The following is a 144,179-nucleotide window of genomic DNA, read 5'->3' on the forward strand; positions in this document are numbered from 1 at the left end:
TTTGAATTTAACTGGATACAATGAACATACCTCTTAAGCAATGGGTCTTAGACCCTAGTGCAGACAGTAATTGTGTGAGGGTAATATATTTAGGTGAAGGTGACTTTGAATGCAAATCATATTCCATTGGCATTTCTAGCCCCTCTTTGCTCTACACTCTCCAACCCCCTCTCTCTATCCTCAGACCCAATAGTTTCTATACCCTGTTGCCAAAAAGCCCAGGGAAAGCAGAGGCATATTTGAAAATGTTGTAAATATAGCCATGCAGTGTTTAACAAACAACATAACAAAGGCATCTGTCACAACACATCACCTTCTGTTCCTGGGAGACTTCCGCCAGCACGGTGGCACGCTCCCTGCCTTTTCTCTTCCTCTCTGCTCATTCCCTCTAATTACATGTGGCGTTCTCTCTCCATCACACAATGAAAGAGGTCCTCATTTTGGCAGGAAAATGGAGAAGACTGGCTAGGGAATAAATCCTGCCACAAGCAACAGTTCCTTCTCAGACTGAGTATTTGGGCCAGGTCACCTATATGAATTGATGTACAGGCATTGAAAGGCTGCTTCATGCCTAAATAAGCCCTTTGACTGACAGAAAACAAAAATATCTCTATTTTCTCACTCTTGTCATTAATGCCCCAAATCTTTAGAAGCACATTCCATGTCTTCATCAACCTGATTCATATCTACTTTTCCATCTAAACTTCCCTTTGCATTTTCTCAAAAACAGAGCTGGCTTGTAACATCTGCATTTTATAGGCTCTTTACACCCCTAGTTTATGCTGCATCATCCTCTTGGATCAAACTCAAGTATAATAATAACATCAATAATAAGAGCTGCTTATACTTTGTACTTACTGTGTGCCAGGAACCAAATGACTTTATGCACTTTTCTCATGTAATGCCTACAATGATCTTACGAAGGATATAGTATTATATTCCCCACCTGTTAGATAAGGAAACTGGAGTTTAAATAGGTTAAATATACAGTAAAATAACCCCATGCACCCACAAAGTGGATGGCAGAAATATAACTTATAATTTTTGTATGCTCCTACCTGTTGGGGCCCTCTCTCAACCCTGTGAAAACCCAGGTCAGATGCCTTCTTCCCTGCAAAGCCTGTTCAGACCCCCATCGATGGAATCGTCCCTTTTCTGTCCATGGCCTCCATCATTTCGTTAGTTCTCCTCTCCTGGTTGATACAGCTGAAACCACACTGCCCAGGGAAGAAAGGTATCCCTCATGGGACCACATTTGCTCTCTTTCACGGGAGTGACATTTCAGCAAGCAGCTCATTATTCTTCTGTTCCTGGAGGTGTATGTTTTAATTAAGATCTGCATTGCATTCAGGTAAGAAGAAGGCCAGATAAATCAACTTTTAGATTCCAATTACCTTTTAGCCCATTTTAAAAGCTAACTGGCGTATGGATTCCATCTTTCCTTACTCTTTGAAATATGTGTTATTTTTCTTCCAATTACACTCACTGACAACCAATTGCATTATAGCCAGTGTTCTTGAAATAATGAGGGCTTAATGATACTGACAGCATTTGAATCTTTTTAGAATATTGCTTTAGCTTGTTATTCAATCCATTTATTAATTCATCAAATATTTACTAAACACCTATTATCTTCCAGACACTGCCCTAGGTGCTGAAGACTCAGCAGTAAACAGTCTATATGTGGCCCCTATTCAAAAGAGCTTACTGTCAAATCATAGTCATAGCTCAGGTGGCAGGAAGAAAATGTTACAGAGTATAGAATAAAGCCAAATATTCCTAAAAATAATAGCTTATATTTGTTCAGCTTATTCTTTTGTTTTGCCACAGTGCTTTACAAAAATTAAATGACTGATCTTTATAAGATCAATTCCAGCACTGTCTCCCCCACTTTATAGGTTACTTCTTGACATATATCCTATTTTATATATTTATTTTATTTTATTTTATTTTATTTTATTTTATTTTATTTTATTTTATTTTATATCTTATTGTACAGATGAGAAAACTGAGGCAATGAGAGACTGGGAAGCTTGTCCAAGTTCACAGACTTGGAAAATGGTGAGAGCTGGTATTGGACCTCAAATGGGGCTAACCAGGTCCTATGCTACTAACTGCCACATTAATACCAGAGCAGCAGACTCCCTGAAGGATCTGTTGCTCTCTTTACACTGCGATAACAGACCACTCACCCCTGTAGTGCCCAACCTCTCTCTCAAGAAAAACCTATTCAGCATGCCTTCCATCCCAATACTAAAACAAGAGTTATATATTATGAAAGAATTTAATGCCTAATGCCAACCCTGCTCACAAAGTTATGTTTAGTTAAAAATGAAAAGCATGGGCATATGCAAAGATAAGTAACAATACAAAGAAATCCAAAATAAATACATCTTATATTATAAATGTTTAGGAAAGAACTAAGTTGGAGCTATGGGAAGAGAATAACCATGAGGGACTATGAGAGAAAATTAGGATAGTGAATACAGGCAGAGATTACCTACAAGTGCAGGAACTGGTATGATTTAGGTAAGAGACAATAAAGAGAGCATAGCAGACCACACAGATGGTGTGAACAAACACTGGAGGAGAAGGAATTCATGAGATTTTCAGTTTGGGGTGAGGAGACCAGTTTAGCTATAGCCAGATCTCTATTATGGAAGAACAATGAGAAATACTATATGAGGTATGGGAACCCAGAGTGGAATGAGTGTTTGGCTAGAAGTTTTCTCCCTGTTCTTCAGCAAGCATATAACTTGGGACAAGAAGCATCCACAATCATATGAAAAACTGATCAACAATGAACAAAAGCACTGAAAACTCGTTGCTTAATACTTTGTCTTATTAAACATTTTAATATTCATCATTCCATCTGATATTCTGAGTAATTCCTTGATACAAATATTGTTGATTTCCCTGTGATCTATTATTTTAGGAATGAGAAAAATGGGAAATCAGAAACATTACCAGATTTACCTAGGGTCATCAATCTAGGAAGTAAGGAACAGGACTTGAATCCAAGTCTTCTGGTTTCAGGTAGGAACAACTAAAAAAACAATACTATGTTTCAGGGAAGAATGCAAGAAAGGGGAAGTCAAAGTTGATTCCAAGCAAATCAGACAATGGTATTTCCTGATTGAGAAGCATGTGGACAGATTTTTATAGTATCCCTTAGCTTTGAAGTTCTAAAGTAACAAAGCTCTGGGCTGCCTGTTAGTCTGATCGTCCCAAACTCCCTCATCATTTCAACCAGATGGTAATAATAACTTCCATCACCAGGGCTATAAGCAAACAAACAAAAAACATCAGAAAAAAATCTGTATTACAGGATGTTATTAAAAAATAAAATACCTATGCCTCTGTGCTTAAAAACAAATTATTGCTATCTTGGGAATACTTCGATTGGATAGGATTTTTCAGTGTCTACTCCATGATCATTTTTCCTCCCCCAGGTAAGAGAAGGCAAAAAGGAAGAAACTCCAACCAACATATTTCAATAACAAAGTAGCCACAACCCATTCCCCATGGTGCTGGTAAGCAGCAAAGAAGCAATCAGAAGGAAGGGGAAAAGTTCAGCAGGAACCAGTCTAAACAATAGCAAGATGTAGTTTGACAAACAGGAGTCTGCTACAGCCGCTGCTTTGAGTGGCCATTTCCCCCTCAGAGTGACACTTTTCAATTATGAGATGGTAGTTGAGAGTATTCTGGGCTTATCTGCAGCTGGCTGCTATTTCATTGCCCCATTTTTTACACATGCCAGGAAAATGAACCCTTGTTTCTACAGCCACTCTTTGCCAAACAGTAATAGGAAATGGGTGATATAGGGTGTATAATACATACATACATATATATATATATATATATATATATATATATATATATGTATGTATAGGTATATGGTTATATGGTGTAATAGGTGTCCACTATGTGCCAAAGTGATGGTCAGCAAAACTTCCTAGAGAAAAGATCCCTGATCTGATTTTGGCAGGGTTGATAAAGGGTAATGTTAGCTTTAAGATGAAATGAAAAGAATTTCAGACAGAAAAAGAATGAATGCACACTTTTTGAAAGCTTTAATAAGTAATGCATATTTACGAATTGGGTGTGCAATTTGGTGTGACCAGATCATAGTGTGCACCCTGGGAGTAAGAACAGAATTAGGAGAGAATTAGGAAGAGATGAGTAGACATAACCAAACACTTACCATTCTATAAACTACTTTTTAAGTTTATTTATTGAGAGAGAGAGAGAGAGAGCATGTGCAAATGGGGAAGGGGAAGGGGCAGAGAAAGAGGGATAGAATCCCAAATAGGCTGTGTGTGTCAGTGAGAAGCCCAACATAGGCCTTGATCTCACGAACTGTGAGATTATGACCTGAGACCAGAGCAAGAGTCAGATGCTTAACCAACTGAGCCACCCAGGCACCCTGATTCTATAAACTATTGATATGTGATACATAAAACACTAATGAAACACAAGCAATTAATCTAGTGCTTAGAACAGTGCCTTTCTCATAGTAAGTAAATATTTGTTAATTGAATTTTGTCAACTCTACAAATCTTATAATATCTGACTCATAGTAAAAATCCTGTTATGGAGATGGGCATTGAGGATATGTTCCTTGACTTCAAGAAGCTTATAATCTACTTAGAGAAAAATAAATAAATAAATAAATAAATATGCATCTGTACCACACAAAACTAAAGAATACAAATTAATATCAAAAAAATGGCAGGGGTAAAACAAATAACAATGGAGGAGAGGGAGACCCCTAATGGGTTGAGTCCCCATGGATAATATCTTAAAAAAGTACAGAGACCAAGAAGAACAAGTAGGAGTTAGAGAAGGGTTTACAGCTCTCAGGGTAAGAATGAATGAGGCATCAACCTTGGATGGGTCTACCATGCAAATGACGAACTGCAGAGACCAGGCTATTCAAATGGTGGGCGATTATTTGGACAAGAATAACCATCATTAAGTAAAAGAAAATGCATTTGCTTTGGAAGGAAAGGTTTTAGATTTGAGCTTCTTACCTTGAGCCACTTACTATGTGTCTTAGAGGCCAATTATTTACCCCTTCTTGGAACAGACAGTGCTTTATCTGCCTACCAACTCACCCTTCTTGTAAAGTTTGCTTCTTCTCACATTTGAACTAGATTATTGCACAGAGTGCCATACCCACAAGAGTTTTTTTTTCACATTTTCATATATTTCTTTCTCTATTGTTTTACTCAAGTATAATTAACAGTATTATATTAGTTGCAGGTGTACAATATAATGATTCAACAATTCTACACATTTCTCCATGATTACCAACATAAATGTACTATTAAACTCCTCTACTCCACCCACTTCAACACATCACCCCTCTGGCAACCACCAATTATTTGTTTGTTTTGTGTATTTAAGAGTCTGTTTTTTTGGTTGTCTCTTTTTTTTGTTGTTGTTCATTTGTTTTGTTTCTTAAATCCCACATATAAGTAAACCATATGGTATTTGTCTTTCTCTAGCTTATTTCACTTAGAATTGTACCCTCGATCCATCTGTGTTGTTGCAAATGACAAGACTTTCATTGTTTCTAATGGCTGAATAATATTCTATTGTGAATACACACACACACACACACACACACACACACCACGTCTTCCTTATCCATTCCTCTATCCATGAATGCTTGAGCTCCTTCCTTATCTTGGCCATTGTAAATAATGCTCGAATAAACACAGAGGTGCATTTGTCTTTTCGAATTAGTGTCTTCATTTTCTTTGGGTAGATACCCAGTAGGTGAATTACTGGATCATATGGTAATTTTTAAAAATTTTTTGAGATGGGGGGTGGGAGGGAGGGGAGGGTGGGTGATGGGTATTGAGGAGGGCACCTTTTGGGATGAGCACTGGGTGTTGTATGGAAACCAATTTGACAATAAATTTCATATATTAAAAAAAATTTTTTTTGAGGAACATCCATTCCATTTTCCACAGTAGCTGCACCAAATTACACACCCAATAACAGTGCGTGAAGGTTCCTTTTTCTGCACATTCTAACCAACACTTGTTTCTTCTGTTTTTGATTTTAGCCACTCTAACAGGTGTGAGGTGATATAGCATGTGGTTTTAATATGCATTTCGCTGATGATTAATGATGCTGAGCAACTTTTCATGTGTCTGTTAGCCATCTGAATGTCTTATTTGGAAAAAAGTGTCTATTCAGGTCCCCTGACCATTTTTAATTAGAATATTTAAGGGGTTTTTGGTGTTGAGGTCTCACATTTAGGTCTTTAATTCATTTTGAGTTTATCTTTGTGTATAGTGTAAGAAAGTGGTCCAGTTTCCTTCTTTTGCCATGTAGCCTTCCAGCTTTCCCAACACAATTTGTGAAAGAGACTGCGTTTTTCCCATTGTATATTATTGTCTCCTTCATCATAGATTAACATACCATAAAAGTGTGAGTTTATTTCTGGGCTCCCTATTCTGTTCTATTGATATACATGTCTATTTTAATGCCAGTACCATATCGTTTTGATTACTATAGGTTTGTAGTATATCTTGAAATCTAGGATTGTGGCACCTTAGGCTTTGTTATTTTTCAAGATTGCTTTGGCTATTTTGGGTCTTTTGTGGTTCCATATACATTTTAAGATTATTTGTTCTAGCTTTGTGAAAAATGTTGTTGATATTTTGATAGAGATTGCATTAAATGTGTAGATGGCTTTGAGTAGTAAGCACATTTTAACAATATTGGTTCTTCCACTTCATGAGTATGAAATATCTTTCATTTGTTTGTGTCATCTTCAATTTTTTTCAATGTTTTGTACTTTTTGCAGCACAGATCATTTGCCTCCTTGGTTAAATTTATTCTTAGTTATTTTATTAATTTGGTGCAATCATAAATGGGATTATTTTCTCAAATTTTCTTTCAGCTACTTCATTATTAGGGTATAAAAATGCAACAGATTTCTGTATATTAATTTTGCATCCTGAGACCTTACTGAATTGTTAACAGTTCTTATAGTGTTTTGGTGGAGTTTCAGGGGTTTCTATATGTAGTATCATGTCGTCTGCAAATAGTGAAAGTTTTACTTGTTTACCAATTTGGATGCCTTATTTATTCCTTGTTGTGGCTAGGACTTCCAATACTATGTTGAATAAAAGTAGTGAGAGTGGACATTCGTCTCTTGTTCCTGACCTTAGAGGAAAAGTTTTCATTTTTTCCCCATTAAGGATGATGATGTCAGCTGTGCATTTTTCATAGATGGTCTTTATTATGTTGAGATATGTTCCTGATAAGCCTATTTTGTTCAAAGTTTTTATCATGCATCGATGTTGTACTTTGTCAAATACTTTGTCTGCATCTACTGAGATGATCATATGGCTTTTATTCTTTCTCTTATTAATGTAATGAATCGCATTGATTGATTTGTGAATACTGAGCCATACTTGCATCCCTGAAATAAATCCCACTTGATTGTAGTGAATGATTATTTTAAGTGTGTTGTTGGACTCAGTTGCTAATATTTGAGAACATCTGAGACTTTTTGCATCTATGTTCATCAGAGATCCTGGCTTATAGGTTTTTTGTTTTGGGGGGGCAGTGTCTTGGTATCAGGGTAATGCTGGCCTTTGGAATACATTTGGAAACTTTCCTTCCTCTTCTATTTTTTTGGAATAGTTTAAGTAAATAGGTATTAAATCTTTATTTAAAAAAAATTTTTTTAACGTTTATTTATTTTTGAGACAGAGAGAGACAGAGCATGAACGGGGGAGGGTCAGAGAGAGGGAGACACAGAATCCGAAACAGGCTCCAGGCTCCGAGCTGTCAGCACAGAGCCCGACGTGGGGCTTGAACTCATGGACCGCGAGATCGTGACCTGAGCCGAAGTTGGCTGCTCAACCGACTGAGCCACCCAGGTGCCCCTATTAAATCTTTAAATGTTTGGTAGAATTCACCTGCGAAGCCTGGACTTTTATTTGTCGGGTTTTTGTTTGTTTAATTATTGATTCAATTTCATTGCTAGTAACTGGTATGTTCAAATTTTCTATTTCTTCCTAATTCAGTTTTAGAAGGTTATATGTTTCTAGGAATTTATCCATTTCTTCTAAGTTGTCCAATTTGCTGGCATATAATTTTTCATAATGTTTTCATAATCTTTTGTATTTATCTAGTTTCAGTTGTTGTTTCTCCTTTTTCATTTCTGATATTATTTATTTGAGACCTGTCTCTCTCTCTTTTTTTTTTTTTTTTTTGATGTGTCTGGTTAAGGGTTTATCAATTTTGTTGATTTCTTCAAAGAACCAGCTCCTGTTTCATTGTTCTGCTGCATTTTCACTTAGTCTCTATTTCATTTATTTCTGTCCTGATCTTAATTATTTCCTTCCCTTCCACTGACTTCAGGCTTCATTTATTCTTTTTCTAGCTCCTTATGTACAAGGTTAGATTGTTTACTTGTGATTTTTCTTGCCTCTTGATGTAGGCCTGTATTGCTACAATCTGCAGTCTTATAACAGCTTTTGCTGTATCTTAAAGATTGTAGAATATTGTTTTTTTTTTCATTTTTATGTGTCTCTATGTATTTTTAATTTCCTCTTTGGTTTCATGGTTGGCCCATTCGTTGTTTAGTGGCATGTCATTTAGCCTCCATGTTTTTGTGGTCGTTCCAGATTTTTGTTTTTTTATGGTTGATTTCTAGTTTCATACTGTTGTGGTTGGAAGAAGTGCATGATATAATTTCAATCTTTCTGAATTTATTGAGATTGTCTTGTGGCCTAACATTTGATCTATTCTGGAGAAAGCTCCATGTGCTCTAGGAAACAAAATATGTATTCCACTGTTTTGGGATGGAATATTCTGAATATATCTCTTAGGTTCATCTGATCTAATGTGCCATTCAAAGTCACTGTTTCCTTCTTAATTTTCTGTCTAGATTATATATCCATTGATATAAATAGGCTGTTAAAGACGCCTACTATTATTTCATTACTGTCAATTTCTTTTTTTTTATGTCTCTTAGCAATTGCTTTCTGTATTTAGGTGTTCCCATGTTGGGTGCATAGATATTTACATTGTTATATCCTCTTGTTGAATTGTTCCCTTTAACATTATGTGATGTTCTTCTCTGTCTCTTGTTAATAGTCTTTTATTCTATTTTGTCCAATATAATTTTATTACCCCAGCTTACTTTTTGCTTCCATTTGACTGATAAATGTGTTTCCATCCTTTCACTTTCAATCTGCATGTGTCTTTAGGCCTGAAATGAGTCTCTTGTAGACAGCATTTAGATGAGCTTAGCTTTTATATACATTCAGTTACTCTATGTCTTTTGATTAGAACATTTAGTCTATTCACATTCAAAGTAATTATTGATAGGTATGTACTTATTTTATGTTTATTTTTATAGTTATTCTCTGTTCCCCTCTTTTCTTGCTCTCTTCCTTTGTGGTTTGATGGCTTTCTTTAGTGATATGCTTGGATTACTGTCTCCTTATTTTTTGTGTATCTATTACAGATTTTTTTTATTTGTGGTTATCAATAGGCTCATATATAATATCTTATGTATATAACAGTCTGTATTAAGTTCATGGTCACTTAAATTTGTGCCCATTCTAAAAGCACTAAATTTTTACTCTCCCTTCCCTGGTTTTATGTGTGTGATGTTATACTTTACAACCTTTTATTTGTGAATCCCATGACTGATTTTTATAAATATAATTGGTTTTACTGCTTTTGTGCTTTAACTTCCATAATTATTTTACAAGTGATTAATCTATTACTTTTATTATGTTTTTATTTACTTGTAATTCTTTTCACAATTTTCTTTCTCCTGATTATGACCTTTTCTTTCCATTCAAAGAATTCCTTCTAATATTTCTTGTAAGGCTGGCTTAGCAATGATGAATTCATTAATTTTTGTTTGTCTGGGAAAATATTTATCTCTCCTTCTATTCTGAATGGTAGTCTTGCTGGGTAGAATATTCTTTGTTGCATGTTTTTTGTTTCAGCACTTTGAATACATAACACCACTTCCTTCTGTCCTGAATAAGTTTCTGCTAAAAAATCAGTTGATATCCTTATGGGGTCTCCCTTCCATGTAACTACTTTCTTTTCTCATATTGTTTTCAGAATTCTCTCTTTATCATTACTTTTTTTTGCCATTTGAATTATGTGTCTTGGTGTCGACTTCTTTGGGTTGATTTTGTTGGGGGTTTTCTGTGCCTCCTAGATCTGGATGTATGTTTCCTTTCTTGGATTAGGTAAACTTTCAGCTATTGTTTTTTTCAAGCAAATTTTCTGTCCCCTTTTTCTCTTTCTATTCCCTCTGGGATCCCTATAATGTGAACATTATTACACTTGATGTTGCTGAGTCCCCTTAACCTATTCTTATTTTTTATCCTCCCCCCCCCCACCTTTTCCTGTTCCTCTTGGTTGCTTTCCATTACTCTATCTTCCAGGTCAATGATCCATTCCTCTGCCTCCTCTAATGTACTATTGATTCTGTCTAGTGTATTTTTAATTTCAGTCATTGAGTTCTTCATCTCTGATTGGTTCTTTTCTGATATTTTCTAGCTTTTTGTTGAATGTCTCACTGAAATCCTCTACTCTTTTCTCAAATTGAGTATCTTTATAACCATTACTTTGAATTCTTTATTTGCCATATTGCTTATTTCCATTTCATTTAGTCCTTTTCTGTGGTTTTGCCTTGTTCTTTCATTTGGGACATATTCCTCTAGCTCCTTGCTTTGTATAACTCTCTGTGTTTCTTTCCATTTATTAGGACAGTCAGTTATGTCTCCTGATCTTGAAAGGAGTGGCCTTATGAAGAAGAGATCCCTATTACAAAATGTCCCCTATGCTTCAGTCCAGTCAGCTGCAGTGGGCCTCTTTTCCTATTGTGGGCTGGGTTTGGTACCTGTGCTCTTAAGAGGCCAGTCTGATACTGCCACGGGCTTCTAGCTGGGCCATGTCTGAGATGGTGACAAACCAGATGGCTGCTCATGGTCCATCTGTTGGGGCTTCAGTACCACTGACCTACTCTGGCCCCTGCAAGGCTTTTGTTGGTGAGTGGGTTCAGAAGTTAGACCAGATGCCTACCCCCAGGCCTTCTGCTGGGGCTACACATGCATTGATTGCCAGGGCACTCTCTATGCACTGAGTTATAAAGTTTGGCTGCTGGAACTCCAAGTGTACTGGTGTGCATGGTTATCTTCCACTGAGCCCAGGGCTGGAGTGTCTTTGGAGTGGTTTCTGGTCCCTGCTGGGGTTACTTACAGGATGTGATGTGGAAGAATCTGTTTTGTATGGACTCTGCTGAGTGGGGTAGGTTTGACTGGGCAAGTCAGCAGAAGAATGCAGGTGGTGTTAGCAAGACAGGTGGAGAGTATACATGCTAAATCCTATGAGTGTCCAGCTATCAGAGCTGGGGTAGTAGGGGGAGGGGAAGAATTGGCATCTGCCAGCACTTTTGTTCTGAGAGAAGTCTCCTAAAGATCTGTGTTCCTCCAGCATGCCTTCTGAGATTAGTAAACAAATCTTCACATATACCCCAGGCACTTTTCAAATTGATACTTTTATGCTCTAACATGGAAAAGTTGCTTGTTATTGTCTAAGGGCTGGAACTCAGTTACCTACCACCCTCCACATCTCTCAGAACCAAACCCACTGATTTTTAAAGTTCATGAAGTCCCACTGGTTGTAAAAACTCATGAAGTTAAGCCCCACTGTTTTTCAAAGCCAAATGTTATGGGGATTCGTCTTCCCAGTGTAGGTCCCCGCTGCTTAGGGTGCCTGGGGTGGGGTCTATTCCTTCTCTTTCTCAATGCTTGTGATGTCTCTCATATTTTTGGTTAGTCTTGCAGTGAGTTTGGTTCTCAAACATGCCTTTGACCCTTATATCCTTTTTGCAGCAGCCTCCTCTCTACAATTAAACTGGAAAGCCTATACAGCTAATCTTCAAGTCATTTTCTGGGTTAGCTGCATGGATATGGCTTTTACCTATGTGTGTCTGTGGGACAAGGTGAGTTTAGATCCTCTTGCTCTGCCATCTTCCCAGAAATCTCAAATTCTTAATTGTTTTATCCCACCCTTAAACCATTGGCCACATTGTACAGAAATGAGCATCCTATCCAAACTGGGCTAACCAGAGTCCTTTCCAGGGAATTTATGTTCCTATTGCATTAGGGAAAGAGTCTGTCTTCTTTTTGTGATGTGAGTTACAAGATGTAAAGGTAGAGAGCAGTCAGCACTTATGTTTTAACAATATTGAGGTAGTTGTTTTGCAATGACAGAGAATAAATATAATATGCGGAAAGAAGCCAAGGCAACAGGTAGATACAGACCTAGTGGGAGTGAATTCCCTGAGTTTTGTTGACTCTGACACCAAGATTTATCTATTTCTTTTTGTGGTATGTGTGTCTCTACTTTTGTTTGATACTGTGAGATCCTTCCAATAAATCCTCCATGTTGTCTAAGTTAGCACAAGTCAAGCTTCTTTCTGTCTCTGTAACCAAAAGAATCCCAACTAACACATTTCTAAAGAATGTCCTCATTCCTAAGACAGAGGTAGCAATCCTTCATTTAAATAGGCTTTTGAGAACTGAATGAATGTGATGAGAATAGCACACAAAACACAAATAAGATGCCATTTTTATTATTATTGAAGAGAAGAGTAGGTAGTTTGGCCTCACCAGAGTGTGGTATTTCTGGATGGAGAAGACTGACTCTGTTAGAAGATGAGGTGAGGTTTACTATGCTACTAAATGTTATTTTGCTGGAGGGTCCAGAAGCATGCACATTTGGTTTTCAAACAGTAACCTTTCTCCATAATAATTTCAAAGCACAGGTGTGTGTGTGTGTGTGTGTGTGTGTGTGTGTGTGTGTGTGTGTGTGTGAAATAGGAAGCCTGTGTGCCTGGGTGGCTTAGTTGGTTAAGTGTTTGACTCTTGATTTTGGCTCAGGTCATGATCTCATGGTTGGGAGACTGAGTCCTGTGTCAAGATTAAGTACAGACTGTAGAGCTTGATTGGCATTCTCTCTCTCTGTCCCTCTCTCTCTCTGCCCCTCTCCCACTCATGCTCTCTCTGTCTCAAAATAAATAAATATACCTTAAAATAGGAAGCTGAACTACAATGTAAATATTAGCCTGCTGACAGTAATCCTGAATGAAGAACTCTCTTGTAAAAAGTGATAGCATATCACTCAGTTTCAAGTCCAAAATAAGGTCTACTCCCACCCAAAGCATAATTTTTTTCTAGTACTGGCCATCACCCAAGGAGAAGAACATCTTAGCAGGTATGAGTAAAAATAAATGGAAAATGGTAACTAAACAACAGATACTGAAGTCTTGGCCATAGAAAAGCAAGAGAGAACAGCTCACTCTTGGACTGCTAGTGATCCCACCTACTAGTAAACAAGACTCCATCATTCACACTCCAAAGAACTATCCCCATCGTGTTACTCTGATGTCCCATAAAGAGGGCCAAGGACACACTTTGCTTCATGTCACTGCAGTGCTCTCCTGCCAAGATCCTTGTCAAGATGTATATCCTGTCCTCTCCCAGTTGACCTTATATTTGTTGATTTTTACATTCCAATTTCTCCATTTGACACCTTAAGAATCATGATAGCTTGCCTTCCTAATCTCTTAGAGAATTAAGAGGTAAATCATTTACTTATTAGTGAGATTAATTATTTAGCATACAGTAAGTACTTAATAAATATAAATTTGTCTTCCAATAGAAATGTGACACTAAAGATGGCATTAAAATGACTTCCTGGGGAGCCTGGGTGGCTCAGTTGGTTAAGTGGCCAACTCTTGATTTTGGCTCAGGTTATGATCTCACTGTTTATGGGATCAAGCCCTGTGTCAGGCTCCATGCTGCCAGCATGGGGATTCTCTCTCTCTCTCTCTCTCTCTCTCTCTCTCTCTCTCTCTCTCTCTCTCCCCCTCCACTGCTCAAACACTCTCTCTCTCTGTGTGTCTCTCAAAATAAAATAAACTTAATAAAAATTTAAAAAAATAAAATAAAATGACTTCTTCCTAATTAGTTTTGTTCCATTTTAGGTCACAAAAATTAGAGTTGGATATAGGAGTTTTAGTTTTCTCTCAATTTTGCCATTGGTTTAAAATACTTGCAACTATAAGCAACAGATAATAGCATGTCTATTAACTTTAGTGTTCTGGGCTGAGACAGAGAAAATTATGTAACCAAGAGACATAGTTCAGACTGTAATTATGATTATTATTAACTGTAATAATAGATCATAATAGCATCTGCTAACAACACCACCGGAACTCTTGCCTAGGTCTCATTAATCTGGACCTTACTAATTTGCAGTATGTACTTATTTGACAATGGTTATACAAAAGTTCTCCAGAACATCATCTCTGAGTTTAATTTTTAATGTAATTCTAAAAATATTTGGTAAAAGCATGATTGTCTAGCATGGAGTTAAGTTCAAATGTAGTAATTTAAAGAGTCTCTAGGCTACAAAGACAGGCTTACCTGAATTTAAATCCTATAACTGTCACATTCATATTTGTGTGACTTTGGCTAAATCTCATTTTTTTCATTTGTAAAATGTATATAATGATGATTGAGCTGTTATAATTCTTATAAAGTCTGTGACACAAACATGCAATAAACACCTAATACAGTTATCATTTTTATCACTCTTGTCAATAACAATGATGATGAATAAGTCAGAGCACGTATTTAACACAGATATAGAAGAAGAGAATAATTATGATTTCATAGAGTAAAATACTGTAGTAAAAATATTTACATAGTGTTGCGAAATCATAAACTAGTTTCCAATTAATGCTATACGAAGAGGTAAGGAGAGGAGTTGCTATCCGGGTAGTTGAAGCAGTATTTTTTCTCTGGTGTATAAGGAGATAAAGTGATTCAAGGCATAGAAAAGAATATGTATCATTCCAGAAAATATAACAATCTGGTGTCATGAAGTCAAAGGTTATCATAAAGATAAAATTCTAAAGACAGGCAAAAGGAAGAACTTACTGAATACATTAACAAAATAAACACTTCCCCCACCCCCAGGTTCAAAGCATTTAAGATGCTTTTAAAAACCCTAACAGAATAATTTTAAAACCTGTGAACTGTGATAATCATACATCTGGTCTACTTATTAACAATTATTTTAAGCCTTGGTACACTGCTAGCAATGAATTTATACTATAGTCTCCAAATGTATTTATTTGAAACAACTCATCAGTTTATTTCTTTTTCTTTTTTTGTTTTCAATACGAGACAAGAGTTACGGTATACCCCTTGTTACCTGAGAAAGAAGACAGCAGCCCATGTAACTACTGCTTTGTTATTATTATTATTTTTAACATGTTTCTCAGTTTTATTGAAGTAAAATTATAAGACATTTCAAGTGTACAACATAATGTTGTGATGTAAATAAACCTTGTGAAAATGATCCCCCCATTGAGTTAATTAACACATTCATCACCTCACGTATTTACCTTGTGTATGTGAGATATACAACACAGTGCTATGAACTATAGCTGCCACGTTATACATTAGATCCTCACACCTTATTCATCTTAGAATTAAAAGTTTAAATGTTTCATTTCTTTAGAGTAATCTTCTCCCATTTGTCTGGGTTAGTAAGATTTGACTACTGAAATCACCATAAAAGACAGACAAATTATAAATCACTTTGAGTAAGTTATTTAACTTTCTGTAGCTCTGTTTTCTCAGCTTTACAATGGAGATCATAGTATATATCTAATCCACCTCACAGAAATGAACAGGGGTTAGTCTAAATCATTGTTTATGTGACCACATACTTCTATATAATTTGAGAGCATACCCCTCATCAAAATCTCCCTTACTTCCCTAGAGACTGACACATAATTGGTGGTTCATAAATGTAATATGGAATAAATGGAAGTAGGTCTGTAGTAGAAACGGCATACAGTGCTATATAAATGTAAGTTATTATTATGTTGAAAAACATCATCAAGGCAGCCTCCTTTGTAGAACATTGAAAAAAATAATACAAATATCCATAAAGAACAAAGAAATATCGGAAAGAATCCAGTATTTCCCATCTGCATAAAGTGTATATTAGATAACAAATGGCCATTTCCTTCCATATTGTCTCTAAGAATGACTCAGTCCTCAAGGCTTAGAGTAGTTCTATGCCCATATGCAGTCCAAAAGAAAACTGAAGGATTGTGTTTGGACTTATGCTAAGTACATCTGTGGTCAAAATCAACTACTAAATAATGCCTGACTCCATCGAGGGAGACTTCAACTGTCTCAAACAAGGAAACTTAACAACACAGCCAAGTCTCTTCCATTGTTGTAGTAAGAGAAAATACCAAAAATGACAAGAGAACAAAACCATACTCACACCTTGAATGATAAATAGTTTGATGGGAATGGATTGGAGGAAAACACCTTCATGAAGTGCCACACCACCACATTACTGTGACAAGCCCAAAAGAAAGGTATCCTTATGTCCATTTCAAACATGAGAAAAGTAAGGTGAAGAGAGGTTAAGTAACTGTTTAAAGTCTTACACAGGCAAAGCTAATATTTCAATTGCCACTTTATTCCGATTCCCTTTTCTTTTTTCTTCAACAGCTTTTCCAAAGCATCTTTTTCATAACTTAAAACTTATATGAAAAGAGTTGCTGGATAAAATAAATTTAGGAAACTATGTTAATTCAAGTTGGACAGCCTTAATTATGATAATCTGCATTGAGAGTTTCCAAGATGGAAATATAGAAAGTATAACCTCATAACATATTTTTCAGCAGTGCCCTCTTTCTTTTCTTCTTCTTTCCTTCAAAATCCTCACAAAGATACACAGCCACCTATATTTATTCATTTATTCACTCATTCAAAAATATTTATCAAATGACTATTATATAATATAAACTTGGGGATAAAAAAATGGGTAAGATTTACATCATAAACAAGTGTGTTAGTCAATAATGAGTAAAAATTCACCAGATAAATTCACTATCTGCCAGATAGTGTCAAGACAGCATTGGGTTTACTGATTCTGTCCCCTGGAGTATTTGTGGGTAGAAAACAATAAAACAAGAAATTATAATTATGTATAATATGTACTATTTGTTCATTCAATGAATACTTATTGAACATTTACTCTGTGTCAAGCACTAGGACTATCAGAAAACAGTGGTCAATATGTCACAGATTATCTCCTGCCCTTATGGAATTTATATTTAGGTGGGTAGACAGAACATAAAAAAAAATTATTTCAATTTTTTTTTAGTTTTTTAATGTTTATTATTGAGAGAGAGATAGAGACAGAGACAGAGACAGAGCATGAGAGGGGGTGGGGCAGAAAGAGAGGGAGACACAGAATCCGAAGCAGGCTCCAGGCTCTGAGCTGTCAGCACAGAGCCCAATGCGAGGCTCAAACTTATGAATTGTGAGATTGTGACCTGAGCCGAAGTTGGACACTTAACCAACTGAGCGACCCAGGTGCCCCCGAAATATATGTTTTAAAGGGGTAAGAAAGAGCAGAAAAATAAAGGATAAGGAGTAGGTAAAAAGAGTAGGGATTATAATCATAAAGGCCTCAATGAGGAGGTAAAAAATTTATTCTTCAGTAATAAGAAGTTGTTAGCCATATCCAACACTAATTCAGAGAGGTAGGGGGTAGACAGAGTTCAGTTTATACAATCCTGCAAATTTTGATAAAGAAATGGGCTTTCTTCAGTGTTCAATGGGAAAGCACTAAGATATTTTAAAGCAAAGAGAGTAACAGAATCTGACTCACATTTTCAAATAATCATTCATGCTTATGAATAATGTACTGGCGGGGCTCCTGGTTGGCTCAGTCAGTTAAATGTCCGACTTCAGCTGAGGTCATGATCTCATGGTTTGTGAGTTCGAGCCCCACATCGGGCTCTGTGCTGACAGCTCGGAGCCTGGAGCCTGTTTCGGATTCTGTGTCTCCCTCACTCTTTGCCTCTCCCCTGCTTGCACTCTGTCTCTCTCAAAAATAAACATTAAACAACAACAAAAAAGAATATACGGGAAGTGCCCAGGAATGAACCAGGTGGTCAGCTAAGAAGCAAAACTGTGAAAAGGAAATGATTGCCTGTGCTAGCATGGCCATGATGGAAGTGGAGAAAAGTGGATTAATTCAGGACATATTTTTAAATAAGGCAAGATAACATGGTGAAGGATTGTACTGAGAAAAGGATGGGATACTCAGGGAAAAGGAAATATCAAGATGGACTTCCAGATTTCGGACTTGAGCACAGTTGGGAATAACATATACAGAGATGGGAAAGAAGGCTAAGGTAATAGAAATAGAAGTTACAAAGGCCGTTAGTTGGGTTATCTGAATACCTGCATATGAGCAGTGCAACTGTCAATGAAGACTTTTCAATGGAAGTAATTCAAGAGACACCAGGAGAATGAGCAGGAGTCAGGACATGGTGCAAGTTACCAACCTGGACAGGGTGTCCTTGACAGTTGTTAAAAGCCTGTGTCCTGGAATGACCACAAAGAATCTGGTGATTTAGAAGGAGGCTCAGTGTGGCCCTTATAACATTAAGTAAAAAAGTGGGGGCACCTGGGTGGCTCAGTCGGTGAAGCGTCCGACTTCGGCTCAGGTCATGATCTCGCGGTTTGTGAGTTCAAGCCCCGTGTGGGGCTCTGTGCTGACAGCTCGGAGCCTGGAGCCTGCTTTGGATTCTGTGTCTCCGTCTCTCTCTGCCCCTCCCCCACTTGTGCTCTGTCTCTCTATCAAAAATAAATAAATAAAATGTAAAAAAAAAGTGGGAGGAAGAAGGAGTCTGGGGTGGAGGTGGGGGCAGGGAAGGAGATGAACAATGAGGGTGCTACACTGGACAGGAACCAGTTCAAAAAGAGCCTTTTACAATATGCAGGGTTTTTATCCTAATGAAAATGGGAGAATATTAAAGTGTATTAAGTGTGGGAATGGCAGTATTCATCTAAACTTTTAGAAGAATCACTCTAAATGATTTAAGAAAAATTAATTATAGTGAGCACAAGAATATGACTGTGTGTTCCAAATGTGTTCAAAATGGTGCACTTTAGGTAACAATGACCCCTTTAAGAGAAAACAAAATTTCAGATTAGCTTAATGGGATATGAACATAATTTTCATGGAAAGACACTGCTGGATCCAATATTAAAGAAAGGATAAAGGGTGAAACCCTTCAGTGAAAGGCAAAACACAGGATATGAATATCTATGACTAATCTCTGCCATTCTACAGATTGGAATGGTTTGCTTGGATTGTTTGGGATAAACGATTGACTTCAGGAATTTACCAGGGCTCTCATCTCTCAATGGCTTCAGTTATCCTCCTCCATTATGAATGTTTGTAACATTTCTTCATCTTGTACCTTATTTTTTAAAGGGAAATAAAGGTTTATTTCTATCACCTATGTTTCCTGTTACGGTTGATTTGGGGTGATTTCCTAAAAGAAGTTAAAATAACATAACAAGTTCACAATGTTTTTTTCTAGATAAACTGCGTCTAAAATCCCTGTCAGATGGCAGATTCTGGCCTTCTTCCTCCAATATGTCAAGATATGTTCTGGAATATGAATATTTTAGATTGTTTGATTTCACTTTGTATATTTCTATGAAAATTTAAAATCTCTTATGCCCCTTTGTTACTCAAAGATAATTAACTAAGATTTATTTATTTATTTATATTTCAGAGAGAGAGAGAGAGTGTACATGTACATGCACAGAGCAGGGGTGGGGGACAGGGGCAGAGAGGGTGAGAGAGAGAGAAAGAGAGAGAGAGAGAGAGAGAGAGAGAGAGAGAGAGAGAGAGATTCCAAGCTCAGCATGGAGCCTGACGTGGGGTTCTATCCAAAGACCATGGAATCAGACCTGAACAAAAATCAAGAATCAGACCCTCAACCAACCAAGCCACCCAGGAGCCCCATTAAGGTTTATTTTAACAAACTAATGAGCCCATTTCCAACAGCAGCCCTACTTGGTATCTCCAATAGGGCCACAGAATAGAAGGGAGGCCTTATAAGAACAAATGAAAAGTCTAACAATCCTTCCTCCTCTCTGGTAAAGGGGAATGAGCATGATTGTGAGCTAGAGGCAAGAACTGTATGTACATTTAATGGTGATATACCATTTTTAGACCCAATTATGCAAATTCATCCTGGAATATTGTGAGTGAGGGATGGGTGATCATTTTCCCCACTACCACCCACACACATACACACACTGGGATTTATAGCAATTATGTCAATTGTCCTATTTATGGTACTTGACACATTTAATGTAAGAAAGGGACAATGCATTCCATTACTTCTTATTACAATGCAGCATGGTGATGAATGGTATAATAGTGATGATAATTAAAATGTGTTGTGCATACTTAAACATGAGATTCAAGGTTTGAATAAGTACCTATTATCCTGGCCCTTTTTCTCTATCTTGTCTTGTAAAGAAAGACTCAATATCTTCCTCTGCTTGTCTGCAATTACTTAGGTGGCTAAGAAGAACACTCATATTACCTGGAGTTGATTCCCCTTTGTGCAATTCTTTCTTTCTCTTTCTACTCTTTGTGGGACCTCTGAGTGCCCTAAAAATCTCTATCTGTAGCTCTAGCTGCTGACAGTTCTTCAAGCAGAGGCCCCTGCATTCTAGCATCTTCCAAAGTCATTAGATTCAAATTGTCATAAAAACAGTGGGGAATACTCTTAAGGTTCTGAATGTTAATTTGCTTTCTTCTTACTTCACTATACCTGTTCTTGTTCTGTGACCAAGGCCTCTTCAATATAAATCAGCTGCCCTAAATTTTTATAGAAGGCAGAATAGACTGGGGAAACCTGGTGAATCACTCAAACTACCTCAACATGCATCTCCTCCTTTACCAAATGGGAATGATGTTAACTGCCCTGATGTACACACAAGACTATGGTAGAGACAAACAGGTTAAGAAATTAATATCTCTCTCTCTCTCTCTCTCATAAAGTGTAAAATATTATACATTATTATATAGGCTTCGGATGAAAGCATAAGATTCATGTCAATATGGCACTTGAGAGTCAACAAAGCATTTTAACATAAAGTATTTTTTCAATTTTACAACAGTGTATGTATCAAATTTTATACATTTTATAAAAGAGGAAATTTAACTCTAATAAGCCCAACGTCATGCTATTAAATGACTAATTTCCTATTGGGATCTAGTATTTCTAGGTTTCGACAAAGGAGGTGCCACAAATTCGTTTTTCTCTTCTGGGCAAAAGAGACTAAGGCATAAAAAACTAAAAGAGAAAAGAAAATCATATTAAAAGAGGTAATGTAGTACAATAGTTAAAAGCAGAGTCAGACTAAGTTTGGTCTTCCTGCTGCCTGGCATCTTATCACTGATGCTGCCCCAGAGTCATCCTATTCTTTTACGTGACTTTTTCTACCTTTTCTCTTCATCTCCAGCCTCCAAAGCTCTCTGAGACCATGCTCAGTCTCTACCAATGATTTTGCATCTTATTCCACTGAGGAAATGACAGTAATTAGAAGAGAATTTCCATAAGCTCCCATCTCCCTGTCAAGCATGTGTCTGTATTCTCTGATCACCCCCCCCATCTAAATTAATATTTAAACCATAACATTATTCCCTAGTGTTTATTCTGCTGTCCATGCTCCTGTCTCAAACCAACTCCTCTTGTCTGCTGGCCCCCATCCTTTCTCACCTACTTGAAAACATCATTTCTTCCCTTTCTGTAATATCGCTCCTTTTTCTTGTCTCTTAGGTCATTTTTTTAAGTTTATTTATTTATTTTGAGAGGTGGGCAGAGAGCAGGGGAGGTGCAGAGACAGAGGGAGAGAGAGAGAGAGAGAGAGAGAGAGAGAGAGAGAGAGAGAGAGAGAGAGAGAGAGAGAGAGAGTTCCAAGCAGGCTCACAACCGTCAGTGAGGAGCCCGACCTGGGGCTGGATCTCACGAACCATGAGATCATGACCTGAGCCAAAATCAAGAGTTGGACTCTTAACTAAGTCACCGAGGCACCCCCCTCCTGGGTCATTTTTATCACCATACAAACATGCTTGAGTAAAACAACTGAGGAAGGAAAAACAATCTCTTGACTCCTTATACCCTCTTCCTTTATGCCCTATTCTTCTGCTTCCTTTTACTACAAAATTACCTAAAAGTCTCATCTATACCCTGTCTCCAATCCCTTTCTCCCGTTAACTTTTGAAATGTTCCAGTTACTCATGAGCACTAAAACTGCTCTTATCAAGGTCAGCAATGATATCCATACTGTAAAGTTCAATAACCGATTCTTATGGAAGGGATTTTTGTATGTTGTGTTCAATGCTATATTCCAAGATGCTAAGAAGTACTGATATATGGACAGTGCTCCACAAACACTTAGTGAATGAATAAATGTATAAAAAGCAGACTTGGTTTTTAATCCAGCTTTCCCCACCTTCTTGTTATATGCCATTGGAAGTTCCCTAATCCTCCCTAAGCCTTCATTTCATCATTGAAATAGGGATAATAATAATGACCTCTCAGGGATATTACAAAGGGGAAATGAAATAATGAATGTATATTAGTGGCAAATAGAAAGTGCTTTGTTGTTACAGGTCTTTTTCAAATGGTGCATTATTCATTATTTGTAGCAAGGCTGATTAATAAAGTGGGAGGTTCCTGAGGATGTTTCAAATGCTTAAAAAGTTTGCTCTGAGGGTAAAACAACAAATTACATAACAGTTTTATTGGTTTGTTTGCAGCTGGAATTTCTTGATGAGGCTGGGACCTCCCAAACATAACTGTTGAACATATTGAGCAAGCGTCTCCAAGGTAAGACAATGGGAAGCTCACTGCATCATTATCTTGTGTGATTGCTAAATCTAGAAAAATAAAACACATTGCCCATTAAGACTTCCTAAGGGTGCAGTGTGGAAGAGAAGTATGTAATTCATTCCAAATGGGTGATGACTGCTGAGGTCTTACTCATTTAACAGCCTAGAAAGTGTGTTCTGTCAGCAATCCATGTCATCAATGGATTTCAGTGAAATTCCCTGGTCTTTAATTAGTGGAACTGATGACCTTTCAGAGGTCAACTTGTGTAACCAAGGCTCTTGATTGGTGATCTTACTGTTTCTATTAAGGCAGCATAAAATATCAATGCTCAGTTTTGTCAAACCCTAACTTATTCACAATGTTTCTTACCAATGTTTTCTTGTTGATTATTTCATAATGGTACTGATGGGACTGATCTGTTTATTTAAATGATGGCTGCTGTCTTCTTTTAGGGCTATTAGTGTCCAGGAGTGAAGCTTACAGATGCATAAATAGAACACTGAATCTTAGAGGATGTGCGAAGTTTGGGGATCATCTTTTCTCTTAACATTTTTGACACCATAAGGAATGTCAAGGCAAGGATGCTTTGATTTAAGCATGAGAAAACATGAGAAGCTCCTCCTTTGTTAGAAGCAGGTAAAAAATAAACCAATGTTTGTTTTATCGGCTCATCATACAAACATGTTCGCATGCACATACGCATGTACACTCAAAGCATAAATGTATTTCATATTGGATCCATATTTTCTGCATACTCTTACCAGCTTGCAACAGTACATGCACACACATGTACACACATATACACACAAGCCAAAACATATATGCTGTATCCATTCACAAAGATATATATGTTCATATACAGCAACTAAAGCATATACATTCACACCTGTGCACAGATACCCATAAAACATGCATAAATTCATACAGAAATGGCTCATAGTTCACACATACTACCCAGATATAAACATGTGTGTGCACAGACATATTCATATGTTGTGAAAGCAAATACCAATTTCATAACTATCCCACTACCAATTTCTAGTGGGATGGGTACTTTGAATTGGACAGTTCTTTTATTTATTTTCTCTTCGGGGAACAATGATGGATTTGGAATATGCAACCATAGCAAGATTTCTTGTTAACATACCATTATACTTCTAGCATCTTACCTTGCCTAAAGTAAACAATCAGTAAATATTTGATGAGTGAGAGAGTGAATGGATGGGTGAATAAATGAATGGATATGAGCAGTACAGAGTGAATTACTCTGCATAATAGAGGGCAAACTTCTGCCAATACCATGTTCAATGTGGGAGAGATGAGGTGAGGAAAGATGGGTGAGGAAGAAGCAAACAAACAAGAGGAATAGCTTCGCAGTACAGAAGGAATGCAAGTGTTGGCCAGATTCCCACACAGCTATTAAAAGAATAAATCTGTTTTAATTGTAGGGACCACAACCATTGGTCATTTCCTTTTCATGATATCATATTTAAAGATGTCACCAACCCCAATTTTTTCATCTATATTGCTTTGTAGGGAGAAAAAAACCCAGGAAGGCACTTATAGAATTCCCTCGATCTCTGTGACCAAATGTATCATTTATCTATTTCTATATAACAAACAACCCCTTCCCTTAGTGACTTAAAACAACAGAGATTTCTTATTACTCACAATGCAAAGGGCTGGCTGGACTGGTCTCACCTGGTTTACTCATAAGTCATATTCTGTTGGGCTGGAAGGTGCAAGATAGGCACACTGCTGTCTGACAGCTGGTGTAAATTCTCAGCCAGGGCTCACTGGTTCTCTTCCTGTTGGCCTCTCATTCTCAAGTTTGCTAGTCTAGCTTTCTTACATGGTGGCCTCAGAGAAACTTACTAAAACTGAAAACACAGCAGTTGAAAATGCCTTGAGGCCTAAGCTCTGGTACCTGCCCAGTTACACATCTGCCATTTTTTATTAGTCAAGGTGAGTCACAAAAGTGGGGAAGGAGGCCCTATCTTCTGACAGAGGAGCTGCAAGGGGTTTTCGGCCCTTTCAAACCTATATGCCAAATCTACCTCATAATTATAAATATCTTCTGCTATCTGGGAATTCCGGACCTCCTTGAGTACACTCCCATCCATTCTCATGACACGTGCATATTCCAAGGCCAATTGATAGAAGAGGGACACTGTGTGGGGAACCTGGGTAGCTCAGTTGGTTAAATGTTGACTCGATTTCGGCTCAGGTCATGATCTCATGGTTCATGGGATTGAGCCCTGCATCAGTCTCCATGCTGATAGCTTGAGATTCTCTCTCTCCCTCTCTCTCTGCCCCTCCCCCACTGCACATCCCTTCTCAGATAAACTTAAAAAAAAAAAAAAGAAGGGGAAACACTGTGGCCCACAACCACCTTCTCAGGCTTCTAAGAGAGGATGGAAGTTTGACTGATTCTCTTTGCCTGGTAGTGATCTGACAGCCATGGGATCCAGGTATGCCTATTGTGAAAGAGGGTATTTGTTACTGGGATACATGTCCATTAGAAACTGGACCAAAGCCACAGACTCATTTGTCATAGTTTCCAAAGGAGCCTTAACTGGTAATGAGTTCTGGGCTCTGGAGGCCAAGGTCAGCATAATTAAAAGGCCTCTGTGACATAGAAAAACCCACTGGGTGACTGTGTGTGTGTGTGTGTGTGCGCGTGCGTGTGTGTGTTTTACTACAGATTAAAGTTACTCTATAGGAAAAATACAGAAATTACTTCAACTCACTTTCAATGCTTTCACATATTTGTAATCAGAACAAATATTTATTTTATGTTTTCATTCTCTTAATTAGCATAACTTATTTCCCTTAATATTATGTATAAACATATATCTCCCTCTTTTGAACTTCTCCTGTGAAATATGTAAGCTTCTTGTAAGGTATTCATAACATCCCGTGTATATTATTTTTGCTATTTATGCATGTCTCACTTCCCCTAATTCATCATCAGTGTTGCTTCTATCATCATCATCAAAGGCATTCACTGAGCATACACTTCACAAACACTATTTCCAACGATCACAAAATTCTAGAGAGATAGTTACTGTCCCCATATATTTAATAAAGGAGAAAGCAGAATCTCAGATAAATTTACTAACTTGCCCAAAGTCCTGTTGCTAGCAAGTAATGGAGGATAGAGGAAAGATTTAGTTTCACTGCCTATATTGTGATTATAAGCAGATGATAAACAGATAGGATACATGTTAGAAAAATGTTTGTATATCCCATTACAGTTAGTAGAGTGCATGCATATAAGATGCACTAATACATACTTTTAGAAGAATATATTTTATACAAGATGTGCACATATGGGGATGTTCACTAGGGGTTTTATTAATAAAGTATGTGATTATATTATATTACTATACGATATGATATAATATAGTAAATCATTATAACACACTCTGCTTGACCATTTCCCTACTGCTGAGAATGTCTGTTGCTTCCATATTTTATCCTATTATGAACATACTGGTGTCAGTTCAAAGAAAGGAGGGCAGAGTAATTAAGAGTCAAATGGACATGGGTTGAGTCTTATTGATTTGGGTAAAGTCACTCATCCATCCCAGGCCTTAACCTTTTAAATGAAAGACTGAGATTGTAAGAGAACCAATCTCAGAACCAACCAATCTCAGAGTTTTTACAAGTATTGAGCAAGAATTAATGCTTAAAACAAATATCACCAAGCACCCAATGTACGCTAGGCCAGACTCTGTTGGGGGTAAGCAGGAAACAAAACAAAGTTCCTGATCCCATGAAGATTACATTCTGGTGGGAGACACATGAGGTAAGCATAAAATATAAATATAATATCCAGTCAAAATAAGTCTTTAGAGCAAAATTCTGTGTTCTCTATTTCAGATTACCTCACACCTTACTTGTTCTTTAGATTTTAGTTATAATGTAACTTCCCCAACGAAGGGCATTTTAAAACCTCAGAATGGTCAAATTCCTTTCAATCTAGGTTTTTTTCAAAAACACTTATGTTGTAGTATTACACTTCTGTGATTATTTCATTCATTTTTCTTCATCCCCTAGAACACATAATGTATAAGGGCAGAAACCATGACTGCTCTGCTCATTGTATCTTGGGCTTTTGCGTGGTGCTAGCAGAGAATAGATACGCTAATCAGAATTCAATGAGTAAATGTAGTTGATGAATGTCGTAAATGAATAAAGTCAGTTTTTCTTATGAGAAAAAATTTCCCAATTCTCCTAGAGCTCCTCTACTTCAAGAACCCCATAAAAACCAATTCTTAGGATGTTCATAATTCCCTAATGCAACCAGGCAAAATCAAACAGTCCCAAGAGCAGCAAAGAAGAATCTAAATTTTCTTTCTTTCCTTTCTTCCTTTCTTCCTTTCTTTCTTTCTTTCTTTCTTTCTTTCTTTCTTTCTTTCTTTCTTTCTTTCTTTCTTTCTTTCTTTCTTTCTTTCTTTCTTTCTTTCTTTCTTTCTTTCTTTCTTTCTTTCTTTCTTTCTTTCTTTCTTTCTTTCTTTCTTTCTTTCTTTCTTTCTTTCTTTCTTTCTTTCTTTCTTTCTTTCTTTCTTTCTTTCTTTCTTTCTTTCTTTCTTTCTTTCTTTCTTTCTTTCTTTCTTTCTTTCTTTCTTTCTAAAAAGTTTTTATCTAAACTCCAGTTAGGGGGCGCCCGGGTGGCTCAGTTGGTTAAGTGGCCAACGTCAGCTCAGGACATGATCTCACCATTCATTAGTTCAAGCCTCATGACAGGCTGTGTGCTGATAGCTCAGAGTCTGGAGCCTGCTTCAGATTCTTTGTTGCCCTCTCTCTCTGCCCGTCCCTTGCTCATACTCTGTCTCTCTCTCTCTCTTCCACAAGAATAAATAAACATTAAAACAATTAAAAAAAAACCTCTAGTTGGTTAACATATACTGTAATATTAGTTTCAGGTATACAATGTAGTGATTCAACAATTCCATACAACACTTGGTACTCATCGCTACAAGTGCACTTCTTAATCTACATCACCTATTTGACCGATTCCTTCACCCACCTCCCTTCCGGTAACCATTAGTGTGTTCTCTATAGTTAAGAATCTGTTTCTTGGTTTGCCTCTCTCTTTTTTCCCTTTGCTTATTTGTTGTGTTTGTTAAATTCCACATATGAGTGAAATCATATGGTATTTATCTTTCTCTGACTAACGTATTCACATAGCATAATATCTCTAGCTCCACCCATGTTGTTGTAAATGGCAGGATTTTATTCTTTTTTATGACTGAGTAATATTCCATTGTATATGTACCCCACACCTTCCTTATCCATTCATCAGTTGATGGACACTTGGGCTATTTCCATAATTTGGCTATTGTAAATAATGCTCCTGTAAACATTAGGGCACATGTATCCCTTTGAATTGGTATTTTTGTATTCTTTAAGTAAACACCTAGTAGTAAGATTGCTAGATCATAGGGTAATTCCATTTTTATCTTTTTGAGGAACCTCCATACTGTTTTCACAGTAAAGGAAACAACAAAACTAATCTATGGAATGGGAGAAGATATTTGCAAATGATAGAACTGAAAGGGTTAGTATCCAAAATATATAAAGATCTTATAAAACTCAACACCCAAAAAACAAATAATCCAAAAAAGGGCAGAAGACATGATTAAACATTTTTCCAAAGAATACATACATGTGGCCAACAGACACATGAAAAGATGCTCAACATCATTGATCATGGAAATACAAATCAAAACTACAATGAAATATCATTTGACATCAGTCAGAATACCTAAAATCAACAACATAAGAAACAACAGGTGTTGGCAAGGATGTGGAGAAAGGGGAACCCTCTTGCCCTGTTGATGGGAATGCAAACTGGTACAGCCACTGTGGGAACAGCATGGAGGTTCCTCAAAAAGTTAAAAATAGATTTCTTTTTAAACAGCACCAAAAAGCCTTGAACACGTCTATAGAGGGTCTCACATCATCATTTGTTTTTCAATAAACACCTACAGAGATTAGCTCTCTGCTGTCATGAGAAGAAATTCGTTAGCATAGTAATGATTTATGATTTACTAGACAGCATTTAACTGACTCTCATCCAGCAACTGGAGATGCTTATCATACAACTGGTCATTCACACTAATGAAAAATGGATTCCTGACAATAGCCACATGCACACTTGAATTTGGATAGCAACTGATATATTTCAATCCCAGGGAGAAGAAATAGAGGCTCAGTAAGTGGAGAGAAAGGGAACTATTTAATTGATATTATGGTAAGAATGAATATATTTGGATTAAAATCCCAATCAGGGGGCTTTCTGGACATGGGCTTGGGCATTTGTGCAGAAAGAAATGTTTTCTGGCTTTTATGTATTAATGTGCATATAAAACTCCATAGGGTTTCTATATGATATGCACAAGTATATGAATATGGTAGGTATGTATCCCTATGTACATGAATATATACCTAGGCATGTGTGTATGTATGTATCTGTATAAACATTTAAAAAAATTTTTTTTAACATTTATTTATTTTTGAGACAGAGAGAGACAGAGCATGAAGAGGGGAGGGGCAGAGAGAGAAGGAGACACAGAATCGGAAGCAGGCTCCAGGTTCTGAGCCATCAGCCCAGAGCCTGACACGGGGCTCGAACTCACGGACCGCGAGATCGTGACCTGAGCTGAAGTCGGACGCTTAACCGACTGCGCCACCCAGGCGCCCCTGTATAAATATTTGTAATTTATGCATGAACATATAGTGTGTGTGTATATATATGAATGGGTATTACTTTGAGTTTTTACCCTGTCTTTCATTCAAAGAGGAAGAAATCAGGGGGGCTCAGACAGAAAGAGAATAGGCTTCTATCCACTTCTAATTCATAAGCAGAGAATTCTTTTCCATTTTAAATGGTTTAGTTTATTTCTAATAGCAACCAAAAAATAAAAAGAAAATTTTAAGTTGATACTTTATCTCCTGCTATCTGTGAACCTTCAAGAAAATCAAGTACATGATTTGAGAGAAATGTGCTGCCACTTAAATATGCCCACAATCCTGCTTCCCCTTGCAACACACATATGCATAATAAAAAGCTCTTGAGCAACATTCCTTTATATTATTGATTACAATATATTTTTTAATTAAAGGCCAATAAACATGCTGCTATGGGGACTTTGAAAAATAAAACACAACAGCACAGTCACTGAGACATGGAATGTTAAACAGTAGAAAATGAGGGACTCAGGCCACTCCCTGCCCATTGATCCTGCTCAGCAGAATGCAAATCAGGACACTTCCTAATATAAGGCATTGCTCTTAGTTTTACTTCTAGATGTGTATGCCTTTGCAGCTTCAGATGCATTTGCAAAATTAAAAGCATAATTTATCTCCAAAAAGCAATATTCCATCAGCTGAGTGACTTAGTCATGATGAAAAACTGGTTTCTACACAATGTTCATTCACTGTTCTTAGGAACAGCAGTGGGGTAATAATCTCCAATATCCAGGATGGGGTTTGGAGATGTAAGTCAGTTCGTTTCCCTCATTTCAACAAATATAGGGAAGTCAAACGAGACTTGCCTCTTCCCCTATCCTTTACCCCATATTATCTATCAGTCAAATGGTTCAAAATATATGAACTTCCAGGAAAAACAGGAAGGCCCCTGTTATCAGTAGACACCAAGGACAGGTGTTTTTCCAGATACACCAGATAGTGCCCTTTTAATCTATGAGCACTAAAATGGGAATCAAAAACCATAGATAAATTTGTCTAACTAGCATCAAAGAGGATCTATGCAAACCAAGTAGAATTCTGAGGACTACAAGGTATAGCACTAAGGTCATAAATTGAGACTATCACATCCCAGGAAGGGGTGGATACAAATGCAAGACTAGAGCTGAGAGTAGAGGATATGGGACAGTCAGTAGCTTGACAAAGAAAATTTGAGTTTATAATATTTCACTTTGGCTGGGTCTCTTGAATCCTCCTCACCATCACTCTAGAACCCCCACGGTATGCGATGATGTACTGAATAGTGTATTGCAGTCATCGACATAGCAATGGGTGTATTTATGTGTGTGTGTGTGTATGTATTTGTTGCTTTATTTTACTATTTTATAGTTACAAGGATTCTTCGCAATCACTGAGGAAAGGTATTTGTTCAAGGTGATGAGTTGAGAGCAGCCATGGTTGGAAGATTAACTGGACTGATGTCTAGTCACTCTCTCTTGTGTAATTCCTGTTAAATAAGGAACCAATATCATGGTGAGGGGCTATGAATTAAAGGGGACAATAGGCCAGTGATTACCCCTTAGGGAATGGATGAGGGCTGACCAATTTTTTAACTCTAAAGTTTCTTGGGGCTGGTACTTTTACTGCATCAGTTGAGAACCAGTTCAGATAAAAGTGATCACAGCTATTGTTGTAGGATAATCTTCATTTAATATAAAATAACTCCCTTTATTGATGTCAGTATATTACTTTTAAAATAAAAAAAAAAAATCAATGCTGATGGAGTATTCCCAGAGTTGAGGAACCAACTGGGGAACAAATTATTGAGATTATTTTATGAGTTTGGGCTTTAAAAAAATTATTATTCACTTCAGTCACTTTTGCTTCAAAGTTAATATAAGACTGTTTCTTTTCTTAGCACCGTGTACATTTCCATATTTCCCAAAGGTTCTGAAAATGAATAGACAACCAGGGGACAAAGCATTTCACTGCCAACTTCTTATATGGGCAGCACATTTCCAACAGCAAAGAATAACTACCTTGACTTACTTGGGAAGGAGCATTTATAAAATCTTCAGTTTGGGAAAGGATACCTTGCATGCACTGATGAGGTGAATGCACTGAAGTCCAATTATAGACTATGACAGTTGGGTATTATTTCTCAGAACATACCATCTGAATACTTAACTCCTCTCAAGACTTAAAGTGTGCAGCTCATGCTTGGTCTCTGTCCAACAGACATAATATGAGTAGTTTTGTTTTTGTGTTTGTTTGTTTAAATAAACACTGAACACTGAATTCCTGGTTTCTACCCCAATTTCCCTCAACTCACTTTAGTGTTTCAAAGTCAGGGTTTTGTGCACATGTCTTTCAGGGCTTCTATACCAACAGACTAAGCTAAGTATAATGAGCCAGACTTGAAACTTGAATGAGTGAGAGGGAACTGGCAGATTTTGTTAGTCAGCAGGGCTAGAAGTCATGTCCAAGAAGGTCATCCAAAAGAGAAAGAAAGGCAAGCTGACAAGGTCCAGAGTCAGTGAGATGTAGCAGCAGGGATATATGCTCAAGCAAGGATGCTGGTGGGGTACTCAGGCAGAGAGTGGGATTAAAAATCAAGTGACAAAGCAAGGTCAGCCTTGGCTGCAAATGCAAAAATATAATGTTCAGGGTTTCTTTAGCCATACAGGAGGGAAACCATGATCTGATGTTGTGTGTGTGTGTGTGTGTGTGTGTGTGTGTGTGTGCGTGTGTGTGTGTGTGTGATCTATCATGGCACTGAACTTAGGTGTTATCTGCTCTATGACCTTCACTGGACAGGGTACATGATCAGAAGTTTTCACCTGGGACCACATAAGGACCCACATGTTAAAACATGTGGAATTTCTGATATAATAGATAAGACACTGAATGTTATTGTGGTTAAAACTTGAGGCACAAGAATATGGATTTTCTGTCTGGTTCAAATCTCAGCACTCCCAGCTATTGTGTGAATATGAGAATTTTATTTAACCTTTATGGCGTTCAGTTCCTTTATAGCTATAATGAGGATCATATATATTAGAAAAGTATTAATAGCTATAGTAAGTAGACAGTGGTTCAAACATACAGTACAATTTTTGGTTTTGTGGTTTTCCCCTCATTTACATAGTACATTAAATGTGTGTTGTTTCTGTCATCTGACACCTTTCATCCATATACAGTGATTCAGTAACCCAGGATCTCTATAGTTCATGGCCCCACCACATTCTAGGACCTTATAATCATTTGCAACAACTCAGCTAAAGGGTAGAAAGAAAATGAAGGTTACTCTTCTTCTGAAAAGTCTTATTTTTACTTGCATTCCATTGACAATAACTAGTCACATGACTATACTTAGATGCAAGGGTATCAGGAGAATGTAAAAACTCACAGAATCATTATCTAAGGGATGATTCTACTCTACAGTAGGCTGAATAATGGCTACCACAAAATATCAAGCCCTAATCCCTGAAGCCTGTCAATTTCACTTCATAAAGACAAAGAGACTTTGCACATGCGATTAAAAAAGATTCTGACATGGGGAGATTATCTTGGATTATCTACTAGACCCTAAAGAGACAGCAGATGGAGATTTGATATGAACAGAAGAGGAGGTGGCAATGTAATCAGGAGGAAGAGACTGGTGTCATGTGACCACAAGTCAAGAAATGCCAGTTTTGAGGGATGGGTCTCAGGACAGACTGACACCTTCTCTATGTTCCCACTCAGAACCCTGTGCTCTGTACATGATGCACTGGCAAGCTCAGAAATTGCACTGCATACGAAGAGCTCAGAGCATAGACAGTCTGATCTTTTCCCCTCTGTATGCGGTACATGTAAACTTTTCTTGGAACCGCTTAGCTATGCATATATCAATAGCCCTCAGGGACAACCCCACCTTTCTTTATCTCAGACTCCATAAGGTGAAGGTAAAGATCCTTCTACTGCTGCAGGAAGCAGAGTGTAACCAGTGTAGGCTGCAGAATGGATCTGCTAGCCATGAGCAACCAACATATGGGAAGGACTGGATCTTCTGTGCTCTCTCTCTCTCTCTCTCTCTCCCCTCTTGAGCCTGGTGTGCATCTTATCTTTTTTCCACAACCTCGGATCATGCGTTGGTCTTGTCCCTAAGCAGTACTTATGTGCCTGCCTTTTGACCTTGGCTGACTGGTCACAGTCCCTCCAGCAACACGGCCTAATAACTTAGTGAAATACCAGATGCCACCAGAAGTTAAAAGAGGCAAAAAACAGATTCTCCCGTAGTGCTTCCAGAGCAAGCATAGCACTGACAACACCTTGATTTCCACTCAGAGAAACTGATTTCAGACTTCTGGCCTCCAATACTGTGGAAAAAATAAATTAGTCTCATTTTAGGTTTGTGGTAATTTGTTATAGCAGCTGCAAGAAACGCATACATACTCTCTGCAAGAGAACATATTTGGTTGGACAGCTGGTTATTTATGCCACAAAAATGTTAATCTCTACCTCGCAGGATTATGGCAGGATTAAATGAGAATTCATGTCAATAATTTAGAAAGGTAAGAATTCAATTTGCAGATAATTTGTCAAATATAAATAAACTTTTGAAGTTTGAAATGTAAATATAGGTTGATTTAAATATAGGTAAGAGTGGCTCATCATACACGTACTTGCTTTCTGATGTATTTTTGTATACAAGAGGAAAGAGTGGAATTACAGTTCTTTAATTGGCCAAAGCTCATGAGAGCCTGCAGCATATGTGTGCACCATCAATAATGGGTGGTAAGGGGTGCGGGTGTTGTGAGAATTGCTGATCTAAATGGAATATGTGCAAATGAGTACAAATTAAGTAAGTCACTGGGAAAATGCTTTATGAGTTTTAAAGTGTCACATTTCCTCTTCATCTCCTTTTTCCTCTTTTTCTCCTTGTTCTTTTAGTCAACGTATTATCAGTAACTCCATGAAAACATATGTAGTCTGGAAGATGGGAGAAATGGATAGGCATTGCGGGAAGGGAGAGCAAGAGGTTCATTTATAATTCTTAAAATAGGAAACTAGAGAATACATTGAAAATAATATCCTCAGGTGACGATCTATATTACGTGTGCATTCTTTTTATCTCTTCTTATCTTTTCACTTGTGGACAATCAAGAATTAACTAGATTTATTCAAATCATTACATGTACTGTACTATCAGAAATCCTCTAGGAATGTTTACCTAAATGTTTATTTTTTTTTTAAATCAACCTGCTTTTCTCTTGCACTAGTGATGTATATACTCACTGATCAGTGATTGAAATCTGTGACATTTAATAGGGGGCTTTAAGTCTTATAGCACAATGATGTTCAGCTCCTCCTTCCTTCTTTCATCTTCAAAGGTCTTCAATTCTATCTAAAAATAAATATCTACGTAGTCTACCTAAATAAAATCTGTCTAAATACAAATACTAATAGAAAAACAATATATGATCCACCTACCAGTAAGTTATTTCTTCACTAGAGATAATAAAAATGTTGGCTTATTTTTAAGTTTTAAAGACCCTCTCCCTCACCCATATTTAATAACCATAAATTTAAACACTCGATTTACAATAGTTATCAGATTATATGTACAATCTTAGCTGTAAATCCTTTACTATGAGTCTGGTACTAAGATAAACATTTTAGCCGTGGTATCTCGTTTCTTAATTCTCCCAACATGTCATAGGGATAGCTGTTATTAACACTATTGTAGACATGGGGAAACAAATGCCCAGAGAATTTAAGTGATTTGTCCAGGATCAGATAGCTGTAAATGTCAGAGTCAATATTTCAATTATGAACTTCCTGATATTGGAGCCTGTGTTTTTAATCATTACAAAGGATGAAAAGCAAGAACAGACACTCTGCATAATCTATGGTAAACCCCCTTCTTGTTTATTTACAAAAAGTGTGGTGGACAGGGGTTACAGTACTTACCTCATGCGATGAACATTTTTATAGAAAGTTCCCAAAGGAGACTTCAGGATTTGAAAATCCCACTTAGTTTCTAAATCTTTTTTCCCCATATAATACCTAATTTAATTCTACCTCCCAATATAATGCATGTTAAAAACAAAAACAAACAAACAAAAAAACCAAAGAAAAGTGCTCACACCAATAATGCACTCACTCACCTGTAGATAAGGAGATCTTTTCTAGTAGAAATGTGAATAGCATTGCTGTAGATGTAAGTTCTTTGTTTCAAAAATGCATTATTATACAAAAAATTAAAAAGAAAAGTAAAAATTAATCTTTATTGGTCCTGAAAAAGCCCTCAACTGGGATGTACCAAAGGACTAGTATATTTTCACTTGGCTGTAAATTCACCGCACTGTCACCTTTGTGAAGCCCCTGCCTCAAGGCATTTTATCCCAAACAATCAAATAGGAATTCTGCTGCTCATATCTCTTAGCTTTATTATTCTTAGGAAATCTTACAAAAAGATTATAACTTGGCCAAAGCATTAGCAGTTATGTAAATCTACCTGTAACCTCTTCCCGTAAATAGTGGTTTAATCTGTTCTCATTCACTCGTTCATATATAGTAATCATCTAATGCAGATTATAATATGGAAGATTTACTACCTGTACTTCAGAGCTTTCACAGTATCTCAGAAAGACAGAACTGGCCTTAAAACCAGGTTTCAATGCTTCCTTCTAGCATGATTTCAGACAAATTACTTACCCTCCTAGATCCTCAGTTACCTTATTGACTTTGGGTAATAAAAGTATTCTTCAATAAGTGAATTCTCTGTGAATGATGATCATTGTAATTCTTATTGGAATTTTCTCAGATAGAAGACTCTGGTAAAGTTAACTAACTTTTCTTTGTCTCAGTTTTCTCATTTGTTAAAACTATCATATCAGGGGGAAACTAAATTGAGTTCATATGTGAAAATGGTGTCTGGTACATAGTGAACATTTATTAAGAGTTATTATAACTTATTATTATTAAAAAGTAAAGTTCACATGTATGCATGCATTATTGATGTTTACAATAAGGAGTACTTCATGAGGTGAGTAAAAAATTTTCTTAAAGCAAACTCGAACTGAATTGTCTGTAAATTTCCAAGGGGTGAGCTTTTCTTCAAAATATTAAGAACATATAAAACTAGGAAAGCCTTCTTGAATGTAGATGTGAACGATCACACAACATGATGGAGTTAACAGCCACAATTCAGAAGCAATTTTTCCTGGGTTCATGCAATTTATATTCCTTTTTTCCCTTCTTTTCCATCTTGGGGGTTAGTAGGAGACAATCCCTCATGGGGTTCCAGTCAGCTGTCAACTCTGAAGTATGAATTTTTTCCATTTATGTTTTGAGTTGTTGATGGGCAAAAAATTTCCTAAACTTTTTCATCCTGAAAAAGGACTCTTTGGTCACTCTCTCATAATTCAGAAAAAAGATATATAGAATGTGAGTGAGTGTGTGTGTGTGTGTGTGTGTGTGTGTGTGTGTAAACACTGGAGATTATGTGTATGATTTTGCCGGCAACTTTTTGAAAAATTTCACAAAAAAGCACACATAATCCTCTTATGTCATGTCAATGCTTATAAATTAGGTAACATTGCTACGTTTGTGTTTGCATATACATGATGAGTTTCTATTTTCATGTACAATTCAAACTTTTATGCTCTTTTTTCTGAGAGTTTTAAATGAATTTCAACATATTTACTTCATATGTCTGCCTCAACTTTCTGCTTAACAAAATGCCTTGTATATAGAAGAGAGCTAATAAATACTTGCTGAAAACCAAGTCACGAAGAAGGTTTCTTGGACACATGTTGCTTGAGGTAATAAGGAAAAGAAGCAAACTGATTTAGCAGACATCCAATTCAAGTCAGGCACCTACCACATCCCTGGTAATGAGTTAAGTGCTCCAGGTAGAGGTGATGGATACAAATGTCAGAGTCCCAGCACTTTTTCTGGGTGGTAGGACCAGGTGAGCTTTCATGATTTGCAAGATAAGCCTGAGTTGGAAGAGTAGAATGAGGGTAAGGTTTGCTAATATACTGTAATCTATGCTACAAATCAAAGAATGACCAAAAGCCAGATAAAAAGGAACAAATATTAGATAGGAGTTAAAAAAAAAATATGAATTACAGGACAAGTTCAATCACTAAGATTTGTCACCTGGCAGAAGATGGTTCACCCTCTTTAAGATGTATGCATCTGTAAAACTATGGGTTTTATTTTTTAATATCTACCTTGAGCAAGAGTTTCTCCTGCCCTCTAACAGTAGAAGCTGAAACAGTTTAATATGGGAGGAGTTTTTTGTTTTCGTTGTCTGGTAGTGCATCCCAAAATTGTATGGCTAAAAACCACAATTCTTTGGAATGACTGGACTCAGCTGGGCAGTTCTTCTGCTCCGTGTAAGCCTGGCTAGTGCTACAGTTGTCTAGGGGATTAACTGGGTTCAACCTCCCAAGATGGCCTATTCACATGCTTGGAATTTGATGCTGAGTATTGGCTGGGAGCTCAGCTGGAGCTGTCAACCAGCCTATCCTTATGGCTTGGCTTCTCACAGCATGGCAGCTAGATTCTAAGATGGAGGGTCCAAACATAAGAATTCCAATAGGGAGAAAGTGAAGGCTGCCAGTCACATTAAAGTCTGGGCATTGAATGACACCATATCACCTCTGCCACATTTTAGAAGTTGAGCAGTCACAGACTTAGTCAGATTCAAGAAGGAGAGGAATAAACTTTAACTCTCACTAGGGAGAGAGACAAAGAAGTTGTGGACATCTTTAAGTCACCTATATTTTGCTTTATGCCTATAAATTACTTATATTCTATTCACTTACAAAACAAACTCTCTCTCTCTTCCAGACCTCCATCTCATTCTGTAATTTGACATGTCTCCAAGAGTAGGATCTTGTCATCTTACTGAGGTTCAGACTTTTGGGATATGTTTCCTCTCAACGTGAGACCCAATGAACTAAAGAGAACAATCCGACCCCCAGTACCTGACTTTGAATGAGTTGAGATAAGGTAGGGACAGGAGAACCACAGTTCAAACTGTGAACACTCTTCAGGGACAGGAGGAGTGTCGATGTGTAGTGTTTGCTGATTTCTATGGTGTACATATTCCAACTGTGGCCAATTTCAATGTTTCAACATGCTGTCAACTAGCTTGAAAAATTCTTCAGAATTTAACTATTGGCTCTTGCCTACCTCTGTGCCCCATTCAAGAAAAGTGGGCTAGGAAATAGGAGACATATCAGTGGTTCACAGTAATTCTGAAATCAAGCTGGGTACATGTTGGAAATTATCTTATTAGTGTGGTTCTTCATGGCTCTTGGTTGTACTCTCAGGGCTACTGGTTCTGCCCTTTACATGATCCTTCTCAACTATAATAAATGTCCTATGTTTGCATCTAATTAGCATCTTCACCCTTCTTCTTGCACATAAAAAAGTTTGATATGAAAAAATCTCTTTACATTTTAAACTGTCTCTCTACCTTTAATTTCAAGCTTATTTTTAAAAAACCTTTAAAAATTGTGCTTTTATTATGTGTCAACTTATAATTCACTCCATAAACAAAAGTCTACATTAACCTATTATCCAAAAATCTGAAGCCAGCAATCATTTTGAGACTGGCCCCTTTTTACCTTGGATTGGGAGTCAGAATACTGTGGAACAATACCATGAAGATTCTTAGAACCCTTCATTTCTAGCATGAATGGTCTAAGATAAGGGACCTTCAAAGTATTAGAAGACTCATTGTCTGGCTGAGATGCACTGCCTTAAAACTTTCTAACATCCTGAGAAAGAGTCTAAAACATGCAGGGTGACTGGCTGTCTGTCAGTAGAGCATGTGACTCTTGATCTTAGGGTCGTGAGTTCAAGCCCCACATTGGGCACGGAGCCTACTTTAAAAAAACTAAAAATGAAAAATAAAAGATGCACCATTGAGACTTTATATTGAGACTGCATAGTACCCTGGGTTTGGTCTTTGCCCTAAGGATATTTTTTCTCTACTTTGGGAGTCTTTTTCTGGGAGTGACAAGGGGGTGGGGGTGGGGAATCACTTATTTTTGAACCTAGCAAGCTCTAGTTCAAAATATTTCTCTAGATTCTACCTAAAAACTCAATAATCCCTTCTGCAATTCATCTCTCTATATCTGGACATTATCACATGTAGCTGAAAGAAATTAGTGTCGCCTTTAGCATTATTCTACCTCTAAATACTCTCAGCTAGATCCACAGATTCGTTAAGTATGTGTTATACTTTATATTCTATCTTAGCTGATAGTGTTGCCAAGTTTTCACTACTAATTACATGGATAACCATTTTCTCAGACTCAAATATAAATTTTTTCCCTGACCTTCCTATCTTCCTTAAGGATTTCCTTGAAGCACTCTGTGACATTCTGCCTACCATTTAGTTCCAAAACCAGTGCCATATACTCATATATTTTTTTAAAACAGCATCATGCCTCCAGGTACTAAGTTCTGTTTCAGTTACCTGGTTTGGTTATCTGGTTTATTTGGTTGCTGAAAATTATTGGCTTAAAACAAGAACCATTTTAGGGGTGCCCGGGTGGCTCAGTCAGTTGAGCATGTGACTTCGGCTCAGGTCATGATCTCATGGTTCATGAGTTTGAGCTCTGCATCAGGCTCTCTGCTGTCAGTACAGATCCCACTTTGGATCCTCTGTCCCTCTCTCTCTGTCCCTCCTCCACTTGGGCTCTCTCTCAAAAATAAATAAAACACATTAAAAAAACATTTTATTATCTTTTATGATTATTTGGATTGCCTGGGCTCAGCTAAATGGTTTTCTGTTTCATGTGATGGTGACTGGAGCGATGGTCATCTGGAAGCTTGATTTGACTAGCATTCTAAAGATGGCCCACTCACATGGCTGGCATTTGATACTTACTGGCTGTTGACCATGAGCTCAACTGGGCTATTGTGGTAATGCACGGACACTCTCTGTGGTTTGGATTTCTCCTACCATAACAGCTGGGATGCAGAAGAAAGCATGTCAAGTAAGTGTTTTAAAAGGTAAGAAGAAAACACTTCCTGACCTCTTAAAGGGTAGGGTAGGCCTTCTTCTTCATTCTTGTGGCAAGTGGTCATGGGGCAAGCACAGTTACAATGCAAGGGAGAATAAATTCCAATTCTCAAAGGAAGCATGACAAAGAACTTTTGGCCATCTTTAATCCAACAGAGACTTTATCCTGTTTCACAGGACAAAAATATTTCAGGCAACCAGAGAGAATAACTTTGTTTCCACCATTTTTGATAGTTTTCTGACTGTAACTTGTTCTTTGTTTTTTGATCGTTACACCATCAAAGTGGGGACATCTCTCATTCTGGAGAGATTATACCTTATAAAACCCCACTTCAGATGATTAGGGACTAGTGTCTGAGTGTATTCTCAGATCACCCTCCCTTATGGTGTCCACATTGGATAAGAACTGCATTCTCCATTATTCACTATTGTCACTCATACAGCTAGCTCTCTTCATCTGCACGCAGAAGAGAGTGTCTCAGACTCAGGATGCCTAAATGTTAGAGCTGGGTCAGCTATTTTCCAAGTGACCTTGGGAAAACCAGTAAATGCTCCTCCATTTTCTCATTTATGATTTGTTGATAAAAATAAAACAAAATAATTCTCCATTATAATGAGAAAATGAATTGTGTTTCATAAAGCGTATTGCATTTGTGTGAAGGATGACAACTCACCCACTTGGAATCCTTCTGCTGAACCCTCTGGGGGTACAGCTTGTGCTTGCATGGAATGTTGCTCTGGCTGCTTGAAGTCAGCCAGCTGACACTGACTGGACCATTGAAAAAGAAGCCTCTGTCCACAGCTACTACATGCACTACCGCCTTTGGGAAGAAGGCCATACACCAGTGGGGTCCCCATCTGCTTCAGGCAGCGAGCCAGCCAGCTACAACCTGTCAACCAACCATCTCCTAGCCCAGTTGGTCTCTTTATATTACACCCCAAACCTCAGTAATTTCAATCTGTTTTTTTTGATTGTTTAGATACTTGGCTACAGGATACCAAATCATCAGTTTGACTAATTTGAGCACTGGATTCACCAGGTGTTCTGGGCCTACATAGGCAAGTGGTTTGTACAGAGAGTACTGGGTTTTCCCTTGGGGTCTTTGGGAAGATAACAAAAGATTTCTGTAATGCATGCCATTATTGCTTAAAAGCCTTAATACCACCACAACTGCTGGAACCTGGAAAATAGAATTACCTTTACACACAGAAAGAGGTAGTCCACTCCCAAGTTAAAAATATCATCTCTTTGTCCCACATTTTCTTTCCTTGGCCTCGTCACTTTGCTTGAAATTATCTTAAAAAGTACACTTTGGGGAGAGAGCCAAAGCATTAAGAGACTCTTAAAAACTGAGAACAAACTGAGGGTTGATGGGGGTTGGGAGGGTGGGTGATGGGTATTGAGGAGGGCACCTTTTGGGAAGAGCACTGGGTGTTGTATGGAAACCAATCTGACAATAAATTTCATATATTGAAAAAAAAATAAAGTGCAAATTAAAATTCAAAAAAAAGTACACTTTGTAAATTGTAGGCCAAAACAAAATTCCCAGTTTGACCCAAGACGGTAAATCATCATTAGCTAGCAATATGGTTGAATGAATTGATTATTAGTTAAGCAGGGGCCTTCTAGTGGAGTCCTGAAGAAATAGAACAGAAAATAATGTGATGGTATCATAAAGGATGGGATAAAGGAACATGACAGTTTTTACATGACTGACAGAACAAAATACTTAAATACAAAGGGAGATAAGAACACTAGCCACTGGGTAAAATAGGAAAACACAAGCCAGCGAAGCAAAGGCAGTTGGGAAAAAGCATTTATTCCAAAGCTGTATGGAAAGACTTTAACTAAGGAGATATAATACATAGGTGTGAGCTATCTGAAATTACTTGAGAAATAGCAGTGGCTGAATGCACCAGATTGTTCATTGCTAATTTCTGTGTTTGCTAACATCTACCATACTTTTCTCAGGCAATTTGATTGCAACACATTGCAAAAAGAAAAAAAAAAGCCACAATACTTTGGATCATCTTCAATTAAGAAGTTGAGGACCCACAAACGTATGGCCAACTAATTTTTGACAAAGCAGGAAAGAATATTGAATGGAATAAATACAGTCTCTTCAGCAAGTGATGCTGGGAAAACTGGACAGCAACATGCAGAAAAATGAACCTGGACCACTTTCTTACACCATATACAAAAATAAACTTAAAATGGATGAAAGACCTAAACATAAGACAGGAAACCATCAAAATCCTAGAGGAGAAATCAGGCAAAAACCTCTTTGAACTCAGCTGCAGCAACTTCTTACTCAACATGTCTCTGGAGGCAAGGGAAACCAAAGCAAAAATCAACCATCACAACGAAGGAAACAATCAGCAAAAATAAAAGGCAACCAACAGAATGGGAGAAGATATCTGCAAATAACATATCAGATATTAGTATCCAAAATCTATAGAGAAGTTATCAAACTCAACACCCAAAAGACAAATAATCCAGTGAAAAAATGGGCAAAAGACATGAATAGACACTTCTCCAAGGAAGACACCCAGATGGCCAACCGACACATGAAAAAAATGCTCAACATCATTCATCATCAAAATTTTTTTTTCAACGTTTTTTATTTATTTTTGGGACAGAGAGAGACAGAGCATGAACGGGGGAGGGGCAGAGAGAGAGGGAGACACAGAATTGGAAACAGGCTCCAGGCTCTGAGCCATCACCCCAGAGCCCGAGGCGGGGCTCGAACTCACGGACCACGAGATCGTGACCTGGCTGAAGTCGGACGCTTAACCGACTGCGCCACCCAGGCGCCCCAACATCACTCATCATCAGAGAGATACAAATCAAAACCACAATGAGATATCACCTCACAACTGTCAGAATGGCTAACATTAACAACTCAGGCAACAACATATGTTGGCAAGGATGCGGAGAAAGAGGATCTCTTTTGCATTGTTGGTGGGAATGCAAGCTAGTGCAGCCACTTTGGAAAACAGTAAGCAACTACATGGATGGAACTAGAAGGTATTACACTAAGCAAAATTAGCCAGAGAAAGACAAATATCATATGACTTCACTCATATGAGGACTTTAAGACACAAAACAGATGAACATAAGGGAAGGGAAGCAAAAATAATATAAAAACAGAGAGGGGGACAAAACATAAGAGACTTAAATATAGAGAGCAAACAGAAGGTTGCTGGAGGGGGAATAAGTTAAATGGATAAGGGGCTTAAGGAATCTACTCTTGAAATCACTGTTGCACCATGTGTTCACTAACTTGGAGGTAAATTATAAAAAATAAATACATGGTAGGAAAAAAAAAGAAGTGAGGTTGATTTCTTCACCCTTTGAATCTAGGCTGCCCTTGTGACTGGCTTTGACCAACAGAACATGGAGGAAGAGATGGAGTGGCACTTAGAAGCCTAGGTTTTAAGAAGTCTTACAGCTTATACTTCTGTTGTTCTTGTAACTTGCTATCAGCGTGCAAATAAACCCAAGCCGACTGGCTAGAAAATGACAGACATGGAACCCAAGTGTTCCTGACACCTCCATCTGACAACCAGTCAAGGCCTGGGGACAAAGCTGCCTATTTAAACAGCATTCACCACAGATGCATGAGTGAACCCAGCCAGGAACAGCAGAAGAACCACCGAGTTAGTCTAGCCTAAATTGCCAAAACATAGAATCATGAGCTAATTAAGTGTGTGCTGTTTTAAGGCACTAAGTTACACAGTAGTTTATTACGTACCAACTGCTAACTGACTGACACAACAAAAATAAATCTGATTTTGAAGTTATTCATAATGTATGGGGGTCACTTGATCTTTCCTCCAGGAAACATATGAACTGTGTTTTCAACTTCTGAGTGGAATGTAGAGGAAAAGTTGGGTATAGTCTTCCAAAAGCTTGATGTGCCTAGGCTAATTTCATTATTTGCTCAGAGCTCTGGTTTCTGGCACTCTGGTTTCTTTGAAAAGAGAATTATAAGGAGGTGATGAACGACAGTGATGTTATTACCTTGCGCACGTAACATTCACATCTTCAAGCTGTAACCCAATGTAGTGAAAATAATAATGAGATTACCAGGTGCTGAGGCAATAACAATAACCTAACAATGGTAGTAATGATAAAAATAAGAAAATAAGCTTTCATTGTTGAGTATGTTCTCATAACAAGGATTTCAACAGTCCACTCTCATTTTACCATCGTAGTAACAAGGCAATCCTTATTTTATAGATGAGGAAACAGTCTCTGAAAGCCAAAGTGACTTTTCCAGGATCACAAGAGTAAGTAATGGAAGAGTTAGGACTTGCACCCAGCTTTCCAAGGCTCTCAAAATCCTGTCCTTAACTATTTACTTACTCAACAAATAATAAATGAATGCCTATGATAAGTCAGGTACTCTTCCAAGAGGGGAAACAGTGAGACCCAATGTCTTTAATTTCACGATGTTTATATGTGATCAGGGAATATGAAAAATGACCAATAAGCAAATAAATAATTTATACTAGTGATAAGTGCTTTGAAGAAAATACATACGATAATATGATAATATGATAGACAAACTTCAGATTTGGTGGTTGTGGATGCCACTGACATACAGAGGACAGGAAAGAATAGCCATGAAATATCTGAAAGAAGAGGATTCTAGTAAAAGGTAAGAGTTTAACACAGGCCATAGGACTGTAATAACATTGGATTATTTCAGGGACAGAGAGTGGGGCTGAACCACAATGAGGAAAACAAGAATGAGTGAGAGACACTGAAAAGATAATCAGTGGCTTGATTTTTAAGGGATATTATAATCTATTTCCAGATCATGGTAAGCAGGTTAGATTATATTGTAATTATATATATCTAATATATATATCTATACATAGATATATAATATATATATCTAATTATAATGGAAATAGTTGAAAGATTTTGAGTAGGTAAGCTATATAATCTGGTGTATTTTGAAAACATCACACTGGCTTTTGTGTGGAGAATGAATTTTATGGGAAAAAAGTATAAACATTAAGACCAATAAGGAGAATTAAAACAGATCCCAAGAAATGATGATAGGTTCAGGCAATAATAGTGGAGATAAAAAGAAGTAAATGAATTTGGAATATTATGTTAAATATTAAGTTGATAGAATGATGGGGTTCAAAGGAGAGGAAAAATCTAGGATGACTTTTAGATTTTAGGGTCAGAAGATCACACACTAAAATGAGAAAACTTGCATAAGAGCAAGTTGTGAATTGGACAAAGGCTTACAATTTCTTTTTTGATAATTCACGGTATTTCGTACCCAAGGAAAACATTTAGAAAGACATTTTATATGGGAGTGTGATGGTTGAAGAATTCAGTGCCAGAGATAAAAAACTGGTGGTAATTAAAGATGGTAGTTAAAACCATGAGATTGTATTACTGGACAAGTTCACCAAGGGTAAGAGTTCAGAGATGGCCAGATTAATCCATTGGCCATGCCAAAAATTAGAGATCAGTCTGAGAAAGAATGACCAACAAAGGTAACTGAAAAAGCGAAGCTAGTGAGGTAGGATGAAAACCAGGAGAGTATGTTGTGTAAGAATCCAAGATGAAAAGAAAAAAAGTCTTTACAACAGAGAAAATGGCCAACTGTTTTGAATGGTTCTGAGAATCCGAATAACAGAAAAAGAAGTGACAATTTAATGTAGCAGCTTGGGAGTAAGTGATGAACATACTATTTCAGAGTGTTGCTGGTGATAAAAGCCTAACTAGGGATGAATTTAGGAGGGAACAGAGGGGGAAATACAGGGATTAATACTCTTCTCCCTGCCCTATGTTGGTAGGGAAAGAATGTATTTTGGAGAATATGGTCTTTCACTAGCTAATTATACTTGACTTGGTTAGAAATGTCCTAGAGAAATGGATAACAGAAAGATATAATAGTAGTATATTGCTGAAATAGAGATATTGCAGTGATGCTCAAATTTTATTAAATTAATTTTATATAATCTCATTATAGGAAAACTGTGCAGCTCTTGAATCTCAAAGGGACCAAATGATGTGTAAGCAAGTAGCTAGAATACAAATTAACCTTTAGGATAAGATAAGTTGCTTTTAACAGGAACAGTTTAATGGAGAAAGTCAATATTCATAAGACTTGAAAAGAAAAAGATAACTTATACTTGGGTAAGTGAGAGAGAAAGAGGAGTGGGAGGGTCATCCAGTATAGCTAACACATAAGTGGGTAAGGTTTAAAGAGCTTTATTAAAGTCAACGCATGTAAGATCTAGGTCCTATGAAATGTATGGTAATGTAAATGGGGAGCCAGGAAAGAGTATTTAAAAGAGAAAATCCATTATTAGTACATGTGAGATGATTTGGAGGAGAGAGTGGAGGTGGGCAGACCTTCAGTAGGAGGCCACTGAAATAGACCAGATGAGAGGTAACAATGTATGAACTAGGGCACCAAAAATAGGAAAGAAGAACAGGGAGGAGTTTCAAAGATGTTGTAGGGGTTGGGGGGAAGCCCACTGCTGTAGGCTCCTGGCAATCCAGTCCTGTGGTCATCCGTGGTGGGTCAGATTATCACTCTACAGTGCACAAATCCGTGATCTGGGGATTACACCTGGTTGAAATGGATGAATGATGAGGAGGGTGAACTTAGCGAGCTATAATGAGAGACAGATGTAGGGAGAGCTCATTGAGAGTCCTCTGCAGCAGGCAAACTGCAGCATGTGATGGCTTACGCCTGAGGGCTCTCTTGGCTCTCACTGAAGCCATCATGGAGGATTTTGCTTACCTCTGGCCATCTGCTCCAGCCCAGAGTATCTCTCCTTTACCATCCAGAGTCTCAGGATGTTTTCCCAAGCAATAACAGTAGGAGAAGTAGGAAGGAGAGAAAGGAAGAGCTATCTCCCTCAGAGATGGTTCTCAGACTTAACTCCTTATGGAGGGTGGTGGTGGATTCATGTACTCATAATTAGCAACACTTGGTTACAGCATATAAAACGCACTGCTGTTCCGATTGAAGCATGGGTAAAAGCCTAAAATACCAGTCATCTTGGCTGGCCCTACTAGGGCCTCCTAAGAGCCTTTACTGGATTGTTGGGGAGTGCAGTCAGAAATCCATCGATCCAACATCCTCATTTTTCATGCCGGGGGACTGAAAGTCAGACAGATTAAGTGACTTGTACAAGGCCCCATAGAATTTCAGTGGAATAATGATGCCTAAAATCAAGTCAGGATCCTGTGTTGCTGTTGCTGTAGTTATGTTCACAGTAAATTAATTCTATCCAGAATTAAAGGCTCTCTGCTTTCTTGTGGTTTCTTGCTCATTCTATTAAGCATGTATTTTTATTCTGGTGTTTTGATATCTGGCACCTTGCTGACCTTGGGTAAACATCTCCTCTCAGGGTTAGCCAACTGTCTTGTTTGAGAGCCAACAACTCATCTATGACCATGCCTTTCCATATGCAAACTGTGGAGTACCCCTGTCTCCATACACACGTTCTCTATCTGACTCTTACGCACCAAGCCAATATTCCTCTTCCTTAATTATCCCAAGTCCAGGTACCAGAAAACTCAGGACAGCCCCTATACCACAGAGCTGGGTGAAATTATTCAGACTTGCCAACCCTAAACCTGCGTTCCCTGTCTCACCTGTTCTTTTGCATGGAAACCAAAATAAAGGCTTTTGCTAATGTTGTTTGTTTATTTTTCCCATTGCCTCTACCTCATGGCCAATCCTGGTGCTTCTCCATGTGGCCCTGCATGGCATGGAGTGCCCCCACCTCTTGACAACTGTCAATAACAAAATATTTTCAGTGACTGTCATCTCCTGGTCTGTTGGTCTCACAATACCTGAATAATAATGAAACCTATGTTTTATGTATGTATGTATGTATGTATGTATGTATTTATTTATAATTTTAGAGACAGAAAGCACACACAAGCAGGGGAGAGGGATAGAGGGAGGGAGCGAGAGAGAAAGAGAGAAAGAGAGAAAGAGAGAGAGAGAGAGAGAGAGAGAGAGAGAGATTGAGAGAGAGAATCTTAAGCAGGCTCCATACTCAGCATGGAGCCCAACATGGACCCTGGGATCATGATCTGAGCCAAAATCAACAGTCGGATGCTCAACTGACTAGGCCACCCAGGTGCCCCAATAAAACCTACATTTTAAAGCACCTATGCCTCTATCTCTGCTCCTCTTTGTCTCATATATCTATCCCACCACAGTGTGAGCCCCTAAGAAGGGGGAGAATATTCTATCTTACTTTGTAGCCTCCATTTGCCTGGCACAAAGAAGAAACACCTAATACATATATGCTGAAATCATGCATGTGTATTTGTAACTGGTGATAAGAAATTTACTACATAGCAAAAACCACTAGGCATGACCAATGTTCTCAAGGAGCTTGTTGTTGAAACTTGCATGGGAAAAATAAGACATGCATCCAGGCAACTAATATAAAAACTTAGGATGTATTACGTCAAAATAAAGGCTCAGATAAGATTCATTCACATTTGCCAGGAAACAAAATTACTACAAGAAAGTAGACTTTAAGAAGCAGAAGGAGGTGTTAATATGCAGAGAAGAGGGTGAGGCATTTCAGTTGGCAAGTATGACATAAATAAAGTCATAAATGTAGAGAAACAATGGAACATTTAATTACTCTGCTTTAAACACTTCAACTTCGTAACATTTCCTTTAGGAAAATATCCAAATGCATTAGTGTGACTTAGAAGACTCTCTTCTGCTTTCTTCCTCTGACCTTCACTTACTCCTCTGAGAGGCTGTTCATATTCTCCAAGTCCAAACTTCTCCACCTTCTTTGGCAGCCCTACAGTCCTCATGTCTCTCAACAATAAAATTTACAATATTTTTTAATAATGTCCAAGTGTCTATAGTTCTTATTAGATTCCAAGCTCCAGGAAGGGTGTGTGTGGGAGGAAAGGTACTAGTCTTGCATTATTTATTGCTGTATCCACATCTTTACCACATAGTGAATATTCAGTAAGTATTGACAAATAAGCTGATTGGTAGAAAAGGAACAAGGGAGTTTTCCCAATGTGGCTGGAGCCAGAATGGTATGGATCAGCTGTGAGGTGATCATAAAATCTATTACCTCACCTGTGATACTCTTAAGGCAGAAAGAGGGTACAATTACTAACTCTACTGTGACAATGGGGATAAATCAGACTTTCCTGGCAAACCAGGGTTTTAAATTACAGCTTGTCTCAACTATTTTACGTGGTCAGCCGGTTTAATGCAAAATTACACAGGAGACAAAGGAGACAACCTTAAAGATAACTCTCCAGGGGTCCATCATTGATGCTTCCTCCACTGTCTTCATCATTTACCTTGTGAAAGGGTGGAAGACTTCAACCTTGAATATAAAAAGTTGCTATGGAGTCTAAGATAAATTGAAATTAATAATAATAATAAAATCTTCACGGTGCCTGGGTGACTCAGTCCATCAGGCCTCTGACTCACAATTTCAGCTCAGGCCATGATCTCACAATTCATGGGATCAAGCCCTGCATTGGGCTCTGTGTGGACAGTGTGGAGCCTGCTTAGGATTCCCTCTCTCTCTCTCTCTCTGCTCCTCCCCCCATTTGGTTGCTCTCTCTCAAAATAAAAATAAACATTTAAAATAATAATAACAATAATAATAAAACCATCAACAAAGCAAAAGGCAACCCACTGAATGGGAGAAGATATTTGCAAATGATATATCCAATAGAGGGCTACTATCTAAAATATACAAAGAACTCTACAACTCAACATCAAAACACACACACACACAGACGATCCAATTAAAAATTGGCAAAGGACCTGAACAGACATTTTTCCAAAGATGACACGGATGGCCAACAGACACATGAAAACATGTTCAGCATCATTCATCGTCAGGGAAATGCAAATCAAAATTACAATGAGATACCCCCTCATACTTTTCAGAATTGCTAGTACCAAAAAGACAAGAAATAACAAGAGTTGGTGAAGATATGGAGAAAAGGGGGCCATCAAGCATTGCTGGTGGGAATATAAATTGGTGTAGCCACTCTGCTGGAATTATATATATATATATATTCCATATATATATATATGGAATATATATATATATATGGATATATATATATGGAATTTACATATATATATGGGATATATATGGAGATATATATATACCATATATTAATATTCCATATATATCCCATATATATATATATATATACTATACTATACTATAATACTATATATACAATAATACTATACTATACTAATAATATTCCATATATATATTCCATATATATCCCATATATATATATATATATATATATGGGATATATATGGAATATTACTCAGCCGGCCATAAAAAAGAGTAAAATCTTGCCATTTGTGACAACACAGATGGGCCTACAGGTTATTATGTTATGTGAAATAAATCAGACAGAAAAAGACAAATACTATATGATTTCACTTATATGTGGAATCTAAGAAAGAAAGAAATAAACAAAAACCAGAAATATACTCATAAATACAGAGAACAACCTGGTGGTGGCCAGAATGCAGGTGGATGGGGAGATGGTACTGGGGATTAAGAAGTACAAACTTCCAGTTCTAAAATAAGTAAGTCATGGCAATGAAAGTACAGCATAGGGAATATAATCAAGAATATTGCAGTAGCTTTGTATGGTGACAGATGGTAACTGCACTTACCATCCTAAGCATTTTGTAATGTATATAATTGTCAAATCACTATGCTCTACACCTCAAACTAATATAATATTGTATGTCAACTGTACTTCAATAAAAATAATACTATACTTCATTAGTTTTTGACTGATACATTGCAAAGTACTCCAAACTTGGTAACTTCAAACAAAACACAAAACACACAAACAAAAGATTCCTTACTCAGAATGTCACCAGAACTCAAGATATCAACTAAGGCTGAGGTTTTCATTTGGGGTTTTTTGCCCTCTTGCAGGCATGCTGGGTGTTGGCAAAATTCCTTTGTTTATGGTGACAGGACAGAGGTCCCGTTTTCCTGTTAGCTATAGACTGAGGACCACTCTTCACACGTAAGCCTGGTCCCAGATCTTTGCCATCTGGCTCCCCCATAAGTAGCTCACAAGATTGATATCTGCTTTCTTCTAGGTCAGCCAAACACATCTCTCTGGCTTTCATTTCTACAACCAAACATACAAAACTCTTTTAAAGAGGTTATCTGATTCTGGCAGGTACACCCAGGATAAACTTCCTCTTGCCATATAATGACAGGAATGTTGTCATATTCACAGCTTCCATCCATACATAAATGGATTATACAAAGATGTGGATCATCTTAGAATTCTGCCCACTGTATGTGTCATTTTTGGAATAGCTAGGAACATAAGGCAGGGACTATGATAAACACTGTATATACATTAATTTATTTAAAAAAACATGATCACTATATGAAGTAGATCTTTTTTTGAGAGAGAGAGAGAGAATGCATGAGTGGGGGAGAGGGATGGGGAGAAGAGAGAGAAAGAGAGAGAGAGGGAGGGAGAGGGGGAGGAGAGAGGGGAAGAGAGAGAGAGAGAGAGAGAGAGAGAGAGAGAGAGAGAGAGAGAGAGAGAGAGAGAGAGAATCTTAAGCAGACTCAAGGCTCAGCACAGAGCCCGACATGGGACTCAAACTCATGAACCATGAGATCATGACCTGAACCAAAATCAAGAGTCAGACACTTAACCAACTAAGCCACCCAGGTGCCCAAGGTAGATTTTTCTGTCCTTCCTTAAACCAGAAAAACATCCCTGAAACTTAGAAAGTATAGTTGATGCTGTGGTACTATCCTTCATTCTTGCTTCAGAATTGAAACCCTATTTCCCCAACTGCTGAGAGGGGCTCTTAGCTGAGTCCCCCTTCAGGAAGTGTCATTGGCCAAAGAGAACGGCCCCACTCAAGGCCATGTACCATCCCCAAGGATAGCTTACATCCGGTGGCTGTAATCTACAGGCTGTGAAGCACCCCCTTCCCAAACCTCACCCCAGCTTCCAGACAGGACAATAGTGATATGCTATTCTAACTCACAATACTGATATGCGATTCTCACAGTACTGGCTGGAGTTTTTGTTGCAAAAACCTTGCAATCTGACTTCTCTTTCTTCCCAACCCTTCTTCCCTCAACCTTCATTGATGTTGTTTCCAGCAGCACTCCCAGCAAATCTGAAACATGCCAGTCTCCAAGTCTCGGTCCATTTCAACCTGATCTAGTATAGGGAGATGCAAAACAATATCCCAGTTTACAGAGAGAGTAAAAGCTAGACCCAATATTTGAGCCCAGGTTCTAAATCTCTATGATACACTGAGTTGACCACCCCTCATTGGTCACTTAGACATCACAAATGGAGATTTCAGAAAACGAGCATGCCTGTTTCCCCTGAAATCTGAGGTCAATTTTGGCATCAAAGATAGTTCTGCACAAATAAGAAATAAAAGATTTTTTCACTTTCTTATTGGAGTCAAGATACATAATAAACTTGTGTATTTCTTGCAATGTTACCAATTCAAATAATTTTAAGAGTTGGGCAAGAAATAATAGGTCTTCAAAGCCCACTCACTTTTTAAACTGGAACTGCATCACACAATGTCACTGCTTGAATGCCTGCATTAATAGAAAACTCAAGCTTTGAGGTTACCATGGTCCATGTTCCAGGTCAGTGACAGCAGAGTGCCAGGGGCAAATTAGGTGTTCAATAAATATACCTGTTAAATACATGAATCATTAAGCGTCACTCAAGACTTTCTGAATAGGAATCTCCAGTGTAAAGTGCCAAGTATATATTTTAACCAAGTCCTTCCAGATGATTCTGATGCAGACTTGGGTTTCAGCAGAATTACTGACATCATTAGATTAATTTATTGTGACAAAATATGTGTGTCACATTTACCGTTTAACCATTTTAACTCAAAAAAAATGTATTGTGGTAAAATATGCATAAATTGTTTAACCATTTAAAATATACACTTCAGTAGAATTAAGTGTATCCCAGATATAATACAGTCATCATGACTATCTGGTTCCAGAGTTGGTCATCAGCTCAAAAGGAAACTTGTAACTATTAAGCAGCCATTGTCCATTTCCTCCCTGCTGCCACCCCCCTCACCACCACCAGCCCCTGCCCAACTCTTGAGTTCTTTATTACATTGATCTATCCAAGTCAGTTCAACTCTTGGTAATGTTTATATTTCTCATTTATCTCCTGAGTCTAACCATATCAGACTAAACTTACCCATACAGTATGATTTAGAGGCTATACATATGATGATTCTTCTCCTCCTGGTCTGTTTCTATTTGCCTAAATCCCCTTTAAATTGTGCAGGAGAATCTCCTTCCTGGAGTCTGACATTATACTTCTTTAATTTAGTTCTAAATTGTTTTAGTTTTGAGAGAGGCTATTTTATACTTCTGATACATATTGAACTTGACAACTAATTTTTCATATGTGCTACTGGTAAGTCTCATTTCCTTATGTGTAAAGATGTTTGAGGAATCTAAATTCAGGTCTTTACATTCATCCTTTTAAAATTTGTTTAAAGCACTTTTTTTTTCAACTAACTGAGATATTTTGAGATCTGACTTTACAATTTAATTATTAGCCTGATTCAAGGGAGTTTCAACTGTTATCATCAGGTTATATCTTTTGGGGCCTCTGACAAGATTAAAGAATGTATACAATGTGCTGAATTTTACGAGTCTTGAGAAGCCTCAAACAATGCTTTAAGATATCCAACTTCTATTCAGTAATTCACAATATTTACTTAGAACCTAACATATGCAAAGCATGGCAATTGTATAGTCTGCAGTACTGTTGCAGATTAGGAAAATATAGTTCCTTCTTGTTCTTATCAGTGGGAGATGCTGAGCTTCTACCATGGCCACCCAAAGATGTCCTTCCTACCTACCTACCCTAATTCCTGGAACCTGCAATGAGTTGACAAATCACTCCCATGATTATGTTATGTGATACGGCACAGTGGACCTTAAAATAGGGAGATTATCCTGGGCTTGCTGGGTAGGCTCACTGTAATCATATAAATCCCTAAAAGCAAAGAACTTGCTCCTGGTGGTAGGAGAGGAGGAGTCAGAGAGATTTGAAGTGTGAGAAAGAATCATTGTGCGGTTGCTGGTTTGAATATAGGAGAGGGACCATGTGAGAAAGAATGTGGGCAAACTTGAGGAGCAGAAAGTGGACTCTGGCTTATAGCCAGCAAGGAATTAGGGACTTCAGTCCAACCAGTTCAAGGAAATAAGTTCTTCCAGCAATGTGAATGAGCTTTGAGACCGTTTTTATCTGGAGGCTCTGGGGAGGAATCTGAGTCCAATCAATACCTTGACATTAGTCTTGTCAGATCTGGAGCAGGGAACGCAGCCAAGCCCACCTGGACTCTTGACCAACAGAAACTGTGCAATAGTAATGGTGTTGTTCAAAGGCTCTAAGTTTGTGGTTGTTATGTAGCAATAGAAAAGTAATACAGTCATAGTTTAGTTAGGAAACATTAATTCATTTAGTCAAGCAGACAAATACAAACAAACAAAAACAAATAAAATGGCTAAGATGTCAAATAAGGGAATCCAAATCAACCTAAAGATTCCAGGAACAGGAAGTCACTATCACTTCTTGGGCTAGCAGTACGATAGGAGGAGGTGAAATTGCCAGAGACAGAGTTGGAAGGATGGTAGGATCAAGCCAGTGGGAGCTGGAACCACAGAGGAGATGAGGACATTTGGGGAGACACTCAAAGAGGAGGGGACCACCCAGAAGTTTCCCCTTCTTCTGCCCTCTAATTGTCCATTAATTCTTCTCATTGGCTAATCTACAGAGGGCCAATGAGCAAGGGCTCCTGTAAAATGTCATAATGTTGTTCCCTGTGATTCAGAACACAGAAAGAGAAGGGAAAGAAATGGCTTTGAGAGCAACAGTCAAAAACCAGCACAGTTTCCAGCCTAGTGTTTTTTGCTTATTTGTTTCATTTTATAATTTTTAAAATATAACTTATTGTCAAGTTAGCTAACATACAGTGTATATACAGTGTGCTCTTGGTTTCAGGGGTAGATTCCTGTGATTCATCACTTACACACAACACCCAGTGCTCATCCCAACAAGTGCCCTCCTCAATGCCCACCACCCATTTTCCCCTTCCCCTCTTCCCCACATTCCCCATCAACCCTCAATTTGTTCTCTGTATTCAAGATTCTCTTATGGGTTTGCCTCCCTCTTTGTTTAAAACTATTTTTCCCCTACCCTTCCCCACGGTCTTCTGTTAAGTTTCTCAAGTCTGGTATTTACAGCCTGGCAAAATAGATGAGAAATAATTTAGGTGCCATCTGGTACATGTCTTACTATTTGCAAACTTCTGTGTCAAGCACTTTATATGCACCTCTCATGCAATCCTGTCAACAATTCTGAGTTATGGTGGCTCAATTCTTCATCCACTGCCTATATCCCCACTCTTGCTGTAGCTTCATCTGGGCTACATTCACCTCCCCATCCCTGACTTCAAGTTTTTACCACTGATTTTCTCTGGCCAATGACACATAGTGGTTGTAACAATGTGCCAGCTCCAGACCTCAGCTTGAAGAAGCTTCATATGTTTTCCACGATCTCTTTGGCCTCTGCCATCCCAGGGGATAAATGGGTCCCAGTTAACCAGAAGATCCAAGGAAGATGAGACAAATGGAGCACAGCTACCTAAGTCAATCAACAACCAACAGTGAGAAGCAGAGCCACCTTCACTGCTGCAGACTGGAGAGCTCCCCGGCTGAAGACAACCTCTATCAGCCAAACCCATGTGATTATAAAAATAAGTCTTCCATTTTAAGCCATTGAATTTTGGGTTGGCCCTCCATGCAAAACTGCTGTGGCAAGAGTAAATGACCACAAGTCTTGAGGATCAGATAGCAGGAGACTAAAGTGCAGATGGATAAGAAATTCATGCACAATCACCAGGATTAGCTAGCAGCGGAGGTAGCATTCAAACTCAGTTCTGCCTAACCACAGACACTGTGCTCCTGACCACTAATTGTACCAATTACAATAAATCTTGGGGTTTAGCTTCAGTTTGAGGAATAGAAGCAGGAGTTGGTGATCACTTTGAGATTCATCATTCAGATCCCGCCTCTTTTTATATGGAATTCACGTCAAAGTGGTTCTTCTTCTCTTAAGGAATGAGATAACACCCGGAGAACCCAGCTCCCATGGAGAAGAAACAAACACAGTCCCAGCAGCTGCCTGACTGAGACCATGTCATCCATCGTCCCCCAAGCTGCTCAAAGACAGTGATGCAGTGTTCCAAGCTGCCTCTGAAATAGGCGAGCAGCTGGGCTGGAGCATGAAGCCGGTGATTTAAGGTGGTGTCTGTGCCATTCCATGCTGCCACTGTGCCCGCAGAGGAATTCACACAAGTGAGGAGTAGATGAGCTTTCAAGGGAGGTGGTCAGGCCAGTGGTGCTGAAGCACAGGAAAATTTATGGCAGCATTTCCAAACGGCTGCCAGCAAACCAGTTACACTTTGAAAGCCTGGAAAGACTCTTCCCTTGCTCCATTTCATTCATACTGCCACCATCTGAGTTGTGATTCCCAGGACCTCAGGCCTGGGTTATAGCAATGAGAATCCCACCATTCAGACTGTAATGTCTTCATTCTTCATTCAATGACTCATAGCCCTTAGCCCCCCTGTATAACCCATCCTAATAAAAGAGTCACGGTGGAAAAAATACAAGATTAGAAATTAGAGACATGGACTTGGATCCCAAATAATGTCACTGCATACTTGTTAGTGATATTAAATAACTGGTAGCTATTAGCATTATTATCATTATTATGGCTAATAATTAGCTAATGCATATATATAGTTCATACAACAAGCCTATGAAGTAGGGACCATGAACCCCACTCTATAAACAAAGAAACTGTATCTCGGAAAATGTCAGCAACTTGTCTAAGATCCTACAGCTATTGAGTGATGCAACTAGCCTTGAATCCAGAACTTGAGGCTTTAAGAACCACTCTACCAAATTGCTTACATGCCCCACTTTCTAGCTGTTAAGCACTGGACTGTAAACCTAATTTCTTTTAGATTCATTTTCTTTATCTAAAAGAAAAAAAAACATGACAATACTTGTATTAGTCTGGATTCATTTAGTTACAAGAAACAGAAAACTCAACAAAACTTGGTTAAGAACAAAAGTGAAAATACTGATTTATGTAACTGACAGTCGCAGACCAGAGACTCAGGCAATATCATCTCACTGTTTTTCTCTGAGTTGGCTTCAGTCTAGGTAGGGTCCCTATCCATGGTATTCATGGCAGCCATAGGCCTTTCACAGTAACAGGCAAAACAACTCCAGTGACAAGAAAGCATCTTTTCCCCAATAGTTTTGATAAGTATCCTGAGATAGGTTGATCCAAAACCAGTACAATGGACCTCAATCACGGTAGCACAGAGGGCAGAATATGCTGACTGGGGGTGTACAGGTTATACCTCAACCCATAATGGAGTGGGTAGGTGAACCACCCAGCTATATTGATTCATTATGGAGAGGAGACCATTTTCAAAACAGAAAAAAAAAAAACAAAACAAAAAACAAAACAGCATGTTTCCACTAGAAGTTTAAGGAACCTGGAATATTGTAAATAGTTACTAATGTATACTTATAATTACAAATATGATTCTGCCCTCTCTCCTCACAACATCTCCAAGAGTCAGTTGGGTGTGTACCATTATCAGAACTACACTATATGTAAAGAAACTATGGCTTAGAGAAGAATTTTCACAGGATCACATAGCTGGTGAGTTAGAAAGTAAGGAATCTCACCCAAATATACCAACTACAGATTCTGTGCACTAATTTGAGAACTAGAACACGTCATCAACTTAAGTGGTGACCACTCTCTTAAATAGCAGCTTCCTGGAACTTAAACCAGTACTGGTGAGTGTACACGGAATTGTCTTACTGAAGTCCATACAGTGAGGGACTCTGTCCCCTCTAACTAGAAATACACCATTCTGGCAGACTTAAAGGTAAGAGTTATCACTGCCATGCTGAATTCTTTGCCTTCTCATGCTTCTTTCTCAAGCAGAACACGGGGTAATTCGAAAAGGCTAGAGGCAGAAACTCTTGGCCCTTCCTTGTCTATCTTATCAATTCAGCTGAGCAGGGAGGAATGAGGGCAGTACAGGAGACTTGCCAACAGACACATTTTTCTTAGTGAGCATAAGTTTCGGGCTCACAATTTGCTATCTTTCCAGGCATATTGTAAGGAGGCACTAAAGAAAATGGAATCTGAACCAGAAAATGGTCACCATGAAGCAGCAGCTGTGCAAGAGGGGCTCTGAAGCAAAATCCAACTGAGAAGTTGCCCAGCAAAGAGATAGAAGACAGAGCAATCTGTAAGCGGTAGACTGAAAAGGAATCTCACATTGTCTGCAAATCCTTTTATGTAAACTCCACTGGACTATTCTGTAATCATTTAATACAGTGTTGAGGAAGTACGTTCATTGACATGTGAAGGTGCTCAGGTATAGGAAAAGACTGGCAGGGCACAAAGCAACTCACATCTGCTGTCTCCCTAATCCCCAATCACTTCATGGGGTAGGTGCTATTATTCTCATTTTAAAGATGAGAAGACCGAGCTTGGAAGTGCTACGCAGGCAGTCTGATGTTTTAGTCACCTTGCATATGAGAGCCCAGCCTGACACTCACAGTGCTATTAAGTCCTGTAAACATCCAGAGAAGGACCATGAAAGCCATGCTCTAAGACAGTAAAACCTGCTGTCTCTAAAAAGGTGGTATTGTGAAGGTTTCTTTTCTTTGTTTTCTCTCTCCTTCTCTCATGTGGATTTTTCCATTTCTGTTAAAATGATAATAATAAACATATCACTATAGTAACTCAAATCAGTATTATAAGTCAAAGAAAATGTACTTAATTTCTACTAAGAAATATTAAAGACTTAAACATATACCTAACATATACCACTTTCATAACTCAAAAGTCTTATTATAAATCAAATAAAAATGACTTAATTTTCATTAAAAAATATTAAGCTTTTAAAAACCATATACCTAGCAAATTTCTATCTCCTGTGGGTACAATATGTGGCTAACAGACTCTTTCCTTTCAAGGAGATCAACATCTTAGGCCAACAAGATATGACCCTTATGTATGAACTATAAGCAAGTATTCTAACTTTGTGCTACAGGAAGCTAGCTGAGGGGGTGCGGGGTGTGTGAATGTCTTTACATTTGTAACACTGATAATTACTCATTTTTACAAAAAAAACCTATCTATTATCTCACCTGGTTCTGAAAGTTATGTCAAGTATTTAGGCAAAATAGGAAGACCTGATCATTACTGATGGGGTCAGCAAGGCTCAAGTGACTTCCGGGGGTTAGACACCTAATATAAGGTAGAAGCTGTTTTTGAACCCAGGGAGGCTGGCTTTGAAGCCCTATTGCTCTTTTCGCCGTAAAATGTGGCCTCCTGTGCAGCATGATAATTATGCCTTTGAAAATGTTTCACATTTATCTCATTTATTTTTACTAAGGCAAATAATTTAAGTAGCTTATATAGAGTATTTATTATATACCAAGAAATTTACTGGGATCTGGGGATACAAAAGTGAATAAAACCCCACAAGAAAATTATATTTAGGGGATTAAACATTGAAAGCATTAAAAAAAAACATAACTACAGAGGGAAAAGTATTAGATAGTTTTTCGATCTTTCATTTAGTTCTTTTACAACTCTGTATTTCCATAAATATTAAATTAAGTACATTCTATTTTCTTATAAACACCATAAACTTTTCCCAATCCCCTACCGTCATTTTGTCTAAATATATTAATAAACTACTTTTATATCTTTGTAATATTCATAGAAGCACAATCACAGAATATGAGATCTGGAAGAGCATAAAAAGGAATTCAGAGTGGATACTCAAGTATTTTTGTTCAATTAATAAGCAGCTGAAAAAATGAATGGAGTAGATGCCTATTATTCAAAAGATGTGATGAGGGGAGTGGATGTATTCTACTGAATTGTGGATACAAAATCTCCTCTATGAGTACAAATCAGCTACATTCTGTCTAGGCCTTCTTATACTTGAACGCTTTTAATATCAAGAAAAGAAAGTATGGTTAAAATTGGTGAAATCTAAATTTCTTTGCCTATATTATGTTTTTGAAGTTATGAAAGTAACATATGCTCTTTGTTTAAAAAAGAAAAGATTAAACCAACAAGCACTATGTAAAATTTTTACATGATAGTCATTTCTCACCCCATCCTAATCTCATATTCACTATTGGTTTTTGAAAATTAGACATCAATGTTTTTCTGTTTCAATTATTACTTTTATATTATATAATTTATTTCTATCACATAATTATAATCATAGCCATAAATCCTATAAGCAGCAACTGCATTATACTATACATATTGTACTACAAATAGCTTGCTAACTTAATCTAAAACAAAACAATGTATTGTGTTAGTTTTTTTTCATTTATTTTTGTATTGTGTTAGTCTTAAATGATGTCATAGTTGAGGGTATGGGTTCTGCATTCACGCAGATTCAGGTTTGATCCCATACTAACCATGTCATTCACAACTGATTTACCCTATGAGTTTCAGTTTCTTCATCAGTCAATAGCAACAATAAATGTACCTTCCTAATAATGTTGTAGTGAAGAGTACAAGAAGCAATCTGTATAAAGTATGTAGCACAGTACTTGGCATTTAGGAACTATATCCTTGTTTACTCTAATAATTAATATCATCACTTGTGCAAAACAATATCCTAGAGCGTGGATGTATGAGGTTGAATAGAATTCTCTCAAAATTAGCATCTATCCAAAATGTCTGAGCCCAATCTGTTTTGGAAATTAAGATAATTTTGCAGATGTAACTGGTTAAGATATAGTCATACTATATTGGGGAGGACTCTATCTCAATGACTGGTGTTCTTATAAGAACAGGAAAATTGGAAACAGAGACACGCACAGAGGAAAAAGATAGAGGGAGAGCATCAGATGTCAAAGGCAAAGACTTGAGGGATACATCTGCAAGCCAAGCATTGCCAGCAACCACAAAAAGCTGGAGGAGAAAAGTAGGGAGTCTCTCCTGGAGCCTTCAGAGAGAACACAGCCCTGCCAACACATTGATCTTGAACTTCTAGCCTCTAGAACTGTGAGCCAATACATTTCTGTTGTATTAACTTACCCAGTTTTTGACAATTTGTTACTATTGCCCTAGGAAACGAAAAATGGACATATGTTTAAATTGATATATATATATATATATATATATATATATATATATATATATATATATATATATATATTTAAAGTGTATTGTTGTTACTGTCTTGCATGTTGCTGTATCCGATGTTGTAGATATTTCTGTGACAGATTCCAGAAATATATTTCTTGATCCAAGGATGTATACATCTAAATTTTTGATACCTACTGCCAAATTGCCCCATAAAAGGCTGTATAAAATTATGCTCTCATATTGGTATATGCTCTCATATTGGTATACTCTAAATTCTCACTAATAATGGATAGTACCAGTTTTTTTCTTGAGAGCTATGCAGTATTTCACCACTTACTATAACTTATCTGTGCCTTAACTTCTCCACCTAGAATATTAAGACATCATTCACTTTTTAAGTTGTGATAATAAAATGTATCAAATACTTAGAATAGTACCTGACATATAAAGAACAGCTTAATAAATGCTATTGATGATGATATTGATGATGATGATGATGATGGTGATGACAGATGAAGTCTTCAAGAAGAATAACCTTCAGCTCAGAAACCAAAGTATCTTTCATTTAAGAATCATTGCAAATTACTGGTGGTCATGAACAATTCTCATTCCAGCTCATCCTAAGTCTATTTATTTTTTACCAACTTGAAGTTTTCTTGATCTCGGTCAAGCACCAAAGGGAGCTACAAGAGAGATGCCTCATCTTTTTCGTTTCCTCTGTGACTAGCTGAGCACCCAGTTTTTCTTTCTTTCTTCCTTTTTTTAACCTTTATTCCTCTCCTTCCTCTCTTTTCCTCCCTCCCTCCCTCCCTCCCTTTTGTTCTCCTTTCCATTCTTTCCAATAATGAACTGAGATTCAGAGAGGCAGTGTTGTTTTGGGGAAATATGCCTCCTTGAAGATATACACTGGACATGGAGTTATAAAAACTGATTAACATTAAATCTCTGTGATTAGTAAGCACATTTAATTGGGACAAGTCATTTAATTATGCTGGATGTTAGTTTCATTAGTTATTCATTCACTTATTTATTTCACAAATATTTCTTGAAAACCTCCTATGCACTGATAGGTGAAGACACAACAGTGAATAAGAGGGATGGAGCAATTGCTCCCATGGGACTTTAATTTTATTGCAAGAGAGATATTAAAATACAAAATTCAATGATTTCTTTATTGTTGTGACAAATCTACACTAGGGAAGTAAAAAAAAAAACATGCAACAGGGACATTTATCTCAGGCTAAAAAGGAAGTGACATTGAATCTGACATCTGGAATATGACTTAGACTCATCCAGGAAAATGGTACAAAAGGAGAAGATGTAAGCTGAGGGAACAGAACATCAAAGGCTTGAGGCTGGGAGAAGTAGAGCCCATAACTGAGAATCTGAAAGAAGGCTTGTGTAGTTGGAGGACAGAGAAGGTAGTAAGTGAAATGAGGGTGGTTGGGTAGGCAAAGGGTAGAGTGTGCACAGTTAATACAATATGTTAACAATCTAACTGCAGTGTGCAAAATAAAGACATACATATTCATTGCATGCCATGATTATGTGAGTGATGTTATGAATCTGCTATAATGGCCTAATAGTAACATCATCTAGAATCATACTGAAAGTTGGTTATGTTTCTAGAATTTCCCATGGTAATTACAGACAGGAATGGGAGGGCAATGGAAGCAGGGAAACCGGTAAGAAAACCCTTGCAATGGTTGAGGAATTTAGAGTACAAATATCTACTCTAAATTTGTATTTATCTAAATACAGTAGATATTTTCATTGGTCATGGAAAGGAACAGATGAGTCATGTATGAAAGATATTAAGGAATGACTGACTTTTATAATTAAAAACAAAATGTCAAGACCACGTAGCTCCTGCATGATCATGAAGCCCCCTCACTCTCTGATTGGTGGGAGCACTTTGTTAACAAAGGTTCTGAAGCTACGACATATGAAGGGAAGTGTGTCCTGACCAATGAGTGATGGCTACCCTGGGCGCAGGAAAGATAAGTGGCAGCAGGGATCCCCCAAACATGCTCGGCCTGTCAAACACTTGTTTTGCGGGCTAATAACTGAAACTAAAGAGATCAAGTGAATTTTGAGATTTCTGTTTTCACAATTTGTACTAAAGCTGTGACTAGTGCTCATGTCTCCTTCCTATTTCATACACTCCCTTTATAGAGTTAGCTTTCCTGGACTACAATGACCTTAAGCAATCATTCCCTTCATGCATCCTTCTATAGCTCTATTCTGAGATGTATGAATCAGATGACCTGCTACCTTAGAGCAGAGCTAAAACTCGTAAAGTAATGTGACGTGCTTTATCTGAAGTAACTATAAAATACTTACCAAATAATAACTTGATATGATATTCTGAACAGATACTGAACTTAGGTATTACTTCCCATACAAGTAAACACTAACTATTGTCATTAAGCATTGTTTTATACTGAATTTATTAAAGGCCCCACTTTTCACCAGCTTGTTTCCACTGGTACTAGAAGGCTTTAATAAGAAGGGAGGGATACTTAGGTTGGGGCTGCTTTCTCTGAGAAATATATACCAAGATTGGGAGGATGTAGAGGAAGGAACTGGAAGAGGAGAAATAATGTACAGGAAAAGCTACGAGAGTGGTATTAGAAAAAAAAAGATGTCTATGTATTAGAGACATATTTTGGTGGCAGAATAAAGATGCATTGTATAATTGGACCTACCTTAGCTTATTCTAAGAGTGCCTTTTCAGGCATTCATATTTCTTCCCCCATCGCACGTGAAATTTTGATAATAATGCCTAATTCACATAATGGAAGAGTATGTGGAAATAACTGGCTATACTAGAGACGACAAAATGGTTTTCTGTCACATAACTTCACTAGACTTATGAGCTTTATTTTCTAGAAAACAGTTCTCAGCCCCAAGCTCACCTTTTTCTTTTCCTCCAATATAGGCCTAGCACTATCCTCCCCTGCAATCCTTTTGTGTTGTAATAAATCCACATGGAGCCTCCATTGAGAGCAAGCAATAAAAGGGAGGTAGAGATGAAGTTGGTCAGAATTTCAAGAGACACTCTGAGAGACACACCACATAAGCCAGTTTGCCCAGGACAACCTTTTCATCTGTTGGTATCATTATTAATCTCTCCGTCCTTCACTTGCAAAGTGTGGATAATAAATTATATGACCACCCTGCCTTTTGAACTTTGGTAACTCTCCCTTTATGTTCTCTTCCTGTTTTGATGTTTCTCTCTCTGTGTTGCTCATTTTGACTATGCCCTTCAGTCTCATTGTATTAAATTCTTTTACTCTTTTAAGTCTCCCTTTCACTCGAGCTTTCTTCCCTTTTACTTTCTCTTCATTGTTCCCTTCACATCTTCCTCCTATCCAAGAGCTATCCCCATTTTCTCCCTTCCTCAACCCCTGTCTCTCTCTGCATCTTCTCTATCTCCCTCCTCCATGCCTCTCCTTCCTACTTCTTCGTTCCGTCTGCCCTAGCTCCACTATTTTCATCTGTACCACATATGGTAGGATCTGGGATAATCATCCCAATGAGGGGACCAGTTTCTCAGTTTACCCTTGGTTTCCAGATATGGACCCAGACAGACAGGTGGACTCATACGCGGATGAGTAATGACAAGGAAATGATGCATTTGTCACAGCTTGCTAGTGACAGAGGAAAGTTTAAAATAGGATTTGAAAAACAGGAGTGGCCCAAACCCAGAATAGATGGCCTCAAAGCACTGATGATTTAACATTTTCATTTTATTTGCCAAAGGGTTGGGATGAGGTTACTCAGACTTCACCACAGGCTCGCCCTCCTTCCAGGTCTAATCATGGAGTCGCAGCATCATAAAAATAGAAACAGTCCGTGCATCCATTTGTCATCCCTTACAATGCTGCTAATCAGAATATCCTGAGTGATAGCCAGAGAGCAGGGATATTATAGCAAATTTGCTGGTCACACAATCAAGTTTAGGGTTAAGAGAGAGGAGGACATGATGGGTTCTATGACTTGTGGTGAAGCATATGACTCACAAGGCTATGTATCTTCCTAAAATGTGAACACATATGACTCTAAACTCTACATTCTGACCTTGGAGTCAAAAAGGCAGGCTGTAGCTTCCTATCAGTAGGATATAAGGACTTGGCTGCTGACTCAGGCTACTTTTACTCTTCCCAGAGAGGAGAAAAGGGGCCACCAAAGAGGATTTAGGTGATATTAAGTAGCTCAGCCATAAACCAGGATTTTCCCATGGTCTGTGATACCCCACTGCCTTCTCTAGAATAAAGACTGCAGGCAAATGTTGACTGAGGCTCAAATAATACTAGATTTGAAGAAGACCTCAAGGACCTAGATGCATATTTCTCGCACTTTAAGGTGCAAATTACTTATGGTTACTGTTAAGAATGCAAATTCTGATGGAGGAGGTGTGGATGGGACTTTGCATTTCAAACAAACTCCCAGGAGCTGTCATCTGAGCTATTTATCTGAACAGGAGGACCTTAAATCCTTCCATCCTTTTATGGATGTGAAGAGGGTCTTTAAAAAAAGCAGGACTTGTCTAGGATCACCGCATGCACTGCTGACAAAGTGCTGGACCAAACTGACAGAAGTGGTGGGTGTTGGTTTGTTTTTACTTGTTTGTTGTACTATTCTCACTAGTACTACCGTTGGAGTCAGACACATCCAGGTCCAGACACCAGTCGACCACATACATCAGCTTTCTAACTTCTCAGCCTCTTCATCAATGAAATGGAATAAATAAACCCCCTACTTCACCAAGTTTTTATAGGAATTAAATGAGTGTGTGTGTGTGTGTGTGTGTGTGTGTGTGTGTGTGTGTGTATCTGGCATAGTATCTGACACATAGTGTATATTTTCAGAAAATATTTTCCTTTTTTTCTTTTTTTGCCATATTCAGGTGAAACCAAAGAGGAAGAGAATTGCCAAAAAAAGAAGAAGGAAGAGGAGGAGAGGAAGAAGAAGAAGAGGAAGAGGAAGAGGAAGAAGAATAAGAAGAAGAGGAAGAGGAAGAGGAAGGGAGGAGGAGGAGGAAGGGGAGAAGGAGGAGGAAGGGGAGGAGGAGGAGGAAGCAGAGGAGAAGAATAAGAAAGGGAAGAAGAGTAAGAGGAAAAAGAAGAAGAAAGAAAGAAAGAAAGAAAGAAAGAAAGAAAGAAAGAAAGAAAGAAAGAAAGAAAGAAAGAAAGAAAGAAAGAAAACAACACAACAGAAGTTACTAAAGGGAAGACAAAGGTAATGTTCACAGAAAATTTCCTCTTCCTTCCAAGCACTGGGTTATTAAACCCAATGTAACCACATTTCCAAATTACAAGATTCTGGTGCTAAAGAGGTTACAACACACATCTATGAAAACGAGCTGTGCACGTGTCAAGCTTCCACCATTCACATCAGTTACCACAAAAGTGCATATTCATCACATCTTTCTGGCAGGTAGCAGTCAATTGTGTGGAGTAAGAGGAACCTTTTTCCTGACTTGCACAAACATCCCTTTGGACTAGCACTGATGCTGCCTTTAAGAACCTTCTAGGTATAATCTCCAGGGGCTTGTGCAACTTTATAAGCACCTTGCCTAGTCTTCCTTTCTCTCTGCTCCTTATTTATCCTCAGAGACACAGTTAAAATTGTTTCGAAGACTCTTATCAGTCATATGGCTATCCTGTCTTCTTCACAAGTCAGGGAAAAGTTTAAGTCTTTCACCTCAACCACTCATCTCACTTTCTCCCACTCAATTCTCAAAAACTCCTCAACCATGGTTGCCTAAGGGATCAATCTCACCTCACAAGAAGGCCAACCCATAACAAAGATGTTAAAGGTGCCCCCCAACTTACCATGATGCCAAAAGATCTATACCACATTCACTGTAGCATATATTGCATAGAAATTATACATAAATAATAAAGGGAGGTTGATTTCTTACAGATTTATTAGGAAACATGGATGATGTTGGAAGACTTGAGGACCCAGCAATACCAGTATTTGCCATAAGATACAGAAAGGTCTCCCTCTATGGTATCCATACTATTAAAAACAAGTCAACAGAGGGGCACCTGGGTGGCTCAGTTGGTTAAGCGTCTGACTTAAGTTCAAGTCATTATCTCATGGTTCATGAATTTGAGCCCTGCATCTGGCTCTATGTTGACAGCTCAGAGTCTGGAGCCTGCTTCAGATTCTGTGTCTCCCTCTCTCTCTGCCCCTCTCCTACTTGTGCTCTGTCTCTCTCTATCTCTCAAAAATAAATAAACATTAAAAAAATTAAAAAAAAAACAAAGATAAGCCAACAGACCCAAAATACAGTTACTTATGCTAAGCCCACATCACCAAACAAACACTTAACCTAATTACAATTTTGCTCCCCGCCCCCCCCCCCCCCCGATATGGGATCTTAACCCAGTAAATCAGAAATTTCCCGATTAGCACAGTTAGGCCATCTTCATTATAGAATCCTGCCATCCCTTAAAGGAAAGTAACTTTGCAATAGCCAACCTGCTTTTTGGCCTAGTATAACTTTCCTTGTTCCCACTGCCTTATGCCTATAAAAGTCTTTGATTTCATACAGCCCTTGGGTGCTCCTTTCTATCTGCTACACTGGATGTGGCCCAATCCAATCAATTTTTGCTCAAATAAACACTTAACACTTTTAATATGCCTCAGCTTATCTTTTAACAATACAATGTGTAACATAATATTTTATTAATTCAATATACTTTTGCTCTAAGCCCCAATAAAGAACTCTGGTAAACTGGATGCTCTAAGTGCCATTTTGCATCAGTCAGCCACAATTTTGTGTTCTGCAACCACAGCTAGTTCTTTCCACACATGAAGTCTCACAACAACATTGTGAGTTAGGCATTATTAACATTTCATCGCTGATGCAACAATATCTCAGAGAGGTAAAACATATTGCTTAAGATCACCAGCACAGAAGCTGGACAGCCAGGATCTTAAACCAGATCCCTAGCTGTTTTCCTTCTTTTATTTTTATTCTTTTTTTTTTTCCAGATTAGGGCACCCTAGAGATTTTAACAGACTCATCTGAGCCCGAATGGGTGGGTCACAGATGTTCCAACTTCTTCCCCACAGTCCATGCCACCTGGCACCACCTGGCCCTATGATCCAATGCCAGGTGGAAAGGCCACCTCATCCCATGACAATCAGAGTCTAGAATGAAAGCAGTGAAGCAGGCAGCTGCCCTTTCCTGTGTTCTGTTTTCATTGCGATCGCTGCTGAGATAATCAGATGTTTGTTCCAAGTGATAATTTCTTGTTTGCTTATTCTGGCCATTTGATGCCCAAGCTAGTCTGTGGCTGGCGAGATGAAAATTCAGCAGGGTACCTGGTGACATTGAGAGTGGGGAGGCAAAACTGGCACTAAGAGGTATATTCACAGCCAGCAATGAGCAGCAGGTAAGGTTCACATTTTTCTACTATTCAAGAGAGGGAGGAAAGTCCCAGTTCACGGGTATCTACTCTAAAAATTTTGAGTTCTATGATCAAGACTAGAAAGACCACCAGTTGTAGACTGAGAATACATGAGGGTGTCCCTTGTAGTCCCTTGCCCTCTCTTGTTCTCTCCCTCATCCACAAAACAGAAGGCTAATAAACAATTATGTCATGATTATTAAACCAGAAAATGTATTCATCTGCTTAAAAATAAGTATTTGTTGAATGTTTCTCTGTTTCAGGCACTGGGCTAGTTGTAGCAAAGACAATGGAGAATAAGGCAACATGGTGGCTACTCACATAGATGGCACAATTTTTGTGAATATCACAGGTAGTGAACAATGACTGTTTTTATTATAATGTGATAGTATAGGATACTACAAATTTCTCCTTGAAATTCTTTCCTCTCCTAGCTTCTAGGAGGCCACGATCATGCCATTTCCCCCTTACTTATTAATTTATTTTCTTTTCTAACACAAAAGGCCTTTATAACGGCCTAAAACATCCTATAATATCTGACCTCTCTTACCTCTCACCTTACCTCCTCTTACTCTCTTCTTCACTGGATCCACTCTGGGCACATAATCAAATTTTACTAAGCATGTTCTTCTGCCTCAGATTCAATGTGCTTGCTTGTCTTCTGCCAAAAATGCTAGGAATCTGCATAGCACCTCCTTTGTCCACCCTCAGGCCTCTGATCCAATTTCATTTCTCTAGCATGTACCTCCCCAACCACACTATTTAAAAATGCAACCCTCTTCCCACAATTGCCACCCATCCCTTGCATTATTTTTCTCCAAGTCAATTACCACCACCTAACATACTTTATGTAACATAATAAACAATAACATAGTCACCAATAACAATAAATGCAAGCTCAGTGAGGAGAGGGATTTTTCACCTGTTTCCATTCATTGATACATCTCCAAATACTGGTAAAAGGCCTGTTATGCAGTAAGTGTTCCATAAAAATGTATCAAATGCAGATATGAATGAATGAATGAGTGCATGAATGGTGTTCAATAGGAGTACAAAAATTTGTCTAGGATTGTTAGGGATCTAGTGTGTGTGTGTGTGTGTGTGTGTGTGTGTGTGTGTGTGTGTGTTTTAGCTGTAAAAAAAAGTTATATGGCTTCTATAGTGTTTTGGAAACCTCAATCATAATTATCATTACTATTAGTAGAGTTAGTAGGTTGCTGTGGTATCTTCTTTAAGTAAGTAAATTGAATTAATTTCCTGCCGACTGCACCTCCCTTTTCCTCAGTCATGGTATCAATCACATGTGTGATAAAAATGAATTTCCTCCAATAAAGAAAATACCTTTCTTTCTCCTATGCATGCTATGCAAAAATCAAATGTAGCTCTGAAACACATTTGACAATTCAACTAAAATATGTCATGTCCTAAGAGCAATCATAAAAGCTAGGGGAAGTTTATTAACATTTGCATATATTGTAGATTTTCTCATATGCATTTTGAAAAATCTGTGCTATGCATTTGATCAGACTCAGAAGAGCCACACAACAGAGGTTAATCTTGTTTTGAATCCATCTCATTCATTCCAAGGACAGTTCCAAAACACAATACCTATATTTAATAAGCTGCACAATGCCCTTGTGAACTGGGCACAGATCTCAACATTACTGCACAAGGAAAGATAGTGGTTTGTTGTGGATACCAAATGGCCAAGTTGGGAATGAAATTGAGGTCCAAAATTGTCATAGAAGCATTATTTTATACCTCCTGGCAATTCTGTTTTCATTTTCAAAAATGCACAAATGAGTTGGAGGAATGATGGGTTATCCTTTGTGATATATATTTGTGTCTCATGATTATGCCTTTTAAACTGGCCTGGAACACCAATCTGGTATGTTTTCCCAATAAAGAAACAGTGTGACCTGGTAGGAGGACATCAGTAGTGGAGAAAGGATTAATAGATTTCAGTTCAGGTTTGTTTTACAGTCAAAATCTGCTAACAACCCACTTAAAATGTCTACAGTCTACAAGTATAGGCATCCAAAAGGGGGAAACATAGACAGAAATCTAAGGATCAGTTAAACTTTAAGTAGAAACACCACTTGGAATACACAGCCTTTTGTTTTTCAAAAGTTTGTGTTGGAATCTCACTGATTTGACTTGCAGGTGATCATAAATATTTCTGTTTCTGGATCCACAGAGTTGAGATAGCAAAACTGGGATTAATTTTCTGGTTAAAGCTGGAAAACTTTTACCAAAAAAATAAATAAATAAATAAAGTCCTATGAGGTTAGAACCCAAAGTGTAAAATGAATATCCATGTTAATAGTGATAAAAATAAATGACTGAATAGATTAATGGGGTGGGGGAAAGACAAGCCTTTTGGGTAGAAGTTCAAATGAGTTATGTAGACAGTCCACATAGTTCTACACTCGTTAAGTGTGGGCTTTGCAAGGTGACTTTTTTTTTTGAAAGAATACATTTTGGAAAGGGTTAAAACTATAACTTTACAATGCAGAAACCTGACAAACCAGACCTCAGTCAGTTGATCAAGGTCAACATTAACAGTGATAGGTCATGGTGACAGTAGATGCCTTTGATATGTTATGATTAAAATGGCCCTTTACTTCTATGGTCTTGCTCCCCAAAACACATAACCCTGCTCTCTTCGTGAGAAAAAACCTAAGAGAAATCCAAATTGGAAAATATTCTACAAAATAACCAATCACTACTCCTCAAAACTGTCAAAGTCATTATCTCAGCTTAGGCTGCCATAAGAAAATATCATAAAATTGGTGGCTTACCCAACATATCATTATTTTCTAACTGCTCTAGAGGTTACCCGTCCAAGACTGATGTATCAGTATGGTTGGGTTCTGGTGAGACACTTCCTCATCTGCAGATGACCCCCTTTTCACTGTGTCCTCACATGGTGGAGAATGAGAGAGAACAAACTCTCTGGTGTCTCTTCTTTTAAAGACACTAGCCGTGCCATGAGAGCCCCACCCTCATGACCTCATCTAAACCTGATTTACCCCCCAAAGGCTCCATCTCCAAATACCCTAACATTGGACTTTAGGACTTCAACATATGAATTTGGGAGATACAATTCAGTTCATAGCAGTCACCAGAAAGAAGAAAAAGTTGATAGACTATCATAGCCAAGAGGAGCCTAAGGAGATAACGATGACTAAAGGTATTATAGTCCCCTGGCTGGGTCCCAAAACGGAGAAAGGAAATTAGGTAAAAACTAAGGAAATCTGATCAAAGTATGGACAGTAGTTAATAATACTGTACAAATATCAGTTCATTAATGACAACAAATGTGCCATACCAATGTAAAAATGTTAATAATAGGGGATACTGGCTGTGGGGTATATGGGGATTCTATGAAATATCTTTGAAATTTTTCGGTAAATCTTAAACCATTCTAAAAAATAAAGTTTATTTTTAAAGGTGCAAAATTAGAAGGTCATTTTAAAAGCCCACACCAGGATTTACTGGTTAACTCCGGATACTTTTTCTCATTACAAACTACAATCCCTTTTAAACATCCTGTCTAATCTGTCTGCTTTGAGACTACTGGGTGGCAAAGGTCTCTACAGGTTAATTAAGTTGTTGTTGCGTATGTTTCTTTTAAGCATTTGCATTTGTGTGGTATGCACTCTTTTATTTTTTTATTCTTCTCGGCCATTTCACCCTGTGCCCCCCATTTTACCATCACAAAGTGCTGGTTAAATGGGAAAAGTCCAATTGGCCCTTTCTGCAGCCTTTATTATTAGGTAGACCTGGTGTTGTATAATCTTTATCACTGTGCAGACATCAGCTAATTAATCTGTGTAGTATCCTTCTGTCATGACTATTCACTTTTTTTATAGTGTGAAAAACTAACAGCTAAGTGACTTCCCAACCCTTCTCAGTAAGTTCATTAGGATGTTAACTACATTCTTAATCCAAAAGTTTCTAACATAGACAAAAGAGGATGCTGGACTTGAAGTGAATCTTAAAAAATGTTTTATGCCATCTGCTTTGGGATTTATAATTTATCCCTCAACATATTTGATGGGTCATTCCAGGCTCTCTTGGATTATTCCCTATGTTGCAGAACTCATAAGTGCCTCATAAGGTAGCTCAAGAGAAAGGTCATTAGAAATAATATATAAGTATGGACATAGAGCTTAGTGCCACTGTCATTATCGCTGTTATTGGAAAGCACTTCTTTGTAGTGACCTGAAATACGCTTCCCTATGACTTCAGCTCTTTGGATCTAATTGTGTTCTTCAGAGCAATATGAAGTAAGTCTACTTTGGAGGTAGCTAGGCCAGGCGCTGTGAAAGAACAATGGTCTATAACGAAGATAGTGAGACTCTAACTCCACTTCTGGAGCAATCAAAAGACAAAGAAACATAATTTACAAAAACCACTGATGGAAGAGCCACACCAGGAAATATTAATACAAAATAATCAATGCTAAAACATATGCCTCTAAATTCAGAATATCTGAATTTTAAGATATTCTTTGTTGTTGTGTACACGTCATCAGTGGATCAAAGGTGGTCTGCCTACCTATCAATGGCAGAATGGTTGAATGGGTTATGCATTTTCACAGAATATCTCTCGGGAACACATACTTAAAATAAGTTATAGTGACTTGATTGCCTCCCTCTAGAGAAGGGAAGTAAGTCACTAAAGGTAGATGGAGAGTCTTTTGAGTTTCAGTGTAGACACTTTGTTCTCATTGGGTTATTTTTTACTTGCGAATGCCATAGATATTTTTAAAACTTAGTTAATTACTTTAAAAATTTGGGATTTACATATTATAAAGATAATAGGTAAATGTTTGGAGAAGTACACAAAATTTTGAAGAAAAGAAAATCTCCTGCATTATTGCATGATTCAAGATCCTGGCCATTGGTCATATTTTGATAATTTCCATCTAATTCTTTTGGACATGTTTTAAGAGACTGATGTCATGTTATATATACTGATTTTATCCTAATTTATTGGCTTTACATTCACTTTATATGCATTCAATTTTTTCTCATTTTATTACAAAATCATTGCATTTTAATGAGTATCTGATACTTCAGAAGATTGGGTCACAGATAAATTAATATTTTATCCTTTATAGGTTTGGGTCTGTAATGCTTTATCTGTGTTTAGTTTTATTTCCTTAGTATGGATTTCCAGAAATGGAGCTCAGGAGTCAAAATTTCTCATCATTTTTAAATGGTTAATACATTTGTGAAATTTATGACATTTGTTTATAACAAAGGTCATGTCTGTTTCTTTAGGAGATGCTCAAGGCTGAATACTCTCTAGTAAAACAGTAATATTTATTGAAATTTACTGACCATTTGCCAAGCATTTCTATAAGCTTGGGGTGGGAAGAGGAGAAGAGAGAGAGTGTGCAAACTTTTATGTGCTTATTTCTCTGGTGTTTTCTGAATACGTACAAATGCCTTTGATCTAATTCAAGATATGAATATCTGATGGAAACCAGAATCTTTCCAAAAAAATATGTGTGTACGATGATGTGTGGAAACTTTTAAAACTATGAAATTTTAAGAAATAGTAAACTTTTTTTTTAAATGTTTATTTATTTTTGAGACAGAGAGAGACAGAGCATGAATGGGGGAGGAGCAGAGAGAGAGAGGGAGACACAGAATCCGAAGTAGGCTCCAGGCTCTGAGCTGTCAGCACAGAGCCTGATGTGGGGCTCGAACTCACGGACCATGAGATTGTGACCTGAGCCGAAGTCAGACACTTAACCAACTGAGCCAACCAGGCGCCCCAATAGTAAACTATTTAAGATAAGGTTTTTTAAAAGGAAGCTGGTATAGTTTCTAAACAGAAGCATCTCTGGGAAACTTTCAAGCCTTACATGTTCTATTTATTGCCACATGGGAAATATATCTTATTAAGAATGGTACACACTGATCTTATTGTGACTTAATAATTATGGTTTGGGAGTTTTATATTTTTTAAAGAAAGATGAAAATGTGTTAATTATCATAAAGGATTTTAGGTATCTTCAGGCATGTAAAGGGAAAAACTGACCCACAGTTTCACACACTATTTATGTATAACTCTGAATTTTCTACACTCATCTACAAAATAGGGAAAAATAACATCTTTCTCAATGGATATTTTGAGGATGGAAAGTGATATTTCAATTAAAGAGTATAGCACCTTATTCAACACATAACACAGATTTAATCATCTTCCAGCCAAGTCTTCTTTTTCTAAATAAAATCCTAAAATATTTAACTGTGGCTGTTTGCTGCTCTTATATTTTCTCTTCTTGTGGAAAAGTGTAGCCACGGTCCTCTTCATTTCTTCTTTGACATGTCTTCCATGCCCTTCACTTTAATGACAACCCTGTAGACATATTTTAGCTTATCAACTTGTCCATCACTCTTTTCATTTCTTTGTTATTTGCCACAAAATTCTTAACTGAAATGTCCTCAGTATCCTGAAATTATCACATCATTTTTCCAAAACTATTTCTATTTCTCCTCTTCAGTGTTATTAACCTGAAAACATAATCTATGAGAGTGACTTATATAGCAGCTAAAGACAGTTCTCTCTTTTTATAAAATTTGCTTTGCCAACTGTCAGGGCACACAGATCTCTGAAGTCTGTATTGTACTTCTTGCCATGATTTGTCCATCTCTTTCATAAAAAGCTTTCAACCAGTTCAGCAGCCCATCCTCATGTAAAGATTCATTATAATCATCATTTCAACCAGCCAGTACACCTTCTCATCTATCCACAATCTCATCTGCATTTGCATTGTTGAGTCCCCCTTGGACCTAGTACACATTTCCTTGGTTTTATCAAACTAACGGCTTTCACACTAACTGGATTTCATCATCTCCTGGATAAATAATATCACCTCCCGGGATAAATAATACCAATATGTTCTCTACTCCCCTGAGTCTTATTTATTAATGGAAAGATGGACATTAAAGATGACAGCAAGTTCCACTGTTAGGCTCCTCTTTATGAGATTCTGGTGAGGCCTCTAAATGGACAAGGCACACTAGGATATCATCATATCCTATTGTTGGCTTTCCCACAGGAAGCAGGTGGCATTAGCAGATAGTGTCTATTATCTAAGTTCTTGCCTGGGCTTCACTGTATGTAAACTTTGTCCACGAAAACAGACCACACTGAGGGAAGAAAAAAAATGTAAAACCTGCTGAGTCTTGTACTTAAGATTTTGCTTAGAGATGTTGTGATTTGCTTTTTAAACATGTCTGTGGGTATCCTAATGATCTAAGACAGCCATGATTTGATGCCCTGTTTAGCTGAAATTCTTTCTGGGAGAGGGTAGTCAAAGGAATCAGAGAATGTTTCTCCCTTTTAAAAAGTCTACAGAGACTTAGCCCCCTTGATCGTCCACACTGAAATACCAACAACAAAAAAGATCTAATGAAGGATTAGATAGATTCACAGAAAAAACAAAAAAACAAAAATAAAAACAAACAAAAAATTGTACTTGTGGTCAGAGGAGTGATAGTCTAGAAAATATGTGAGTATTTATCACATTTATTAGGAAATGCAGAAGGAGTAGAACACTTGACTGATCTCTTTTCTCTTTTTCTTGTGTCCTGAACTTTCTACAGCAAAGTCATTCAAAGGATCTAAGTCCTTCCCCAGCAAGGTGTTGCCCAACTTTGGTGTTGAAGACAAAAGAAGATTTTTTTCCCAGTGAAAAATATCTGTTCACTAATAATAAAGATGAGGTAGGTTCCCTGGTACAGTGTACTATTTACAGAGTTTTGATAAAGCCCATTTACTGCCCATTTATTTCACCTTCAGCACAAACTAAAAAACAACACTAATAATTATCATTTCACAAATAAAAGAACTGAGACACCGATTTAAATGAGTTTTTCAATGATAAGAAAATTAGTCAATGAGTCAGAATTAAGATCTATGTCACTTAACTCCTAGCCTTATGTTCATTTTATACTCTTCTGGTATTTATTTGAATTCTTTAGTTCTACTTTCTCTGTCAGTTTAAAAACACATTGATAAATCTACCTTCATGACCATCTTCCATTAAATTTCCGAAGAAAATACTCGTTAAATGTGCCTAATGTTCAAAGAATGACTAACAACTGGAATTAGGTTAGAGACCTTCAAAATTATTGAGCGGTTTTTGTGGAGACACTCTTGTTGTTCTTACATAGGGGCAATTTTTTTTTTTTTTGCATTAAACTTATGACTTCCACTGATTCCTTGTAACTTGGGAAGTCAAACTGAAACCATAACATTCAACACCCTAAAATTCCATACTAAGGTTTAGGGTATTTTCCTTGAGTAAATAACATATCTAGTAATTAACTCACTTCAGACACCACAGTATTCTGTTTCTATGCTCCAATTTTCCCTATAGCTGAATCCTCTTAGCCTTCAGAAGCCTGTCTCTGTTCTGAACTTTTCTAGGTCTTTTCATCTACATTTGTCTATTGACACAGTTGGATTAGATAATCTTTATAGAATTTAAGGTAATGCCTACCACTGTAACACACAAACCCAAAACATATGGTGGGCCAAACATTATAGAAACTTGCTTCTTACATGAATAAAGTCAAAAATTGATGATTCTCATTGTTGGGCAGCACAGTGTTGCAGTATCTTCCCGTGTTGTGCTTCCATCATTGTCTATCATGCCTTCCACAGATGTCTTGCTTATGGGTGTGAAAGGAACATGGAGATTCATCCTTAAAAGAGTTTTATGGGCTCAGCCTGGAGTAGCACACATCAATTTTGCTCATATTCCACTGGCTAGTACTCAGTGACATAGGCACAAATAATGCCAAGAAATGCTAGGAAGTGTGTGCTCAGAAAGAAGAAATGTTTTGGTAAAGTGGTAGTGTTCTGTCATAGTATTTGCAAAGTTCCATTTCACTTATCATATTATGTAACTGTTGGATATGTACAGCTGTATAAAGTATTCAATAAGGTATAAGGCTTTATTTTAGATACCTCCAAGACAATATTTTTTTTTTATTTTCTTTACTATTTCTCTTTTCCTATTTTACTGTCCCTTAGATAGATCTCTCACAGTTGGAATTACACAGGCTGGTCTAAAACAGAATTCTTTGACCTGAATCAATTTCTCTTCCTGTATCCAGCCAGTCTGGTTCTATTATCACCCTCTTAGCTTCTATTTTTTGGTTGTTCTGTAGCTGATACACCTTTGGGGATTCTCATAATTTATTCTTAAACCAATTTCCTTTAGATTCTATGGATTTTAATTTTATAACTTTTCCTTCAGGCAGTTTCTAACTCATTCTATTTTTTTTTTCTTAAAGTTCATCGAGCCAGCAGCACCTGATATGATCTCCAGTGAAGATGTCAAACTTAATTATATAACCATCACCGTGCCTTAGCATTGCAACCTTTTTTAATGCTGCTGACGACACCAGTGTTTTACCCAAGACAGAGTCAAGAATAGCTCCTTGTCTCATAAGCTTTAGTGTGAACTCTTCCAAGAACCAATTGTTTATGGCACTGTGGAATTAGTTCCACAAACTATGCCCCAATGTGACATTCATCATATCCATTTTATTGCAGCCCAATGTTTTCTCAACATTTTGAATTTGCCATTGCTTCTTTTTTGTTCCTTTGTCACATGGATCATGATTTAGTAGAATAATCCAACTGGGTTAGAATTCTAGCTCTGTCACTTATAGGGTGTGTGACCTTCAAGATGTCATTTAACATTTATTAGACCCAGTTTTATTTGCAAAAAAAAAGGACAATTATACCTGCTCAATAATGCTATTTTGAATATTATATGTGGTAACACATGCAAAAAGCCCAGCACACTTCCTGAAACACAAACATTGAAAGATTTTTTTTCTTTCTTCTCGTTGGTTGAAAGGGCCCATAAAATGAAATTCATAGGTTCAATTTCTGTATGCCCTATGGCAGTACACCAAAATTAGATGTATCAATGAAACTGAATTGAGATATTCTAATATATTATTAGGTTTTAAAAGATAAAAACAGAGGGGGAGGTAAACCACAAAAGACCATTAAATACAGAGACCAAACTGAGGGTTGCTGGAGGGGAGGTATGTGGGGGGATGGGCTAAATGAGTGATGGGCATTTAGGAGGTTACTTGTTAGGATGAGCACTGGGTGTTATATGTAAGTGATGAAACCACTGAATTCTACTCCTGAAACCAATACTACACTGTATGTAAACTACCTTGAATTTAAATGAATAAATTAAAAAAAAAAAAAAAGAGGGGCGCCTGGGTGGCGCAGTCGGTTAAGCGTCCGACTTCAGCCAGGTCACGATCTCGCGGTCCGTGAGTTCGAGCCCCGCGTCAGGCTCTGGGCTGATGGCTCGGAGCCTGTTTCCGATTCTGTGTCTCCCTCTCTCTCTGCCCCTCCCCCGTTCATGCTCTGTCTCTCTCTGTCCCAAAAATAAATAAAAAATGTTGACAAAAAAAAAAAAAAAAAAAAAAAAGAAAGGACCCTAAGGAATAATTTAGTATAACTTCTTACTGACAACTATATGCAGGGAGCTTTTCTATGAACTGTAGGGAATACAAAGGTAAGTCTAAAGGCCTATTCTCACAGTGAGTGTATACTTTAGAAGGGCGAATTGGATGCTACACAATGATTTTAAGAGGGAGGCTTACTTCTGATTAGTGAACGAATAGCAAGTAGGGCTTCTTGGAGGAGATTACATTTGATCTGAGCCTTGAGGAATCAGTACATTGGGAGGTGGATATGGGAAATATCTATATGCACAGGATATTTAACTAAGGTTTAATTCAAGTGGAATTATTTGCATCTTAAATTGCTTACTCTCATGTGATAGGAGAAATCTTCAACATTTCCTCTGTTCTTTACCAGAAATTCCATTTTAGGATATAAACAACAGAGATCTGCCATCCTTATTAAAATTTAACAATCACAGTCTCAAAATCGATACTTGCACAGCTCACTCAGATAAACCTTTTCCTGAAGGAGATTTCTCACCCAAGAAAGTTGATCTCCTCCCTCCTTGTTACAGGAATATTCGGTCATAGCTTTATATGCTATATTTATGTATCTGTCCCCCCACTGGGTTGTGAATTCGCTTATTATTTATTGTCTTATCTAAGCCAGATATTCCTATAGGAACAAAAAGACAGAGATCCCTTCCCTCATGAGGAGCACATTCTAATGTGGAGAGACAGACAATAAACATAACAAATAAAAAATGTATTATGGCACAGGTAATATAACCTGGGAAATAAAGTAGAGAGGTAAAGGTAAATGTAGTAGGAGTGCTTTAGTGGAGATGACAGTCTGCAGTTTTAAATAAGGGTCACAGGGTAGGTATCCTTGAGAGGTAAGAAAATCACCCTTACTAACATCAGTGGAATGAGAGTTTCAGGCAAACAGAACAAGCGCAGATACCCTAAGTTATGACTTCCTGGTGTGTTGCTGAGCAGCTAAAAGGCCAGACATCCTAGAGAGAAAAAAGAAAAAAGCAAGGGTAAACATAGCAGGAAGTGATAAAATGTTATCTTGAGCACTTACATGGTGATGATGGTGGAGAGAAAGAATCAGGCCTTATAGATGATTATATGGAGTTTGGCTTTTTTTGTGAGTGAAGTGTGGAACCAATGTAGCACTTGAACAACGAATCACACATTACAACTTACACTTGAAAATCATTATTCTTGTACTGTAGTGAGATTAGATTGACTGGGAGCAGCAAGTGTAGCAAGCAAGGGCAGTAACCCAGGTGACAGATAGCAGTGATGCATATCAGTATGGTAGAATGGATTTGGGACACACCATGATGGTAGAGCCCGTAGTATCAGTGGTATATTTATTGAATGTGGTGGTCTAAAGAAAGAGAGGAGCCAAGGATCAATTCAAGGAAAGAGTCACTACCAACTTATATGGGAAAACCTGTGGGGATAACAGATTTGGGGGAAAGATAAGTTCAGTTTTGGATTGGTTGGTTTGAAATGTCAATTCTACATCTGTATGGACATACTGAGCAGGCAGATGAATAGATACATGGTTCTGAGGTCAGGAGAAAAGCCCGAAATAATAAATATATTTTGGACATCTTCAGCACCAACATAGTATTTTAATCCAGGTACTGAGCTGTCAGACACTCTAACATTAAGAAGTAGGGAAGAAGAAAAACCAACAAAAGAAATTATGGAGTAGTAGCCAGTGAAAAAGGAGGAAAATCAGCAGAGAGATACAGAAAGACAAGTGACAAGAGGGATCAAAAGAGATAAACTGAGTAAAAACCTATAAATGAAAAAATAGGCTGAGAACTGACCAAGGGCTTTAGCAACATTGAGGTCATTGGTGAGTTGACATAAACAGCTTAACAAAAATGAAGGCGGTGAAGACCACATTGGAATAAATTCAAGACCAAATAGGAGGAGAGGAATCAAAGACCCCAAGTAGACAACAAGTATAAATAACTTTTTCGAGCACATTTTATCCTACAGGGAACAAAGAAATAGGGCATAAATTGTATCTTGTTCATCTACACCTTCACAGAATTTCCACAGAAACTAGAACAATGTAGCCACTAAAAACTGGTTTTGAATGAATGAATAAAAAAAAAAAAAAGACCATGTGAACTAAATTCAACTCATTTAGCTCCAGGAGAAAAAAGTGCTTGGTTAATGCTTTTTCCTCCGCACCGAACTCATCCAGGTGCCCCATGCTGTAAATTCTATCTTTAAAATAAGCTACTTTGATTCTCTGACACATCCTTGTTTAAATTCTCACTGAATGTCAAGTACCTTGTGCAATTGCCTCCTAACTGATCTCCCTATGTCCATTTTCTTATCCTTTAGTTTGACTGGTGAATTTTTCCTGAATCAGGACATTCTTCACCTGCAATGTTTCCACATTACCTGAAGAATAAATTCATACTCCTTGTCTCCATCCAATGTTCCAGCCAAATAAAGCAATGCTTTTCTCTCTATCACAAAAATATTCTACAATTTCTAAACACTGAATTTTAACTCATTCTGTTCCCGCTTTTCTACTCTTTTCAAAATCTAAATATTTGTAAGTAATTTTTTATGATGATTTTCCTACACAAAGTCTCTAAGTCCACAAAGTGTCCAAACTCCCAAACTCCTATAGAGTTCTTTCTGAACTTTTATTGTGACCTTGTTATTTTATATTGTGTATTATAGCTACTTGTATATTTTACTCATCCATCCTCTGTTCATGTCCAAATATAAATAAAACATAGCTATCTCACTGTTTTTTTTTTCTAAAAAATAGGATAGGTTTACAACTTAGGTTGGTAATAAAGACCACAGGAAAGGAATCCAGCTTCTTACTTTCTTCATTTTCTTTAAATCTTTTTTGTAACCCACAAAAATTAGACTATAATAACAGAAAAAAATTAAAATTAATCTCTAGAGTTATATGCTATAAGATATTAATATAGTTACTAATATTAATTACTCTTACTACTAATGTACTACTAAACAATTACTCTGACTATCTGTTGGGTACTCTTCTAAGTTCTTCAACCTCTAGTGATCCTCACCCCCCTGGATATTCATGTACTGTGTACTCCCCTCCCACACTGAATAGGGCTGACCTTGTAACCAGTAGGATAGTGCAGAAATCATGGTGTTGATATCTGACATGAGCTTTTTAAAAGTCATTGGGGATTTGCCTTGATCTCCTTTGGATCATTCAGTCTGGGAGAAGCCAGCTGCTATATCGAGGGGATGTTCAAGCAGCCTCTAAAGAGGACTACATGGTATGAAACTGAGTCTTCTGCTAGTGGCCATTACCAAGTTGCTAACCACACGAGTAGGCAACCTTGAAAGCAAATTATTCAGCCCCAGTCAAGACTTCCACTGACAGCTGTTCCAGTCACCACCTTGACTGCAAACTCATGAGCAATTCCACAACAGAAATACCCAGCTAACTTTCTCCAAGATTCCTTACGTCTAGAAACTGATAGATATTAAAGGTTTACTGTTGTCTTAAGCTATTGTGTTTGGGGGTGATTTGTTATACCATCATGCATAACTAATTCACCTGCTACTCCTCTCACTCACTCTGTGACGTTGGGTGGATGACACAACCTTAAACTTCTACATTAAGGAAAATATTGCAACACAGCATAACCATGGGCTTTTATATGTTAATCTCCCTGTAATTCTACATGTCTTACCCTACCATATATCAGGGAAAATGGTTCAGAATTTCCTGAGAACAGACTCTGTTGGTGACTATTCATTTACTCTGTGATGGCCTTTTGCTATATCTAACTCCTTGGTCTTTAATGCTGTTTTTGAAATATTGCCCAATCCATCCATAAACCCACCTCTAGAACGTTACGTGAGGATGGCATAAAGCTAACTAACTCTTTTAAGCCACGGCAGAAGCAAATGTTTCTAATTATGCTGCCTTTTATTCATTACATAATTTTTATTTTAATGCCCCATCTTGACCATACCAAAATGCGTTGGCTACTAGGATGGAAAACAAAAAGTAAATGTTTCATTTCTTCTCTTGGCCAAATAAAGGGGAATGTTCATGGCTCCAGGTCTTGATATGGATGGAAGAATTTATGAGTAACTTTGTAGGAGAAAGAATTTAATATATAAGGAAGCACTGTGTTTAAAAGTCTAGATCTAGATGCTGTTTTCTACTGCTACTACCAACCTGCAAGATCTTTGGCTAGTTGTTCTTTTTTAAGCCATCAACTAAAAGAGTTGGAATAGCTTGTTCTAGTCTGCCACTCACATGGAGTAACTGGGAACATACTGAGCTCTAAAGTAATTGATAATATGACAGAGTCCAGCGGTAACAGGATCTTTATTAACACATAGCTCATAGTCTGTAGTCCGTAGTCATAGGAATAATGAAAGGTCTACATCTAAATCAACTCAAAAGGAAAGAGATAACAAAAACGTATAAACACTGACTTTATAATAACTCCCTGTATCTCTTCTCAACCCAACACCAATATTACACATTTTTTTGTGTCAGAGAGTGGGAAAAATAAAACATAGAGGAAATATTATCAGTATAAATATTACAAATAAGCACTTAAAGTTCAACTATTTTTCCCTATAAGGACCCTTTCCCATTTGTTCTACGTACTTCCTGGGCATATGAAGTCTGCTTGTAACCATGAAGGGATATGAACTTAATTGGAAAACCATATCTACTGCCAATGGGTTAGGTGCTATTTTTTTTCCAAAATCAAATAGATTGTACATATCTGTTACTGGAAGAAAAGGAGACTGTTGTCACTAAAATTTAGCCTGTAAACACAGAAGAAACCAGCTAATTGTAGTATTCCTTAGTACAAAATGGCATAAAGCCGAAATAGTGCTTAAAATTCCAGCAGCTATGACTTCCGACATCAGACACTAAAGAGGTAGGCTAAAAGTTCTCTCCCAACACCTGTGAAGCCTTTCAACATAGGAGATTTTAAAAGTCCCATCCATTAACATTTGGACCTTGGAGTAGATTCAAGAACCTGGTTGCCTTTAAGTTGCTGTCTTATATTATGAAAGCCACGGGAGCTGGTTCATTTTTCTGAGCTATAGAAGACTATTTTGTCAACAGAATAGGTTAGGCTAGATGATGTAAGGTTCTTTCCCACTCTGACAGACTAGGACTCTTACGCTATTTACTTATTTACTTGCTTACTTACTTACTTACTGAAGTATAGTTGACACACAATGTTACATTAGTTTCAGGTGTACAACATAGAGATTCCACAAGTCTATACATTATGCTATGTTCTCCACAAGTGTAGCTACCATCTGTCACCATGTAACACTATAACATATAACACATATAACACCATACAACACATACAATATCACTATGTTCCCCATTCTGTACCTTTCATGCCTACAATTTATTCGTTCCATAGCTGAAAGCCTGTACCTCCCACACTCTTCTTTGCCCAATCTCCCACCCCATTCTCCTCTGGCAACCACCAGTTTCTTCACTGTTAAGTATGTGTCTGTTCATTGTTTTTTAACTCTATTTTGACACCAAACTAATATTATAGTAAATGAGAACATTCCTGTTATTTGTCACAGTAAAATCCATTGGCAAATTAGCTGCAAATACTGAAAATATGCATGACCACACATCTCATGAACTCTCAATGATCTACGGGTATCTTCAAAAAATTATATAAAAAGTAGGGGCGCCTGGGTGGCTTGGTCGGTTAAGCGTCTGACTTCGGCTCAGGTCATGATCTCACGGTCCGTGAGTTCGAGCCCCGCGTCGGACTCTGTGCTGACAGCTCAGAGCCTGGAGCCTGTTTCAGATTCTGTGTCCCCCTCTCTCTCTGCCCCTCCCCTGTTCATGCTCTGTCTCTCTCTGTCTCAAAAATAAACGTTAAAAAAAAATTTTTTTTTAAATTATATAAAAAGTAGTATGGGTTCAAGAGCAGTTGGATTAGAACACTGGTTATTAGTAGAATCAATATAGACCTTAGATTGCATGATAAAAAGGCAATTTGTGAGCAGAATAAGCAGAATTACCTAAGAACATATTTGGATTAGGAATTCACAATTCTGACTTCTTGAGTTACTGTGAGAAGAGGAATTCTTTGGCCAATTTAACTCATAAAAAAAAAAAAATTGGTGCACTGCATTAGCCACATCTGCCACAGGATTGGACAGTGATCAGATCCAGGATAGGAATATGCCAGGTCTAGAGATGAGCCAAAGAGATCTGGGGGTAGATGGGTTCCTGGAGAGCCAGTGTTTTCCTTTTGCAGATCAAGTGGTAAAGAACCAGAAAAAGTATTTGATTCATGCTTAAAGTCATGTAACAATTTAATCTCAAAATTACTTCTAGAATTCAAGTCAGTTGGACTCCCCATCCCATTTAGTATGCTTTCTGCTTTGTGCCTCCATTTCTAATTAAGAAGGGGAACAAGGAAATGATAGGTACAGAAAGGTATAACTTATATTCTGGTTTACTACTGAGAGGTCAACTTTTATCCTTAGCCCACACGCTAAGTACAAAATAACCTTACGTGGAAAGGGTTAAAGGAAAACACCGTAAAAGAAAGAACAGGTATAAATGTGTCTGGTTTTAGGAAAGGAAAGCACTTTCTAGGTAGAAAGTCATGGAGTAAATAACAAAGAAAAATGATAAATTTGACTACATGTAAATTTTAATATGCCATTTATCAAAAATAATATAAACAAATTTAAAGGGAAATCAGGAAAAAATACACTAACCTTGATCAGTAAGCTCATGATATTCTCCACAAAAAAAAAAAACAAAACAACAAAAAAAAAAACAAACAAAAAACTTCACTCCAAACTACAGAATATAACAAAGGGGCAATCATTTTCAATAAACCAAACCCAAATGGCACAAACCATGAAAACATTCTAAATCTCGTAAGAAAATAAATGTATTAAGTTAAATAAGGTATGTTACCATCTTCTTCTATCAGATGTGCAAATATTTAAAAATTGCCATAGTGAAGCTGATGGGTAGTCAGTATTATTGGAGTGTTTGTATGATACATTGTTCTAAATATTCACTGCCCCTCTCTACCAGTTCTATCTCTAAAGGGCCCGAGGCTGTGCACTTATTACACTGGGATGGAACATGTGACTTGCTCCAGCTAATGGCATGTGAGCAGAAGTGGCTGGTACTGTGTCCCAGCAGCAGCATTAGGGGGCGTCATGTGATTGCAGCATTGCTCTTTCCCCTCTGTTTGAGAACAGCATGCCCCACATAAAGCTGCTGCTTCAGTCTGAAACCCAGAATGAAGGAGATACATAGACCACAGCCCAAATTGATCTAGTCAGCAGATACCGCGAGCAAGAAATCAGCCTTGGTTTCTGAACCCACTGAAATGTTGATGTGGTTTTTACTGCAGCATAACCTAGCAAAAGCTAACAAATACAACGGGGATATAAGCAGCACAACATTTATTAAAAATATTTTAGCAATATATATCAAGAGGCCTCAGACTGATACTACTGACCTATAAGTTACCTTCCATGACTATGTACCAAGAGGTTTATTGCAATATAACCCTTGGTGGTGACAACTGGAAGCAAGCCAAATGTCCAAAATTAGGAGAATGATTAAATAAATTATGATAAATACATAGTCTGAAATGTTATAGAGCCATTTAAATGGTATTTACAAGGAATATTTAATGTCATAAAAAATAGTCTCTATATAATATGAGGTGACAAAACAGTGTACCAATTTGAAAATGCAAAATGGTGCCAAATTTGTAATATATACAAATGCATATGAAAAACATTTGAAGGGAAATATATCAAAAATTTTATGAGTGCTTATCACTTCATGGGTGAGGGAAAGGGTTGTTTTATTTTCTTCTTTATATATATCCCTATATTTTTTAAACCATTAAGCGTAAGGGTGTTTACTTTTATAGTCAGAAAATATGTATACTTAAACACACACACACACGCACACACACACGCACACCAGATTGTCCTCATTTTGCAAATGAGGCAATGGGATCTCAGAGAGGTTGAGTGTGTCCTGGAGGAGCCAGACTTGGAATCTAGTTTTACCTATGCTTTTAACAAGTATACATTTATTGCTTTAACATCCTATTGTCTTGGGAAGCCCAGGTGGTTAAGTTGGTTAAGCATCCAATTCTTGATTTTGGCTTAGGTCATGATCTCATGGTTCATGGGATCAGATTGAGCCCCATGCTGTCAGTGCAGAGCCTGCTTGGGTCTCTCTCTCTCTCTCTCTCTCTCTCTCTCTCTCTCTCTCTTTCTCTCTCTCTCCCCCTCTCTCTCTCTTTCTCTCTCTCTCCCCGCCCCCCACCTCCCCCACTCGTGGGCTCTCTTTCTCTCTGTCTCAAAATAAATACACTTAAAAAATACCCACATTATACTGTGTTGACTGCTACGTTTCTGCTCAAATATCTTTATTATGCAGATGAAAATCCAATATCCATTAACCTACTTACCAGCTTATAATAAAATTATACCAAAACCAGAACAGATGCATAGACTTCATTTTATAATTCAGATTTTTAACACTTATTCATTCATTCATTCAAAAACTATTTATTTATAAATCTCTCATGTTCTGAGGTCTATGCTAAGCATAGGTGATTCAATAATAATAAAGAGATAAATGGACCACCTCCTTACTGAGCTGAATTCAGCCATGTAGATATAGTACATTCATTCTTCTTCTTCATACATTCTTTCAATTGCAAGTATCCTCTTATTCCACCCCCAAAACATCACTCCAATCATCAGAATGGTTTCTACACTATAAATGCCTAGTAAATATTGTTTGCCTAGTAAATATTGTGCCTAGTAAATATTGTGTATGATTATTATTTTTGTTTGACTTTAAATAACCAAACTTACCTGGTAAAATGCTAGTACTGCATAAAGTATAGGACACCAGTTACCTAAGCATAGACAGAAAATGAATCCTAAATTTTTTCCATGTAATTTTCTATAGATTCATTAATTTTCCTTCATCTTTCCCCATGGTTGGACTTTATTATCTTTCCAAGATTCACTCTATAAACAATGCTTTAATGAACATCCTTCTATACTTAGCTGTGTGCTACTATGGAATAATAGCTGATAGATGAACATCTGTATTTTTGTATGTTTTCTTTTGAGAATGCTTTTCCTACTGTGTATCTAACAAACTCATCTTCCACATTGAGAGAATCGCCCAGACACTCTTTCTCTCTGAAGACATTTTTTACCCATTTGTCTTACTGGCATTCACATTTCAATGCACATTTCAATATTCACAATTCACATCTCAATATTAGTTTCCTAGGGCTGCCATAACAAAATACCACAGGCTGGTTGACTTAAACAGGAGAAATTTATTTTCTCACACTTCTGGAGATTGAAGTCCAAGTCAGGATGTCAGCAAGTTTGATTTCTTCGGTGGCTTCTCTTCCTTGATTTGCTGATAGCCACCTCCTCTCTGTGTCCTCACATGGTTGCCCCTCAATGTTTGTTATCTGTGTCCTAATCTCCTCTTATAAGGATAGCAGTCCTTAAAGATTAGAGTCTACCCATATGACTTCACTGCACCTCTTTAAAGCTCCTATCTCCAGGGGCGCCTGGGTGGCTCCGTCGGTTAAGCGTCGGACTTCGGCTCAGGTCATGATCTCACAGTCTGTGAGTTCCAGCCCCACATCGGGCTCTGTGCTGACGGCTTGGAGCCTGGAGCCTGCTTCCGATTCTGTGTCTCCCTCTCTCTCTGCCCCTCCCCCATTCATGCTCTGTCTCGCTCTGTCTCAAAAATAAATAAATATTTAAAAAAAAAAAAAAAAGCTCCTATCTCCAAATACAGTCCCATTTGAGTACTGGAGGTTAGGACTTCAGCATATGAGTTTTGAGAGCACTCAATTCAACACATAACATTGCCACTGGTTTGCTTGTCTGCTCTCCTCTCTATCTGAACCCATTTAATGGGAAAGCCACGTCTCAAGGGCCAGGACCTCACACATTGTAGGTATTCAACAAATGTTGGCTGGATCAATTAGGCTATGACTATTACACAGCACAGACAAAAGTGTACAGACTGGAGGGAGGACAAGAAGGAATGAGCGTTTTTGTGGGAGGTTTCATGCGACATGGACTGAACTTTGAGTAAACGGTAGATGACTGCTCACAGAACACAGACCCCTCACCTCCAAAACAGGATAGCTCGTCCAAAATCATGGAGGCTGATATGGTTAGACAGATTGATGGAATGGTGAAGACAATCAAGGTTTATAGAACTGGTGGGGACAAAGAAATGATCTCCTCTGTGGGAATACTTCTATCACCTCCACATGGTGACTCAGCTTCCCCTTGAACATCTCTAAGCCTGAAAGCATACTGGTTCCAGCTGTAAATGGAATTATTTCAGTTACTGGCATGGTATTTACCAACTTTACTCATTCAAATAGCTGAATGACTTTGACTACACTAGCACACTATATAGCCCTTAAGATTTGATATACTCTAAAAATTAACTCATTTTTCATATAGTGCATTTAGAATGAAATTTTATATTACTACCACAACTTTTTGAAACACAGCATCTATTGCCTCAAATAGAAAGTATCACTGCAAATTCATCCATAACTATAACTACTATTATTAATATAACTACACATACACACATGCTACTTACCACAAGTGCGAGATGAACCACAGTTTTAGAAAACTTATTAGAAAAGACCTTTTTAAGAGAAGTTTAAATTAGTCCCTTTCCATTTGGCTATCTTAACAAATGCAACATATCCAACTTATTTGAAGGAGGAAATCCTGGTTCCGTATGGAGGCAGAGAAGGGAGAATGTTAGGGATTCCAAATAGGAATATTTGGAAGAGAATCAATCAGTGGAACAACTTTCCCCGGAATTCTGCCTACGTTCAACGGCCATTAGAAAGAACATCATCACAGTGGCAACACTAAAAGGTCAGTCCCTTTACTCAGAAACAGGTTCCTCTTACTTCGTGCTTTAATTTAAACTCAAAAAATAATACAACTCTATTTCAAGTGATTAAATACAGATTAAACATTTCCCCTACAATCTGATTTCATTTGTAAATTTGCTCAGCAAATCCTTTCCCCATAAAGAGTAGAAAAGGAAATTTTTAACCAGTTCCCATTTGAATGAGGACTTTAAAAGCTTTTGCTTAAAAGACTCCTGAATTCCTAGTCTTAGCTAATTTCAATTTGCTTTGTGACCTTGAACGATCATTTAACTTCATTGAACCTCAGTTTCCAAACCTGTGAAACAATAGGTCTAGACCAATGTTCCCATGGCTGTGATCCCTGGAACAATAGCATGAGCATCAGAAGGGGATCTGCAAGAAATGCACATTCTCAGGCCGAATCCCAGGCAAACTGCCCAACAGAAACTCTAGGGTGGGGTGCAGCAATCCGTGTTTAAGGAACCTTCCAGGTGATTCTGATGCTAAAATTGGAAAGTCCCCAGGTTAAAGGATCTGAAGAGCTCCCTCAGCCCTGCCATCTGTGAAGGGCTATGATCTGGTAGTCTTTGAATGGACAGAGCAAGATATCCTGCTTCGCCAGTGAGAGGGAGAGCTGGCTGGGTTGAGCTGCTTGGAAAGTGAGTTTGCTCTCTGGAGGAGTCACCTGGCCTAACTAATGACTACAGATCCCATGGGGAGAAAAGCCTGGGAAGGGTTTCTCTGGCCACCTGGAAAGGAAGCAGTGACAATATGGGAGAACTCTCTCCTGGTGCTTAGGGATGGGCAGAGGCAGGCAGATAACATCTTCATCAGGTACAGCTTGGCATGCATCACGCATTGTGTATACAAACAGAAATGGTATGTGATTTGTCCCTAGCACTAGGGCTCCCAGAGATATGAAAACTCGCATAAACCACTGTTCCTATTGTTTGTTTTTTTCTAAATTTTATAAGGAGTAGCACTTGGGGAGGTAAATCAATGGAAGACCAAGTAAAGAGAAAGTTCCACAATAGCCGAGGCCACAAGGCATTTTCTGTCCCACAGATTCCTGAGGGAAAAACGATTTTCCCAGCAAACAAATTCATCACAACCCCAGTGGAGCTTGCGCAGATGCAAATGCATAATGGGTGGGAGCTGGCAGGGTGGTGGTGGGGAAGAGGGAGCTACAGAAAGGAATTCTGGCGCCATCTAGTGGCCTATGAGACACGGCACTTGTCCTAACAGACCTATCCAAGGATGGCTGACTCAGAAGCTGCTTGTTTAAAAGAATGCCTTTAATACGGTCTAATTGCCATTCCCCATGGAATTAAGTAAACCCTGAGCTCCCCACCATGCATGAGCACAAAGTGACAGACCCAATGGTAATGGCAGAGATTGGCGGGCAAGAGGCTGTGACTGAATCAAAGAATCCTGAATGTATTAACGACTCCTTTCAATGGAAAAGCACTTCACAATTTACATGTGGAATAGCTCATTCCATTCTCAGATTTACTCTGAAAAGCAAGTACCAAGGGAAGAATCACTTCCCACTTTGTAGATGAAAATACTGAGGCCCAGAGGGATGTGACCAATGGCTGCACAGAGCAAATGACAGGGACAAAATATCAACCCAAACAGCTCTGTTCAATGCCAAGTACTAAGTTCTCTCAGCCACACTAGAAAATACTCTGGCAAGTTCAGGGTATATGAAACCCAGAAGTCCGTCCCTTCTCCGAGGGTCACCTGAACATGCCATAGATTTTGTGGTTTTCAAATGACAGAACCAAAATCAGTACTTCTACCATTTCCCCCCCTTAGAATCTCTCCTGCTTTCCATTCTAAAGAATGTGGAGGGGAAAGCTATTCTTTCCCTTACAGAGCTTGTACATTGGTTGAGCAGCCAGGACTCAAGTGTATGGAACAAACAAGTGAGCAGACAGACTCTGAAATGACCTCCAGACTGGCTGGAGTAGAGCATAAATGCTTAAATCCTTTAGGGACAAGGAATGAGCAAGGTTCTTCACTACCTAGAAAATAAAACTCATAAACTGAGCAAACTGAGGATGGGAGTCATCCCTGATGCCCCGCTCTGTCCCTACTCCCAGTCCTGGGGACCACTGCATCAGACTCTCTTCTCCTTCCTGTGTTTTGATGCAACTCCCTATATCCGATGTATTCACTACATGACCACGGAAAGCAGATTGTGACACTGTGCCCATTACAACACCCCAGTGGCTTTCCACTGCACCCTTAGAAGAAAACAGAAATCTTTCACTGCCGCTTGTGGATCCTGGGAGATCTGCACTTTCCTCTTGCTCCCTTGTTATGCCATTTTCTGCATCATTCACACCTCTCTGCCACCCTAACCTTCTGACAGTTCCCACAGTGAGCCACACCAGGGGCTGCCTCACATACTGTGCCGCTGATCTTTCTAAAATCAGAAAAAGTACTTCTTGATATGCTGGCACATTCCCTCAGCTCTGTTTAACTGTTACCTTCTCAGAGATTCCTTCCTCCACCTCATCTGCCGTATTATCGTGCTCCGTTTTCTGCCACACCAGCCTTTTCCTTTGTCTCTTCCTCTCATTTCCTACTCATCACATGAAAAATTACTTTATTTGATGGTTCATTTATTTATTATCTGTTACCCCAACTACAATCAAGGCTAGGATAGAAAAGATGGTTTCTGGGGCGCCTGGGTGGCGCAGTCGGTTAAGCGTCCGACTTCAGCCAGGTCACGATCTCGCGGTCCGTGAGTTCGAGCCCCGCGTCAGGCTCTGGGCTGATGGCTCGGAGCCTGGAGCCTGTTTCCGATTCTGTGTCTCCCTCTCTCTCTGCCCCTCCCCCGTTCATGCTCTGTCTCTCTCTGTCCCAAAAATAAATTAAAAAATGTTGAAAAAAAAAAAAAATTAAAAAAAAAAAAAAAAAAAGAAAAGATGGTTTCTGTCATATTTGCAGTACAGGACTGAGATCAGAGTATATACTCCATTTCATCTCTGTTACCAGGACTCAATACAGAACCAGATCAATGGATGTTGGTTGAATATATGTTGTCACTTAATTTAAGGAAAATGTGAAACAGAAGTTCACTAGGGAGAAGACAGCCTTTTTAGTAAATAGTGCTGGGTAGGTTAATTGAATATCTACATTAAAAAAATGATGTAGAACACCTGTAATCCTCAATTACTGCATGTGGGCTGTAAATTAACCCAGCCACCTTAGAAAATTGCTTGGCAACATCTTCCAGAAGTGAACATACTTACCCTATGACATCATAATTCCTTTCATGGTTGCACACCCCAAAGCTATATGCAGGGATGTTTCCCCAAGAAGCAATTCAAGAATACTCATCCTGGTAATATCTATTAGTGCTACCACTATTTAATAGTCATTAGCAGTATTAGCAATAGCTGCAAGTTGGAAATAAGCTAAATGCCCACAAACAGTATAATCAATGAAGTTTGATATATGCACAGAATGAAATAGTATTCAGGAGTGGAAAAGAACAAATTATTGCCATAGCAAACACCTTGAATAAATTCCACTAGCATAATGCAGGGCAAAATAGGTCATGTGTTAAATAGTCCACAGTGTATTGTTCCCTCTAGTTGAAGTTCAAAAACAGACAAAACTAATTTCTGGTGATATGAATCAAGATAATTTTAGGGGATAATTGTAGGGGAGGGAATAGTAACATGTCTGGGTGTTTGTGCTGAGTATTATTAATGTGCTGATATTATTCTCTTTCCTAATCTGGGTGGTAGTCACAAGAGTGTGTTGTCTTTGTGGAAATCCATCAAGATTTACACTCTGGATTTGTGCACTTTTCTGTATATAAGTGTACTTCAGTGAAAGATAAAGTTAGATATTTCTTTGATGGAGGAAGAAAAATGGAAGGAAGCGGGTGCATGAGGGAAGGAGAAAAGGAGAAAAATAAGAAAATAATGGAAAGGAAGAAAGAACATAATATTCGTTCAGTTTGGGGATTTCTCATCAAACTGCTGGAACTCCTCCCACCCCACAGCTGAGACCTTGCCATGAGACACACCCAGGTCTGCATTCCATCCTCACTATTTCTGGAAGTCCATCGGCCACATGAGCCCGTCTCCTGGCCACTTCCTCAACACACAGCTTCCCTCTCTGGCAAAGGTAATGGACATACCAGGCTGAGCCCAGATGTTTTAAACCAGTTCCTTCCTAAACTGCGGAAGAGCTATGCCTGGGAAAGCATAGATGCCTACCACTGAAATCATTACTAATCCAACTAAACTAGCAGAATCATGGAGGTGCAGCCAAACCATGTAAGGAATGGTTTTGCAAACTTGGAAAAATGTAGTCTGGGAAAAAGAAGATGCATATGCACTGGGCACACTCACTATTCATTCAGCTCCCCTCTTTTTCTGCCTCCCCTGCACCCACCTCATAACAGGAAGCCCCTGCCGCTGAGGTTCTAAGCACTGACAGTTGTAAAGGTGAGAGTTACATAACAGTCTGGTTTCAGTTAGATTACATTACCATCGTCTAAATTAGCAGGACCAAAATCTTGTTGCTATCAGATCTGCCTAGGAGCTTGTTAAAAATATAGTCTCCAAGCCTGATCCCAGACCTACTGATTCAGAAACTCTGGGATCTACAATATTTAGTAGGCTTCCTGACTTGTTCTCAAGGAGCAGAGCCTCAAGGCTGAAGACGATGTATTGTGAATGGTCAGACCTCTGGCGGAATCCCAGTTTTATCACATCCTTGTTGTATAGATTCGGGAGATTTATTTAACTTTCTTAGCCCCACCTTCCTTCTTACTAACGTGGAGATGATAATTGGATTAATCTCTTAGTGCTGCTCTGAGTTTTAAATGAAATGCTGAGTCCAGCGCCCGTTTGACAAACACGAAGTGCTCAGAAATGTCATGACCATGTCCAACCCTGATGTAAAACCAGTATTTGGAAACCTGTTTTAAAAGCTTTCCCCTCTCTCATTTACACAGGGATGTTAGCACAGTGATTATCAGCTTATACACTGTGTGTTGACAAATTCACACAGTCGTGATATGTACTCTGTCCACATATCACTATCACACTCTGGGATATTTTCCTAATAGATGTTATTAGACAGTAAGCTAATTGAGGTCAGGGTTCAGATCTATTTAGCTTACCATTGTATCAGATATATTTAGCTTTTTATGGAGCATTGTACCAGACACAAAGTAGGTGTGCAAAAATAACAATAAATGCATAAATTAATGACCAAAGCATGGGCAATCATGGGCTTCCTCTCAGGGTTCCAGGGACATACAGTTTAGAGCGTGAAGAAGGGAAAAAAGTAATGTCTGACCAAAATTCTCTCTGGAGCACTTAAGACTTATAGGGTTGCTGGATTTCATAAATAAAAATACAGGATGCCTAGTTAAATTTGAATTTCAGATAAACAAAAAATGGGTTTTAGCATAAAAATTCCCCATGCAATATTTGGGGCATAGTTACACTGAAAAAATAATCATTATTTATCAGAAATTCAAATTCAACTAGGCCTCCTGTGTTCCACATAGCAACCCTAAAGACCTGTCTGGTCTAGTGTTGAAAATGAGAAACTGTTGAATATGTCAGGGGTGATAGTTAAAAACAAAACCAAAAACAAACAACTCTGTACTGCATAAATATCTGATTAACTCTCTCTCTCTCTCTGTGTGTGTGTGTGTGTGTGTGTGTGTGTGTGTGAGAGAGAGAGAGAGAGAGAGAGAGAGAGAAAGGCAGACAGTCTAAGGTTTTCAATAAGATTTTGCCTTTATTAAAGTCCTTTATGGCAACATGTAAACATTTTAACCATTATGTTTCGTTTCCTGATAGTTTTCTAAAGATTGTAGGGTTCCAGCTTCTCAGCCAGTTCTTTTCTTATGCTGGCTTCTCTAACTAAAATAGAGGCCCATGTTTTAGCTAACAAGTAATTAGCCTTCATAAGAGGTGTGTAAACAAATCATTGACTCATGAACTTTCTAATTGTTCTCACCTATTATTTGATCTGAGCTCATAATGCTGCCACAGAAGAGATTGAAACACTGGCTGGGGATTCAACAGATTGTCTTTAAGGCCCTTCTTCCAGTCAATGAGTTATACCTTCATATACATTTGCATGCATTCATGTATAATCACATTTGTGAAAACACATTTTTTAAGAACTACACTGTCCAGAAAAAAAGTGCTAAATAGGATGTTTAAATGGGAGTTCTGTGAGAGTAGAGACCATGCCTTGACTCTCCTGTGCCTCTGCTGACCTGTGATGACCACTTTACTTAATGCTGCCTTGTGCCCTCCCCATCCCTTTTCTTAATAATCCTCTATACCTTGTTGTGTTTTTCCTCTTTCTTTTTCATAATAATATTCATGACCTTCTAGCCTACCATAAAATTGACTAATTTATTACACGTATTATTTATTTCTGATCTCCTCTTAGAAGATAAGCCCATCTTCAACAAATGGCCAAGTTACGCACAGATCCTGTCTCAAGTGCAAACCAGAATAGCTGATGACAAGGGTATTTAGGACCTCCCATTGCCCACCCAATATTATCATTACCATCCATGTTTAGAAATACCAAAAGTTGACCTGATCTTGCAAATAGCCTTATAAAAAGCGCTACCTCCTACCTTATTCATGGGAGCAGAGAGTAGCATTTCTACTCTCTGCTCCCATGAATAATTCAGTAGGATTCAATGTAAGAAATGCAGTAAATATGGATTCCAATGACCTGTGTTTCAACTCTAGCTCTGGTAACAGCACCACAATCTCACACCAATCACAGAAGAGTCCATCTTCTCATCTGTGCAATGAAGGGGCAGTGCCAATTGAACTCAAAGATACCTCTATATCTAAAGATACTCTGATTTAAAGTTCCTGAAACCCTACATCAATGTTAAGGCCATTAGAAACAAGAGGGTGAAATAAAATGGTATACATGTCTGGAAAGAGGCAAGGCAAGTGAACTAATGACATCACAAGGAATCTGGAGAAAGTGGGCCAATTAGAAAATTGTGTTAATTTTACCCTTTGTAGTGTACCAGCAATTTAGATAGCTGGATAGAGAAGCAGAAGAAATAGAATACTGTTCCCAACCATTAGAAGAAGAAAATATCGATGTAAAGTCATTTGTTATAATTACTTTAACCCATAATTTTGTATAGTCAATTACTCCATTTTTATGATCTAATAGTGCCTTGTTTACAATAATGACTATAAATTTTAGGGCTTATTGAGAACAGACAGTGTGCCAAACACTAATCACTTTGCACAAAGTGTCTAATTTGAAGCTCATGACAGTCTCTGTGGAGGTACTGCGTGTGATCCCTGTTCACAGGTGAACAAACAGAGGCTTGAGGTGATTAACTAATGTGGCCAATATCACATGGTCTGTAAAAACAAAGCTGGAAGTTGAGCTCAGATGGTTGTACAGGGCATGTACCCTGAACCCACTACCCACTCTGAAGTGCCTTCTCTCTGCTCTGGCAGTAATCATGCTGTGTTATGGGTGCCATGTTGTATCTTTCTCTGTTACAAGTATTGCCTTGTTCCTGAACACAAGCAGAGACAATATTCTTCACCCTGCCTACTCTTTGTCCAAGGGAAAGTCTTAGGCACAATCATAGTGGGGAGAGAATGTCCGTTGTGATACCTTAGAACAAATAATATCTTTATCTTTTCACCTACATCTTGAGAGGTGTCATATTTCATTTCCCTAATTGTGCCAATGAATTAAATTATTTAACCAACAAGGCTTCAAGTCCTTTTAAAAAAAGGAGAGGAGGGTTGGGGATAATAAAAATTTAAATATTGGCTTAGGCTATAGATACATAAGAAAATGGCCTAAATAATCCTGGAAACAGTAACTTAATGCAAAATTGATTTTAAAGGTCATTAAGAGAAAGCCCCTCAACTTAAAAAAAATTCACTCATGCATGTACTCATTTATTCTAAAGATAAGCATTAGATGCTGGGAATTCAAATGTGAACAGTAAAAATGTGGTCTTAATCCTGAGGTCTCAATCCTTTCTTATGCTGTCTTCTTTAACCAGGAGTTTACAATGTGTTTGTGAATACGTGTGAATGTGTGTGTGTGTGTGTGTGTGTGTGTGTGTGTGTGTGTGTGTGTGTGTTTTGGGCAGGAAGAGTTGGGGTATAGGGAAAGGCACACAAGGAATGCTGATTTCTAGCACAGCACAAAAGCATTGTTGTAGAAAACTTGAGAGGTTTATAGAACCCAAGAAGAAGGGCATTTAGCCCAGACTTCCCATAGGCAGAGGTGTACCAGAAAAGGCCTCAGCTGTGAAAGGATATTGTAGCTAAGACTTGAGGAGGAATAGGAGTCAATAAAGGGGCAAGAGGGTAAGAACGGCACTGTCTTTTTGCCTACCAAAAAACCATTTCCACCTTCACTTTTGTTCAGAGAAGTTGAGTCTAAAAGATATCAAGGTAAGTCTACCGCAGGGAAGATGGCTGCCTGAAAAAGGTCCTGAAAAAGGTCACTTACTACCTGTTTACAGGAAGGCACATTCACAGAACCTGCCTGCCTCACACAGAAAGCTACTTTGTGTCTCTGAAAGCTGTTGTGTAATATTGGAGCTGCTGCAACTATCTTGTGACCATGAGGCAAAGGCCAACAGAATCATAAAGCCAATTTTCTCAGAGCCTTTATAGTATTGAGGTGCTGAATCAGCGCTAGCAAACATTCATTTTAAACATATCTTTAAGTGAGAAAAATAAAACTTTTGTTTAAGCCACCGTTGTGATTTCTGTTACTTGTGGCTGAAAATACTTCCAAACAGAAGACAGTCTGTGGGGTACAGAGTGGTGTAGGTAAACGGCTGGAGGATAAAGGAACATTAGCATTTTTCAGGATGTAAAAGGAGCTTCAGAGGAGTTGGATGGTCACAGGCAGTTAGGAAGGAATGATGAGAGAGGCACCATAGCTTGCTTACCTTTCATTCTTAATTCAGCAAACGTTTAAGGAATAAATATTTTCTTCGGGTACTATTCTGGGCACTGCTCCCAAATAAAATAAACAATCTCTGCTCCCATGGAGTTTGCATTCTAGGGGGTTAGGAAGTTCTCTTCGTGCAGTTTTAAATAAACTGATGAAGAAAGACCTCACTGAAAATGTGACCTTTGCACAAACACCTAAAGGAGATGGAGAGCAGGTCACGTCAATATCTAGCAGAAAAGCATTGCAGACAGACGGACCAGAAACAGCAAAGCCCTCAGAAGAGACTGTGTCCAGCACTTTCAAGGAATCAGAAGGCCGGTGTGGCTGGAGAAGAGTGATCCAGAGAGAGTCCTCACAGGTAAGCTTGGAGAAGTACCGGGGAGTAAGACAGTAGGCTGGACCCTGCAAGTCGTTCAAAGGCTTTGTTTATTACTTAAAATGAGCTGCAAATATGTTGGGGGGCTTTGATCAGAGGAGTGGCATGATGTCTTAAGTTTCACAGGATGACACCTGTGAAGTTCAGAATAGACATGGGGAAAGGGGGCAGACGTATAGAGACTACTAAAGTTGAGAAACTACTTTAATAATGTGGGCAAGTGACAATAGTGGTGTGGACAAGGAGGGTCTTGGTAAAAGCAGGGAGAAGTGTTTGGGATTTCTTTCTTGGACGACTGAATGCCAGGGTTTTCTAACGGATTGAATGTGAGCTATGAGAACAACAGAAGAGTCAAGACTAATTCCAAGGGATATACCCTGAATAACTGAAAAGATATATTTGTGATCTGTAAAGATGGGAAATACTGTGTGTGGGGAGCATGAGTTTGGTTTTGGGTTTGTCAATCTTGAAATGTAGTACAGATACATAAGTGGAGATGTCAGATACATGGATGGATATATAAGCCTGGAATTTAGTAGAGAGTCTTGGGATGGATGTAGAAAGGTAAGCAATCTTCCAAAGAGAGATGGTATTTAAAGTCACAGGACTGGAAGAGATCACCAAGATAGTGAGAGGAGGGAATGAAGAATTTCAAAGACTGACAGCTGGTGCATTTCTGTAATAAGAGATGTCAGAAATGAAGACAAATAAGCAAACAAGACTGAGAAGGAGCAACCTGGCAGAAAAGACATGAGCTATGGTGGACTGGAAGCCAAGTAGAGCAAGTGTTTCAGGAAGGAGAGAGGGAAAGGTGAGTTGGCATCACATCATGAGTTAGTTAATGCTGATTTTAGATTGCAAATCTTCTCATTCTAACTCCAAACACTGGGGAAATGTTAGAGCGATGTCACCAGCTCCAGCCTGCTTCACTCACAGACTAAGTGAATCACTAGAATATTTTCTATTAATTTGGCAGAATGAAGAAAAGTCAATGTTGGGAGTCTACACTCTGGTAGTGAAAGAGAATAGTAACATTGTCAGGATTAGTGGATGTGCAAGGATCTTCTTTCCTTCCTTCCTACCTTCCTTCCCACTGCCCCCCTTCCTTCCTCCCTTCCTTCCTAGATAAAGTAGTCATTCTTTAAAAATGACAGACTGCTTTTCCAGACAGTGGATGAGCCAAGATTGCTTAGGAAGCATACCAGCAGGATTAACAGCCCTGGTGAGTCTTTATCATATAACTATGCATGTCAAGTAATATGAGAAATTCCTAAGAAACAGAAGAGGATAAAACTAGAGAGAGAGTTTAAAAGTCTCAGCTTCGTGCATCATTAATGAACAAGAAGGAAAAGAGAAACCCATCTCTCTTCTGTATGGAGAAATGATGGAACAAGGAACTCTTATCATACCACTCTCTGTGCTTCATAAAATATGAGTAACTTTTGGCAGCCAGTCAAAATGAAAGAGGAAATATGCAAAACGCACAGGACTCTTCTGCATATACAGGGTGAGATAGAGAAACAAGAGCTTCAAGGTTGATTTGCTGAAGATGGGAAGGTAAACTATCATACATACATACACACACACACACACACACACACACACACACATATACATGCATACATACACATAAAATATTCTGGATGTTGCAGCAAGTGTCAAACACATTTTCTACACTGACTATCTTAATTTGTGCCTCCGCATGCTACTTTTGGCTTCTAAGGAATGAAATTACCTTTTATCAACTTTTTTTTTAAAATCCCTTACCCATAAATTTTGGCACCAAGAACATTCAGAAAAAAAACTGTACTAAACTTTCCTTTAAGAAAGTCCTCTTATTTTCATAAATGGAGAAATCAATTATGTAAATATTAAACAGCTCAAGATAATTTACTATTTTCAAATATTCCAAGGCACATTAAAGCATCCAGGAATACATAACAGTTGACAAAATAATTACTTTTGCTTACAATGAATCATTAATACAGGTCCCCTAAGGACTTCTATCCCAACACACTCACTTAGCCTATTTATTTATTTCTTTATTTAAAATTTATTTATTTATTTATTTTGAGAGAAAGAGAGTGTGTGAGCTGGGGAGGGGCAGAGAGAGAGAATCTCAAACAGGTTCTAGGCTGTCAGTGCATAGCCCGTTGCAGGGCTTGATCCCACAAACTGTGAGATCATGACCTGAGCCAAAATCAAGAGTCAGTCCCTCAACCAACTGAGTCACTCAGGCACCCTTCTTAAACCTATTTAAACACAAACCACAAAAGGCAGTATTTGGAAGGAGCTAGGGTGATACAACTAAATGTTGTTAGGGGTGTCTGGGTGGTTGAGTCAGTTGAGCATCCAACTTTGGCTCAGGTCATGATCTCATAGTTTGTAAGTTCAAGCCTCGCATCAGGCTCTGTGCTGACAGCTTAGAGCCTGGAGCCTGCTTCAGATTCTGTCTCCCTCTCTCTCTGCCCCATGCACGCTCTCTCTCTCTCTCTCTCTCTCTAAGTAAATAAACATTAATAAATAAATTTTCTCAAAACATAAATAAAATAATTTAGTTTGTTGAACATCATTCTACCTATATTGTTTCCTGTCACTATTGTCATAACAGATGTATTGCCAAATCTAACTGGAGTTTTCCAAATTCAGTGCAAGGTAAAGAAATTTGACTCGACTTGGGAATTTGCATTATGTGTGCCAAAGACTATGATCTGCATTTTCTACAGGGGTTAATGATAAATCTAAAAAGCAAACAAACAAATAAACAAACAAAAACAACAATTTTTATAGCTGGATAAAAATTTTAGAGATTATACAATCCAGACCCTTTATTTTACTGAGGTGGAAAATACAGCTCAGAGAAGTAAGTGATTTGCCTAAAGTCACACAGTGAATTAGCAAAATTACAGTTTTGTTTCACTTACTGAGAGTAACAGCAATTTTCTCAAACAAGCTCCTCTGTCCTAAGTGAATTCAGTCTCTTTAGACATATTCCAAGTGCATTGCTCTTTTTTCTAATGGTTTGCCAAGAGGTAATGCTGGTATTTTTTTTTTATATTCTTTAATCTAGCCATGGTGATAAGCACTTAGGTTTGTGGAGAACTTCATAGAGTTTCTATTTGCAAAAATTTCTCACATCCATTCCCCAGCATGACTGCATACATGAGTATGAACAGATGGAATTAACCTGATAGGGAAACTGAGGCTCATATTTAAAGATTTGTCCAATGTGGCTTACCCAGATAATTGGAGCTGAACTGGATCCAGGTAGATGATTCTAAACAAAGTCAAATGACCTGAATCTAGTTCCTAATTTCAGTACCCACACGCAAAGAGACAATATTGTCCTCCCTTGCTGGTGTTTTGAGGTCTTCTAAATCCATTCAATTCCTTGCTAAATTTACTGAATTGAAAGAAGAAACAAATAAGAAAACCCAGGTTTAGGTTTTGTTATTTATATGCATATGATGTGTGATCTTCATCCACATTATGCAAAAAAAAAAAAAAAAAAGTTTGTGTTTTATTTCCCCCCTCAAAGCTTCCCTTCTTCCAAAAAGCTACTAAATAAGATGGTTTATTTCACATGATTGATTACAGGAATTCTGCTCATATATCCAAGGGCTGACATTTTAAATCACATCTTCTTTTCAATTGAAGGGAATGAAATGATTTTCATATCTTGACATGATTGATTATTTGGAAACTGAAGCCAAAAATCTTTAAGAGTTCAATCTATAGCTCCCACCAGCTGATAGGATATTATCAAACCTTATTAAAATCATGCATGGCTTCCAACTGCAGCTTTATATCTGACAGTAAGCAAATATAATGGCCCTCTGCCTTCAGATTGCACTTTGTATTAATGTGGTGGTTGATGTATCTATTTATGAAAGGATTATAGGTGATGTAAATTTTACCTTTACAGATAAATGGTAATCCCTTTGTGTTTAATCTCCATAAGAGATTGGGGGAATCTAAAATAGTGATGGGGCTGCATGTTTGTCAGAGGCAGATCTATAAAGAGTTTCTGCTAGCAAACTGCTATTCCCAATAGGATACCTCTTCCTGATTTTTCTAAGGGTCTCTCCCTTTAATCCAAACCCTGAGAAGTATCTCAGCTATAAAGATGAGTCACCAGGGCATACAGACTGAAATTTATACACTCCTGTGTAAGTCGACTTATCAAAAGAAAAGGTTTCACTCATCTAAGACACAGAGCAGGAGATGGAACATAGAGACCAGCCACTGTTCTGAGGGTTGGCACATTTATGGGAAAATCGATGCTTAAGTTATCATTTCCCCTGCTTTAATTATAATTCCAATTTTCTTTTTGGATGGTGCAGATCAAATAAAAATAGGCCGTGTCTCTTCATTGTAAACACCGCCCCATAAATCTGGGCTCTGTCGTTGCTGGACTCTATCTCAGGCATTCAACCCAGCTCCTTTGTACCTAGAGTTAATTTCAGTTGTGAGCTTTGCCAGCGTCAAATGGCAAGTCTCTTAATCACCTAGTGGCCCTACAGAAGCACCAATTAAGGGGATACCCAAAGCTCAGATTCTCCTAAGAAGTAAATAAGCAAAAACCTCCCTTTAAAAAAGTTATTCAGTAGACAACCAACATCCTGAAGGGAAGATCCAGATCTCTTTCATAACTCACAGAGATGGGCGATGGACTCTCATCTTACAGCATTGGTACAAGTACAACAGATAGGACAGTGAACAAGAATGGTGTAGCTGCCCTGGTACTCAGAGAGTTTACCACCCAATGGCTGAACAGTACAACTAAACAAGAAAAGCTAATAAAAAAGTGATGAGTGCTGTATCAGAGAAAAATAAATCTTAGCGCAGGAACGTAAGCAAGGGCCCCTTGTAGGAATGCTGCATGGATGCAGGGGAGATGAAGCAGTGTCCCCGTGGATCAGGTACAGAGGTGGGGAGGAGTCTTCTAGGAAGAAGGAGCAGTAAGTAGAAGGATGCCATGGTGAGCTGTTCCTAGAGTATGGGTGGTTTGTTTGATGTGCGCCAGACCAGGAATGGCCTTACTACTCATGATGAAAAAGTCTCACCTGACTCTGAAGGAAATGGATATTCTCTCAAAATGTGTTTTGAGCAGAAAATTATATGACCATTTTGTGTTTTAGAATGTAGTAGATATGCAGTGAGTCTGGAATGAAGACATTTCTATTACTTATGGTAAGAATGACTAACATTTTGGGGCACTTCTGATCTTCCAAATTTCCCCATCAAAAAATGCTATCCTACCTTCAAAGTGCCTATTAGTGAAGATGATTTAGATATTACATGCATCTCAAAGATGAGAAAACGGACTCCTATAAATTCAATGGCTTTCCTAAATGTCACAAACCTTGTTATGGGTCACCATATAAATCATATAAATATGAATCATTCTGTTCCCAGCTCCCCAAAATGATATTGCACCCTAAAATTCCAATAACCTGATAAAAAATACTAGATTTGGAATAAAAAACAACTGTAAATTTCAAGTGCTGAGGAAAATTTAAAACTTTGCTCACTTATTATTTGATTACATTAAAGTTGGCTTTGCTGCTCAAAACATCTCAAGGATCACTTGAACATTATAGTAAAAGATTAATATTTATTAAATGAATGTTTAGTGTTTTGTGTAAAAGTTTTGCTGTTTCCGTTGTTGTTTTTCATTTGTTTTATCTTGTTTTATTTAGAGTGTGTGGTTAGTGGGATCAAGTAAAAGGCTGCTGGTCATGGCTGAGCTCATAAAACGGTGTCAGACACAAACCAGTTTGTGTGAAAACACAACCATAGTGCCAGAGGTGACCATGAGCAAATATGTTCTTGGCAATTTGTGGGAATCTTTGGGAGAGTTGAGATTTCAGCAGAACACAAACTGGGGGTCAAAGTATCCTTGCTGTAATCCAGGGTAGAAACAGTCACGCTGAAATAACACCCCAAATCTTCCTATTGTAATGTTTGCCTCTCTTCCCTAGCAACATCCTGACAACCATGGTTGCAGCCATCCCCTCCATGGCGTTGACTTATATATTTATGTTGTCAACACTGATACCACTGCTTAGCACTAGACTCGTTTTTCCAAATGCCTGTCAGACATTTCCACAAGGATGTTCCCCCTTTCATATTCAATAGTACCAAAATTTACTCCTTATTCCTTCTGCACAGATTGGTCTTTATGTCTTTGACTTCATGAATCACCACAACCAAATCCCCCAACTAAAAATTTTACAACAACTTTTGTTGTAAACAACAAATTACCACCTTTCATATCTGAGGAATTTCTTAAGATCATTTACTTCTACATCCTTAATGGCCTATTCCAAGCCCCTCCTTTCTAACCCCACCACTGTAGCCCTGATTCAGGGCCCCACCACTCAAACAATTGATGTACAACGCCATGAATTTTTTCTCTTATACTTGAAGATCCATTTCTTCCACAGTCTTAGCATCCCCCCCCCACCATTATCTTACTAAAATAAGACTAAATTCCATCAATACAAAAACCTGTAAGTGAATGTTAACTGTAGCTTTATTTGGAATAACCCCAAACTACATACAATTCAAATGTCTTCCTTTCATTGGTGAATGAATAAATAAACTATGATGCATCCACACCATGGAATCCTACTCAGCCATAAAACAAAGGAAATACTGACACATGTAGTGACTTAGATAGATCTCAAGGACCTTAGGCAGTTTCTTTTAGTGATAGAATAGGTTCTGTATACTAATTTTGGTGCTGGTTACACTATATGTATGTAACAAAATTACAAAGCCATATATATACACAAAAACAAATGAGTACATGTAAAACCCAGTAAGACCAGAATAAGCTCTGTGTTTTACTTAATAATATTGTACCAATCTCAGTTTCCTGGTTTAGACATCATATTATAGTTACATAAAATGTTAGCAGTGACAGAGGCTCAATGAAGGCCATGGAAACTTTGCATTTTTTTTTTTTTTTGCAAATTTTTACCAGGTCTTAAATTATTTCAAAATTTAAACATTGAAAAAAAAAATTCCTCTCTCAATGTTTTACTGTATTTTCTTTGATTTCAGAATGAAGTCTAAATCGATGACCCTGAAATTTAAGGTCATGGTTTCTCTTCCTAATCTCATTCTTCCATAATTCCTTACAGTTACATTATTATACTCAAAATTAATTCCCTAAATAGGTCATGTACTTAGTCACAACTGTGTATTTTCACCTATTTTCTATGAAATATTTTAGGAAATCTTCATGATAATCTCTAATTGTTCTTACCTTGACTGTATTTATAGCAGAAGTCACTGAAACTCAAGCAAGTTAGATCACAAAGCTAGCAGGATAAGAAGGATTTAAACCAGGTCTTTTTGACTCCTTGGTACCAAATTTATTTATGTATGCTGATGTTCAGATTACTTGCTTGCATGTGAGACTAACATGGCCCATGCCTTATGCTTGTAATCTTCTATATTGCTATATTGCATAAAATAGGTGTTCAGTAAGTGATTGAGAAATGAAAGTGACCTGAACTTCATGAAGTGCTATTTTAGGCACACATAAATCATCATTTTGCAAACTGAGTTGAAAGGGCCCTGATAAGTGTAAATAAAGACTTAAAATAAAAATGATTATTTGGGGCTCCTGGGTGGCTCAGTTGGTTGAGTATCTGACTTTGGCTCAGGTCATTATCTCACATTTCATGAGTTTGAGCTCCACGTTTGGCTCCGTGCTGACAGCTCAGAACCTGGAGCCTGCTTCAGATTCTGTGTCTCCTTCTTTCTCTGCCTTCCCCCCTTCTTTCTCTCTCACAAAACTAAATAAATGTTAAAAATTTGTTTTAAATGATTACTTAATGGAAACAAGCTAGTGATCTGAAATTAGTGGATGAGTGCCTGAGTATTTGCAGAAGCTTCTCCAGATCATCAGGAAGTTCTTCCACCCACAGAGATGTGAGCCACACTAGAAATTATGGGCTTAGCACTAAAAACATGGCATTTTCTGTCTATTGCTTCCTGTGAAGGGAGCTTCAGTTTTCACAGCCCAAGGCAAGAGATGAGAGATATGAGTCAGCAAGGAGTCCAGTGTGAAATGTGTAAGCAAGCAGGTGTAGGAAGTCCCACAAAATCTTATTTTGAACTCTACATTATCTTTTGAAGTTAAGACAGACTCCATCTGTAGGAATAGTATTTCAGTGTCTATCTACCTATGCATTGTTGACAACATGGAGCAGTATAGTGAATATAAAGCACCCAAGAATACATATACACACACTCATACACACACAATGCTGCAGTTTTACAGGCTTCATGGGATACCTTGAACCCTTCCTAAGACATTTAGTACAAACTCTTTGATATAGATGGAATACCAAGTTTGAAGTTCAAAGAACTAAGCAATGCAACTTTGAGTCAATTATTTTATTTTCTTACCCTTTACTTTTTGACTGACAAACCAGAGCAAATAATAACTTTACTACTCTACTGAAATGATTTTAAAAATCAGGAAATAGATGGGGCGCCTGGGTGGCTCAGTCGGTTAAGCGTCCGACTTCAGCTCAGGTCACGATCTCGCGGTCTGTGAGTTCGAGCCCCGCGTCGGGCTCTGGGCTGATGGCTCAGAGCCTGGAGCCTGCTTCCGATTCTGTGTCTCCCTCTCTCCCTGCCCCTCCCCCGTTCATGCTCTGTCTCTCTCTGTCTCAAAAATAAATAAAATGTTAAAAGAAAAATTAAAAAACAAAAAAAAGAAGAAAAATCAGGAAATAGAGGCATGTGAAAAATATCACATATACTGTGAAGTTATATAAGATATAAAATATGAATGCAAATATCTGGCCTACTACACTGAGCAAAGGTAACGGCATTTGAAAATTAGTGAACATTGAAGAGTTGTGAGACTCATAAAGAAAAGGTGGTTTCTAATTTACCTGTTTTCTCTAAATTCAGTTTAGTCCCAATATACATGAATTCAGATGACAATGGTAGAGAAGTATTAGGACTGTTTCAAAATATTCTGATACTCCTTGTGGGTACATAGAAAGAATGTGACCATATGAGTTATTCTGGCCAATGGGATGTAAGAAAAATTATGGGTATCACTCCCAGGTGGAAGCTTTAAGATACAGGATGCAATGTACTGTATTTCCCTCTTCTGCAACATTGATACTGGAAATGCATCTAGAGGTAGAATCTAATGAGATGAAACTCCATCCATCTGAATGCCTGAGCAACTACAATAAGCATACTCCCTTCTGACCAATTTTGTACATGCAGTGTGAACAAGAAGTAAATTTGTTGTGTTAAGTCTCTGTGGTTTTGGACTGGTTTATTTTCACACATAATATAGCCTATCTTGATCTATACACATTATATCAAACACCATGCCCTGTCCAGTTTCAATTCCTACCCTATCCCAACTCCCAGTGGATTACTTTAATAAGCTAAATTAGATATTTTAAATCCTTAACAGGATTATATCTTATAAACTGCATATAACACATAAGACTAAAAAGATGGATGCATTATTTCACTCCTTTTACAGACAGACATTTGCCATGTCAAGACATATTTAATTCTTCTCCCCTGAACCTGAGTTTGCCTTAGTAACTTGCTTTACCAATAGAATGCAGTGGACTACCAAAAACAGGTTATAATAAAAGGTGAAACCTCTGCCCATAACTCTTGGAATGCTCCCCCAAACAACCTAGCTGCCATGCTTGAAAAGTCAAAGTCAAATGATGAAACCACATGTAGAGTTTTCAGTTGACAACTCCTGCTGATCTATCAGCCCTAAATCAGAATCAATTCCAGCCATGTGCGCACACTATCTTGAATACTAAGTAAAACCTTCACGTGACTACAGACCCAGTCAACATCTGACTGCAATAACTAGAGAGACCCCCCACTTGAGAACTTCCTAGATGATAACAAGCCACCTATGTGATAATGAAATGTGAGAAATACAACAGATAATAATAAATCATTTTAAGTCACTAGGTTTTAGGATTGTTTGTTATACAGCGATAGATAATCTGAGTTCTGCGTGTTATGTTTATTGACTCTATAAAATGTAAATACTAATGCATATCTCATAGGATTATTGTAAAGATTAAATTCTGTAATGTACATAATATGCTTTGCATAGTGTCTATAAAACGTCAGGCGTCAATCAAAATATTTTTGGTCATTAAAAAAATCCTCAAGTTTTACTGGATTAAAAGAACAACTTACAATTCTCCCTCATTCTACTTCTCCAACAAGGTTGAATCTGGTCACTAAGGGACCCAAGATGATAGGGGTATGAGTACTTTGAATTTTGTTGTTTCCTGTGCAAGATGAAGAAGGGAGCTCTGGGGCTCAGACTCTGGCACTTAAATGTGCTGGACTGGAAACACAACATACATATCCATTCATTATCCTGAATTGCAATGGGTGGCAAGTAACATCCTACCATTTGCTCTGGGAACAGGGAGAAATTGAAGCATTTGGCCAAGATCATGATAACACACTGTGTGCTTGTTTCCATAAAATTATTCCAACGTTAACATACCATACTTTACCTATTTGTTTTGTTATTGTCTGTCTCCTGCTAGAATATAAGCTCTATGTAGACAGATATTTCTGTCCAAAGTGTTATATCCAAGCACCCAGAGATAGCAGAACTTGTGCATAGCAGTTACTTACTACGTATACAATACAAATATGGGTTACCAACCAACTCCTCCTCCACCTCCCCATCATCACATCTTAATATTAGTGGCCACATAAACTGCATTTTTAAAGATATATACTAAGTGGGATGCCTGGGTGACTCAGTCAGTTAAGCGTTCAACTTCAGCTCAGGTCATGATCTCACAGTTCATGAGTTCGATCCTTGCATCAGGCTCTCTGCTGTCCGCACAGAGCTCGCTTAGGATCCTCTGTCTCCCTCTCTCACTGTCCCTCCCTGGTGCATGCTCTCTCTCTTTCCCTCAAAAATAAATATGTAAAAAACACATGTATTTAAAAAACTAACAAATAATAAATAAGTAAATAAAGATACTTAGTAAGTGGAGAGGTATAGCCTAGAGAATATCACCAGGAAATGAAAATTAAGCATAAATATCTGAAAGACTTTTCACTTAAAAAGAATTCTGAATAATTATTTTAATTTTAAAAGCACAGTTAGTACTAATGGATTTATGTATGTGATTCACCTATTGGATATATACGTTCTGGGGTCACACAAACCCAAGGTTGGATCTGGGCTGCCCAGTTTACCAACTATGTGATATGGGTTATAAACCACAGGTATTAAACCAAACCTCACTTCTTACACATCTCACTCTTCATTTTCTCATGGTGACTTGAAAGTGTAAATTCTCATGTGTTTGGAATTACCACTCTCCCTCCCATTGTTCTGATTCTGTGTTCTCTTCCAGGTCCTCCCGCTCTCTCTCGTTACAGAGAAATACTCCAGCCCAACCATCTCAGTGGTGCAAAACAATTGCAGTAAATAATGTTAGGTTGCTGATATCCTCTCTCCAGTAATTATTACATCCTGCTTTCCTCCACCATGGCCCCCACTTCTTGGCAATACTTGACAGCTGGATAAAGAGATTTCGTAAAGGACAACAGGTTCTGAGAGGCGGAAGCTGGACAGAAGCAGAGTATTCCAAATCAGAAAAAAAGAGGGCATCAAATCATCTAGCCATCCTTTTGTAACCAGCTCTATGGTATGTGAAATTAAAGAATAGGCAATGTGTCACTACTAATACATGATGCTTTCCTGACACACAGAGCCATCTTTGGTTTACTCAAGAGTAAACATGATCACTGAGCTGCACACAGCAGAAATGTTTAAAGTATATAGACAAAAATAAAATCTTTATTTATATGTTCTAAAACAAGGATAGTCAGGGGTTTTTATTTGGGTAGTAGGGAGGGAAAGGTTATCTTTGCAACAAAGAAATTTTGTTGCTCTTCAAAAGATAAGCAAACTTTGGGAACAACAAAGAATCTCTGATTAATCAGACTCCAACAATATCAATCCCTTGATTAACCTGACTATGTAACCAAGAATTTTAAGAGGCAGATAGTAGTAAATGGTAGGTAAAATATCTGATCCCAAGGACATTTTCTTTAACTCAAAAGCAAGGTTTTAGACTCACCATATTTCTAGTGATATGGATATCATATATCACCCCCCCTTCTTCTATTAGCCAAAAATAAGAAAAATGTGTATTTGTAAATCTGTGCTTTTTTTGATACTTTATATTGTCTGTATGTTTTATTTCCACTGTACCTATAAAAAGAAGACATTTATAATATTGATAGCTCCTGTAACAGAACAAGTACAGCTCCAAATATGACTAGATCAAGAGATTCAACTGATGTCATCACAACATGTTTTTGTTCTGTCTTGTGGGTAAGTAGTCTTTCAGCTGTGGTTTCTTCTGTAAACCTTCCTACTGAAACAGATTTTCCTCATGTTGTAGCACAGACGGCCATTGGCAGCCTCAGGCTTACCTGGGTGTTAGTGCCCACTGTCACAAAAAGAACTGATTCTTGGTGGGTGGTTCTTGATTTTTGATCAATCTGGCTTCAGCTATATTCCTATCCCTGAACAAATCACTTTAACTAGACTTCTCCAGTATTGCAATTGGTCACTCCTGTGTCATATCCTTACTTTAATACCAGACATAGACTTAGACCCACCAGAAATTCAGACTGAAAATTGGAGCAGATTTCCTCCACTGGACAAAGATATTTTCAGTATGTTATTTTATGTGATTACAACAACCTCATGAGAAAAAAAAGAGACAATTTGTAGGAGAGGTAGCTTGGGAAAGTAGAAAGATAAGATAGGAATCTTAGAGGCCAGCAGTTATCAAAGTATTTCTGACTTTCCTAAATTGTTTAGCTCTGTGCCTTCAGTTAAGCTAAATGGCTTATAATGACCTCAGTTTCTTAATTTCTAAAATAAGTATGACATACATCATTATAACAGACATTAAATAAGACATAAAAAGAAAAAAATTATACTGTTGTAATAACCCTGTGTAATAAACAACCTCAAATTTCAGTGGCTTACAGTAAGTTTATTTTTCAACTCTATGATTTGACTTACGATTGTGCTCTGACTCTGCTTGGCTCTTGGCTATACATATATTCACATCTGCTCAGCATGTTTGCTCGTTCTGTGACCAACAGCTACCTAGGGTATCTTCTTCTGATGGCAGATGGCAGAAGCATAAGAGGATAGGGCAAAACATATAAAGACACCTAATGGCTCTATTCACATTATATCTATTGACATCTCATAGGCGAGATCAAGTCACATGGCCAAGTCCATCACTGGGGTAGGCAATACAGTCTCCCTAGTCAGCTCAGAGGCTTTAAAAAATCACTTGGAAGAGGCCGTTGGTGTATAATTCCATCACAGAGAAGGACTAAAGAATTGGGAATAATAACCCAATTGACCAGAAAACCATAGTTGGCAATCAATTGATAAATAAATAAATAAATAAATAAACAAAAATTATCATTGCAATTCACCCTTTGAAAAACCACATTAGATTTCATTAGGTTTTAGGATAAGGGATTTATGAATATGGAAAGTAGCTGAAATCTGACCTAACACTCCTCATTGCCTATTTGTCTCTATACTTCTTCCTGTGATCAGCAGGGTTCCCACAGTAGCTCTGCTTCTGGCTTCCATCTCCATTGGCACCTCACTTCCAGTATTTACAGACTGGCTACATACCACATGTCTCCTGAACCTTCTACACATAACCTGGATCCTCTATTCTCCCTTCTTGGTCACAGTAAGAACAAGTGATATCTGTCACAGCCACTTCAACAGCCCATGATAGTGTCTATCACATATGAGTTAGTCAATAAATAGTCATGGATTCCCCGGAAATAAATCCACATGATATGGTCAATTAATCTACAACAAAGGAGGCAAGAATACGCAATGGGGGAAAAAAAACAGTCTCTTAAACAAATGGTGTTGGGAAAACTGGACAGCTATGTGCAAAAGAATGAAACTGGAGGACTTTCTTACACATTCACAAAAATAAGCTCAAAATGGATTAAGGACCTAAATGTGAGACCTGAAACAAAAATTCTAGAAGGAAGCATAGGCTGTAATCTCTCTGACATTGGTGGAAATGATATTTTTATAGATATGTCTCCTGAGGGAAACAAAAGCAAAAATAAACTATTGGGACTACATCAAAATAAAAAGCTTCTGCACAGCAAAGGGAACAACCAGTAAAAATTAAAAGGCAACCTCATGAATGGGAGAAGGTATTGTCAAATAACATATCTGATAAAAAGTTAGTATCCAAAATATATAAAGAACTTATACAACTCAACATCCAAAAGATAAATAATCTCATTAAAAATGGGTAGAAGACATGAATAGACATTTCTCCAGAGGACATACAGATGGCCAACAGACACATAAAAAAGATGCTTAACATCACTCATCATCAGGGAAATGCAAATCAAAACCACAATGAGATATCACCTCACATCAATCAGAATGGCTAAAATAAAAAACTCAAGAAACAAGTGTTGGAAAAGATATAAGAAAAAGAAACCCTGGTGCACTGTCAGTGAGAATGAAATACAGTCAGTATTGTCACTGTGGAAGACAGTATGGAGGTTTGTCAAAAAATTAAAAGTAGAACTACTCTGTGATCCAGTAATTGCATTACTGGGTATTTATCCAAAGAATACGAAAACACTAATTCAAAGAGATATATACACGCCTATGTTTACTGCAGCATTATTTACAATAGCCATGATATGCAGGCAGCCCAAGCATCATTCAATAGATGAATGGATAAAGAAGATGTGATGTCTGTGTGTGTGTGTGTGTGTGTGTGTGTGTGTGTGTGTGTGTGATGGAATATTATTCAACCATAAAAAATAATGAAATCTTGCCATTTGCAACAATATGCATGGAGCCAGAGTGTATAATGCTAAGTGAAATAAGCCAAAGAAAAACAAATACCATATGATTTCATTCATGCATGGAATTTAAGAAACAAAACAAGGGGGGAAAAAGAGGAAAAAAACCCCTCTAGTTAACTAGAGAACAAACTAATGGTTACCAGAGGGTTGGTTGATGGGGGAATGGGTGAAATAGGTAAAGGGGATAAGCACTGAGTAATATATGAAAGTATTGAATCACTATATTGTACACGTGAAACTAATATAACACTGACTGTTAACTACACTGGAATTAAAATTTAAAAAACAGTCATGGATTCAATGAATGAAGGAATAGCCACCATGGCAAAGACCACTTGTGGTCTACCCAAAATTCACCCTTCCATTCTTCCTTCTTAATAGTAAACAAATTAAATTATTTTTATTTTTAAATTTACATCCAAGTTAGTTAGCAAATGGTGCGATAATTTTGGGCTCTTTCTTATTTGGGCTCTTTCCATACATTGGCTATTATTGACAGCACTGCTATAAACACTGGGATGCATGTGTCTCTTCAAAACAGCACACTGCATCCTCTGGATAAATACACAGTAGGGCAATTGCTGGGTCGTAGGGTAGTTCTATTTTTCATTTTTTGAGGAACCTCCATACTGTTTTCCCGAGTGGCTGCACCAGTTTACATTCCCACCAGCAGGGCAAAAGAGTTCCCCTTTCTCTGCATTGTCACCAACATCTGTTGTTGCCTGAGTTGTTAATTTTAGGCATTCTGACTGGCGTGAGGTAGTATCTCATCGCGGTTTTGATTTGTATTTCCCTGATTATGAGTGATGTTGAGCGTTTTTTCATGTGTCTTAGTCATCTGGATGTCTTCTTTCGAAAAGTGCATATTCATGTATTTTGTCCATTTCTTCACTGGATTATTTGTTCTGGAGGTGTTGAGTTTGATAAGTTCTTTATATATTTTGGATACTAGCCCTTTATGTGATATGTCATCTGCAAATATCTTCTCCCATTCCATTGGTTGCCTTTCAGTTTTGTTCATTGTTTCCTGTGCAGAAGCTTTTTATCCCGATGAGGTCCCAATAGTTTTATTTTTGCTTTTGTTTCCCTTGATTCTGGAGACGTGTTGAGTAAGAAGTTGCTGCAGCTGAGGTCAAAGAGGTTTTTGCCTGCTTTCTCCTCTAGGATCTTGATGGCTTCCTGTCTTACTTTTAGGTCTTTCATCCATTGTGGGTTTATTTTTGTGTATGGTGTAAGAAAGTGGTCCAGGTACATTTTTCTGCATGTCACTCTCCAGTATTCCCAACACCATTTGCTGAAGAGACTGTCTTTATACTATTGGAAATTCTTCCCTGCTTTGCCAAAGATTAGTTGGCCATATGTTGGTGGGTCCAATTCTGGGTTCTCTATTCTGTTCCATTGATCTAAGTGTCTGTTTTTGTGTCAGTACCATACTGTTTTGATGATTACAGCTTCGTAATACATCTTGAAGTATTGTGATCGTGATGCCTCCAGGTTTGGTTTTCTTTTTAAGGATTGCTTTGGTTATTCAGGGTCTTTTCCAGTTCCATGCAAATTTTAGGATTGTTTGTTCTAGCTCTGTGAAGAATGCTGGTGTTATTTTGATAGGGACTGCATAGAATATGTAGATCTCTTCAGGCAGTATTGACATTTTAACAATATTTGTTCTTCCAATCCATGAGCATGGAATATTTTTTCCATTTTCTGTGTCTTTTTCAATTTCTTTCATATGCTTTCTATAGTTTACATTATATAGATTTTTCACCTCTTTTGTTAGGTTTATTCCCAGGTATTTTATGGTTTTTTGTGCAGTTGTAACTGGGATCGAATCTTTGATTTTTCTTCCTGTTGCTTCATTATTGGTGTATAGAAATGCAACCAAATTTTGTGCATTGATTTTATATCCTGAGACTTTGCTGAATTCATGGATCAGTTCTAGCAGGTTTTTGGTGGAATCTTTTGGGTTTTCCATATAGAGTATCATGTTAACTGTGAAGAGTGAAAGTTTGACTTCATCCTTGCCAATTTGAATGCCTTCTATTCCTTTGTGTTGTCTGATTGCTGAGGCTAGAACTTCCAATATTATATTGAATAACAGTGGTAAGAGTGGAATCCCTGTCGTGTGCCTGACCTTAAGGAATGATATTAGCAATAGGTCTCTTGTATGTGGCTATTATGATCTTGAGGTATGAAACTTTTATCCCTACTTTCTTGAGGGTTTTTATCAAGAAAGGATGCTGTATTTTGTTGAATGCTTTCTCTGCATCTATTGAGAGGATCATGCGGTTCTTGTCCTTTCTTTTATTAATTTGATGTTTCACATTGGTTGATTTGCAAATATTGAACCAGTCTTGCATCCCAGGTATAAATCCCACTTGATTGTGGTGAATAATTCTTCTAATGTATTGTTGGATCTGGCTGGCTAATATCTTGAGAATTTTTGCATCCATGTTCATCAGGGTAATTGGTCTGTAGTTCTCCTTTTTAGTGGGGTGTTTGTCTGGATTTGGAATCAAGGTAATGCTGGTCTCACAGAATAAGTTTGGAAGTTTTCCTTCCATTCCCATTTTTTGGAACAGCATCAAAAGAATAGGTGTTAACCCCTCTTTACATGTTTGGTAGAATTCCCCTGGAAAGCCATTTGGCCCTGGACTCTTGTTTTTTGGGGGATATTTTTGATTACTAATTCAATTTCTTTATTACTGGTTATAAGTCTGTTCAAATTATCTATTTCTTCCTGTTTCATTTTTGTTAGTTTATATGTTTCTAGGAATTTGTCCATTTTTTTCAGCCTGCCCAATTTATTGGCATATAATTGCTCCTAATATTCTCATATTATTGTTTGTATTTTCACAGCGTTGGTTGTGATCTCTCCTCTTTCGTTCTTGATTTTACTTATTTGGGTCGTTTCCTTTTCCTTTTTGGTCAAACTGGCTAGGTATTTATCAATTTTGTTAAGTCTTTCAAAGAACCAGCTCTTGGTTTCATTGATCTGTTCTACTGTTTTTTGTTTTTCTTTTTTATTTTGATAGCATTGATTTCCACTCTAATCTTTATTATTTCCCATCTTCTGCTGGCTTTGGGTTTTCCAGCTCTTTAAGGTATAAGGTTAGATTATGTATTTGAGACTTTTCTTCCTTCTTTAGGAAGGCCTGGATTGCTATATACTTCCCTTTTATGACTGCCTTTGATGCATCCCAGTGGTTTTGGGCTGTGGTGTTATCATTTTCATTGGTTTCTGTGTACTTTTTAATTTCTGCTTTAACTTCTTGGTTAAACCCCAATTCATTCTTTAGTAGGATGTTCTTTAGTCTCCAAGTACTTTTTTTCTTTTTCTTTTTGTGGTTATTTCCAGTTTCATAGCTCTGTGGTCTGAAAATATGCATGGTATGATCTCAATCTTTTTGTACTTGTTGAGGGCTGATTTGTGTCCCAGTATGTGATCTATTCTTGAGAATGTTCCATGTGCACTCGAGAAGAGTGCTTTTCCACTGCTTTAGGATGTAATGTTCTGAATATATCTGTTAAGTCTATCCGGTCCAGTGTGTCATTAAAAGCCATTGTTTCCTTGTGGATTTTCTGCTTAGATGATCTGTCCATTGTTGTAAGTGGGGTTTTGAAGTCCCCTACTATTACCGTATTCTTGTCAATGAGTTTCTTTATGTTTGTGATTAATTTATATATTTGGGTGATCCACCCTGGGGTCATAAATGTTTACAATGGTTAGATCTTCTTGGTGGATAGATCCCTTAATTATGATATAATGCCCTTCTTCATCTCTTGGTACAGTTTATTTTAAAATCTAGATTGTCCAATATAAGTATGGCTACTCCAGCTTTCTTTTCACAACCACTAGCATGATAGATGGTTCTCCATCCTCTTACTTTCAATTTGAAGGTGTCTTTAGGTTTAAAATGGGTCTTTTGTAAACAGCATATAGATGGATCTTGTTTTCTTATCCATTATGTTACACTGTGTCTTCTGATTGGAGTGTTTAGTCCATTGACATATAGAGTGAGTACTGAAAGATATGAACTCATTGCCATTGTGTTGACTGTAGAGTTGGAGCTTCTGGTGGTGTTCTCTGGTCCTTTCTAGTCTTTGTTGCTTTTGTTCTTTTTTTTTTTTTTTTCTTCGTCTTTTCTCTTCTCAGAGAGTGCCCCTTAAAATTTCTTGCAAGGCCGGTTTAGCAGTTACAAACTCCTTTAGTTTTTGTTTGGGAAACTCTTTATCTCTCCTTCTAGTTTGAATGACAGCCTTGCTGGATACAGAATTCTTGGCTGTAAATTTTTCCAATTCAGCATGTTGAATATATCCTGCCACTCCTTTCTGGCCTGCCAAGTTTCTGTAGATAGGTCTGCAGCCAACCTGATCTGTCTTCCCCTATATATAGGTTAAGGACTTTTTTTCCTTTGCTGCTTTCATAATTCTTTCCTTGTATGTGTATTTTGTGAATTTGACTATGATATGCCTTGTTGATGGCTGGCTTTTGTGGAATTAATGGGAGTTCTCTGTGCTTCCTGGATTTTGAGGTGTCTTTCCCCAGGTTAGGGAAGTTTTTCACTGTGATTTGGTCACATAACCCTTCTACCTCTTTTTCTCTCTCTTCAGCTTCTGGGACCCCTATGATTTGGATATTGCTCCTTTTTAATGAGTCACTGAGTTCTCTAATTATTATATTGTCTTCTTTTGTGTCAGTTTCCCTCTTTTTTTCTGCTTCATTATTCTCCATAAGTTTCTCTTCCATATCGCTGATTCATTGCCCTGCTTTATCCATCCAATGCCGTGGCATCCATTCGAGATTGCATCTCAGTTATTGCGTTTTTAATTTTGTCCTGACTAGATTTTACTTCTTGTATTTGCACAGAAAGGGATTCTATGCTTTTTTTCAACCCCAGCTAGTATTCTTATCATCATGACTCTAAATTCTGGGTCAGACATCTTGTTTATATCTGTGTTGATTAAGTTCCTGCCTGTCATTTCTTCCTGTTCTTTCTTTCAGGGTGAATTCCTTTATTTCATCATTTTGGAGGAGGGAAATAATTAATAAAATAAAACTAAATAAAATTAAAAAAAATTAAAAACAGCACAAAAAAAATCAAATAAAGGAAGCTAGATCCAAAGTGTGTTTTGGTCTGGTTGTAAAAAGAAGATTGATAGAATAGAGAAGAAAGGGAAAGACAAGAAAGTGAAAGGAAAAAAGGGGAAACAAAGTAGGAAAACGTTTGAAAAATTTTTTAAAAGCATATAATAAAATAAAATTAAGTGAAATTAAGAAAGTGAAATGGACTTAAAAAATCAAAAAATAATTTTTAAAACTACAGTAGAAAAAAATCGTTTTATAAAAATGGAAAATAAATATAAATTTTTTCTCTTTCTGTTTCTAAGAACAATAATAAAAAAAAAAGAATGGATGGACCATTGAACAGAATGAAATCTGAACAAAATTACATCCAGTTTCCCCCAGAAGTCAAACTATGAAGCACTTTATATTTCGTACAGTAAGCAGGGGGAGAGATTTGTGGTCATTCTCTAGAGCTTGGTTGGTGCTGTTGGATGGGGCTTGGTGTAATGGCTCTGTTCTCCACTAGACAGCACTGCTTAGCTTACTGGGGTGGATCAGTGTGGCATGCCTATGTGTGTATGCACATGCACTGGGGAGGTGAAAATGGTGTCACCCAGCTTCCCAGTCTTTAGAATCAGAATTCTGTCCTCTTGCCAACCAGCAATCAAGCACCCCTCCTTTGTCTCCAGCTTCCATTCACTCTCCACTTCTATGCTGTCTGCAACGAAGCCATCAACCTGTCAAGTGGCACCTCCCTCACAAATTTTATCTCAGATGGGGAGGGGTTTCAAAATTCCTCACTTCTGAGAGCCCTGTGGCTTGAATCCACTCCAACTCTCTGGGGGAGGATCTCACCAAGTAATGGCTGGGTGCCAGCCTGCCTCTAGGAAAGCTCACACAACCGAGCCACTGCAGAGGCCCAGAGACTGAGGCCAGGTCCCAGCATGCCCCAGAAAAATTTTTCATGAACATGTAGCAGCAGCAGTTCAGGGACTATGGTAAATCACAACACACATATGGGGCCAGGCTTCACCACACCCTAGTGTCTTTGTTCCAACACCAGCAAATGTGGCTGTAATCTAGAGTCTGCTGGGCCCTTTTACTGTGAATAGGCTGCAAAGCCTCTACCAAACGTGTTCCTGCCTGGGGAAGAGCCTCTCCCTGTGTGGCATGAGGACCCCTACGACCTTGCTGTCTGCTCCTGGGGATTCATCCCTCCCACCAGAGCACCACCAGGTATAGAGCTGCAGAGTTCCTGACTCTACGCTCACCTGTTTATAGAGTCCTAATGGTAATGAAACCTTCTCCTGTCTCCTCTCCTTTCTCCCTTCCCCGTTTCTGGTTCAGTTCCTTGCAGGTGTTTCCACTCTCTCTTTCTCTCCAGCTGCTTTCAAGGAGAGTGCCTTTCCTGTACTCTCCCCCTGTCTCCATCCTCTCTCTGCAAACAAAAACAGGTCCCCACCCTTCTGGACTTCTCTCCCTTCCAGTTCACCTCCCAGGCCATGTATCTGCCAAATTCTGTGGCTCAAGTTATGCAGACTGTTGTGTTAGTCCTCAGATCAATTTTCTAGGTGTGCAAAATGGTTTGGTGCTGGTCTAGCTGCATTTCAGGGATGAAAGAAGCAGAGAATTTCCATGCTGCTCTGCCATTTTGGCTCCTCCCCATCAAGTCCAACTACATTTTCTATCTTCCCATGTGGCTAAGGGTGGTTAATGGAATGTGAATGAACAGTATTAGAAAATGCTACCAAAGTTGTTTTCAAGGAGACCCTATCCCTTTGTAATTTCCCTTCTTCCTTCCTTTAAAGTGGTCATTTTTAGATTATGAACAGGCACTAGAGATGGCAGAGTCAGAAGGTGGAAAGAACGTAGGTCCCTGATGACTTTGTGAGCCCCAGACTATCAACCTCTGAACTTCTTATGTGTGAAAGAAAAGTGAACCCTTAATATGTTTAAGTTACTGTTTGGGAGGCGGGGAAGTTCTGGTACTTGTAACAGAACACAACATTGTCATAGATTCCTGGTAGATGTTCATTGGATCTGATTTTGTTAGTGGAGACATACTGAACTCTCATTGTGAAAGGAGCAAAGGCAGAAATAGAATGAAGTTGGGGCACAATGGCTTTTTGGATATAATTGAACAGGAAACTTTGACAATCAAGATCACATCAGCAGTGAGCACTTTGTATTTCTCTCTACTATGATTTATGGTATGCTTCCCTTTTATATACACTAAGCCTTGTTATATATACTACCTCATTTATTCCTCAAAACAGTCTTTTCATATACTCAGCATTATCTCTGTATTATTTAATAAAATATTTACTACAAAACAAAGTACATATAAGTAATTTGTTCAAGGCTATTTAACCAGAGAAAATATAACTTGTTTGACTTCTAGATCCCATTGACATTTTAAACTCTATATACTATTACATATTTTAAAAATAAACAAGTATTGCTTGAAAAACAGACAAACCAAAAATAATTAACACCTATGATCTTAAGCACTGTAATATATTCCTTCTTGACATTCTTATACCTTGAATAAGAATAACTGGCCATTAAGGAAGGTGGGTACAGTTTATATTCCAGATAAACAGGGATGAGGCACAAAGCCACATTATCCATTAATTATATCCTACACACTGTGACCACCCAAAAACAAGGGTTAAATTGATTTCTTGCTAATTCTTCACTTTTTAGAAGAGGTGAATACATGATTCTCATGATAGCTATGAGCCCCTAGAAACTCTTCTAATATTTCAGACACTTAACCGGAAAGCAGGAAACTGTCAATGTCCTATTTAAAGAAAGAAAAGAAAAAGAAGAAAGAGAATGAAAGGTAAACAACAGGGAGAGGCAGAGATAGGAAGAAAGAAAAACGTCTCCAAAATTGGATTAGCAATGCTACCAAATTGCTTGAATTCTGAAGCACTTCAAGGCAAAACATGAACATGTATCTATTGCTCATCGCCTTTGAATACATAATGCATATACTTCCAAGTATAGGATAATGACATGGAAAGAATTACAACTGTCACACAAATCTCATAAATGGACAGGTCTCCCCCACTTTTTAAAAGCTCACATCACACCACTTTGCATTTACGAAAGACCTACATTAGTGCCTTTGTTAACTGAAAGAAATTCAAACAGGATTTTTGCTTTTATGAAAAAAAAAGGTGAAAAGCGTAAATAGCGTCCAGTGTTTGTTCCACAGCTGTTATAGAGGCAGCACACACTTCAAGCAGTGAGGGTGGCCCCACCCAGCTACTTCCCTGGGAATTACACTCAGCATCTCAGCATCAGCCACCAGAGGTCTGAGCTGTGTCTGTGAGCATCTGTGCTTGATTCCAATTTATTTTGTGCATTCATTAGCAAGATGTGTCCTAAATCATCAGAAAAGCCAACAAAAGGTTATTTGGGGGGTCTGGGAACAATTTATTCCATGTAAATTAATACCAGTTGCTTGTTTGCTTTGTAACATTTCAGTTTACCAAAGGTTTCATAGGAACACTACTTTAAGATAGCAGGGGAAACCTGTATTATGTAATTATTCAGGAAACATTTACTTATTTTCTTCAATATGTAAAATGTTACGCTAGGTGTGGTGAGAAGAAAGGCAAGGAAGATGAAGTTGTATAAAATGCAAATAGGGGCATCTGGGTGGCTCAGTAAGTTAAATGTCCAACTCTTGGTTTCAGTTCAGGTCATGATCTCACGGTTTATGAGTTCGAGCCCTGCATCAGGCTCCATGCTGCCAGTGCAAAGCCAGCTTGGGATTCTTCTCTCTCCCTTGCTCTCTGCACCTCCCCTGCTCCCACTCTCTTGCTCTCAAAATAAATAAGGACACTCTAAAAAAATGCAAATAATAAACTCCAAACTTTCACTATTGACAAAGCAATGACATGCAAAGCTAAATAATAAAAATAACTGCTGTTACATGTCTCTCTACATGAATTAACTCGATTTTACAAATATTTATCAAGTGTTGACCTCATAGCAGACACTGTCCTAAGTACCCAGGGTATGTCAGTGAACAAGAGACAAAACTCACTGTCCTTTTATATTCTAAAACACGCCTTTGGATTATAGCTTTAGGTACAAAGATGGTGACTAGTTCTAGTCAATGAAGTATTAGCAGAAATAAGATGTCACTTCTGGGTTAAAGCAATGACGAATTGAAGAGTGCATGCAATGTTTCCCAGTCTCCCTCTTTCTCTGCCTCAGCAAAGCTAAAAATCAGTCTGAAACTTGCCAGATCTATGTCTCTAAGGTATTACATGGCACAGAGTCCCACATCAACCCACGTGGGTTGGATACGAAACATAAACAAGAAAAAACTTCTTTGTTGTCATATGCCACTGAGTAGTTTAGGAGTGTTTATTACCACAGTGAAATACAGCCTATACTGACTAATACAGAGGTGCATTTCTTACCATCTTTGTAGCTAATGCTCTTAGTCGTCTGTCAGCAGAAGGTACTTAAGACATTATTTGAATGAATACAATTTCCCAAAGCAATGTTTTAAAAGGGTACAAAGGAAGGAACAATATATTTTGGTTTATGGTATCAAAGAGGAATTTGTGGAAAAGGTGGCATTTGAACAAAGAAAGTGTATGGAATTCTGATGAACACTATGGCTTTTGGCCTTAACAGACCTGGATTTGATTCTCAGCAGATTAATCACCTATCCTAAAAAAGTTATTTAATCTCTCTGAGCCTCAGTTTCTTTATCTTTATAATGGAGGTTATTCATATTACTAAGTGCTTTGTGAAGATTACATGAGAACACTAGCAAAGCATTTATATAATCTGATCACAGTAAAAAAAAATGCGTAAGAATTTAGAGACACTGACTGTGTGGGATGTTTGGACCTAAGAGTGGGAAAATGTGGAGCTTACCTGGCAAATAGGTATATGTGCACTTTAGCTACAGCTTCTAGCATTAAACTTAGTAATTGTGCTTAGCATTTGTGCAACATTTTACAGTTCCAAAAATACCTCAGCGTGAATCGTCTCGTGTTTTTCAGATCAACTCTCTGAGAGTTGTTTAAGACTTGGCATTTAACAGACATGTATACTGAGGTTCAGAAACATGCAAATAATCATCAAAGCACATTAATGGCAGGGTTGGAACTGAAGCTTCTGTTTTCTGATATAACACTCAGTGCCTTTTGTTAGGATTCCAAGTATAGAAGGAGCTAAGTACAAATCACAAAACCTTCTCTGCAAGGCATCCCTACTGTTTCACGATCAAGGTTCATTTACACAACATTGCTCATCCCAGCTGTGCTTGTGATGAAGTCCTGCCTTAGCCAACCTGATGTCAGATTTCAGAAAGCCTATAAAGTGGACTGCAGGAATAAGTGAATGGTACTTCTCCTTTTTACAGTTCCTTGTCTCTGTAATTCCTATATGTATGTTTTCCAAATCAATCCATAACCTGAGGGCAAGGGAACCTGTTTAAGCAGATTGCTTAGCAACCAACCAGGAGAAGGTGGACATGTTAACAGGAATCCTAACAACAATATTTCCTCCTACTGACTTCAACTTCTGAAATAAACACAGGTAATTGCACTGACTCTTTCATAAGTCTGGGTTTATGTTCACATGTGTCACATGTTGGTTTGCAAATAACTACACTTGTTGATTGTTCTCCTGTACAAGACATGACCCATACCAATGTGAATTGCAGGTGCACAAGATCTCGGATTCTTCCAAGGAGAGCAATTTAAGATCTCCCTGCCGTGTTACTTCAGCTTCACATCTGCGAGTGCTGAGATGCCCTCATGAGGTGAAGAATGCCTTGAGTAAACCAGGACCAAATAAATACAATTTTTGTTAAGAAGAAGTCCCAGGGGTGACAGCTGAGGGATCAAGCATTGAATCTGGACTCTTATGGTTTTGTAGGACTTTAGAAATGGAAGGTGCTTCATTTCCATTTCCCTCCTTCGGCTTCTATGCCACCATCTCCTTATTCAAACTTAATAACATCACCACCTTAGAAGATGCCTCTCTTCTCTGAGAATTCTTCCCAAATCTCCTAGGGCTGGATACCTGGCTTAAAGAAGACACAGAATAGTCTGGCCAATGGCCTATCTGTCTATCTCTTCAACCAATTTCAAATAAGATAGGACAGACGTGGAGACTGAGGAAGTGAGCATATTCGGAGTAAAGCACTAACGTAAGAAGTTATGAATAACTATTTTCCCCCTGGAACTGCTTTATTCCTCTGACTTGGTTGTTGAACTTTTCCTTAGATTATATGAGATACACCATTAACCTTCCAAAGTTTTTCTTCCATTTACTTAAAAGAATCGAATAAGGCTCTACCTTTTTTCCAACCACACTGTCAATAAGACATTATTAATTTAATTAATTCAGGATGAAAGCTGATATCACCTTTCACTGGCCTTTTCTCTCTGAGGTGCCTATGCAAGGGGGCACCTGACCAGGGGCAAGACCTCATCATTCTACCTCTCAAATCTATTCTCCACTTTATACATTCCCACAGCTCTGGTCTTCATCTAGGGTTTCAACTTAACTAGTGTTCCTATTTCTACTCTTGCCTCCTTCCAGTGAATTCTCTGCTCCAAAGAAGAATCCGTTTTAACAGGGGGAGAAATTAAACCAGCCTTTACCAAATCTCCCATTTGTTCAGAGATTTCATATTCCTTGCCTCATGTAATCCTTTCTAAGAATTAGAGTTTTTTTCTTAATCTTTACGCTCATTTTACTGATGAAGTACTGTAATTGAGACGCAGACATAGTAAGTAAACTTCTCCTGGTCACATAGTTGGTAAGTGATGAAGTCAAGCTTCAGACTCAGGCAGGCAGACTCAAGGACCCATGTTTTCAACCATTTGCTAATTTACTCCCTAGTAAGAGGTGAGCTTTAAAGATATTTTACAATCCTATATACTTAGTGAGGTCAGAAACGGTAAAAATCCAGATCTCTCTGACCCATGCCCTTCACACTATACTGTGTTATGCTCATGCCATCCCCTAGCTTAAAAATTCCTTTGGCAACATATTTCCTTTTACTGGCATCAAGTCCCTTATGATTAGGCTGTAACTAAAACTTCCAGTCTTTATCTCCCATCTTCCTTGCCTTTCTGTCTTGTATATAAACCATCTTTAACCATTTTTTTGGTCATTTCCCTCTTTCACATTTCAATGTAGCTAACTACTATCCATCAAAATCTAGCTTTAATGTGTGTGAGCAGTCTACAAATTTCCCATTAAACTCAAACTATTCACCTATTTGGAAGCAAAACTTTTCATGGCTATTCTTAAATCACCTATTATACAGGAAAATGTGAGGGAGGGGGATAGATAGGGGAAGAATATAGCAATCTTAAATAATTATCAGTAATTCTTAGGGAAGGAGAAAGAGTTCACACAAACAAGGTCCCTGAAGCTTAATCTTCACTGTTGTCTATCATATTCATTCTTAAGCTTCTCTAGAGTTAGGAATGACTTCTATTCTTACTACACTCCAGTAACTAAAATTCCATTCTGCATGTAGTAAAAACTCAATTTTATTTTTTAAACTATGTCGGTTGATCTTTTTTTTAATCCACACTTTACTCTATGATTCATCTCCGCCATTCTACACATGGCTTTGAATAATCTTAGTGACACTAATGATGTGGTGCTCTACCAACCTGAAGCAATCAACACCCAAAGTGAACCCTGTTATTCACCAGATGTTCTAACAACTTTGTATTTGTGAGTCAATAGTTATTTCACATTGGGAACTACGTGTAATTTCTACCAGGAGAAGAGGAAAAGTAGGAGAGGGTCAAGGAGGGGAGCATAAAGAAGATTTTAAAAATGGGGAAAGAAACAATAAGAAAACAAAGGAGAGAGGGAGCAGAGGAGTGGGAAGAGAAGAGGAAAGACTTGGGGATACAAGGAAAAACTGAAGGAAGAAGAAAGGCCAACTTTAATCAACTCTTACTATATACCCAATACCATACTACATGTTTCACATATGCTTTGTCCTTTTATTTCCATATGGCACTGAAAAGTAGATAACTGTACTCCCATTTTGCATATAGAGAGATTCAGGCTCAAAAATTTTGAGGAAGTTCCTATGTGGTGATAGTCTGAAAGGTGCCAGAGCTGGGGTTGAACTGGGGTCTGTCTCATCTTGTGTTCTTCATTGCTCTGATGCATTGCCTTTCTTTGGTCTCCTTGGTACAGGCACTGTTTTCACATCAAACTGAATTTATGCTCTTCATCTGCCCCATGGCAACACTACTGATATTTGTAAGAAGTGACATATTTCTACATGGTTGTTTCTTCTCCAGTTTAATATCCCCATTTTCTTTCCAACAGATTCTCAAACAATATTTGACTTCTACTGAACATTTAAGGTCACTTTCTTCAGTCAATGTCTCTTTCTCTATGGGTTTCACTATGACCATTGAGATTCCTGGTGGGTTACCCCCAGATTCTTCTACAGACTGTTCAACAAGTTTTCTTGTCTTGGAAAAGAAAGATGACAATAAGCTATTTCTCTCTTTTAATTTTGTTGAAACCAGGGTGAAGCAAAAGACCATGGCCTTGGAAATCCTATTCAGAGAGACAATAGAGCTTTGGTGACAGTAAACTTCGGGTTCTAATCTTGTCTACAGCCCTCATTATTTGTATGATCTTGGTTAGGTTACCCACAGTATCTAATACTTAGATTGTCTTTCTATAAAATCAGATATTAGTATCTATGAAAGGGTGTTGAGAAAAATCAATCAAGAGAGCATATGGCAAGCAAAAGACACATAAGAAACTCTCAGTAAATGGTCTTCATCATCATTCTTATTAGTTGCAATGCCCACACATTCTCATTCAAACACCATCCAACTATGCTCATTAGAAGCACAATCTTCTATCTTCATTCCAAGTCATAAAATGACTTGGTTATACCCATGTTTTTAAGGATAATATAATGCACAAATTAGATAGACTTAAGGAATTTTTCCCCCCTGACTGAAGTTTATACCTAAAGAAACAGCATGTGAGATAAAATAAAGGATTTTCCCCTAAGACTATGGATGGCTACAGGCAGAACTAGAAGCAGAACCCATGATGTTTGTAAACCAATCCAATGTACTTATACCTAAAGTGATTTCCAAATTTTCAACTTGAAGAACAGAATTATGCTGACTAATGGGTTACCAACCAAGTATTTTGCCTAATTCAGTTATTTTTCCTCAGTCAAATGAACAAGAATAAGAGATACCAAAAGAAAATATATTTGTTGAAAGAGACATTGGAAATACTTCTCAACAAATCAACTAAGATCACCTTGTCACCAAGTTTAACCATACTCATGGGGGTCCATCTGACAAAGATCAGATGATTAAGTTTCCAGACTTGGCTCTTCTATTTGTGAGGTAACCTTCAGTAAGTCATTTCACAGCTTTTTAGATTGTTTTATCATGTGTACAATGAGTAAATCAAAGTATTGTTGATACGATGCATATAATGCATTTTTAATTTTTATTTTTTTTGGTTTTAGTTTTTTTACATGATTATTCAAACAAGTTTATATTCAATTAAGTGCCCAAATCTAAAATGTAACGATTAATAAATTTTTACATATCTCTACACTCATGCAAACACATACAGATGACAGAAAATATTTACATAATCCCCAGAAGTTCTCCTCATGATGTTTTATCAGATTGAAAAAAAACATAGGACACCAGTTAAAGTTGAATATCATGTATTTTTAAATATATGTGGATTTTTTTTTTAGAGAGAGAGTACAAGTGGGGAAGAGGGGCAGAGGGAGGGAGGGAGGAGGGAGAGAGAGAGAAAGAGAGGGAGAGAATCTTAAGCAGGCTCCATGCTCAGCACAGAGCCTGACTTGGGGCTCAATCCCACGATCTTGGGATCATGAGTGAAGCTGAAATCAAGAGCCAGATGGTTAACCAACTGAGCCACCGAGGCACCCCTGAATATCATTTATTTAATGTAAGTATGTGCCATGTAATATATGTGACCTCCCCAATACCTTTGCTCAGCAAATTCCACCTGTATCTCCCCTTAGTAACTATAATCCTTACCTCCATCAACCATATATTCACTTTGCATACTCTTGAACTTCATGAAAAAGGAATTATACAGAATGTACTTTTCGTATCCACCTTCTTTTGCTCAACATAATGCTTTTAAAATTCATCTGTGTTGCTATGTGTATAATAGTTTGCTCTGGAATATAGTAAAATTTGCTTATTCTTTCTCTTATTCATGGATATAGATTATTACCAGGTTAAGGATATTAAGAATACAGCTTGTTATGGCCATAGCTTTTTCATGGTGGATATTTGTACTAATTTCCATTGTTTTGGTGGATATTTGTACTAATATTGGCAATTATCTACTAAAGATTGTTAACTATGGAGTTGTGGAATGTGTGCAGCTTCAAAAGATATTACCAAACAGGATAAAACTATTTAAACTTTTGGCAATACATGAGAGTTCCGGTTGCTCCACATTCTCACCAACAAGTGATATCACTGGTCATTTCAGTTGTGGCCATTTTGGTGATTGTGCAGTGCCATCTCATTTAGGTTTTAATTTGCATTTCCCTGATGTGCACCAAGAATGAGAAATTTTTACATATCAGCCATTGTATCTCCTATTTTGTAATGTACCTATTCAAATATCTTGCCCATTTTTATTTGGGTTGTGGATTAGTTTTCCAAGTTTTGTTATTGTTTTTAGCGGAGAATAAGTCTGATAACCAGCCACTTCATTATGACCAGTTTGTTTTGAAGGTGATTTATAAATTGCAAAATGCTGTTACAACATGTCATTATGCATATCATTATTATTAATAGTACTGTCTTTACATTTTTTATGAGAACATTATAATTAGAGAACAGGGCTTTCTGACTCTTGCTACCCTGCCCAAAATGTCACCGTGGCTTGCAAAATTGTATACTAATGGGAATATTTATTTGTGTAGACTGCCAACTTTTGAGACAAGAGTTTTCCATTCTGCATATATTATATTTCTATCTTTACAGTGTATACTTCCTTTCTAATCAAATAATATGTGAGTAAATTCAAGCCATTCCTGAGATATTTACTCAACAAATTTTATACCTTAAAAGGTCAGCAGTGTTTCTAGTCTTAAGTAGTATAAAACAGTACAATAAGCATGAATTTTGGAGTCAAAAGGCCTGGTTTGGCATACCAGATTTGTCGCTTGCTGATTACATAAACCTGGATCATTTATTCAACATCCCTAATCCCCTAATTTTTTTTCCTTTGCAAATAAAATAGATCATATTCTGTATCCTCTCCACTTCAGAGAATTATGTCCAGGTTTTGAAAAATAGTTTCAATAAAAACTACCATTTATTGCATGCTTACTAAGTATCAGGTTTTGATAAGGAACCATGCTCTTATAATCTCTGCAACAATTCTATGATGTATAGAATGTGGGTGTATGTATTATCACCCCCATTTTACAGATAAGGAGACAGTGATAGTAGGGGTCAGGTAGCATAGCATGCCTAAGATCACACACGAATTGCCAACCCAGACCTATTTACCTCTAAAAGTAACCTGTGCAGCCCTTGTTACCGTATTTGCAGCACAATCATTAAATCACTATGAATGTTGCCAGGTCTCATAACTGAATAGGACAGAAACAATTTATTCCTCCCTAGCACCCTAAAAAATATTTTTTCTTTTTGTGAAATGGGTAAAAATTGGGTATTATAGCACTTAAACTTTAATTGGAAATTCTATTCCCATTCAAGACATTTTATTAGTAAGGACTGCTTATGCTTTCACTGGGACAGGGAGATAGAAGAATTCTTGTTCTCTCGGAATACCAAAATGAGATTAAATAAAGAAGAGACTCTTTCCCTAGGATCACCAATCATGTCCAAGGAAGACTCATCCAAGAACCACATGCAGCCTCCACTTCAACAAACCAAACTTTGGGTTCAGCAGACTATGGGGTGCAGGGTTATCTAGGGAGACAATCAATGGTGCCAGCTTCCTTGTCTTTAAACAGGGGCTCTGTCTGGCGTATTCAGAATTTGTACACTCAAGATCCAGAGAACTGTAGAGTGCAGACATACTGGGATTTACCTGGCAAGAGAAAACACTCTGGCTGAATCTAAAACGAGCTGTGTTTGCAGACCTCAACGGCCTGGTGCTGGTGAAGACCCAGGGGAGGTAGAAATAGTAGAAATGAGAAGGACACCAGAGCCCAAGGAATGGTGTGTCGTGGCTTGGCAGGAACTGTGGCTTACACATTAAGAACTAGAGGACTTGGGAAAACACAATAAGGTTAATTAATAAAACTTCCAACTGGAAGTAATTGTAAAGTTTACAAAATGCATTCACGCAAACCATCTCAATTTTCCAAGGGCCTGGGTGAGGTGTTTTCATTGATCCTCTTTCTTGGGTAAGGGCAGTGGGGATCAAGAGGTCACATGGGCTATACAGCTAATAAGAGGCAGAACTCAGGCTCCCTGGTTCCCAGGTCAGTTCATTTCCCATTAAAGTATACTGAATTGTTTTCAGGAAACCAGAATCAGACAGTAAAGTATCCAACAACAAAAATCAGCGTCTGGGGACAAAAACCAAAGAGATGGAGTGAGGGGCCAGATGTTGTAATCCACCAGAGTCAGAAAATGTCTTAATTAAATGCTTCGAACAGAGAGAAAGAGAAAAAGGTTATATTCCAGAACAACACAAATTAGAGTGGAGAATTAAATGGCACCTTTCAGGATGGAACAGGTTGGATCCTGCTTTGTACAGACTCCACCACTTAAGTAACAGCTGTATGATTATGAATAAGTCACTTAGTGCCACTGCACATGTATTGCCTCATTTTAAACTTGCAACAGTGAAGGAGGAAAAGTAAAAGAGAAGAAGGCAGGGAAAGGGGAAGGGAGCAGGGAGAAAAAACATAAGGAAGATAATGTAAGGGACAGGTGATGTTTAAATGCAGGGATAGATTATATAAGTATTATAGTAGTGGTGGGGTTAAAGAAGAATATAGAACTTTGTCCATGAATGGAATAGAATGTTTGGAACTTACTTAGCCATTCATATGTTAATTAATTTTTTTTATGAAGTTGCCCATTTATTCACTCAACAGTTAAGTGCTAATAATCAATTTAGTACCATGCTACTAGAAATTGAAGACAAGGAGATGGACAAAACATCGGTCTCCTGCTTTAAGAGCTCTCAGTGTGGAAGACAGACAAGTAAACCTACTACAAATGGAATATTATGCAGGATAAGTACCAGGAGATTATAAAAGCAAAGAAAGGTCCTCACCCAATTTTGTGCCTGGTGCATGGACAGCTGAGTGTTGGGAAAGCAAGGGAATTGGCTAGAACAGTCTCTCCTGGAACAGGTAACAGCCCAGGAAAACATGAAGGAAGAGTCAGAATTATTCAGACAATGGGTATGGGGAAGAAAGCTGAGAAATGCATAAGGTATTTTCAGTCAGAGAACACAGAAAAACAAACACAGAGTAAAAGGTGAGTGAGAATAAGTTTAAGAAAATGAAGGAAGTTTTGTCTTGCTGGAATTTAAAAAATAAGGGGAGCAGAAAGGAGGCTGAAGTTGAACCGATTTTGCAGGGTCCAGATTGTGAGTGGGATCAGAACATGTGGACTTTTTCCTGAGGACAGTGGGCAGTCTATGAGTGATCTTAACCTGGGCAGCAATAGGATAGGTGGTACCTTTTTTTAAAGACCATTCTGGCCTCATGAGAGAAAAAACTGAAAAAAGTAATAAGCCTAGATACAGGAAATCTAAGCGGGAAGGCTCTGTGCACTGATCCAAATAGAGTTAATGTAGACTCCAGTGTGACTGTGGAAGCACATACATGTGCAGGCCTGAGTTATACGCACAATTCAAGGGAGATATACTCTCAGCTCTTCATATTCTCTGACTTCCTCCGTTACTCAGACACAATGACTGCAGTGATGTATATTAAACAAAAAATCTTCAATTTTAAAAACATTCTGCACTTCTCCACCTTTTGCTATTCTCCTCTAGAAAATACCTATTCAGATTATTCTGGGATAACAAAGTTCTTTGGGAAGAAGCAGCTGAATATATCCATCTCAGCAGATGCCAGCTTCCTGAATGGCAGGGATGGAAAATCCCACATCCCCCACTTCTCTGACACACATGACCCTTCTCCACCCAATTTCAAAGAAACAAACGATGTCTCAGAGACTCCTTTGGAAAAATAATCCTTCAATAGGATGTGACTAGGCTGTTTCCATGGCAATTCAAGCTTTCTTACATTGTGATAATTTCCTAAAATGGAAATTTCCTTTTGTCTCCTAATGTTACTTCCTTTTGTTGTGTGTAGGTATTCACACTCACAGAGGCAGTTTGGGTTAAAAAAAAAAAGTACAAAAAAAGTAAAATAAAAGACTTAAGTCTCTTGGTTATTTTCCTGCTTCCCACAGCTTACTAGCCTGGGGAGATTGCTGAGCTTTTTAAGGGATGTATCAAATAGTATCAATGTGGGGGTTGGAGAAAGGATTATCCTAGTACTTAAACTTTTTTTTTTTTAATACAGGCATTTCAGAAAAAATAGAACACTATGTAAAATACCTATCACCACTCCCAAACTAGGAGCACACTCCATTCTTTCCTTCCAATTAAAAACTGTTACTAGGCCAGGGATGGAGCAACTCAGCCAGCCAGAGAATGCAACCCAGAGGAAACAATGTCATTTGACTAGCAACCCTCAGCTCCATCCCCATAGATAGGGCCAGAGTTTGAAGACTGTGATGAAAGTTTGTTTCTATGCCATAATTTAAAAATCGAACTCCGGGGTGCCTGGGTGGCTCGGTCGGTTAAGCGTCCGACTTCGGCTCAGGTCATGATCTCACGGTCCGTGAGTTCAAGCCCCGCATCGGGCTCTGTGTTGACAGCTCAGAGCAATCATACTCAGCCAGGTACAATACTGATCCCATGGGACGTTTGTCAATGGCTAGAGACATTTTGGGTTAGCACAACCAGAAAGAGGATAGATGAGAGGGATGCTGCCCAACCATCATCCAGTGGGCAGAGGGCAGGGATACTGCTAGACATTCTACAAAGCTCTATAGCACCTCCCCCCACCCCCACCCATGACAAAGAATTATCCAGCCCAAAACGCCACTGGTAAAAAGTTTGAGAAAATTTGCCTTAGAAATTGGAGATGCTGCTAACATAGGGGCGGTAGGTTAATCATTGGAAAACAGATTGGCCTTCAGGGTCTGAATTGGGAAAGTGCACCTAAAAGGGTCCGTACAATGAAAGTGAAGGAGCTCAATGACTCATTTCAAATTCTGTAAATGTCGGGAGTTAGGTCTCCAATTAGGCATGTAAAAAAAGACATCCAGGAATCCATGAGCCAGGTGAGTCCATTTATTCCATCATTTACACATTCATTGATTTTTTTTTTTTTTCAGTACATTGCAGGCAGTGGACCAGGTACTAAAAATTCAACAATAAACAAAGCAGAGGGTCCTATCTTCATTGATCCCCTAGTCTGGCAGGAAATAAGGATAATAATAAACAATGCATAATTAAATATTTAATAACAGTTGTAACAAGTGCTATGCAGGAAAAGTATGGCTTTTTTTTTTTTTGAGCATAAATTAGAGGTTCTCATCTAGAAAGGAAAACTTGCCAGAGAAAATGATTTTAAACCAAGATCTGATTGATAAGTATTAATGCACTTACATAGGCCCAGGTAGCCAGACTGGTATGTAAACTGCAGAGTAACATCTGCCACTAGGGTGAGGTCTGTGAGGAGCCCATATCTAGAATGTTTCAATCACTTATGCTTTTTCTAATGCAGGCGTGTTCACAATCCATAGAAGGAGAATGAGATGTCAATAAGGACAAACAGGAGATGGGTTAAGAATTGAGACAAGGCTGGGCCAACTTGGAAAAGCAAATTGATACCTACAATGGTCTAATTATGCACCAGAACTTGAGTTTACATATCAACTGTAGTTCCAATAAACATTGAGTTCATCCTCCATACCCAGTAAATGTTTTAGTTATAAATTAAAAACAAAACAAAAAAAAGTGCCTAAAGTTGAGGTAAGAAAGATTCAACAGGAGCCCAATATAGTAGCAGTACTTTTTTTTTTTTTTTTTATACAGGATCTCAAACCAAAAATCGTATTTGGTTATTCTTGTTTTATTCAACTGTATAGAAATGGGGTCAAGGATATGTGAAAATGGTGGATGTATTCTTCCAGCTCCTGCTAGTCCTATTGCTTCTTTCAATCACGCTTTTTGTTTTTCAGAAGCGTTTTGCATTCTGTTGCCCAGGTATGTTAAATGAATTTTTGTATTTATTTAAGCATACATACTTAGAAAAGTATGCGAGTCATGAACAGATGGTTTAATAAATTTTCATAAATTCACTTAGATAACTGACAGTCAGACTAAGACTTAAAATATTACCAACATTCCAAAAACCTCCTTTGTGGCTCTTCCAAGTCAACATCCCCACCAAGATAATGAGGGTCTTAATTTTTATCACCACAGATTAGTTTTGCCTGTTTTTGAAATACTCTTTAAATTACAGTATTTGTTCATGTGTCTGGCTTTTCTCTCCTAAAGTTATATGCTGAGGTTTACCCACTTTGGTACATAAAGCTCTTAATTATCTTTGCTGTATTATATACTACTTTAGCTGCATACTTTGATATGCTGTGATTTCATTACCATTCAATTTGAAAGGTTTTATTGGTTTCCACTGTGATTTCTCTATTGACATTTGGATTATTCAAACGTACATTCTGTAACTTCCAGATCACTATGATTCTTTATGACTTGTTATTAATTGCTAATTTAAATATTTTTCTGTTCAGACAGCATACTCTTTATATGTCAGTCCTTATGCTTGACTGCTTCTAGTGGCGACAGACTTAGAAGGGCTCTTCTAGTTAGGGCTTCCCTCCCTTTTCTGATGACAAGAGAATTCCAAAGGCACGGAGTCCAACGTGGGGTTTGAACTCACAACCTTGAACTCATGACCCTTAGATTAAGGCCATGAAATCAAGACCTGAGCTGAGGTCAAGTGTCAGATGCTTAACTGACTGAGCCACTCAGGCACCCCAGACAGCATTCAATTCTGTGAGGACTTAATTAAGTCTTACTTAGACAATAATATTTCAGAGTGTTTTTTTGTGTGATTTTTTTTTCCTAGAGCAGTGATTCTTAACTTTGACCATGTATAAAAACCATTAGAAGAATATATATAATAAATGTATATAAATATATTTATATAAATATGTATATGAATGTATATAAATATAATAATAAAATAAATGTACACATATAAAATATATTATAAATGTATATAAATATAATGAATATTACCTATACACATATATAATATGCATTATATTATAAATGTCTGTAAATGTGCATACGTATTTAATTCATGCCATAAGGAAGAATGCTAATCATAATACATAATCATACATTGCTCGCGACTGAGATAATGGCATCTTTGGTGGCCTAAGTTCCTCCTGGGGGACAACTGTTCGTGAAATTCATGTTTATGCGTATCTTGTGAGCAGAGACAGTTTTTGGTCCAGAATGAGTCCTCAAGGCTGTTCTATAATTAACAAATAGAGGCAATGTCTCCTTCTGGGGCAGAGGGCAAGTTTGTTTGCCCTCTGGTATAATGAAGACAGTGTCTCTGGTCATAGCTAAGACTGGGCAGGTTTGCTTGCAGCCAATTATAACTATCAGAGTATCCCAAGTTTGAGATTCCTTAGCTATTATGATTCAAACCCACCACATTTAGAGTATCTGGACTGCTCTGCATCAGCCTCGTGGGACTGAAATGCTACAAGAATTAATGTTAATAGAAACTCAAGCTCCTAATACTTGCTGTGTAGTAAAAAAATAATTTCCCTTATCTCTGACCAAGGAGTTTCTGTCCATAAAGTTGTGTCAGGTTAACTTGTTAGCTTGGAAGTAGGGTGACATCTCAGACACTTCATAGTTATTGATAATTCCAAAGAAAGCAACGTCTGGTATCCCTGGGCCATTGGTTAAATTTTGATCATCTATGTGGCCAAAATGTGGGAACAGGTAATTTTGTTCCCTTGTTAACTTTAGCTTTATTTTCTATCCTAATAGAAATTTACTTGTATAAAAACTTCCCGGTTTATATGTGTTATGAAAGGTTTATAGAAAGTATTTTGTAGCCCAGGACTCTTTTCTCTAGGGTAGTTTTTAACTTTTTCTTTTTTTAAATACTATAGACCCTTTTGGCCATTTGGTAAAGCCCATGGCCTCTTCACCATAATAATGTTTCTAAGTCTATAAAAAGTATAGAATTGCAAAGGGAGTTCATGCTATTAAAACAGAATTGTCTAAATATTTAAAAATCAGTCTATGGTAACAGTAATGCATTGCTTTTATTAATGTCATAAATAAAATAGCATAGAACAAATGATTACCAAAATATCAAATAGTCTTAATTCAAATAATATTAAGATATCGGCAACCATAATATGCATATGTATGTAATATGTAATGTGACATGAAAATATCTGATTCTGTTAATGCAAAGTCACTAGTAATGCAATTACTGCTATTATTAATGTAGTTTGTTTTCTACTTTAATAAATGAAGGAATGCTAAATTTCAATTATAGGATAGTAAAAATAAATGTGCTCTCTCCCCACCTACCCCCTGCCCTGCCCTGGCCACACATAGTCCTGATTGATTAATGGACTCCTTGTTTAGAATCTCTGTCCTAGAGTTTCTGAAGAACCTCAAGATAACCTTGAAAAAGTCAAAGCAAAGCAGATTATACTAAGTGAATAGTATTATTCTCCTGAATTTAATGTCCTCCACAGAAGACAGTGATTTGACTTTTCAAGCATTTCCCAAAGGTGTAAATTTTTGACCTGACTTCATGTAAATTGGAGTCTTTTGATTTCCAGAGTTAACAGAAGAGATAGCTTTTTTTGTTTTTGTTTTGGTTTATTTTAACCTCTTTTGCTTTAGGAGTATCATCTTCTTTAAAACATCTAAAGGAAATTATTACTTGGGACCCCTTCCTACAATCTCAGATTTCCTGGAGTTAAATCTTAAAAATCCTAAATCTTTTAATTTTTGTAGGTCAGAGGGAAGTCTAGTGTCTAACATGAATACCACAGGCACAAAAATATATGAGATCGCTAGGTTCATCCTTAGACAATTAGCTGGACCAATTAGATAGAACAAAGGGAAAAGCAGATATGTAGACATGTAAGTGATTCTATCACATGTTACCTACCAATTAATTATAAATGATTGGGGATGAGGATGAGGGAGAATTATAAAGCATTGCTGTTTTTATAATTTTACCCAAATATGATTAATGAGCAAGCCTCAAAAACATGAATGCATGTTATCAAATTCTATTTTAGTATTCTTTTTTTCTTTTACAAAATTATTTAAAAGCGTGAATAATAGTTTTTTTTAGCTTCATACAAATTTTCACATAAGCTATTCCCTAACCACACCTTTGGAGTAGGAATCACCAGTTCGGAATCACAAATGAAGACACTGAAATTCACAAATTTGATATCTTGAACGAAGTCACTGAATCTAAGTCTGACCATCTTTCTTTCACACTGCTATATTGGAACCTGGCAATATGAGAAAGCTTTCTTTCCTTTCTTGAGCTATGTGAATCAATCTTCTTATTCTGCGATTACACACATAATATTAAAATAACAATGCTAATGACTGTTACAATAGCAACAACAAACTTCACTGCATAGAGTGATCATCTAAGGTAAACAGTGAAACCCAACAGACTTGAGAGCTCTTGTTCTTAGCCACTGTTGTAAAATATTTCCTTTGAGTTGCCCTTGCTCTCTGAGGGGTCCAATGCCCTTCTCAACATTCTTCCATTCTCCAGGCCATTACCATTAATCAATGGAAAGTTCTCCTTCATCTCAGATCATAAATCACCAGGCTATCCTAGTGTTGCTAGGTAATCGCTCTGATGAGCTAATCCACACCAAGGTGTGAATGAATAATGATGGTTTTATAATTTTTCCACTTGGGAGTCTGTTTGCATTTTAAAGAGGGCCACAAACACTTCTTCACTGAAGTGTGAAATGTGGAGATTTCTGAGTCTATTTTCAGGCAGATGAAGGGAAAAGTAATGTTTGGTCAAGAGGTGTTTAAGCACCTCTCAAACTACCTGGTTTGTAAAGACTGGAAGAAATAGAGGGAATTAGCATATGGAGGCTAGCAAGAGAAAGACATGATAAGCCAATCCTTTCTGACAGATTTGGGTGAATCATACTTGTCTGCACAAAAGGAATTCACTCCGGGAAAGACTGCTGCATCTGTTCTGTTCTCCAGGGCATATATCCTTTCTATTCTCAGGTCATTAATAAGCAAGGTTCCTGACATCCAGAACCCAGCTACCTCTCTGAGTCTTGCCACTCCATTGCAGGGCTTCTAGAATCTTGTTATTGTTATTATTATTACGTTTGGGGATTTGGTGATGAAACTTCCACACCACCATCCCGCGCCCCCCGCTTCACTGAAATATAATTGATACATAATATGGCGTAAGCTTAAAGTATACAACATGTTGGTTTGATTCATTTATGTATTGCAAAATCTTCATTCAACCCTTTTGGGATGGTTCATCTCCTTCCATAAAGACTCCACACTTAAACTAATTGGAATTTACAAAAAAAAAAAAAAAAGTCAACAAAAAGCTTGGAAAAGCTTTCCCTTCCTTCAAAGTACTCTACCTTATAAAGTTTGGAGGCTTCAAGGACAGAGATAGTTTCCATTCTTTCAAAGGTACCCTAGTTCCCTCCTTTGGAGCTGCCCCTTGTAAAGCCTATGACACAAGATTAAACTCTACTGATAGACTCAATGGACATTTGGGACAACTGAAGAAAGTCCTTCCTTAATACTCGCTATTAAAGTTATTGTTGGAAATTGGTATCCTCTTCTGAGATGCCTCAGTGGGATTCTGAACTGAGAGCCATTACAAGCAAAGTAGAATAATGATGAAAATGTCTCCAAAGAGGAAGGCTCTGATCAGGCTGAGAAAACAAAAATCAAAAGAATTATGAACTTGACTTGGTTCAGTATAACCCTCCACTATTAACTGTTGGTCATTCAAATTCCTGGACATTTTAATAACATTAGTAGCACTTCCTCCCTTGGGTAGAAGTGAGGAAAGGATCATGGAATGAAAATCCAAGAACATATTTTTTAATAAAAAAAGTCAAATGAAAGCAAATCCATTTTTTAAATTATTACTTAGTGTATGACTTACAAATTCAGAGATAATCCTCAAATAGAAAAGAAAGGAAGAAATAGCAAAGCTAAATACTAAATCTATCCTTTTCTACTAGCTTAATGGATTTATAGGCTTCTCTAAAGTTTATTTTTCCTCTTTCTTTCACCTAATGCCTCAAGGCATTTATCTGTTAAATGAAGAATTATTATATTTATTTCATAATGAGATTCAGAGTGTTAAACCTAACAATGCAAAGTATTACAATAGTACAATAGTACAAATATACAATAGTCCAAAGACTAGACATAGTGTGGCTAAGACTTAGTATTTTGGAATCAGGTAGGTATGAACTAAATTCCTAACCTACCAATTCTAAACCACATGACTCTGGATAAGTTATTTAGTCATCTGTCCTTTATTATTCTCATTTACACCATGCTGGTAAATAATAGGTGATATATAGCAAGATTAAATTAAATATAATAAAGAAGTTTAGTGCCAAATACACATTAGACACTCAACAGTAGTAATTATTATTAATGCTATTTGGAAACTACTTAAAGGCTTCTATGTGTTCCTACTTGTATGTAACTATTAGCAGAAGTGGGTTTAGAACAGATAAAACTACATACGAAAGTTACACATAAAGGTATTTTCTTTCTTTTAAAGCCACTCACAATTGTCTTGTGGAATATGTTGATGTAATGTTTTGAAATCCTTGTTGCTTATGGCAGGGCACAGTGGTTTACGATCTAGAGTCTCAGGGCACCTGGGTGACTCAGTCGGATAAGCGTCTGACTTCAGTTTAGGTCACGATCTCACAGCTGGTGAGTTCGAAACTCGCATCAGGCTCTGTGCTGACATCTCAGAGCCTGGAGCCTGCTTTGGATTCTGTGTCTCCCTCTCTCTTTCTGTCCCTTCCCCATTCATGCTGTCTCTCTCTCTCTCAAAAATAAATAAACATTAAAAATTAAAACAAAAATAAGATCTACAGTTTCAAAGCCTGTATTTAAACCCAACTCCAGAATTTACCATCTAAGTGAATGTGAGCAAATTAAATAATATCTTATTTTCACATTCCTCATCTATAATATATGGGGGTAAGAATAATACCCACTAGGGGCACCTGGGTGGTTTAGTTGGTTAAGTGACCAACTTCTGCTCTGGTCATGATCTCACAGTTCATAGGTCAGGCTCGCTACTGTCAGCATGGAGTCCGCTCCAGATCCTCTGTCCCCCTCTCTCTCTGCCCCTCCCCTGCTTGCTCTCTCTCTCTCTCTCTCTCTCTCTCAAAAATAAATAAACATTAAAAAAATAATATTACCCACCACTTAGGGTCTTTGGGAGGACTACATGAGTTACACAACTTAGCTGATTTAGAGAAGTGTTAAAGGACATAGTAAGGAACTCCAAAATGTTAACTTACATTTCTTTTCAAATCTACTTCTCTTGTAGATCATACTTAATGAGTAAAATATACAAGATTATAGTTTTGTTATTAATTAAAGTCAATTCAATTTTTAAATTGACCTATGTTGTTCCATATATGCCACATTAAATGCTGTTATTAGTTTGTCAGACATTTATGATCAGTGATGTAAATATAATACTCTTCATCAGACCCAGGTGGGATCATGGCATTGCTGATTTGTAACTGATTGAATTTATGGGTGGACTAGTTGGCCCAAAATGCACATCTACATAAATATAAGTTGTTATCACTCTTGCAAAGAAGTAATGCTGCATGAATTATGTTTAAGTTTTCATTTATTTTAATATCTGATTATGTCTGCCTCAACACATACTACTAATGCCCTAATGCATCCTCTTATAATACAACTGAAAATCCAAGTGCAATTACCTTGAGTAGATAACACAAACCCCACTTTTGTGATGGTAAGCAAACATAAACAAGCAAAGAACAAAATTCAGAAACTCTTGTCAGTCCAGCAGCCTGCTCACCACCTTCTGGAAAGGCTCTCTGAAGCAATCGTTGGCTTTGTTAGCTCCCCTGAGATCAGAGCTCCCTCCGGCAGCTGCAGGTGCTAACAAGTACTTACTTCCTTTAGCCTCCTAAGAATCACATTTCCTTTACATTTCCCTACTTCTTCACCTCTATCCCTTCTACTTTCAGTTAGAAATCCTAGTCTTCTGAGTCTCTCTGAACTTCCTCCTAAAGGAGATGAACGTATCACCACTCTCTCTTAATCCTGCATTTCTCCCCATTCATTTATTCAAGGCTATCCTGTTTGCTTAAATCATGCAGCCTTGACTTTTAAAGGAGGCAGGTGTTTAGTCACTTAGAATCTATCTAAGTAAAACAATAGAAAAAGATTTCTTATAGGCTTTTAAAAAGACTCTCTCTCTGACACAGACAGGAAAAGTCTTGGTAGAGAATGGAGATTGTGAACGCTTCCCATAAAAGCCAGGGTTTATTTTCTGCCCATTGTCCATTCACTGTTTTATTGTTTGTTTCGGTGTCTGTAGCAGAGTTCTCACACTGCATGCCCCCACTGCCTCTGCCTGCATAAAACATGATGCTCTACCGCGAACAATGCTGGAATACATTACATAAATTTCCCTTTGATATCCAGCATGTTTTCTACTCTAATAGAATCTGAGCAGAATCACATCTCTTTTTCCCCAGTGTTCCCGATGTGCTTCATAACTCTGTCTCCTACGAACCCAATAACCATCTCCAAGCCGTTAGAAGGAATACGTTTCAATAAAGGGTGGAAGCAGCT

Source organism: Neofelis nebulosa, chromosome 12, assembly GCF_028018385.1.
Source record: "Neofelis nebulosa isolate mNeoNeb1 chromosome 12, mNeoNeb1.pri, whole genome shotgun sequence".
NCBI classification, from domain to species: domain Eukaryota; kingdom Metazoa; phylum Chordata; class Mammalia; order Carnivora; family Felidae; genus Neofelis; species Neofelis nebulosa.